Source organism: Heptranchias perlo, chromosome 14 (genome assembly GCF_035084215.1).
Source record: "Heptranchias perlo isolate sHepPer1 chromosome 14, sHepPer1.hap1, whole genome shotgun sequence".
Taxonomy (NCBI): Eukaryota; Metazoa; Chordata; class Chondrichthyes; order Hexanchiformes; family Hexanchidae; genus Heptranchias; species Heptranchias perlo.
The window spans coordinates 44,538,312-44,682,490 of NC_090338.1; the positions used below are offsets into that span (position 1 = coordinate 44,538,312).

Below are 144,179 nucleotides of genomic sequence, written 5' to 3' on the forward strand. Positions count from 1 at the left end.
GTATATAGAACTCTTAGTTGGGCCACACACCCTAGCCTGACCTTCAGCTTTGATGCTGGGTTAATCGCCTTACGCCTTCTAGTTTTTACTTTATCTGTAGTGCCTAAAGTACACTTTCTTTCTGCTGCTCTACGCTTTTCCCTTTCACTTGTACTTGAACAACTGTTTGTACTATTTGTATTGTAAATTTTCCCTGGGTCTTCCCCTCTCATGCTGCTCTCAACTTTACTCCCTTCTGACTCCATACTCAGGTTCCCATCCCCCCACCACTCTAGTTTAAACCTTCCCCAACAGCACTAGCAAACACCCCCGCGAGGACATTGGTCCCGGTCCTGCTCGGGTGTAACCCGTCCCGCTTGTACAGGTCCCACCTTCCCCAGAACCGGTCCCAATGTCCCAGGAATCTAAATCCCTCCCTCCTACACCATCCCTGCAGCCACGCATTCATCTGGTCTATTCTCCTGTTCCTATACTCACTAGCACGTGGCACTGGTAGTAATTCTGAGATCACTACCTTTGAAGTCCTGCTTTTTAATTTATCTCCTAACTCCTTAAATTCACCTTGCAGGACCTCATCCCTTTTTTTGCCTATGTCGTTGGTACCAATATGGACCACGACTACTGGCTGTTCACCCTCCCCCTCCAGAATGCCCTGCAGCCGCTCTGTGACATCCTTGACCCTAGCACCAGGGAGGCAACATACCATCCTGGAGTCACGTTTGCGGCCGCAGAAATGCCTATCTGTTCCCCTTACAATTGAATCCCCTATCACTATAGCCCTGCCACTCTTCTTCCTCCCCTCCTGTGCAGCAGAGCCACCCATGGTGCCCCGAACTTGGCTCTTGCTGCTTTTCCCTGACAAGCCATCTCCCCCAACAGTATCCAAAGCAGACTTATCTGTTTGAGAGGGGACTCCTGCTCTACCTGCCTAGTCCTTTTACTCTGCCTGGCGGTCACCCATTTCCTTTCTGCCTGCGTAATCTTTTCCCTTGCATTAAAACCTTAATTCACATATTATGCAGTTAAATTAATAACATCATACCAGAGCCTGTGTGGTGCCCTCTGTATGCACAAATTTTACACGTAGCTGATCTACTATTTTACGTTCACAGCACATTTGGTTACGGTTGTCAGATTTTCCTAATGTTGACTTAGTAGCAAATAAAATTTGCATTGTTCAACCCCTTCCACTGAAAGAATTGTACTATGGCTGCGAATTTCCTTGGAGCTGTTCCTGATGTAAGTTTGCCCACTTATATACTACATTTGTATTACTCCTTTTCTTGATATATATTGATGACTTGGACTTGGGTGTACAGGGCTGTGGGGTTCAAAACCCCTTTAACAAAAGACATTTGAAGGAAAGTGTTAACTGTACCCCTTTTAAACAAAGACATTTGAAAACCTGCAAACACAGTAATGTGGTAAACTGTGTTCTCACAAATCCTGTTTTTCCCTCACTGATGCTGTTGACATTGGAGAAGTGAGTTTCGGGATCGAAGACATTGTATTGTGGATAGATATCTAGATTATTAAATAAATAAGCTACATGGATGATATTGAGCTTAAAGTGTTGTCAGGCTTTTGGAAACATGAGCTTTTCAACACAGCAGGTGGTAATGTAGGAAAAGGCAACAAGGGCACATACCAAAGGCTTCGGATCAGGAAAGCAATGATAGGTGCGAAAAAAAGCATGGGCCTCTCATTCCTATCTGGTAATCTTATCATAGAACTGGGATTTGTAAAACATCAAATAGTATTGCATCCAGCATATGGTCAAATGGTATAAGGAATGGATTTGAAGCCACTGATGCAATCAAAATTGGAGGCGTAAGGACCATTAAGATTGTCTGGGCATAGAAATGTAAGGGGACTATCTCTACATGAAAAGCCATAAATTGAGACAGTAAAGGGGCCTTTTACAATCTATGGTTCAAGCACATGATCTTTTCTACATCAAGGGGTCTCCAGTCACATGATCAAAGCCTAAACTGTCAATCATTGAGGTATGTTAATGATTGAGGCATAGCATCAGGGAACAATTGGATAACAAGAACGACCCTCCCCAATTCTATGTCTTATTGGTAAAAAAAAAGAAGTCTTTGAGAGAAGAACCGTCTCTTCACCACCTGGGAGTCACAAGGAACGCACACTGCAGTTGAACATCATGCAAGAAGAAGAGGACCTCGTGGACTGAAGAGCTGACCAACCTTCAGGCCTGATGAGCAAAATCCTTGTTTTAAAGGTTGTATATGTATTAATGATTTGCCTGATGTGTGTATGAATTACATAATAACGTTGCGAATTATTAAGTGTATAGCGGGATTTTATAGAGGAAAGTCATATGTATGATTTGATTTTGCTTCATGAATGCTCGTATGAATGATAACATCGTTAAATAATTATTTTTGATTAACGAAACTACCGTGAGTGAGGGTAACTTTCTTTGCTTGACTATTCGTCCAGTGTCCAAGAATCACACGAAATAAGGAATTCCCTACAGGGCACAATTTCAAAATTTGCAGATGACACAAAACTTGGAAGTGGAGTGAACAGTGAGGAGGATAGTAAAAGACTTCAACAGGACATAGACAGGCTGGTGGAATGGGTGAACACATGGCAGATGAAATTTAACACACAGAAGTGTGAAGAGATACTTTTTCATTGGAAAAACGAGGAGAGGCAATATAAACTAAAGGGTACAATTTTAAAGGGGTGCAGGAACAGAAAGACCTGGGGGTATATGTGCACAGGCCATTGAAGATGGCAGGTAAGGTTGAGAAAGCAGTTAAAAAAGCATATGGGATCCTAGGCTTTATAAAGAGGCATAGAGTACAAAAGCAAGGAGGTTATGATGAACGTTTATTAAACACTTGTTCGTCCACAACTGGAGTATTGTGTTCAATTCTGACCACCGCACTTTAGGAAGGATGTGAAAAACTTAGAGAGGGTGCAGAAAAGATTTACTGGAATGGTTCCAGGGATGAGGGACTTCAGTTACGTGGATAGATTGGAGAAGGTGGGGTTGTTCTCCTTAGAGCAGAGAAGGTTGAGAGGAGATTTGATAGAGATGTACAAAATCATGAGGGGTCTAGACAGAGTAGATAGAGAGAAACTGTTCCCATTGGTGGAAAGGTCGAGAACCAGAGGACACAGGTTTAAGGTGATTGGCAAAAGAACCAAAAGCGACATGAGGAAAAACTTTTTTACGCAACGAATGGTTATGATCTGGAATGCACTGCCTGAAAGGGTGGTGGAGGCAGATTCAATTGTGGCTTTCAAAAGGGAATTGGATAAGTACTGGAAAGGAAAAAAATTGCAGGGCTACAGGGAAAGGGCAGGGGAGTGGGACTAACTAGATTGCTCTTGCAGAGAACCGGCATCGGCTCAATGGGCCGAATGGCCTCCTTCTGTGTTGTAACCATTCTATATATATATATATATATATAATATATACATGAAATGGACATCATGCCTAACATCCTGACAGGCTAGAAATAATATTGAAAACAATGCAATTGATGGATTTGCAACATGGCTTGGTCACTGCATTTTCACCAGAGAAGACAGCAGTGCTGCTTAGATTTGATGGGGGTTAAATTGGTTAACCCCTGAAAACAAGCACAGGGATCGCGGCGCATGATTAACCTGCATCCGGTCATTGAGATGCAGGCAGCACATAACATTTGTGCTGCCTGTTGGTTTCTACGATTGCTGCGTGTAGCCAGCACTACCTGCACTGTTGAGTGGCTGCTCGCCAACAGGGGGCCCAGATATCACGAATAGCGCGCGCCACTTAAAGGCAGCATGCACTTCTTAAAGGGAAGGTGCACTGTGGCTGCAGGGAGTGGTGGAAGTCAATAGTGAAGTGAATCTGTGCTGCAATATAGTGTAGCATGGTGATGATGGGAACTCTGGAATTTTTAATGAGCAAAGACTTGGCTGCTCAACATTTGCAGGACTCTTATATTTTCAAAATATAAGATTAGGGTCTGAACAGAGATCAGAAATTGCCCACGTAAAACACAGATGCAGGTCCTGTCCTTATGTTTGCAAACTGTTGAGTTCCTTCAAAACATTAAATAAAGTTTGTTCAGCACTACACCGCCCCCCCCCGCCCTAGCACTACTCTTCCAATCGGATGCTTCATCTCACCCTTACACATTACCACTGTCGCACACCCACAACTCACAGGTCACACGCACTGGCAGCTATTCAACCACGACAGCCACATCACCCAAACATCTTGCAGGACACTCACTGACACACTCCCTGCTTTCTTGCTGGAGAAGCTGGTGCATCACAGAAGGCAGCAAGTGGCAGTGACTCCACGGAACATGAACCTGCTGTCCTCTCTCAGGATGACAGTATTCCTGTCCCACCCCTGCCACTCCGCCAGTGCCCTTGCCATTGCCTTTCAGCTAGACAGCCCTCTCCCTGTAGATTATTGAAACTTTATTATAGGAACATAGGAACAGGAGTAGGACATTTAGCCACTCGAGCCTGTTTTGCCATTCAGCGAGATAATGGCTGATCTGTGACCTAACTGCATATACCTGCCTTAAAATCTATCAATCTCAGACATAAAATTAACAATTGAGCTAGCATCAAGTGCCCCTTTGTGGAAGAGCGTTCAAAACTTCTACCACCCTTTCTGTGTAGAAGCGTTTCCTAACTTCACTCCTGAAAGTCCTGGCTCTAATTTTTGGGCTATGTCCCCTCGTCCTAGCATTCAAGTATAGGAGACCTCCAAAAACAGTTACAAATGCTTCGGCAGCCAGAAACAATAATCCAGCATTTAACCTATAACTCCTGCATGATCCCTTTAAATAGCGCTGGTGGGGGAATCCTCCATGCCGTTTAAGACCTGTTCAGCTGTGTGAGGTTACGATAGCACGTTGGCTGGAGTGTGGAGTTCCAAAATCGCATTTGTCCCTTTAAGTCAGCATTGCACACTGATCTACCCCATAATCTCTCTACTTTACATGCTGCCGGCATTCGTTAAGTGCGCGAACACCTTTACCGTCCTGCGCACGTCACGCCGGAAGTGTGCATGCGCATCGCGGACATCATTTTGGGTCCTTAGGAGTCTGCATAGTGCTTACACAATGGGCACTATGCAGCCCAATTTGGCCCTGATGTGTTTTTTAAACCGCTAATGCCATCAAAATGGCATTATCTTGGGCCGGTGGGCGCTGTGGGGCCGCGGTGAGCTTGCATACTTTTTTTTATTCATTCATTCATGAGATGTCGGCGTCGCTGGCGAGGCCAGCGTTTATTGCCCATCCCTAATTGCCCTTGAGAAGGTGGTGGTGAGCCGCCTTCTTGAACCGCTGCAGCCCGTGTAGCGAAGGTTCTTCCAGGGAAATAATGGGCATGAACCTACTCCTACTTTTATGAATAGAAAAACCCTGTGGCATCTTGTATGGGAGAATTAAAAATGGGATTTTAGTTTCTTTTCCTTGCCAATTTTAGATATTTGAAGCACTACTTTTCAAGAAGTTGGTAGCAATTAACATAATTAAGATGGTTGCCTTCAAGCAGTTTGAACAAACTATACCCAAAAGACATCAAGTTGCATGTTAGTCTTAGTTACATATGTTTACAGTGCACTGGGGAAGCTTCATTCTGTTCCCTGGCAACAATGTTGACACATCACAATATACAACAACAGGAAGACTTCTCATTGGGATCGCTTCTTTAATTAACCAATAAGGAGTCATTGGATTGACCTAGTGTCATCAAACAAAAGCAATCTAACAAAAGTGCCCCTTTTTAAAGGGGCACAACTAATAGAAAACAAAATCATTAAAAAAAAGAAACTTAACAAATTAAATTATACAATTGTTTTCACTATCGACAATGCACTTCAGTCCCTGCGGCACCCACCAATCGCGGAAGGCCTCAAGCGAATCGGTGGACACCGGATGTTCCTTCTCCAAGGCCACCCGGGCAAGGAAAAAGCCTCGGAAGAGGGGCAACCAGCCAGAACGGCTGCCCCCACGGGCCGTATCTAACTTGGACTTGTGGATGGCCACCTTGGCTAGGCCCAGGAGTAGACCCACGAGGAGGTCCTCTGACTTGCTCTCATTGGGATCTAAATCTTTTAATAGTGACTACAATTTGCTTTTGCGATTTGGGCACATTCCTGATATAAAGCTCTCTGATATTAGAGGACTGAATGCCTGCTGCTCAGAATGGAAATAAAATATAAACTGGTGGAAAAACTCCAGTGAGGAAAGAGGGAAAAATGTCCTTTCTGCATATATTTTTGAGTCTGAAAATACTTACTGTATTTGGGAAAGTTCTTTCAGTTAACTTAACCTCAGCTTTATAGAGTTAGACTGAATTTGACAAGAAATCATTGTCTTATTTATCTTAATGAGTATATTGTAATTGTTCAAGTTTTGTACAGAATATATGTATTGTTATAAATTTATGGAATACATTTCTTTGCACATTGTCTGATAAGCCCCACTCCCCCATCACTTCTATTCTCACTGACATACATTGACTCCCTGCCCCCTCGTCTTCATCTTCAAATCCCACACATGACCTCACCCACTCTATCATTGCAGCCCTCTGACTCTGGCTTTTTGTGCACCTCCCACTTCCCTTCGCCCCAACATTGATAACAGAACCTTCAGTCACCTTGGCATACTCTTTGGAATTTCCTCCCTAAATCCCTCTGACTCTCCACTTCTCTCTGCACCTTTAAAAACTTTCTTCAAACCAATCTTTTCAACCAAGTTTTGGTCACCAATCCTTGCTCTTGTACTAAAGCTCATTATTCGCACCTTCATTCCTTTTAATTATTAATTTTTTGTTCCTCCGTAAAGCAGCATTGGACATTTTCTACACATGGGAAACTGCTATTCTTTACTATTTATTATAAATAGTACAGAACTAAAGTAATAAAATGGTATATTGTTTGCATGATATGAATGATCCTGGAGTAAAAATAGATTTTATTCAGTAATCAGTGAAAGTGTAAAAACATGATTAAATATTCTGCAGCACTCAGCCACCTCAGAGGTTGCAGCCCCTTTTCCACTATTTGCTTCCACTTCAGTCCCATGCTCCTGGTCTTTAACCACCCGGTGCGGAGGGGGGCGGGCAAGTCGGAGGACCACCTCGTGCGTCTGCTCCTGGGCCTGGCCAAGGTGGCCACCTACAGGTCCAGGCTGGATGCGGCCCTTGGGGGCGATCACTCTGGCTGCCTGCCTCTCTTATCTGCGTCCGGGTGGTCCTGGAAAAGGAGCACACGGTGTCCGCTTGGTGCACTTGCAGCCTTCCGCGACTGGTGGGCACCGTAGGGACTGGAGTGTATGCTGGACACTGAAAATAATATTATTATTTAAGTTTATAAGTTTCCTTTGTTTTTATGGTTTAGTTTTTTATTAGTTGTACCCCTCTAAAAAGGGGAGCACTTTTGTTTGGTTTTTGTTTGACGACACTGAGACAACCTAGTGTCTCCTTATTGATTTATTCAGAAAAGGCGTCCAGCCACCTCCAGTAAAAGAAGTGCCCAGAGCCACGCTTGGATCTGACGAGTGGGACACTGTCCCTTTAAGACAGGCGCTGAAATTTGTTGGTGAGACGAGTATAAATAAAGTTTTATTATCGTAGTCTAGACTGTACCATTCCCCTGTCAGGGGGTGAACTCAATGTGTAAATATTGACAAAAATGAAAAGCGACTACATTCAAAAACATCCCTCGAATTGCGACTCATGTGTTATCAATTAATAAAGGTCTTTGTCACGGCTGGTGGTGGCGCCGCCCCCTCACGCCCATTATCTTGACCGAAGCTTGTCCTTCTTCCCCCCCCCGCTCTCTTGGAGCCGGCGGTGAAGATTGGCCGGTAAAATGGCGGCCACTTACTCGAGCGAGACGCAGGAACATTTCAAAAATAACGGCCGCACCAAGGAGTTCTCGGCCCACGCGGCCAAGGTGCACTCGGTGGCCTGGAGCTGCGACGGGCGCAGGCTCGCGTCCGGCTCCTTCGACAAGACGGCCAGTGTCTTCGTGTTAGAGAAAGACCGGCTGGTGAGAAGCGCAGAGAGAAAGAGCGAACTCCCCTCAACTCAACTCAATCCCCCCTAAATCCTGGCATCTTTCCCCATCCCCCCCCCCCCACTAAATCCTGGCTTCTTTCCCCATCCCCTTCCCCGTCAACTAACTCCCCCCCCCCCCCCAAATCTCTTCCCCCGCCCCCCCCCCCAAATCTCTTCCCCCCCCCCCCCCCCCAAATCTCTTCCCCCCCCCCCCCCCAAATCTCTTCCCTCCCCCCCCCCCCCCAAATCTCTTCCCCCCCCCCCCCCAAATCTCTTCCCCCCCCCCCCCCCCAAATCATACTGGTCGATACTCATTCACCCCCATCCTCCTGTTGCCCTTAATTAATTTGGTGTGGAGTGGGTGAAACTGTGTCCAAGTTCTGTTTAGCCTCGGACAGTGCTGGGACTTGTCAAGCATCTGTTGAAGAGTGATTAAGCCAGCAGAATTCTCCTATGTACATTGGAAAATTAGGTATAGCTTGTTGAGAGGTAGATCAAAGCACAAAATAAGGAACTTGTGTCTCAAATTAGTTTGTTCTGTTCATGAGTAAATAGGAAATGAAATACCTCTGTTTACAGATTTGATATCCCTTTTAGGAATGAACAAATTTGTTGAACTGTCATAAAATGTAAAGGAGCTGACAGATACTCTAGTTAAGAACATGTGAAATTAACTTTAAGAACTGTCTAAAACAGAAATACTTTACAGAAAGTGGATTATACTTGCGTAATATTTGTAATTCTCCTGCTGTTCAAAATTTGCTCTTGTAAATTCCATTTTTGAATATTTCAGGTTAAGGAGAATAACTATCGTGGTCATGGTGACAGCGTGGATCAACTCTGTTGGCACCCGACCAATGCAGATCTCTTTGTGACTGCTTCTGGTGATAAAACTGTTCGAATATGGGATGTCCGAACTATAAAATGTGTTGCTACTGTCAACACTAAAGGTAAATGATTTATAAAATGTTTTCTGTGTACTGTAATATGTTAATTAATGTGTAGACTTATTGAAATGTAATTCTTTTAATTAGGAATGACTTTGTTTGGATTGACTACACTATGAAAGTGACATCTCTTATCACCAGTATAAATAGTTGAAATGTTCTATAAGCTGAGTTTGGACAGCTTTATGGACTACCTGAAGTATGTAGCCATTCCTTGTTTTATCCCATGCTGTCCAACCATATCTTGTGGCTACACATCACTACCATAGTGGAGAGAATCTAGAGCAATTGTTGCTAAGGTCAACAATATAAGACTGGGCTCAAATCTGGATGATGGACAGGAGGATTTGTAAATCAGGTGTCAGATGGGATCAGTAGCACTGATAAAACATATTAGGTGTGAGTGCCAGCAAAATATGGTAATTGTTTTTTTTAACTTATTAGTTTGTGTAAACATATGATAATGTAATGTGTAACTTAGTTGGCCTGCTGTTCTGTAGAAATGATTGGTTCTTAATATCCACTCACTCCACCATTGCCTGCAGTGTGTATAATCTACAGGATGCACTGCAGAAATTCACCACGTACTTCAACACCACTCTCAGCTCAAGAAGCACAAGAGCAGCAATGTCTTGGAAACACCATCACCTTCAATTTCCCCTCCAAGTTATACACCATCCTGACTTGGGCATATACTGCCATTCCTTCATTGCTGGATGAAAATCCTGGAAATCCCTACCTAGCACCATTGCCACAAGGACAGCAGTGCTTTGAAAAGAACACCCACCACCATCTTAGGGCAACTAGAGATGGGCAATAAATTAGCCTTTCCAGCACCACTCACACCCTGAGAACAAATACTTAAAAAAAAATGTCAAAAATCAGACAAACCTGTAAGTTATTGGTTTATAACTGGTTTATAAACTGATTTGTTGCTGGTGATGTTTCTTGAGGAATGCCAGTTTACTTCAGGTAGTATTACGAATACTTCAGTGGTCTTGTTTTTCATTATTACAATAAAGGCAATGTGTGCATTGTTTTCTGCCTAGAGACTGAGATGGTTATTTGTTTGCTTTTAGGTGAGAATATTAACATCTGTTGGAGTCCTGATGGCCAAACAATTGCTGTGGGAAACAAAGATGATGTGGTGACTTTCATTGATGCAAAATCACACCGATCAAGGGCTGAAGAACAGTTTAAGTTTGAAGTGAATGAGATCTCCTGGAACAATGATAATGATATGTTTTTCCTAACCAATGGCAATGGCTGCATCAACATACTCAGGTAACATACATTTTGAGCTCCACTGAACTATGTAGTGAGCTTTATCCAACAACTCTCAACTATATAGTCGACATCATTGCTGTAATGCGAGCTCCAGCGTGTGCACGTGTTCTTGTGCAGTTATTTTTAAATAAACCTAGCAAGTTTTTGTTTAAATTTTTTGATGCAATTGCTGAGTATTTCTTTCAATTTTTTTTTATGCTCCCAGTTATCCAGAGTTAAAACCTATTCAGTCAATCAATGCACATCCTTCGAACTGCATCTGCATTAAGTTTGATCCAACAGGCAAATACTTCGCTACAGGGAGTGCTGATGCTCTGGTCAGTCTTTGGAGTGTGGATGAACTCGTTTGTGTAAGGTGCTTCTCCAGGTGCGTCCCCAGTAAATGCTGTTTATATTAGGCTTTGGAATGTGTTTAGAATACAGACTGTTAAACAGATATTGGAAATGAAAAATTGACGTGGTGCTACATCTAACCTCGTGTTATGTTGACTACGTTTCAAACCAATACATCTGTGATGAGAAGCTTCAGTTACTGATGTTCATTATTGACTCTGCACATACTTGGGTCCATGGTGCATTTGTACTTTAACAATTTTTTATATAATGCAGACTGCTGTTTAAGGTTATTTTATAAATTGCTGCTCTGCATGCAAATAGACCAGATGTCACTGTTTAAAAGATGGCTAGTAACTTGTAGTTAGAAAGTGTAACTAGTCCAGATTTTGCCCCAGCAACCACTTAATTTCCCTCCCAGCAGGTTTGACCCAGTTACATTGTCTGTGCTGGTGGAAATTCCTCCTGAGGTTCAAGACAGCTGAGTTAGTTTAAACACTTCTGCTGCAGTTATATGCATGCAATTTTTATGTTTGCTTCAAACATTCAAAGTCTTATATGGAATGCTATAGCCCTTACAGTTGTAGAAAATACTTTTCTACATGGAATACAGTGAAGGCAGCAGCATTGTATTACTTGGTGGGAAAAGTTCCTACCTACATTTTTTTGGGGGAAAAAAATCCAGGACCTTTTCTAATGCAGATAATTGAAGACACTGAAACTGTCGTGTACTTATTCCTTCTTTACACCTTTTTCCCCCCCCCAAAACCGGGGGAAAAAAAACCTGAGGCACACCAACCATCTGAATTAATCTCTAGGTGTTCCAAATGGATAGGTTCACTACATTGTTCTTTGTTGTAAGACTGATCCCATGGTCGTGGAGGGTAGCCATATGTTGTATTTACATTGCTGCCAAAGTCAGTTATCATGAAGTGGGAAAGAGAATGAGTTGACACTAGTGAAGTCTGAGGCAGAGACATCATAAGAGATGGTAGAAACTCACATGTCTGATAGTAGTAATGCTGGGCAGTGGAGATTGCCATTTTGGCAATGAATAGTGGCTTTCAATCATGCAATTTAAAAAAAATTGATTTTAGATCTAGCCAGATTTACATCAGTTAAATTATGATGCCTTCAAAAAAAATTCAGATTCAGACCACAAAAGGTGGATTCATGAAACTGAAAACAGGACTACGCAGATTCACTGTGTTGCAGGCATTAGAATTGGCTATATAGGATAATTCAGTGGTTCTTACTCTGAATTCGATAATGAGATCGTAAATGGGCACCATGGGAGAATTGCACAAAAAAAATGAAAATCCAATGTTGTGCAAAGAAAGTGTAAATGGGGGAAAAAGTGGATATTATCTCAAATATTTTGCATCTAAATCTACCCAAGTGTTTCACTCATTAACTGCCAACCTGGTGAAGCTACAACTCAGGACTACATGCATGTTAAACAGCGGAAGCAACATGCTATAGACGGCTAAGCGATTCCACAACCAACGGATCAGATCAAAGCTCTGCCGTAGTGAATGGTGGTGGACAATTGAACGACTAACGGGAGGAGGAGGCTCTGCAAACATCCCCATCCTAGAATCATAGAATCATAGAAGTTACAACATGGAAACAGGCCCTTCGGCCCAACATGTCCATGTCGCCCAGTTTATACCACTAAGCTAGTCCCAATTGCCTGCACTTGGCCCATATCCCTCCATACCCATCTTACCCATGTAACTGTCCAAATGCTTTTTAAAAGACAAAATTGTACCCGCCTCTACTACTGCCTCTGCCAGCTCGTTCCAGACACTCACCACCCTTTGAGTGAAAAAATTGCCCCTCTGGACCCTTTTGTATCTCTCCCCTCTCACCTTAAATCTATGCCCCCTCGTTATAGACTCCCCTACCTTTGGGAAAAGATTTTGACTATCGACCTTATCTATGCCCCTCATTATTTTATAGACTTCGATAAGATCACCCCTTAACCTCCTGCTCTCCAGGGAAAAAAGTCCCAGTCTGTCTAACCTCTCCCTGTAAGTCAAACCATCAAGTCCCGGTAGCATCCTAGTAAATCTTTTCTGCACTCTTTCTAGTTTAATAATATCCTTTCTATAATAGGGTGACCAGAACTGTACACAGTACTCCAAGTGTGGCCTCACCAATGCCCTGTACAACTTCAACAAGACATCCCAACTCCTGCATTCAATGTTCTGACCAATGAAACCAAGCATGCTGAATGCCTTCTTCACTACCCTATCCACCTGTGACTCCACTTTCAAGGAGCTATGAATCTGTACTCCCAGATCTCTTTGTTCTATAACTCTCCCCAACGCCCTACCATTAACGGAGTAGGTCCTGGCCCGATTCGATCTACCAAAATGCATCACCTCACATTTATCTAAATTAAATTCCATCTGCCATTCATCGGCCCACTGGCCCAATTTATCAAGATCCCGTTGCAATCCTAGATAACCTTCTTCACTGTCCACAATGCCACCAATCTTGGTGTCATCTGCAAACTTACTAACCATGCCTCCTAAATTCTCATCCAAATCATTAATATAAATAACAAATAACAGCGGACCCAGCACCGATCCCTGAGGCACACCGCTGGACACAGGCATCCAGTTTGAAAAACAACCCTCTACAACCACCCTCTGTCTTCTGTCGTCAATCCAATTTTGTATCCAATTGGCTACCTCACCTTGGATCCCATGAGATTTAACCTTATGTAACAACCTACCATGCGGTACCTTGTCAAATGCTTTGCTGAAGTCCATGTAGACCACGTCTACTGCACAGCCCTCATCTATCTTCTTGGTTACCCCTTCAAAAAACTCAATCAAATTCGTGAGACATGATTTTCCTCTCACAAAACCATGCTGACTGTTCCTAATTAGTCCCTGCCTCTCCAAATGCCTGTAGATCCTGTCCCTCAGAATACCCTCTAACAACTTACCCACTACAGATGTCAGGCTCACTGGTCTGTAGTTCCCAGGCTTTTCCCTGCCGCCCTTCTTAAACAAAGGCACAACATTTGCTACCCTCCAATCTTCAGGCACCTCACCTGTAGCGGTGGATGATTCAAATATCTCTGCGAGGGGACCCGCAATTTCCTCCCTAACCTCCCATAACGTCCTGGGATACATTTCATCAGGTCCCGGAGATTTATCTACCTTGATGCGCGTTAAGACTTCCAGCACCTCCCTCTCTGTAATATGTACACTCCTCAAGACATCACTATTTATTTCCCCAAGTTCCCTAACATCCATGCCTTTCTCAACCGTAAATACCGATGTGAAATATTCATTCAGGATCTCACCCATCTCTTGTGGTTCCGCACATAGATGACCTTGTTGATCCTTAAGAGGCCCTACTCTCTCCCTAGTTACCCTTTTGCCCTTTATGTATTTGTAGAAGCTCTTTGGATTCACCTTTGCCTGATCTGCCAAAGCAATCTCATATCCCCTTTTTGCCCTCCTGATTTCTCTCTTAACTCTACTCCGGCAATCTCTATACTCTTCAAGGGATCCACTTGATCCCAGCTGCCTATGCATGTCATATGCCTCCTTCTTCTTTTTGACTAGTGCCTCAATCTCCCGAGTCATCCAAGGTTCCCTACTTCTACCAGCTTTGCCCTTCACTTTATAAGGAATGTGCTTACTCTGAACCCTGGTTAACACACTTTTGAAAGCCTCCCACTTACCAGACGTCCCTTTGCCTGCCAACAGACTCTCCCAATCAACTTCTGAAAGTTCCTGTCTAATACCATCAAAATTGGCCTTTCCCCAATTTAGAATTTTAACTTTTGGGCCAGACCTATCCTTCTCCATAGCTATCTTAAAACTAATGGAATTATGATCACTGGTCCCAAAGTGATCCCTCACTAACACTTCTGTCACCTGCCCTTCCTTATTTCCCAAGAGGAGGTCAAGTTTTGCCCCCTCTCTAGTCGGGCCATCCACATACTGAATGAGAAATTCCTCCTGAATACACTCAACAAATTTCTCTCCATCCAAGCCCCTAATGCTATGGCTGTCCCAGTCAATGTTGGGAAAGTTAAAGTCCCCTACTATTACCACCCTATTTTTCTTGCAGCTGTCTGTAATCTCCTTACATATTTGCTCCTCAATTTCCCGTTGACTATTTGGGGGTCTGTAGTACAATCCTATCAAAGTGATCTCTCCCTTCTTATTTTTCAGTTCTACCCATATAGACTCAGTGGGCGAACCCTCGGATATATCCCCTCTCACTACTGCCGTGATGTTCTCCCTAATCAAGAACGCAACTCCCCCTCCTCTCTTACCTCCTGCTCTATCTTTCCTATAGCATCTGTACCCTGGAACATTGAGCTGCCAGTCCTGCCCCTCCCTTAGCCATGTTTCAGTAATAGCTATAACATCCCAGTCCCATGTACCCATCCATGCCCTGAGTTCATCTGCCTTGCCCATCAGACTTCTTGCATTGAAATAAATGCAGTTTAATCTAGACTTCCCTTGGTCTTTGCCCTGCTTTCTCAGACCATCTGTCCGGTCATGTTCTGTACACTCTCCCTTACTGCCTTTTGTTTCTGTCACCACTTTATTTCCCACTGACTTCCTGCATCGGTTCCCATCCCCCTGCCACATTAGTTTAAACCCTCCCCAACAGCACTGGCAAACACTCCCCCTAGGACATTGGTTCCAGTCCTGCCCAGATGCAGACCGTCCAATTTGTACTGGTCCCACCTCCCCCAGAACCGGTTCCAATGGCCCAGGAATTTGAATCCCTCCCTCTTGCACCATCTCTCAAGCCACGTATTCATCTTAGCTATCCTGTCATTCCTACTCTGACTAGCCCGTGGCACTGGTAGCAATCCTGAGATTACTACCTTTGAGGTCCTACTCTTTAGTTTAACTCCTAACTCCCTAAATTCAGCTTGTAGGACCTCATCCTGTTTTTTACCTATATCGTTGGTGCCTATATGCACCACGACAACTGGCTGTTCACCCTCCCCCTCCAGAATGTCCTGCAGCCGCTCCGAGACATCCTTGACCCTTGCACCAGGGAGGCAACATACCATCCTGGAGTCTCGGTTGCGTCCGCAGAAACGCCTGTCTATTCCCCTTACAATCGAGTCCCCTATCACTATAGCTCTGCCACTCTTTTTCCTGCCCTCCTGTGCAGCAGAGCCAGCCACGGTGCCATGAACCTGGCCACTGCCACCTTCCCCTGGTGAGCCATCTCCCCCAACAGTATCCAAAACGGTATACCTGTTTTGGAGGGAGATGACCGCAGGGGACCCCTGCACTGCCTTCCTACTCTTCCTCTGTCTGTTGGTCACCCATTCACTATCTCCCTCAGTAATTTTTATCTGCGGTGTGACCAACTCACTGAACGTGCTATCCACGACTTTCTCAGCATCGCGGATGCTCCAAAGTGAGTCTATCCGCAGCTCCAGAGCCGTCAAGCGGTCAAACAATAGCTGCAGCTGGACACACTTCCCGCAGGTGAAGGAATCAGGGATACAGGAAGGAGCCCTGAATTCCCACATCCCACAAGAGGAACATGACACGGCCCTGGGATCTCCTGCCATGACTTAACCCTTAAATTAGCTTAAGAACAACTACAATGTCAAGAGAAAAAAAAAGGAAAGAAAAACTACTTACCACTCCCTTTAAGGAGTTTACTCCTTTAAATTGTTCTCAATTTAGAGAATGTTAACTACACTAGGGACCTTGATTCACTAAAAAATAAACGCTACTTCCTATAAGACCTGCAGACCTTCCCTTTCCTTTTACTTTAGTTACTGTAGATAAGTAGAAATACTCACCTGAACCTACTCACCAATCAGGTGCCTCCCCTGTGTCGCGTCCCGATCTGATTCCTGACGTCACTTCGAACTCGGTCGCAGCTCCGCTCGGCTCGGCTCCTCTCAGCGCTCTGAAATCCCGCCTTTTATCGGACGCTCCCTCCACTCGGCTCGGCTCCTCTCCCACAATGCCCATCCTCAATGATGGCAGAGTCCAGCACATGAGTGCAAAAGACAGGGCTGAAGCGTTTGCAACCATCTTCAGCCAGAAGTGCCGAGTGGATGATCCATCTCTGCCTCCTCCCGATATCCCCACCATCACAGAAGCCAGTCTTCGGCCAATTCGATTCACTCCACGTGATATCAAGAAACGGCTGAGTGCACTGGATACAGCAAAGGCTATGGGCCCCGACAACATCCCGGCTGTAGTGCTGAAGACTTGTGCTTCAGAACTAGCTGCGCCTCTAGCCAAGCTGTTCCAGTACAGCTACAACACTGGCATCTACCCGACAATATGGAAAATTGCCCAGGTATGTCCTGTCCACAAAAAGCAGGACAAATCCAATCCGGCCAATTACCGCCCCATCAGTCTACTCTCAATCATCTGCAAAGTGATGGAAGGTGTCGTCAACAGTGCTATGAAGCGGCACTTACTCACCAATAACCTGCTCACCGACGCTCAGTTTAGGTTCCGCCAGGACCACTCTGCTCCAGACCTCATTACAGCCTTGGTCCAAACATGGACAAAAGAGCTGAATTCCAGAGGTGAGGTGAGAGTGACTGCCCTTGACATCAAGGCAGCATTTGACTGAGTGTGGCACCAAGGAGCCCTAGTAAAATTGAAGTCAATGGGAATCAGGGGGAAAACTGTCCAGTGGCTGGAGTCATACCTTGCACAAAGGAAGATGGTAGTGGTTGTTGGAAGCCAATCATCTCAGCCCCAGGACATTGCTGCAGGAGTTCCTCAAGGCAGTGTCCTAGGCCCAACCATCTTCAGCTGCTTCATCAATGACCTTCCCTTCATCATCAGGTCAGAAATGGGGATGTTCGCAGATGATTGCACAGTGTTCAGTTCCATTCGCAACCCCTCAGATAATGAAGCAGTCCGAGCCCGCATGCAGCAAGACCTGGACAACATCCAGGCTTGGGCTGATAAGTGGCAAGTAACATTCGCGCCAGACAAGTGCCAGGCAATGACCATCTCCAATAAGAGAGAGTCTAACCACCTCCCCTTGACATTCAACAGCATTGCCATCGCCGAATCCCCCACCATCAACATCCTGGGAGTCACCATTGACCAGAAACTTAACTAGACCAGCCATATAAATACTGTGGCTCCAAGAGCAGGTCAGAGGCTGGGTATTCTGCGGCGAGTGACTCACATCCTGACTCCCCAAAGCCTTTCCACCATGTACAAGGCACAAGTCAGGAGTGTGATGGAATACTCTCCACTTGCCTGGATGAGTGCAGCTCCAACAACACTCAAGAAGCTCGACACCGTCCAGGACAAAGCAGCCTGCTTGATTGGCACCCCATCCACCACCCTCAACATTCACTCCCTTCACCACCGGCGCACAGTGGCTGCAGTGTGTACCATCCACTTGATGCACTGCAGCAACTCGCCAAGGCTTCTTCGACAGCACCTCCCAAACCCGTGACCTCTACCACCTAGAAGGACAAGAGCAGCAGATACATGGGAACAACACCACCTGCACGTCCCCCTCCAAGTCACACACCATCCCTACTTGGAAATATATCGCTGTTCCTTCATCGTTGCTGGGTCAAAATCCTGGAACTCCCTTCCTAACAGCACTGTAGGAGAACCTTCACCACACGGACTGCAGCGGTTCAAGAAGGTGGCTCACCACCACCTTCTCGAGGGCAATTAGGGATGGGCAATAAATGCCGGCCTCGCCAGCGACGCCCACATCCCATGAACGAATAAAAAAAAACTGACAGATAAGGCTTTAGAAACGGGAATCTGGTAATGACTTTGCTGTTATCGGGTATTGAAATATTGTACACTTTTTTTCACTCCTCTCTTCAGACTTGACTGGCCTGTAAGAACATTGAGCTTTAGTCATGATGGGAAAATGCTAGCATCAGCTTCAGAGGATCACTTCATAGACATTGCAGAAGTGGAAACTGGTATGAAAATGCAGACCAATGCAATCTTAACTGGTGGCCATAGCCACATTACTTCAGAAGTCATGTACCTTTTAGTAAACTTCAGTATTTTTGCTTAAATGTTATGCTAGCATTTTAGAAACCTGCTTTGATGTATGCTTGTGATATATATGTTTAAATGCAATACACGAGGTTCTAGTGTTCTATTGCAAGTTTATTTATAAAATTACATTTATCTTTGTTAATCCTTCCCAGTACAATTCTAATGCATCTAGTTGACATGGAGTTAAATGTTGGTATGCTTAAAACACTTGTTAGTTTAGTTTGGTCGTCACGATGAGGAATATTAGTCTTAGGGGAATGAAACACTTCCCATTTTGGGCACCCTGCGTTGCTGTTCAGCATTTTTAGGTAAAGTATCATGTAATTAATGCAGATTAAAACTCTCTGTACTCTTAGCAATGCATCTCAGCCCCAAACTCTGAAGAGCACCCAATACTGCATTTCTGAGATTTTTCCATTTTTGACACAAGCCATCTGATGACTTCTGTGAATAAGCTTGCCAAATCAAGGGCAGCTTTGTGCCCTGGGCCCATCCTGACTATAAGGTGCTACACAGGAGGGTTATCAAACAAAATTTGACACCGAGCCACATAAGGAGATATTAGGACAGGTGACCAAAAGCTTGGTCAAAGAGATGGTTTGAAGGAACTCCTTAAAGGCAGAGAGGTTTCGGGAGGGAATTCCAGAGCTTAGGGCCCAGGCAGCTGAAGGCATGGCCGCCAGTTGAGCGATTAAAATAGGGGATGCGCAAGAGGCAAGAATTGGAAGAGCGCAGAGATCTCGGAGGTTTCTAGGGCTGGAAGAGGTCACGGCGATAGGGAGGGGCGAGCCCATGGAGAGATTTGAAAACCAGGATGAGAATTTTAAAATTTCCTGGCTAGGAACCATTGTAGGTCAGTGAGCAGAGGGATGATGGGTGAACGAGACTTGGTGCGAATTAGGATACGGGCAGCAGAGTTTTAGATGAACTCAAGTCTATGCAGGTGGAAGATGGGAGGTCAGCCAGGAGAGCATTGGAATAGTCGAGTCTAGAGGTAACAAAGGCATGGATGAGGGTTTCAGCAGCAGATGAGCTGAGGCAGGGGCGGAGACGGGTGATGTTACGGAGGTGGAAGTAGGCAGTCTTGATGATGAAGTGGATATGTGGTCGGAAGCTCATCTCGGGGTCAAATAGGACGCCAAGGTTGCGAATGGTCTGATTCAGACAGTGGCCAGAGAGAGGGATGGAGTCGGAAGCTAGGGAATGGAGTTTACGGCAGGGACCAAAGACAATGGCTTTGGTCTTCCCAATATTTATTTGTGGAAATTTTTGCTCATCCAGTCAGACAAACAGTGTGACAAATGAGAGACAGTGGAAGGGTCAAGGGAGGTACATGTGGAATCTGATGTGTTTTCGGATGATGTCACCAAGGGGCAGCATGTAGATGAGAAATAGGAGGGGGCCAAGGATAGATCCTTGGGGGACTCGAGGTAACGGAGATGGAAGAGAAGCCATTGCAGGTGATTCTCTGGCTCCCGACTGGATAGATAAGAATGGAACCAGGCAAACGCAGTCCGACCTAGGAACTTAATTGAGGCTGCCCACACACATTTCATATAGAATCCTCAGCCAATAGAGGACACTTTATGCTGTCAGTCTAAGGTGAATTTAAACCCTGATCCCAGAGATGAAAGGCATCATTTAACCCACTGGACCCCCAAATCCTAAGGGAAAACATTTTAATTTTACATGCACAGTGTATGTAGTATATCTAGGGACTGGGAGATTTGTTTTTGTCAGATGCCTTAAGAACCTGAATCTTGGCTTTATGAGGATGGTGTATGTTTTGTGCTTAGGTTGATGTACATCATTGCTTAAAATTTAAATTGCCCACTTTGCATGCTCAATATGAAATAGTCTTAGGCCGGGTATAACACAGCAGGTGCAGAGCAAAGCTTGCTGTATCTCATAAGAACAGCCCTAGGTGCACTCATGTATTTTTCCATTTCTCATATCCATTATTCTATGACCTTTGAGTAAAATTGCTAGTTCAGTGCCACATTCAGTTTTGTTATGGGCCCATATCCACTATCAACTAAGTTGAGATGGCAAAATCATCTCCAGTGGAATCCTTACTGCCAGCACAAGGAAAAAACTTTATTCCCTCCATCTGAGCTAAAGTTAAATCCAGTTACACTGCAGCCAAGTTATGCTTCAAGTCTGAGGTTGACTTAGCAAGCTTATGATTCCAGTTTGTATTCAAACTAATCTTGTAAGTATGTGTTTTTCTGTACCACTATAAATGATTGCAGTGCATTGAGTCATGGGTGATTAATGACCACAGTGATACACTTCAAAATAATGTGGATGCTGGAAATCTGAAATAAAAACAGAAAATGCTGGAAATACTCAGCAGGCAACATCTGTGGAGATAGAAACAGTTAATGTTTCAGTTTGATGACCTTTTTGTGGGAACTTAAGACCATAAGAGATAGGAGCAGGAGTAGGCCATTCAATGAGATCATGGCTGATCTGATTTTTACCTCAACTCCACTTTCCTGCCTTTTCCCCATATCCTTTGACTCCCTTGCTAATCAAAAATTTGTCTAACTCAGCTTTGAATATATTCAGTGACTCAGCCTCCACAGCTTTTTGGGGTAAAGCATTCCAAAGATTCATGATCCTCTGGGAGAAGAAATTCCTTCTCATTTCTGTCTTAAATGGGCCACCCCTTATTCTGAGATTATTCCCCCATGAGGGGTAACATCCTCTGAGCATCTACCCTATCGAGTCCCCTCAGAATCTCCCCTCATTCTTCAATGCGTATAGACCCAACCTGGTCAATCTTTCCTCATAAGACAACCCTTCCATACCCAGAATCAACCTAGTGAATCTTCTCTGAACTGCCTCCAATGCAAGTATGTCCTTCCTTTAAATAAGGGCACCAGAACTGTATGCAGTACTCCAGGTGTGGTCTCACCAGCATCCTGTACAGTTGTAGCATGACTTCCCTGCTTTTATACTCCATCCCCCTAGAAATAAAGGCCAATATTCTGTTTGCCTTCCGGATTACATGCTGCACCTGTATGTTGACTTTTTGTGTTTCATCTACGAGGGCACCCAGATCCCTCTGTACCGCAGCATTTTGTAGTATTTCGCCATTCAAATAATATTTTGCTTTTTTATTTTTCCTCCCAAAGTGGATGACTTCATTTTCCCACGTTATATTCCGTCTGCCAAATTTTTGCCCGTTCGCTTAACCTGTCAATATCCCTTTGCAGACACTTTGTGTCCTCATCGCAACTTGCTTTTCCACCTATCTTTTTGTATCAGCAGCAAATTTGGCCACAAGACACTCTGTTCCTTCATCTAAGTCATTGATACATATTGTAAATAGTTGAGGCCCCAGCACTGAGCCCCACTATTTACAGATTGCCATTTTGAAAATGACCGTTTTATCCCGACTGTTTGTTTTCTGTTAGTTAGCCAATCCTCTATCCATGCCAGTATATTACCCCCAACACCATGAGCTCTTGTGCAGTAATCTTTTATGTGGCACCTTATCGAATGCCTTTTGGAAATCCAAATATACTGCATTCATTGGTTCCCCTTTATCCACCCTGCCCGTTACTTCCTCAAAGAACTCTAATAAATTTGTCAGACACGATTTGCCCTTCTTAAATCATGCTAACTCTCCTTGATTGTATTGAGTCTCCAAATGTCCTGCTGTAGGATTCTAGCATTTTCCCAATGACAGATGTTAGGCTAACTGGTCTATAGTTACCTGCTTTCTGTTTCACTCCCTTCTTGAATAGGGGTGTTACGTTTGCGGCTTTCCAATCTGCTGGGACCTTACCAGAATCTAGTGAATTATGGAAGATTACAACCAATGCACCCACTATCACTGTAGCCACTTCCTTTAAGACCCTCTGATGCAAGCCAATCAGGTTCAGGAGACTTGTCAGCCTTTAGACCCGTTAGTTTACCTAGTACTTTTTCTTCAGTGATTGTTTTTTTAGTTCCTCCCCCCCCCCCTTTGCCCCTTGATTCTCTACTATTATTGGTATATTATTAGTGTCTTCTACTGTGAGGACCGATACAAAATATCTGTTCAAAAGTTTACTTGTCAATTAAATTCTTAATCTTACAAAATCAATTCTTAAACTCCTCCTGCTTCTGCAGAACTGTTTGGGGGTTATGCAAGCTTCTATTTAACCGCCTGGTCCTTTCTAAAGTTGCCTAACTCTATTGAACCTTTCTTTGTTCTGCTCCCTCCCTCTTTATATTTCTGGTCATAACTTTTTATGCTATAAACTATTTCTGAAACAGCCTCCTTTTTGGTGGGCACTTGTCTGAAATTGATATTTTGGTGAGAGCCAGAGCTTCCTAGCCGGCTTGCACCTCTGAGCCCTTTTTTCAATCAGCTACAACTCGAGGGCTGTAGCTTTGGATACTTCCTTTAAAAGGCTTTTCCTTTATCTCTTGGCTAGGATTTCAAACATGTCTTTCATTCATGTTTCCTTCCAGGCTGATCATGGGACAGATTTATAATCTTAGTAGTCCCAGACTTTCTTAGTTAGATATTATTGTTTGTCTCTGTGCTTTCAGCTTTTTGAGGATTTGGGTTTTCCAGAATCACTGTATTAAATCTTCGGATAGTGAGAGTCAGAGGCCCATTAAAATCTAGTAAATGATCTGAGCTGTTACATTTTATTCATATTTCAAATTATGTGTGTCCTCTTTACAAAGTATTAGCAATGACTTCTCTAAGGAGTAGTCTTAAAAACAATACTGAAATTATAGTAAACTTTGGCACACTGTAGATAAGAATCTTGTAGAAATGCCCTTTTTTAATTTTAAAAAAAACCTATTACAGAATTGACCTGTATCACTCTTTGTTTTAGATTGATGGTATCAATCTTAGCTATGTGAATGAAATTTGACAATGCTTGACCATTGTAAAAATAATTAATTGGAGCCAAATGCAGTACTGAATATCCAAAACTATAGAAGTATTAAGAATTTTAGCTTTTCACTTTCAGCCTGTTGCTTACCCTTTTTATGAAGGTTGATTTAGCAATGGGGATGCACTGCATCGAGAATTGAGAAACTCTTACCTATATAAGTTAGTTGAGTTTGAATACCCATTGAGGATATGGATTCCAGTTTGTGTCATTAGTACAAATCCAGTGCTTTACTACAGGGTTACTTGGCTAGTTCAGCTATAATGGACTATTGGCTGATCACTTTTCAATGGATTGTTTAACCTGACTGGCTCCATAATTAACGTAATATTATGAAAAGTAGAACAGTGATTGTTTTAGTAAGTGACTTTTATTGCATTGCCTATTTTGTTATTTTTCTCCCCATAGGTGAGAAGCTATGGGAGGTGCAGTGCGACTCGCCGACTTTTACCGTAGCGTGGCATCCGAAACGACCACTCTTAGCTTTTGCTTGTGATGACAAAGATGGCAAGTATGATAGCAGTCGGGAAGCTGGAACAGTTAAACTCTTTGGACTCCCTAATGACTCCTAACATCAGACTACCACACTGTGCAGCTGCAACGTACACATTAACAGTTTGCTGAATAGAGCATAAAAAAACTGCATTCACCTGGGACCCAAATGTATGGATTTCATTTTTGGATGAGACTTTAGAAATGCAATGTTACTTTAAAATATTTTTTCTAACACTTGTACTGTGAATGTGTTTTGAACTTCAGCTGGTATTCTAGCTCTCCAATTAATGTGCAAATGTATTGCATAAAAATATACTTGGACAAACTTGGTATGAATATAGCCTCTGCAGATTTTGTATACTATCAGTAAAAATCGTATGATTGTTGAAATTTAGGATTTGTTTTTTAATATTTACTCCACTGGGAATGGTGCTCACAATGTCTAGTGTATGTTTTTAATACACATTGGTTACTGTATTTAATTTCCAATTCACTTTAGACCTAAGGAATGGAAAAAGGTAATTTCACAAAAATGTAAATGCAGATGAGGGAGGCTGCTTGGCCCTTCTAACTTATCATTGTGTTAAAAAAAACAATGGTTTCCCATCATAGCATTGCACTGTTTCTTGGATTTTGTTATCTTGGGTGTTAATTTTTCATAATTTAAAAGGGCATGGAGGTGAAAGAAGTGGTCATGACTGACTATTTCTTGATACTGCTGTGAACACAATCTTTATAACCATACAATTGAATGAACATGTTTTAACTCAATGGTGAAAAATGAAAGCACAAAGATAAATATAACTAATTTTTCCCAGAGTGGGAACTTATCTTTTTGTAGAGTGTAATGAGAAATCAATGCCTTGTCAGTTCCTCAAATTTTCAGAACTAACCATGAGCATGTTGACCAGTATTTTCCAAAATGTTCTGAAATATTTCAAAGTCAAGGCAGCTTTGAAAAACACAAGTTTTCAATAAATGTACTTAATAAGCTGGAATTTCAATCATAGTGATGTTGAATCAGCACTACATTCAAACAGCAACAACTAGCATTTATATAGTGCCTTTAATATAGTAAAATGTCCCAAGACACTTCAGTGTTTTTAAACATTTGACACCGAGCCACATAAGGAGATATCAGGACCAGTGACCCAAAGCTTGGTCAAAGAGGTAGGTTTTAAGGAGTGTCTTAAAGGAGGGGAGAGAGGTATAGAGGTGGAGAGGTGTTTGGCTGAGGGAGTAGGCAGCTGAAGGCACTGCCGCAAATAGTGGAGTGATTAAAGTTAGGGCTGTGCTAGAGGCTAGAATTGGAGGAGTGCAGAGAACCTGGTGGGGTGTAGGGCTGGAGGAGGTTAGAGATCAGGACGGGTGAGGCCATGGAGGGACTTGAAAACAAGGATGAGAATTTTAAAATCAAGGTGTGCCTGGACTGGGAGCTAACGTAGATCAGAGAGCACAGGGGTGATGGGAGAATGAGACTTGGTGCGAGTTAGGATATGGGTAGCAGAGTTTGAGCTCAAAATTAGAGGGTGGAAGATGGGAGGCCAGCCAGGGCAGCATTGGAATAGTCGAGTCTAGAGGTAACACAGGCAAGGATGAGGGTTTCAGCAGCAGATGAGCTAAGGCAGGGGCAGAGACAGGTGATGTTACGGAGGTGGAAGTAGGCAGCCTTGGTGATGACATCCAGAGGTGTACATATTTAACTCTTGCATTGGATGAATCTTGTGATGGTAAGGACAGGTTTTAACTTAATGTTTGTCTATTGTGGTTGATGCCTTCACTGTGAAGGAGGAACGGTTTAACGTTGTCACTAAAAGATCAAAGCCAGTACATTGATATGGAAATTCTGAAAGTCAGTTAAGCAAAAAGCCGTGGTACCATTGCAGAAATTTATCACCTTTGCTATGGATGGGGTGCTAACAATGTTATGATTAATGAATGGGACTTTATAAACCTGATAGCTTTCTCGAATTTTGCACATTTAATTGCATCACTTGTCAGGAGAAACTGAGGTCTTAGAATATCATGAAAGCTGTTTTGAAAATTATGAACTACATTGAAATCTATGCATTGAATCATGGGCAATTGAAAAGTCTGACTGAAGAGTAAAATGACAAATCTTCCCCACTGCAGTGTGCTGGCTGGAGGGAAAAATTGCTTTTTAAAAAATTCATTAATCCTGTATGCATGGAGAGAAAGGGTAAACTATACCCTAAATTAACAGACTGAGTAGATTTTTGGTTTGACATTTCTAGCTGACATGTTGCAGCTGGATAAATTAAATCTTGAACGGCAAGCCAAAATGAAATGTTGCCTGAACTAATGCAGTCTGTTTGATATAAATCAGCTTAAGCTGTTTTGGACTCGTTTGGAGAGGTGAACTGTCACACTTCCTCTCCATGACGAAGGCTTATGCAAATGATAATGCAGAAGCCTCATATCACAATCTTGTGCCTTACATATCACTGACTCTGCCATATATTGATATTTTCACCTATTTGGTTTGAGGCATTTTGGGTTAATTTAGATTAAGATATTGCTCTCAAGTTACAGTCAGTGCCCAGGGGGTTAAATCAACACAACACCCAAGTATTCCACGCAATAACTGCGACCAGATGAAGTAGCTGATGGAATTGTTTCTTGCATACGATGTGAATCGAGGCAATGGTGTTTGCTGATGCGTTCTAGTGACATCCATGTATATGTTAGGATGGCCTCATTCATTTGAGCATGAAAGGTAGCTGCTAGGCATGTGGTGGAAGGTTTGATTGGCAGTTCAACCAGCCAATCCCTGATACAAAACTGGTGGAGGATTAGAAGCCAAATCTTTGGCTTCCTGTCGAGCTGGAACAAAGACATTTTGGAGAACATGGAAACGGAGATAAAGAACTGCGAATGCTGACTTATAAGGTGAAGCTAGGCTATTATGAATGTCATCAAAAACAATATAATCTCATATCAGTGAAATAAACCAACCTTTTAGTTACGGTTGCCCTTGTCTCATTGGTGTCTATCAAACCACTTACTGGAAGATGGGAGAAATGCAAGATTACAATATCCAGTTCACAGAAGGAGGGGTCTCACTTAACTGTCCCCAGTGACATTTGGCAGATATTTGGCAGTAAAGATAAATTTCTGATCATAGGGGACACAGTCCGCTTAAGAAAGGGTCTGGTGATGCTGAACCCAAATCTGTAACATTGACTATAACCTAATTATGTTCATATTGAAAACAAAAAAAGGTATTGGATTAGAAATAAGCTAATTTTAGTGAGATCAAAGGGGACTGTGCTCAGATTTATTTTTTGGAAAAATGACAGATCAGTGCGAGATCATTTTAAATATGAGATGAATAAGGTGCAGGTTAGGCATATTCTGACTAGAAACAAGGGGGTGTGTTAAAGGCTAGAACTACACGATAAATTAGGCTTTAATTAGGCATATGTTAGATATTGGGAATAATAAAGAAAACATTGTAAAGGTATAGAAGAATGAAAGACAGGCTGTCAATATGTCAGTGGGATGAAATTAGTGAACAGTTAGAGAGGCATAGGCTAATCCAGAGCAGTCAGCATAGATTTGTAAAGGGCTGGTCGTACTTAATTAAGTTGGTTAAGTTTTTACTGTGTATAGTTAAAAGGAATATGGTAGGTATTTTGCATATATGGATTTTCAGAAGGTATCTGATAAGGTGCCATATAAGACTTATGATGAAAATTAAAGCACATGGTCTAGCCATATGAATAGTGGAATTGCTATGGGACCCAAAACTGCTAGGGATAAATGGATGTTTTATTGATTAGCAGGAAGTATACAGTATTTTGCCTCAGGAGTCTATGTTGGGACATAGTCGTGAGGAATTCTTTTGATGTTTGCTTATACCAAATTAGGGAGCATAGCAAACTGAGGAAGAAAAGGGATTGCAAGAGGATGTAGACAGGTTAATGGAATGGGTAGATAGTTGGCAGATGCAGAGAAATGTGAAGTAATATGTTATAAGCGAAGTGTATTCGAGATGATAAGATCCTTAACAAAAAGGGGGAACAGAGATTTAAGGGGGCACATATAAATCTTTAAAGTTGAGTGTATGAAGAGGAAACCATAAATAGTCATGGTATGTTACAACAACAACAACTACTACTACTACTTGCATTTATATAGCAGACTTAAGGGAGCGGAGATGAAGGCCATTCCAGGGGGAACGGTCAGGGTGAGAGAGAGTAATGGTCTTAATGAGGATAAGGGCATCAAAGGTGGAGGTGAGGGTATGATTGAGCAGATTGGTAGCTGCAGAAATGTTGTGAATGGAGCACAGAAGGCGGCCATTCAGCCCATCGTGCCTCTGCTGGCTCTTTGAAAGACCTATCCAATTAGTCCCACTCCCCTGCTCTTTCCCCATAGCGCTGTAAATTTTTTCCTTCCAAGTATTTATCCAATTTCTTTTTGAAAGTGATTATAGAATCTGCTTCCACCACCCTTTCAAGCAGTGCATTCCAGATCATAACAACTCTCTGCGTAAACAAATGTTTCCTCATGTCGCCTCTGGTTCTTTGGTGAATCATCTTAAATCTGTGTCCTCTGGTTACTGCCCCTTCTGCCGCTGGAAACAATTTCTCCTTATTTACTCTATCAAAACCGTTCATGATTTTGATCACCTATCAAATATCCCCTTAACCTCTGCTCTAAGGAGAACAACCCCAGCTTCTCCAGTCTCTCCACAAAATTGAAGTCCCTCATCCCTGGTACCATTCTTGTAAATCTCTTCTGCACTCTCTCCAAGGCCTTGACATCCTTCTTAAAGTGTGGTGCCCAGAATTGAACACAATACTCCAGCTGAGGCCTAACCAGTGTTTTATAAATGTTTAGCACAACTTCCTTGCTTTTTTACTCTATTCCTCTATTAATAAATCCCAAGATCTCATCTTTTTAACAGCCTTCTCAATTTGTTCTGCCACTTTCAAAGATTTGTGTACATACACCCCCAGGTCCCTTTGTTCCTGTACCCCCTTTAAAATTGTACCATTTAGTTTATATTGCCTCTCCTCATTCTTCCCACCAAAATGTATCACATCACACTTCTCTGCATTAAATTTTATTTGCCATGTGTCTGCCCGTTACACCAGTCTGTCTATGTCCTCCTGAAGTCTGATACTATCCTCCACGTTGTTTACCACATTCTTAAGTTTTGTGTCATCTGCAAACTTTGAAAATATACCTAAATCCAGGCCATTAATATATATCAAAAAGAGCTGTGGTGTTAACACCGAGCCCCGGGGAACACCTCTATACTTTCCTCCAGTCTAAAAAAAACCGTTCACCACTATGCTCTGCTCTCTGTCCCTTAGCCAATTACACCCTGCCACTGTCCCTTTAATCACATGAGTTTTAACTTTGCTTACAAGTCTGTTATGTGGTCCTTGATCAAATGCCTTTTGAAAGTCCATATACACAACATCAACCACACTACCTTCATCAACCTTCTCCGTTACTTCATCAAAGAACTCAATCAAGTTAGTCAAACACGATTTTCCTTTAACAAATCCGAGATGACTTTAATTTATTAGCCCATACTTTTCCAAGTGCCAATTAATTTTGTCCCGGATTATTGTCTCTAAAAGTTTCCCCACCACCGATGTTAGGCTGACTGGCCTGTAATTGCCAGATTTATCCCTCCCCCTTTTTTGAACAGGGGTGTAATATTTGCAATCCCCCAGTCTTCTGACACCCCTCTGTCAAATAAGATTCTGGGTTTAATACATAGAACATTGAATATAAATGCAAGCCATTGATACCAAATTTGTACAAGACAGTGGTTAGGCCCAAATTGGAGTATTGCATGCAGTTCCATGCATCTCTTGATATTAGAGCCATGGAAAGGGTACGATGATGATTCACTAGAATTATACCAAGAATGAAAGGTTATGGTTATGAAGAAAGGCTTAAGAAATTGTGGCGTTTTTCCCACTGGAACAAAAGATTAATGGTAAACAGTAAATCATTTTTTTTGTGCTGTTTGGCAAATCAGTCACAAGGAGGCATAAATTGAAGATTAGATCCAGAAGTACTTTTTTTCATTGTTGGGCTAATTGGTTATGGATTGGTTTACACAAGTAGGTATTGAAGCAAACTCTATAACATAATTTAAAATGGAATTGATTATTTGAAAAGAAATTGTGCCAATTTGTGTTTTTATTTTTTACCTTTTCTTCCAAGTCTTACTCTTGCTGTAAACTCCATCTTGTCAAAAATGTTGTTCTTAGAGTGAAAACTCCAAGTTGAAGATCGTAAACACCAAATTTGTTAATTGTATGATTTTCCTCCCCACCTCTCTTCCAAACCAGTTGATAGAAAAAGGTTTTCATTTTATTTGGCATCAGCTCTAAAACTGGTGACGTGAAACAAGTTGCCAAACCTCTGCCACCTCTACAGTACCAGTGGAAGTATAGATTTGTTACTTATCTGTAAAGTAGAACTTCTACAAATCTAACTAACAATGATTGTCGATATTTATGACTTGCCCTTGTGTCTCCATGTCCACGTGTCTAATCTTTTTGAAGGTGGGCTGAGAATACATTCAGTAAGGTGAGGTCAGATACAAATCATTAAGTTGTTTTATTTAACAGTAAATCAATATACAGAGCAAACAGTTGGTTCAAACAGTATAACTTGTTTTCACATAATACAAAATAATGAACATGCCACATAAGAACATAAGAAATAGGAGCAGGACTAGGCCATCCGGCTCCTCGAGCCTGCTCCGCCATTCAACAAGATCATGGCTGATCATCTAACTCAACTCCATTTTCCTGCACTATCCCCATATCCCTTGATGCCTTTAAAATCTATAAATCTATTGATCTCTGTTTTGAATGTACTCAATGACTGAGCCTCCACAGCCCTCTGGGGTAGAGAATTCCAAAGATTCACCACCCTCTGAGTGAAGAAATTTCTCCTCATCTCAGTTCTAAATGGCCTACCCCTTATTCTGAGACTGTGACCCCTGGTTCTAGATTCCCTAGCCAGGGGAAACATCCTCCTTGCATCTACCCTGTCGAGCCCTGTATTCTCCACATAAATGGGTCATTGTGCTTGATTGCAACAGAATAATTCTAACTACCCTCCTACCTGAACCTCAGAAAACTTGCTTTCTGCTTAAAATCCTGATTGAGTGTATCTCTGCTTTTATATCTCTGCATTCATAACCCGAGGGGAGCTCTTATACCAGACACCCAGGACCAGGGACCTCCCAACAAAATCGATTACCAAGACTGGCTAACCAACTGCTTATTGTTTACAGTGTTTGTGGAAGTAACTTCAAAGCTTAGCCGATTAGCATTTGAACCACCTTTCATCTAAGTGCCTTTTGAAACTTATGTGAATACACATTGCTTTAAACACAACCATTAACTGCAACTGTTTTTTCCCAAATTCTTTCTGGTCAAAAAATCCCAAAATGTGACAATAGCAAAAGACACTGTAACTAAAAGTCAAATACTTTCTGGGAGCACTTTTTAAAGATGTTTACATTTGGATTCCATATCCATTAATTGTATTCCATTAAAACATCTGAGGATTTGTACACAAGATAGTTTATGGAGTTGTAGCCTGACTGAGCAGTGCTTTGACCAAAACAACAGATTTGAGTAGTGGTACAAAATCCTCAAACAGATTTTTCACTCTGCCTCATTATAATGTAGGTTTGGAGCATTTTCCATTGCTTTTTGACTGTCTGTGTTTGTGGCACAGTCATTGCGTATCGCTTATGCTAAATCTGATTTGGGTAGCAGAATCATCTATGTTTCCTACGCTTATTTTGGACATCAGAACGCTCATTGATAGTAGGAAAGTACATGTCTGGTTATTCCTGTTGTCTGGTTAAGACAGCAGGTAACTGAAAAAATGCTTCACTGCTCAGACTTTTTTGTTTCTTATTAGGGCCTCTGTCTAAATAAAGTCTATAAATGCTAACACAGTATGACATCAATCATGAATGGGGAAGCATTTTTTAATTTCTTGCCTTAGCAAAGGAGGTAGGATAAGAGTAAAATATACTTAGGAAAATATAACTTGTACATGGATTGAGCTAATTTTCCACATCTTTGCCAATGTTATGGGTGGAATAATTTTCCGTTAGCCAGCCACTTAAATGCTGGTTTATTCTATTTAGTGTGATAAAATGCCAATGAGTCATGGCCCCTGTTGGCCTAAGGTCACACAACATAAATATTTGATTTATAACTTCAAATATTCTATTGTTTCTGAAACTACATGGTATTTTGAGAACAAACATTTTGTAGCTGTTATAAAACCAGTTGAGCATTTCCAGTAACGGTCATCTTACATCCCAAGGTTGTGTTACAACCGACAATACATCAATCTCCCTCCTTCTGTTTTGAATGTTGTTGATTTGAGTTTATTTTTTCTGTTCCTGCGGATAACTGGAATTAGCCATGACATTTCGCAGAACCTAAAGTAGAGGTATTGTAAAGGAAAATCAAGGTTGCAGTAGGATGGAATAGTACAGTTTTAATGGAAAAAAAGCCTTTTTTCTCTGGCCGTTTGCTATCCTTTATAATGCAAGTAAATTATTTGTTAACTTTTTTTCTTTCTTCACTGTAACAATGATTGTATTTGAATCCAGTAGCTGTTTTGTAAGTACCAGCATTAGAAAAATCTTCTTCAACTCCACATATCAAAGAGGAAAAATTTCAAATCTACAGACTTTTAAAACATACTAGTAGAGATTGGGTTTATGAAAGTTGTGATCCTATACAATTTATTTTGTAAATTATTTATGATGGAAAATGTTTATTGGAATTCATATGCTTAGAATTAGGAATAACTTAATTTTTGAACATTGGAAAATGCTAGTGGAAAATTTCTATACTGTCCAAACTACTGTCAATCCTATCAAATTATTGAGTTTTACGTCTGCTGGAAAGTGCTGTATTTTCCTATTGTGCATTGAATTATGTACAATAACTACATGTATTGAAGTTATTCAAAACTTTATGAACAATATCTAGTAATTGAACAGTTTCTTTCCAAAATATACATGACCCATTTGGGATGCAGTAAAGTTTCCAATACATTGAAAAATAACTAAACAACAACAACAACTTGTATTTATATAGTGCCTTTAACATAGAATAAATGTCTTGAGGTTCTTCACATGTGAAAGGAAAAAATGAACTCTGAGCCAAAGGAGATGATGTTAGGAAGAGTAAACAAAAACTTGGTCAAAATGGAGGGATTTAAGGGATATCTTAAAGGAGTTGGAGAGGTAGAGGGGTTTACTTGCTGGAAAAAGTATTTACATACACAATAATATCAACCTAACTGTATAGGCATAGAGGTATTTGGAGTAGAAACAGGAGGGATTCTAAGCAGCATCACTGGAATTCCTTAAATGATTTAAAACAATATTATATTAATTATGTTGAGGCTTATCGAGATAAGAGGTGCTGATGGTATGGAATGGAGCACTTTATCACCCAGTATAGCATCATATATTTCTATGACAGGTATAATAAAATTCAGACGCAGAGTAAAGCTCCCTTTTCTCCATTCGCAGTGTGCATTCAACCCAATTGTAGAGGACTAATCCCTGTTGCATACAAATGTTAAATTTCTCAACCAACAATCCTTGTGATCCTTTTTAGTAAGACTGGTCCTTCTGTGGAAATTACTAAAATAACATGGCAGTTTTGTGCTTGGACTTATTCTCACTAGGAACTAGGCTGAGGCTGCTCAATCATATTTTACATAAGATGAAAATCTCTTTCTACCAGCTTATGTGGATGGATATAAATCCTGGTCCCTGAGGTAAAAGGATGATATAATAACCCATTGTGCCACATACTGTCCTCTAATTTTTAAACACTGAGTTACCCCTGTACTGATAAAACCTCTATTGTAATATTAAGTGTGCTTATTCCCATCACTATGATTTTTTTCTTTTTACAGTATTCTAGTTTGCATTTACAGTTTACAAAACATTTATACAAAAATCTTTTTAGCAGCCTATATGTGTCTCCTGGAGTGAGTTTCAAAATTTCAGCCAATGTCATAGGTTGAGCACATCCCTAAGTTTAACTTTGCCTCCTTTAATATTTGTAAGGATTTCATTTTCTGATTTGTATTAGGTATTCCCTTATATCTGCTTCAATTGTCGTATGAACAAATCCTGATTCTCCTCCTTTCGTGAGCCTTTAAAGCATATAAGTGTGTGCCTAAATCTTATATAACTCTTTACATCTCTATTGAATCCGCTTGTTCTAGGCCTAGCAATAATTCTCAGTCCTTAAGGGCATCCTGTTTTGCCTTTAATCCAGTATACACCTCCCCAGAGTCTTCCAGTTATATTTAACTGCCTTCCCTTTTTGAAGTAAAATTTTCAATGATTCATCTTTAGCCTTTGTTCAATGTAAAAAGAGATGCATTTCTAAAATCAGGAATTTTGTACAACTTTTATCTAAAGCCAAGGCATTGAGAGGATTGGGTGGTGCAGCCAATAACTGTTAACTACAGGTGTCTTCTTTTAATTGCTCAAATGTTTCTAAGTCAGCTGTTTATTCTGCTCAAATGGGCCTATCCTGCCTTGCTTATCATAAGTCTTATACCCAATTTACTGTCATTGGTGCATGTTTTAGAAGGAAGAATGTCAGATGAGATCCAGTGCAACATAATAAGGCAGAAGTATATTTGCATAAGCAGAGTGTTTCTCGTCTATGGGTTTATTAGTTCTGATAATGGATAGCAGGACTCTGGCCTGTTATTACATAAGTCCAGTTTATTACCTGTTACATCCTCCCTGACAAATAAAGGAAACCGCCATCCCACTTTATTATTTCAAGTGAATTTCACAAGCTCAAACTATCAGTAATTAAACTGGATAGGGAAAAAGCTTATATTTCTCCAATTTATTTTCGTGTACACCAATTTAGTTAAGGGTATAATCATTGTTGTTAAAAGTGTTTAAAATTTTGGAAAAAAAATTAGGTGCCAGAGTCCTGCTATCCATTATCAGAACTAATAAACCCATAGACGAGAAACACTCTGCTTATGCAAATATACTTCTGCTTTATTATGTTGCACTGGATCTCATCTGACATTCTTCCTTCTAAAACATGCACCATTAACAGTGATGGGAGCCTTTGCTGAAAGTGGACTGTTTAAGTGGTTTGGTGAGAATTTGAGCACTGCCAGAATACGGCACTCCCATCTTTTGTACAAGTGTTTGTTACATCATGTAGTGGAGCAAAGAAAAGAGAAATTTGGTTGAGGGAAGAATCCACATGACAGGAAAGCTATCAAACTCCTTGTAAAATTAAATCTGTTGCCGAATTACCAAGTATCTGCATACTCAGTTTTAGGTCAAAAGTACTGATATTGGCAAAACATTGATTGGGATGAAACCAGGATTACTGGTGGTGCTCATTCTCTCACTCTACAGGTAAAAGAAATACCAAGGAAAAATGTACATAAGCTAAGTACTGCATTGCAATGCCTGGTTACTATAACCTTATCACACAAACAAATAAGCAATATAGACAGAAGAGGATAGATAGAAAGTGAACATAGCATTAGTGACAACTACAATGAAAATGGGACTGTGGACAGTCCCCCTTAACCTTTTCCTCTTCTCCCATCTTTACCTTCTTCCTTTGCTTTCCTTTTGACAAAGGAGAACTTGCATTTATATAGTGCCTTTCATGATCCGAGGACCATCCCAAAACGCTTCATGGTCAATGAAGTACTTTTAATGTGTAATTACTGTTGTAATGTAGGAAAACAAAGTATCTTTGTTGAATAATTCGTTCTACTTACTTATTTTCCCTGATTTAACCCTACTTTTTAGCTACCTCTAATGTTCCGTGTTTCATGTACTGACAGGTTTGGGCGTGGAGTTGAACTATTCACTGTACAATGAGCAACAGATTTCTTGAACCTTTCAAATAATCACATAAATACCAATTTTCTTTCTTTTCATCATATGCTTTTTTGTCTTTAGAAACCAATAAAGCAGGTCACTGCTTTAGTTACATGGCTGAACCTCCATATTCTCTAGTGATTCAGATTGATTACATAGAATGTACAGCACAGAAAAAGGTCATTCGACCCAACAGGTCCATACCGGTGTTTATGCTCAACATGAGTCTTCCCCCCCCTCAACAGAAACAACAACAACTTGCATTTATATGGCATCTTTAACGTAAAACATCCCAAGGCGATTCATAGGAGCATTATCAAACAAAATTTGATACCGAGCCACATATGGAGGTATCAGGACAGGTGACCAAAAGCTTGGTCAAAGAGGGAGGTTTGAAGGAGCATCTTAAGGAGGAGAGAGAGGTGGAGAGGTTTAGGGAAGGAATTCCAGAGCTTAGGGCCTAAGCAGCTGAAGGCACGACTGCCAATGGTGGAGTGATGAAAATCGGGGATGTGCAAGAGGCAAGAATTGGAGGAGCGCAGAGATCTCGGGAAGGTTGTAGGGCTGGAGGAGGTTCCAGAGATAGGGAGGAACAAGGCCACGGAGGGATTTGAAAACAAGGATGAACATTTTAAAATCGAGGCGTTGTTGGACCAGGAGCCAATGTAGGTCAGCGAGCACTGGGGTGATGGGAGAACGGGACTTGGTCCGAGTTTGGATAAGCTCAAGTCTATGGAGGGTGGAAGATGGGAGGCCGGCCAGGAGAGCATTGGAATAGTTAAGTCTAGAGGTAACAAAGGCATGGATGAGGGGTTCAGCAGCAGATGAGTGGAGGCAGAGGCAGAGACAGGCGATGTTACAGAAGTGGAAGTAGGCGGTTTTGATGATGGAGCGGATTTGTGGCCGGAAGCTCATCTCAGGGTTAAATAACCTTCTTCTAACCCTATCAACATATCCTTTCTCCCTCGTGTGTTTATCTAGCTTCCCCATAAATGCATCTATGCTAGTTGTCTCAACTATTTCTTGAACTAGTGAGTTCCACATTGTAAACACTCAGTTTCTCCTGAATTCCCTATTGGATTTATTAGTGATTATCTCATATTTATGGCCCCTAGTGTTAGTTGTATTTTTTTAAAAAATCTGGTCTCCCCTGCAAATAGAAACATTTTCTCCAAGCCTACTCTATCAAACCCTTTCACAATGTTAAAGACCTCTATCAGGGCACCCCTCAGTCTTCTCTTTTCTAGGGGAAAGAGCCCCAGCCTGCTCAATCTTTCCTGATAGGTATGACCTTTCAGTTTTGGTATCATCCTAGTAAATCTTCTTTGCAACTTCTCCAGTGCCTCTATATCCTTTCTATAATATGGAGATCAGAACTGTTGACAGTACTCCAAGCTTGGTTTTATACAAGTTTAACATAACTTCCCTGCTTTTCAATTCTATCCCTCTACAATTGAACCCCAGTGCTTGGTTTGCATTTTTATGGCCTTATTAACCTGCGTCGCTACTTTTAGTGGTTTGTGGAACGCCGCTTCCCACCTTTTTAAGTACAAATTCACCTCTTAATGGATGGAGTGCAAAATGTATCAATTCACCTTTGCATTGGTGAACACTTTTACTTGAGCATAATGGGCTGTATTGGAGAGTTTAGTTCAGAAAAATGTACAGAAAACTAAGTATAAATTGGAATGTATGTTTCTGATGTATATATTTGTGATATTTCATTAGTTTGCCAGTAGATGGCAGCATGTACTTTATAATCAGCAGCAAGGAGGCTGCGCTTTTTAAAAAAAACTATTAAAAATTCAAAGAATACCTCATTCTATTTGTTCATTTATTGATATGGCTAGTTTAATTACATAAGTATGAGATTTTGTTCTCTGGCAGTGAGTTGTCCTAGTTCTTTCATGCATATGAAAGATCCATCGTTAGTGCAATTTTATATTTATTTGAGGGGCATTGCTGGTAAGTTTGAAACACATTGTGAAACAAGGCACACATTGCTGACTCTGCTAATGATTCACTTACTGAATTGTCATTCGAAATCTCACTGCAGTACATTATCACATCTCAAGTGACTGTTTAGGAGCAGTTTTCCATGCAATGCTTTATGAGGATATTGGCTCAGAAAATCAAGATGTAGAATCAGTCTGGGTGGAGTTAAGAAGCACCAAGAAGCAGAAAACCCTGGTGGGAGTTGTCTATTGGCCTCCAAACAGTAGTGGTAATGTAGGGGATGGCATCAAACAGGAAATTAGAGATGCATGTAACAAGGGTACTACAGTAATCATGGGTGACTTTAATCAACATATAGACTGGCCAAACCAAATTAGCAATAATACTGTGGAGGATGAATTCCTGGAGTGTGTACGAGATTGTTTTTTAGACCAGTACGTTGAGGAGCCAACCAGGGAACAGGCTATTCTAGATTGGGTATTGTGCAATGAGAAGGGGTTAATTAATAATCTTGTTGTGCGGGGTCCTTTAGGGAAGAGTGACCATAACATGATAGAATTCTTCATTAAGATGGAAAGTGAAGTAGTCCAATCCGAAACTAGGGTCCTAAGTCTAAACAAAGGAAACTACGAAGGTATGAGGAGTGAGTTGGCTATGATAGATTGGGGAGCTTCATTAAAAGGTGGTGGATAGGCAATGGCTAACATTTAAGGAACGAACGCATGAATTGCAACAATTATACATTCCTTTCTGGCGCAAAAACACAAAAAGAAAAGTGGCCCAACCATGGCTAACAAAAGAAATAAAGGATAGTATTAGATCCAAAGAGTCATATAAAGTTGCCAGAAAAAGTAGAAAGCCTGAGGATTGGGAGCAGTTTAGAATTCAACAAAAAAGGACCAAGAGATTGATTAAGAGGGGAAAAATAGAGTATGAGAATAAACTTGCGAGGAACATAAAAGCAGACTGTAAAAGCTTCTACAAGTATGTAAAAAGAAAAAGATTAGTGAAGACAAATGTAGGTCCTTTATAGTCAGAAACGGGATCATTTATAATGGGGAACAAGGAAATGGCAGAGCAATTAAACAAATACTTTGGTTCAGTCTTCACAGAAGAGGACACAAATAACTTCCCAGAAATGCTGGGGAGCCAAGGTTCTAGTGAGAAGGAGGAATTAAAGGAAATTAATATTAGTAAAAAAAAAGTGCTGGAGAACTTCATAGGACTGAAAGCCAATAAATCCCCAGGGCCTTACTATCTGCATCCCAGAGTACTAAAAGAGGTAGCCATGGAAATAGCGGGTGCATGGTTGTCATCTTCCAAAATTCTATAGATTATGGAACAGTTCCTGCAGATTGGAAGGTGGCAAATGTAACCCCACTATTTAAAAAAAGAGGGAGAGAGAAAACAGGGAACTACAGACTGGTTAGCTTAACATCAGTAGTAGGGAAAATGCTAGGGTCTATTATAAAGGATATGATAACAGGACACTTAGAAAATATCAATGGGATTAGACAAAGTCAACATGGATTTATGAAAGGGAAATCGTGTTTGACAAACCTACTGGAGTTTTTTGAGGATTTAACTGGTAGAATAGATAAGGAGAACAAATGGATGTGGTTTATTTGGGTTTTCAGAAGGCCTTTGATAAAGTCCCACATAAGAGGTTAGTGTGCAAAATTAAAGCACATGGGATTGGGGGTAATATACTGGCATGGATTGAAAATTGGTTAACAGACTGGAAACAGAGAGTATGGATAAATGGGTCTTTTTCAGGGTGGCAGGCGGTGATTAGTGGGGTACCGCAGGGATCAGTGCTTGAGCCCCAGCTAGTCACAATATATATCAATGTATTATTTCCAAGTTTTCTGACGACACAAAACTAGGTGGGGTTGTGAGGAGGATCAAAGAGGCTCCAATGTGATTTAGACAAGTTGAGTGAGTGGGTAGATACATGGCAGATGCAGTATAATGTGGATAAATGTGAAGTTATCCACTTTGGAAGGAAAAACAGAAAGGCAGAGTATTATTTAAATGGTGATAGATTGGGAAATGTTGATGTACAAAGGGACCTAGGTGTCCTTGTATACCAGTCACCGAAAGCAAACATGCAGGTGCAGCAAGCAGTTAGGAAGGCAAGTGTTTTTTTTGGCCTTCATTGCAAGAGGATTTGAGTACAGGAGCAAGGATGTCTTACTGCAGTTATACAGGGCCTTGGCGAGACCACACCTGGAGTATTGTGTGCAGTTTTGGTCTCCTTACCCAAGAAAGGATATACTTGCCATAGATGAAGTGCAGCAAAGGTTCACCAGACTGATTCCTGGGATGGCAGGACTTTCGTATGAGGATCGATCAGGTCGACTAGGCCTGTATTCACTAGAGTTTAGAAGAATGACAGGGGATTTCATTGAAACGTATAAAATTCTGACAGGGCTAGTCAGATTGGATGCAGGGAGGATGTTTCCCCTGGCTGTGGGGGTGCGGGGGGGGGGGGGGGGGGTGGTGGTGGAGTTTAGAACGAAGGGTCACAGTCTCAGGATACAGGGTAGGACATTTAGGACTGAGATGAGGAGAAATTTCTTCACTCAGGGTGGTGAACCTGTGGAATTCTCTACCACAGAGGGCTGTGGAGGCCAAGTCACTGAATATATTTAAGAAGGAGCTAGATAGATTTCTAGACACAAAAGGCATCAAGGGGTATTGGGAGAGAGCAGGAATATGGTATTGAGATAGAGGATCAGCCATGATCATATTGAATGGCGGAGCAGGCTCGAAGGGCCGAATAGCCTACTCCTGCTCCTATTTTCTACGTTTCTATGTTTAGGAGTCTGTAAATGCTTGGAGTTTTAGACCAATGCTTTTGCCACGGTTCATGTCCATTTAGTGATACTGTGTAACATAATTTTATATTCAACTAGTGAATCTCTGAGGGCATTGCTTATAGGTAACCTGTGATTTATAGCACAGTTGTGATGTTTAGCTGCGACCATGGCCTATCCCCTTAAACCTTGAAAAGCAAATCCAGATAATTGCATCTACTTAAAAATACTCCTGAGGTCCACCAGAAGACAGTTGTAAGTATGTGTAAGTTTTGAGCTTCAGATTGCTTTGCATCTGTAACATCTGTCATGTGTTGAACATGTGCTTGATGTATGACTCTACTTCGTGGATCCCTATTTGTTCCCCAAAATGCTGAGGCCAAATGTAGCGCCCATACAGCTGCTCCGGCTGAGAGCAGCTAACTCAGTACAGACTGGAGATGGAACCTGGGGCCGTCCTAGATTTAACCCTTTATTCTCTTAATTAGCAAGGCCAACTCTTTTGTGCATTTGTTGGTGTTGGGGGACTGGGGAAGAAACGGATGTCACAATGGACAATGACAAATGGCAGGTAGTTGCAATTGAATCATCTAATTTGACAAGAAGTGCTATTGTGATTTATTTTACAGGATGATATTGTAGATCCTATGCCACTACCTTATAAAAGACTTTAATGTTATGTTGCGCCTTTGGCATACAAGAAGCAAAAAAATATTACTTTGCTAAAGAACAAATAAAATTTGTTTTGGCAGATAGTGAACGTGATGAATTCCACAATACTGCTCTGGTTTTTATCAGTTACACTAACAGTTGATATTACATAGAATTGCAAAGAATTACATAGAATGTACAGCACAGAAACAGGCCATTTGGCTCAACAGGTCCATGCCGATGTTTATGCTCCACACGAGCCTCCTCCCTCCCAACTTCATCTAACCCTATCAGCATACCCTTCTATTTCTTTCTCCCTCATGTGTTTATCTAGCTTCCCCTTAAATGCATCTATGTTATTTGCCTCAACTACTCCTTGTGGTAGCGAGTTCCACATTCTAACCACTCTCTGGGTAAAGAAGTTTCTCTTGAATTCCCTATTGGATTTATTAGTGACTATCTTATATTTATGGCCCCTAGTTCAGGACTCCCTCACAAGTGGAAAGGTCTTCTATACGTCTACCCATCAAACCCTTTCATAATCTTAAAGCCCTTTATCAGGTCACTTCCTCAGTCTTCTCTTTTCTAATCTGATGTTGATTTCAGATTAAAACAAAGGCTGACTTTGTAATTTTGAAGTACCAATTTATAAATGAAATAGTTTTATGGGACAGCTGGATGGACCAGTGGGTCTTTTCCTGTCTGTCACTGTCGTATGTTTGTGTGTAAAATTATCTTATCTCTCCTTAGTATGCATTACATGTAAATAATCACATTATCTATAAAATTGTTTAGCTAAAGTTGAAACCAAAACTACAACAAAGTAGTTTATAAATAGGCATTTGACAAGATGTCACATAGGTGGTGCATGGTTTTAAAGGAAACATGGTAGCATGGATAGGAATTTGGTTAAAGGTCAAAAACAAAATAATGGTTATGACTGATTTTTGGATGTAAACAATGTTGTCCCTTAGGGGTTAGTGTTAGCAGCATTGCTCTTAATATATCTATAAATGATCTGGACTCTGGTGTATGGTCCACAATATCAAAATTTGCAGATGACACAAAAACAGGGAGCATGGTTAGCTGAAGGAGCTGTAAATGGATTCAGGAGGACATAGTCAGGTTAATAGATCAGGCATATATTGCCAGAGGAAATTGAATGTCGAGAAATGTGAGGTGATACATTTTGAGAGGAAGAATGAAAGGAAGCATGCGTTAAATGGTAAAATATTAAAAGGAATCGAAGAACAGAGAGACTCAGGTACACATATCTCCAAAAGTGGGAGAACAAGTGGATACAACTGTTTTTTTTTAGAAAAAGGACCCCGGGTCCTGGGATCCCAGGTTTTACAGTTAGGGGCGCAGAGTACAAAAGCAAAGAAACAATGTTAAACCTATACAAGTCATTGGTTAGAATTGCCTTTCCTGTTTGGGCATCCTACTGAAGGATGTCAAAGGCATGGAGAGGCCAAAGAAGAGATTTATTGATGATACCAGAGATGAGAGGCTTTTATTATGAGGAGAGACTAGGGAAACAAAATCTTTTTTCACTAGAACAGAGATGATTAAGAGGAGATCTGAATCAAAATTAAGGAGTTTTGATGAGTTAAATAAGGGGAAAAACTTTTTGCACTATTTCATGAATCGATAACTAAAGGGCACATTTAAAATCATCAAAAGAACAATGGGGGCGGTTAGGAGAATTTTTGTTTTACGCAGCAGTTTGTTAGGACATGGAATGCCCTACCAGCAAGAGTGGTGGAAGCAGAATGCATAATAGCTTTTAAAAGGGAAATGGATAAATAATTGAAAATAAAAGGGAATGGGACTAAATGGTAGTTGTGTCAGACAGCTGGTGCAGGCACAATAAGCTGAATGTCCGCCCTCTGTGCTGTTCATTTCTATGATTCTAAATGCAAGAGATCTAGAGAATACTGAACATGTAGTTGTTAAATATGTTCATTGCACCAGTTAAGGTGACTGCCAATTCATGAGTGAAAGTGATTAGAGGCTGTCATTAGTGTGTTGCTTGTGACACTAATTGGCATTGGGTTGTCGAGAGGGATGCAGTGATGGAGAATGTGTCTATGCTGCTTCACTTGACATTAGTAACAGGTTTGTTTGGTTCTATGTTATTTAGTTATTATTTGTGCAATTTCTTTGAGTCAGTAGTGTAGCACCAGTGAACATCTTTCTCGTGTCATTCACTTCAGAATTGTAAGTGAGATGCTTTGGTTACAACTTGCATTGATTGTGAGAATGAGAAAATAAATTTTTGATTCATTTTTAAACTATCAACATTTCAAGGGAAATGTTTTTTGAGATTGTTATCTTGTGAGAGCAATTATTTTCATACCCTACACGTGAGTTAGCAAGGATATGTTGTATACTATTCTGATCAAACATTCATGATATAAATACCATAGTAGAGCGAATAGAGAAAATCTATAATATATTCAAATTCTTGCATAGAATTCCTGTCTACAAAATCTTTCTGTTGTCACATTTATGTATCATCTTTTTTCTATTATTCCTTTGTCCATATTTATAATGGAAACTGCCTAAGTAAACTTGTAATATTGTAATTACACTCTCCGATCTGTAATGATGCTGTAATGTCTCGGTTTTGCATCTCCCAGGTCCTCAGTCTCTACTGCAGAGAAACTTCTATGCTCCAATCAACTCTACTCCCAAATTTCTGTCAGTTTTGCTGGTTAGCTTGTGAGGCTTTGAATATAATGTTTTTGAGGGAAGTCCTATAGCTGTGATGTTGCATGTTTTGTCCCCAGAAAATGTGAAAGGCTTTGTGCTGGTCATTGTGGACTGTAGATGGGGCTTTGTAGGCCAGGTTAGCTTGGTTCCAACTGTGCATTTATGCTGAAAGCTACTGTGGTGGTTTGAAGTTGGCATTCAGTTACAGTCAGAACCTGACTGGTTTGAGGATCGTGTGCCTGTAGGGAGGTGGAAGGCTATGGCTTTAATGCTATGGTTGCAAGGAAACTCCCTGGCCTTGAGATCTAGTCCAGCGTTTTCAATTGTGTTGAAGTGAAGACTGTTGTAATGCTGAAGGTCTTACTGTTCAATTATAAAAATGTAGAAAATCTGTAAGGCAATTTTGAACTTCATGGAAACTTTAACAGTCTTGAGGAAAATGTGGTTTACTTTGCTTATTTTTGTCTTCTTTTGAGTAAGCCCACAAAGTTCTCAATTAGCATGCATGTGGTTGCCAAGAAACAGGTGCTGTGTCACAAACTGGAAGTAGTGTGAGGCATGGTGGAGTTAATCCAGCTGTTTTATGGTCATGCTACAAGTCTATTTGTTGAAAATAACTACGACTGTAATTTTTAATGGATTGAGACAGTAAATAAAACTTCCAATAAATTGTATTTTTAAATATTAAAATATACTTTTAAGAGAATTTTACATTTTGAGAATTTATACATTAATACTCCACCTGAAAATTACATTGTTTTCAAACATAAAAATCAACACTCCCAAAACGATGTAGTTTCTGAGAAAAGTTGTGATTCAGGCACATGGGTGCATGACAATGAACTCCTTATAGTATAGGGCCTGTAGTAATAACTGTGGACTTGATGGTATCAAAGAGTGTTAATAACAGGGATTTACTGGATACATCAGGTCACTTCTATATCCTGAAGGGCAACAATTTACCAATTAGGGCCAAAATCAGCAGTAAATATTTGTTTTACTTAAACAAGATCCACAAGAATAGGAACATTAATATGATCTGCTTCATATCCCCCAAGAAACTGCATTGCCTGCTGAGGTGTACAGACCAAGTAGGTACCAGGTTTAATCTCTGGTTCTAACTTAGCAGAGGCAGTGTTGGCCACAGTCTCCCTGTGGATAGGGTGGAATAACAGGAGATCAGGATTATCCGTCCTTTTTGTTATCCAGCGATCTGTGTTGGAAAGTATGGTTGTGTTGATGTTGGGCTTCCACAACACCAGGCTTGGCTGTGATGCCTTACAGTGGAATAGCTTCACTATTTGACTCACACAGGAGGAATGGCCACTTGTTTGAGGTACCAGAGTCTCGTGCCAACAGTACCTGAGCATAAATCATTGCCTTCAAGAGAGGGAAGAAAAACGATGCTGCAAGTAGTGAAAACAGGAAATTTCCCCCTTTTTGTTCCTTCTCAGCTATAAGATTGAAATATTTGCTTTCTCCCATTACGTGCAGTATTCTGGATTTAATACACGTGCTGTAGTGTCCCGTAGATGCTATGCTTAAGGAGATGTTAAAGTAACATTCATTTTCCTCTAGGCTCAATCCCAAACTATTGCACTATGATCAGGATTAATTTATGGATTAGTTGCAATGCATTAAAGAGATATCATAATGTGGGTCACAAATTTTGTGAAAAAGAGAGACTTTTTGCCAATCCGAGCTGATTAATATGCTTATGTAAGCACCCATCCGTAGTGCTAGGAGCCCTTGCTTATCCAAATGTAAGGACAATACTTCAAGGTATTGTTTAATCTACATTTAAAGAACATTATAATTGGATTATGACAGCATGAAGACAACTAAATGACAACCTACTATTTTTGTCAGATGCTCAGAAATTCATATGGACGCATCATACATATCGCAAATTGGTTTTCCCTTCAGAGTTTTCTATAGCTACTGCTATTGAGTAGAAAAAAAAACAAGGGTTTTTATGCTTCTTGGTTGAATAAATCTCACTTCTTGCAAACTCCACAGTTTATAAATTGTGGTCTAAATTGAGATTTAGTCATCGTTAACTAGGAATTGGATTCTGTATAGAATAAACTGCATTTCATTTCCTTACCAGAGGTTATTTTTCTTAAGGTAGGACTAAAGTAGTTCTACATTTTTCACACAATCTATTTGGTCTTAAGGCTCATTTGTTGTTTTTGTTTATAGTTCACCGCCATTTACAGGAAAAATAAGTTTAAAAGGGAAAAAAAATCAAAATAGAATAATGCAATTGCCAAATGGTATCACAAGGCACTGAGTCGTACAGTGGGTTAATACATTACTCTTTCAAGGTGTGACCTCAAGCTCAGACCGATGGAGTGGAAGTTTCTGTGCTAAGTGGTATGAGTTTGGACAGACTCAACCCAGCTGCTATTAGGCACCAGTCCACAACATAAAACTGCCTAAAAATTCAGCACAAATTGCCTTTCTAGCTTATAGAGCCCATAAAGAAAAGTGATGTTAAAATATAAATATTTATGTTTGTGCGGTTTGGGATGCATTTCTGAGATTTAGATTAAAACACATTTCTGGGATAGAGTAAAGGCAGATCTGTAACATGCCATACCTGATCTGGGAGTATTAGATTTTGATCTACAGAAGTGAAAAAAGTGTTCCATTCTCCTGCCTGGACATTGTTTGTTCATCCTTCTTCTCTTACCCTCCCTCAAAAAAAAGAACTCTTGTGCCTTAGTTGGATTCTGGTAAATGTGAGCTTCAAGACTTAATTCCGCGTGAATCTACCGCTACAGTTCATTGAAATGAAATGTAACAGTTTTCGGTTAGGCTGCTTGGTGAAGCAGTATTTCGTCTTAATTGATTGAAAAAAAATAAGATTGCTTATTTGCCTTATCGTAGCAGTATAGAATGAGAAAATGCCATTCCCCATCAAACCTGTTCCTGCCACAGATTATGAACCAACTCAATCTCCTAAGAGGGCACCCTTTAGGTAAAATCTTCAGCCATGTGAAATGTCACCCCAGACCCCAAAGTCAATCAAACAATACTTCATGCTTTTTGTCAGCTGTTTTCAGAGCTGCATGGAGAAATTCCTGTACTTGACAGCTCTGCCATCCTAGGTGAATGGGGCAAGCTGCTGCTTTAGGAGAAAAGGGCAATACAATGTTGAAAAATATTTACAGTATTTGCTATTCTTTCTGTACCTGGGACATAGTCAGTTGAATAATATATGGCTAGAAATTACTGTTGGCAATAATAGCAGATGAACTCTAAATCCATTTGTATGGCATTTCCTCTGTCTGCTACTTTACTGGGAGTTAACACATGGAAAGTAAACAGGCCAATGACTCTTAAAATAGCAGACAGAGGAATGCATTAGTTATTAATGCCAAAAGTAATTTTTTGCTTGGAGGGAGGTAGCACTAAGGCTTTAAATAACATGGGATCAATATCCCCTCCAGTACTCCTCAGGACTAGCTTCTGTCAGCACCTTTAAAACATTCAAACATAAAATGGTCAGATAGACTAATCTTTTGACAGAGAGCACTCTTCACAGAAAAATGTATTTACTTCAAATGCCTTAAATCTCAACTCCTAAATTGGCTTTTGTGTATGAGAAGAAAAACATTCTAAATTTCTTTTAGATATTAAGGTGACTATAAGAATGTGAGCAGTACCGATCTGGATTAGAACCTACTGGCCACCACTATCTTTGCATGGATCAACTGTACTGTAACCATTTATCCCACTGAATGTCTGCTTACATCATACTCTCCAAATAATGCTTAAAATTGTATAGATGACCTCTGTCCATCTATATAGGTTTAATTCAGAGTCCTGACTATGTACTAATGGGATTGTGGAATAATTGTCTGTATATTCTGTATTACATAGAATTACATAGTTGTATGCCTTGCAGGGACCAAAAAAGTTCAAATCTGAATCTTCCAGCCAATAATGAATCATACATAGAATTACTTGGAATGTACAGCACAGAAACAGGCCATTCGGCCCAATAGGTCCATGCCGGTGTTTATGCTCCACACGAGCCTCCTCCCTCCCGCCTTCGTCTAACCATATCAGCATATCCTTCTATTCCTTTCTCCCTCATGTTTATCTAGCTTCCCCTTAAATGCATCTATGCTAGTTGTCTCAACTACTCCTTGTGGTAGAGTTCCACATTCTAACCACTCTCTGGGTAAAGAAGTTTCTCCTGAATTCCCTATTGGATTTATTAGTGACTGTCTTACATTTATGGCCCCTAGTTCTGGTCTCCCCCGCAAGTGGAAACATCTTCTCTATGTCTACCCTATCAAACCCTTTCATAATCTTAAAGACCTCTATCAGGTCACCCCTGAATCTTCTCTTTACTAGAGAAAAGAGCACCGGCCTACTCAATCTTTCCTGAAAGGTATAATCTCTTAGTTCAGGTATCATCCAAGTAAATCTTTTTTGCATCTTTTCCAGTGCCTCTATATCCTTTTTATAATATGGAGACCAGAATTGTTCACAGTACTCCAAGTGTGGTCTATCCAAGGTTCTATACAAGTTTAACATAACTTCCCTGCTTTACAATTCTATCCCTCTAGAAATGAACCCCAATGCTTGGTTTGCTTTTTTATGGCCTATTAACTTGCGTCGTTACTTTTAGTGATTTCTGTATCTGTACCCCAGATCCCTCTGCTCTTCTACCCCATTTAGACCATTATTATCCAAGCAGCATGTGGCCCCCTTATTCATCCTACCAAAATGTAATACCTCACACTTATCTATATTGAAATTCATTTGCTAATTACACGCCCATTCTGCAGGTTTATTAATGTCTTCCTGTATTTTGTCGCAGTCCTCCTCAGTATTAACTATGCACCCCAACTTGGTGTCGTTCCCAAATTTTGAAATTGTACTTCCGATTCCCGAGTCCAAATTGTTTATGTAAATTGTGAACAACAGTGGTCCCAGCAACAATCCTTGTGGAACACCACTTCCCACCTTTTGCCAGTCTGAATAACTACCTTTAACTCCTACGCTCTGTTTTCTGTTTTGTAGCCAACTTGCTATCCATTCTGCTACTTGTCCCCTGACTCCACATAATTTGACCTTAGTCATGAGTCTACTATGTGGTACCTTATTGAAGGCCTTTTGAAAATCCAAATATATTACATCTACTCCATTACCCTTGTCTATACTTTCTGTTACTTCTTCAAAGAATTCAATAAGGTTGGTCAAGCATGACCTTCCCTTTTGAAATCCGTGCTGACCATTCTGTATTATATTTTCAGTTTCTAGATGTTTTTCCAATACATCTTTGAGTGAGGATTCTTTTATCTTTCCTATCACCGACAGTAAGCTAATTGGTCTATAGTTCCCTGGACTGGTTGTATCTCCCTTTTTAAATATAGGAATCACATTAGCTGTCCGCCAGTCCTCTGGCACTATTCCTTTTACTAATGAATTTTTATACATGTGTGATTGTGTTTGCTAGCTCTTCCCTAACTTCTTTTAATATGCATGGATGCAATCCATCCAGACCATGGGTTTTATCCGCTCTAAGTTTGATTAGTTTATCAATTATCTCCCCCCTTTCTATCTATGTCATGCCCACCACGTTATTCTCCCTAGTAAATACTGAGGCAAAGTAATGATTTAACATTGCTGCCATTTCGCCGATATTACCTGTGAGTTTATCGTGCCGATCCCTATCGTGATTTTTCTTTTGTTATTTATGTGTCTGTAGAATACTTTACCATTTCTTTTCATATATCTTGATAATTTAATTTCATAGTTTCTCTTTGCCTTCCTAATTGTTTTTATAAATTTCTTTCCTAACCTTTTTGTGTTCCCTTTTGTCATCCTTTCCTTTGTTGGCTATGTACTTAGTGTTTGCCTTTTTCTCTAGTTCCAATTTTGCTCATATTTACTTATTCATCCATGATTTATCTTTACTGCTTAGTTTATTCTTGCTTTTTAGTCGGATATATTTCTACTGGACCCCTATCATTTGACTGTTCCGGGAAATTCTATAATCCATTTAGAAAAAAATAATCTTTTCAAGATTTCTACAGAAAGTCTGAATGGGGCCCTATCGAATTTGAAGGCTATTACTCTTTCTACAATTTAGTTCATAGTCTTAAGTGATTAAATTCGCAAGTCTACAAAGAACCACTCCATGACAGAAAGTTTTATTATTAACTTTATTCAATAGACATAAACAGATCATACATTACCGATCTAGGAGGTACCAGTAGTCCTAACCTGGACCTATTTGTCAGCTTCTTTCTTCCCAGGGGTACACTCAGATTAAGTTGTTCACAATCTCACTATTTAAACTCTAAAACTACAAATGTACATAACCACTGGTTTCCCATTAACAGTTAGCTCAGTACACCTGTTTCTCACATCATTATGTCAAGAAGAGAAGAAAAACTCCATGTAAGATAAAGTTAGGAACTAAGCATGGCTATATCTTAGTAGATGTTAATAGTACACGTTCTTTGATTAGCTTGTCGTAGGCCTGAGCAAGGTCATGAGGTTTTATTATATGCATAACAATAAACTAATGACCAGGGCAAGACATTGTGGTTAAACCTGTCTAGCTTATCGGCTTACTGCAACATTTTTGAGAATTGCTGACACACCCGGAAGTACGGGTTTCGCCAACGTCCTTACGATTTTGACGTAAGGATGCCTTTTTTTTTGACAGGCTGGCCTCAGTCGGCCAGGAGAAGAGACAGGAAGCGGATGCGAGAAGGTAAGTCTTAGATGGAGGTGGGGGGAGGGGTGAGGTCAATCTTGGGGGGGTGGGGATGGTTGGGGTTGGGAGTCGTCGAGGGTCGGAATTGGGAGTCGTCAGGGGTCATTGGGGGGTTGTAGATTGTGGTGGGTGGTGGTGATCATGGGGGGGATGGTCGAAGATCGTGGGAGGGGTTGCTGCAAGTAGGCTGGTTGGGTCTGGGGGAAGCACTCCTGCTCCTCCATGCCCACAAGCTGTGTTATAGAGGCACTTACCTGCAGTTTCAGGCCTTTTCACCTCCTCTCACGTGGCATGAAGTAGAAAGCTGAGGAATCCCGAACCCCAGGAGTTAAAAACAAAAAAGCTGTAAAAATGGAGACCCGCACTCTCCTTGAAAGCTTTTAGTGACCAACCCGCCTCCTAAGAGTGCGTTGGTTGCCTGCCCCTTGTCCCGCCTCCGTTGAAACTGAAAATGGGCGGGTTGGGGTGGGTTTTTTATTTTAAAAATGTTTAGTGCCCGCCCCCTACCCCAACCCACCGTTTTTTCCGAGTTAAAATTTAGGCCCAGGTGTTTCCTCAAAGAGGCACAGATGGAGGTTCTATCACCTAAGTTTACTTTTGTCGACCCCTAATGGCTGGTTGAAGAGTGGCACTGGCAGCAGGTCACCTGACCATTCTTTCATCCAGAAATAATCTCTGACTGAGATCTTAAGACGAAGAGAAAATTAAGCAACTAAAACGTGTAAATTCCACAGGACTATCATATTGGTTAACTTTCTCCCTTTTGATCTGAGGTGCTGTGAACATGATTCCCCTCTGCATCCTCCCCACACAGGGGCTAAATTTCCCCTCTATGTACAGTGTTCCAAAGTATATCTGTACTGAAGAAGATCATGTATCCTGTGTGGTAAGACCAGGACATTCTTTTCTTGATTTGGTTCCACCTTCCTTGGCTATGGGAAACACTAACACTAAATTAAAATCAGCAAGACAGTTCATTCTCAGCCATTGGCTACAACACCAAAAACAACTTGCACCTTTGGGGAAACACCTGGGCCTAAATTTTAACTCGGAAAAAACAGTGGGTTGGGGGCGGGGGGGAGGCACTAAAAGTTTAAAAAATCTAAAACCCACCCCAACCCGCCCATTTCTAGTTTCAACAGAGGCGGGATGAGGGGTGGGCAACCAACCCGCTCTTAGGAGGCGGGTTGGTCACTAAAAGCTTTCAAGGAGACTGCGGGTCTCCATTTTTACCAAACAAAAACACCTTTAAAATAGTAAAACATCACAAGGCACTTCACAGGAGCGCTATTAAATAAAATTTGACACTGAGCCACATAAGGAGATATTAGGACAAGGAGACCAAAAGGTTGGTCAAAGAGGTAGGTTTCAAGGGGAGTTTTAAAGGAGGAGAGAGTGGTAGAGAGGCGGAGGGAATTCCAGAGCTTAGGGCCTAGGCAGCTGAAGGCACGGCCGCCAATGGTGAAGTGATGGAAATCGGGGATATGCAAGAAGCCAGAATTGGAGGAGTGCAGAGATTTGGAGGGCTGGAGGAGGTTCCAGAGATAGGGAGGGGCGAGGCTGTGGATTTGAAAACAAGGATGAGAATTTTAAAATCAAGGCGTATGTGGAGCGGGAGCCAATGTAGGTCAGTGAGCACAGGGGTGATGGGTGAACAGAACTTGGTGTGAGTTAGGATATGGGCAGCACAGTTTTGGATGAGCTTAAGTTTATGGTGGGTGGAAGATGGGAGGCCGGCCAAGAGAGCATTGGAATAGTCAAGTCTAGAAGTAACAAAGGCATTGATGGGGGTTTCAGCAGCAGATGAGCTGAGGCGGGGCAGAGACGGGCGATGTTACGGAGGTGGAAGCAGGTGGTCTTGGTGATGGAGCGAATATGGGGTCGGAAGCTCAGCTCAGGCTCAAATAGGATGCCAAGGTTGCGAACGGTCTGGTTTAGTCTCAGTCAATGGTCAGGGAGAGGGATGGAGTCAGTGGCTAGGGAAGGGAATACAATGCAATAACTGTAATATTCACACTCTTGGACATGACCCAATGAATTATAATCTATATAATTTTCTTAGAAGTTCTCTCTCGTAATCCTGCACTTCTATTGTTTGTACCTTGTATTCTCTTGATAGATCTGAAATGTACTATTCTGCTATCAGCACAAAACTAAAAGTAATAGAAAAATCTAAGTAAACAGAATAAAATATAGATAGAAAATGTCAGGCAAAAAAACACAAGGGAACATGGGGCAAGAGGGCTGTATTTGATTTAATCTGAATTGACCTTCTTTTGAAAAATAACATTTTGTTCCCAGAGACCTTGTACATGTTGAATTTATTTTTGGTTCAGCTTCTACTTAAAGATTTGTGCTTCTAAAATATTAATAGTGCTTCATTGTCCATATCTGCAGCTTTCCTTTAATGCAAAATGCCAAATTGACATTGCATAACTGGTATTCTTACTGTGTTATAGATTATATGCTGTGAACTTTAAAATGTTTCCAAATCTTTACAAAACTAAAGATTTGTTCAAGTGCCAGAATGATACTTGAAGCATAAGAACATAAAAAATAGGAGCAGGAGTAGGCCATACGGCCCCTCGAGCCTGCTCTGCCATTCAATAAGATCATGGCTGATCTTCAACCTCAATTCCACTTTCCCAACCTATCCCCATATCCCGATTCCCTTAGTATCCAAATGTTTATCGATCTCAATCTTGAATATACTCAATGTCTAAGCATCCACGGCCCTCTGGGGTAGAGAATTCCAATGATTCACAACCCTCTGAGTAAACAAATTTTTCCTCAGCTCTGTCCTAAATGACTGACCCCTTATCTTGAGACTATGACCTCTAGTTCTAGACTCTCCAGCCAGGACTCTCCATCCTCTCAGCATCTACCCTATCAAGCCCTCTAAGAATTTTATATGTATCAATGAGATCACCTCTCATTCTTCTAAACTCCAGAGAATGTAGGCCCATTCTACTCAATTTCTCCTCATAGGACAACCCTCTCATCCCAGGAATTAATCTAGTGAACCTTCGTTGCTCTGCCTCTAAGGCAAGTATATCCTTCCTTAGGTAAGGAGACCAAAACTGTATACAGTACTCCAGGTGTGGTCTCACCAAAGCCCTGTACAATTGCAGCAAGGGCATTTAGGGATGGGCAATAAATGCCGGCCTCGCAGCGCGCCCACATCCCATGAACAAATTTTTTAAAAAAGCAAGACTCTTAAAAAAATATTCTGCTTTTCTATTCTTCCTACCAAAGTGGATAATTTCACATTTCCCCACATTATATTCCATCTTCCACCTTCTCGCCCACTCACTTAACCTGTCCATATCCCTTTGCAGCCTCTTTGCGTCCTCCTCACAGCTTACTTTCCCACCTAGCTTTGTATTGTCAGCAAACTTGGATACATTACACTCGGTCCCCTCCTCCAGATCATTGATTTGGTTGTAAATAGCTGAGGCCCAAGCACTGAACCTTGCGGCACCCCACTAATTGCAACCCGCCAACCCGAAAATGACCTGTTTATTCCTACTGTCTGTTTTCTATCTGTTAATCAATCCTCTAGCCATGCTAATATATTACCCCCAATCCCATGAGCCCTAATCTTGTGTAACAACCTTGTGTGTGGCACCTTATCGAATGCCTTTTGAAAATCGAAATATACTACATCCACTGGTTTCCCTTTATCTATCTTGCTAGTTACATACTCAAAAAACTCTAATAGATTTGTCAAACACGATTTCCCTTTCATAAAACCATGTTGACTCTGCCTAATCATATTATGATTTTCTAAATGCCCTGTTACTTCGTCCTTTATAATAGACTCCAGTATTTTCCCTACTGCTGACAATCAGGCTAACTGGCCTATAGTTCCTTATTTTCTTTCTCCCTCCTCTGGAGATTGAGCAGCCAATGTTGTCTATTGTTCACATTTTGTGCCATGATTGTTTATATTTCCTTGCTTTTATTTCACAAACCAGCTTTCAACTGGAGGGGTGGGGGACAAAATGTGAACTAAATACCAGACAAGGCTCGAAATACACAATATATCCATCAGCATCTGAAAAGAGAAAAGGCAGGTTAATATTCAGATAACTAGTTCTGAAAAAGGGTCTGTATTCAAAACCTGTTTTTTTTTCCTCTTTTCTGATACTGCTGGACCTGCAATGTATTTCCAGCATTTTCTGTTTTTATTTCATATTTCTATATTTACAGGCTTTTCTTTTAATCTCTGGAACCTGAATTAGACTGATAGTGCATGCATTCATGGAACATGTGGGGGTAAATTTTAACTTCCAGCCAGGAGGGGAGTGGGGGGGCGGGGAAGATTTCCGGCTGTGAAACCCGGAAAGGTGAGTGGGCGGGACCTTAATGAGGCCCATCAATGGCACTTCCCTGTTTCGCGCCCGGCAGCCAGCCTGATTGGCAGTGAAAGGAGCTGCACATTAGAGAGGGGGGCGGGAGGGAGAGAGAGAGAGAGAGAGATCATTAGGCTTGGAAAAAATCAGAGGGGTGAGGGGCGGAGGTGGGGGGCCATGGATGACATCGGGGGGGGGGAGGTCAGCCACCATCGTAGATCGGGAGGGGGGGGCAGTCAACAAGCATTGTGGATCAGGGATATCAGTCACCATCGTAGATTGGGGAGGGGAGGGTCAGCAAGCATTGTGGATCGGGGGGGATGTGGTCAGCCACCATCACGGATCGGGGAAGCGGTGGCCGGGGGGGGGGGGTCAGCCACCATCGTGAATTGGGGGGGGTCATCAAGCATCGTGGATTGGGGGGGGTTAGCAAGCATCATGAAGCGGGGGGGGAGGGTCAGCCACCATCGTGGATTGGGAGGGGCTCAGCAAACATTGTGGATCCTGGGGGGGGCGTGGGCGTCCTGGGGGTGGGGTATCGGGATTGGCCGATCGCGGGGGTCCTGTCGGCCAGACGAGCTTGTTGGGCCCACAAGCAGTGCAATAAAGGCACTCCACCCTCGTGGATCCGGCTCTTCCCGCCTTCTTTCACCTGACGTGAATCGGAAGTGATGGGAAACCTGAACAGGTAAGGTTAAATTCATTTTAATTGTCCAATACAGAAAATATTAAGTACCTCAAGTATCTCAATGAGGTACATTGCCCCTTTAAGTATTGGCCCGCTGGCTTTAAATGGGGGCGGGACTTCTTGGTGTCTGCTCTCTACATGCAGACAAATCTGCCTGGGTTAAACCCAGAAGTGGGTGTGTTGCAGGTGGGCTGTGGTCCTGCTCGGAAAACTTGGCATTTTCACTGCCCACCCATCCTCATCCCACCCGTTCTTAGGGGTTAAAATTTATTCCATGATGTTTCTACCAGTTTTCCTTTTGCCCAAGTCTTTCATCATCCCATCCAGCTGTACGGCCACAATCCTATGGAATCTATGACTTGTGATTGGTGAACGTGAGTGTTGTATCCATGGCTCCTGAGTTATGAATCAAATGCGTGTACTGTGCTACTATCCTCCAATACTCAACATAGCATGCCAGTCAAACTTCAATTAGTTGGTCAGGTTTATGGTTTCTTTTACACTGGGAGTTGCCACTTCTGCAGTGGATTCAGGACCTGGCATAGTGATGGAGGCTGTTACACCCAGTTAGATGAGGCATACCAGCTTCCTAATAGCTGATAGTGGGCACTCCAGGAGGGTCACAAGTAGCCTGCACTCCTGAAGAATGGTCAATTTCTGAATTTCTGCTTCCCCCCCCACCCCGCATTTAAAATCAAGTTTGGATGAAGCATTGGACTGATCAGGTAAAACAAAAGCAACTTGCTAAGAGACAAACAGGTTAGAAGTCAGTAGAGCAGGCCATGTGACTTTGACAATACAACAAACCAGATCTGCTGTAGCAGACTGCATTCTGCATCCAGCTCATTAAGGCTTAAATACATCAATTAAAATCAAAAGACTGCTTTGCAAATTGTAAGATCTCAAGCACTAGAAGTCAGCTTGCATTTTACAAGGTGTCAGCCTTGGCTTAGTGGTAGCATTCTTGCCTCTGAGTTGGAAGGTTGTGGGGTTCACAGCCCCACTCTAGAGCACATGAGCTAGTTTTACTTTTCAGTGTAGTAGTGAGGGACTGCTGCCTTTCAGATGAGACATTAAATTGAGGCCCCTTCTGCCTGCTCAGGTGGATGTAAAAGATCCCATGGTACTATTGGAAGAAGAACAGGGGAGCTATGCTCACAGTACATTTAATCACATGGACAATATTTATCCCTCAACCAACACCAGCAAAGGTAGATTATCTCATTGCTGTATGTGGGACTTGCTGTGTGCATGTTTCCCTATATCGAAACTGATTACAATTCAGAAGTGCTTAATTGGCTGTGAAGTACATTGGAATGTCCTGAGATTGGGAAAGGTGCCATATAAAATGCAAGTTCTTTCTTTCGACTTAGTTTCACATCATTGTATATGAGAGTGTTATGTTTGAGTGTCTTTTATATGTAAGACCTGAGGTAGCACCACAGCTTCCTGACAAACAGTTCTCACACAGCTGGCTGCAAACAGAAGGTAAACCTGCCAAAATTCACTGAGACTGACTGCCATGCTGGCCCAGTAAAAGATGGGTCTTAGTGAAACTGGCAGGTTTAACTTTTGGAGTGCAGCCAAATGCGAGAAACCCTTCTGTGATAAACTGGTGATACTAGCACAGGTCTTGCATAGATTAAAAGCAGCTTGGTTTTACTACTTGGGAAAGAGAGAGATTGTTTTCTTTCTGTTCTATAACATTTCAAACACATCAGTCCAGCTTTCTGTGATATCAATTTCAATATGACAGAGCAAAAGGATGGATAGAAAATTAAATTAAATCCTCCAAAGAATGAATATGAATCTTGTCTCTTTTGTTTATATGCTGCTGTGTTTGTTTTTACTATTGATGCTGAAATTTCTTACCTAAACCATGCAAGGATGCATTTCAGCTGCATCAGGGCATCAGGTGCTCCAGTTGCTGGTGGGGTCATTGTGAAACTTGCAAAATTGTTGTGTCGTAAGTGAGTTCACACTTCTGATTATCTCCCAGCAATACGTGGTGTGACTTTAGAGCCAAGCAGACAAGCAAGGTCCCAGGTTTGATGTTTGGTCTGAACTGGTTTGACTGATTGCTGCTGACGTGGTGCTACCAAAGTGGGCACATTTAATTCTGCAGTAGCAAAATCTTGAAGCTCTGGAGAAAAATTATATTTATTTTATTGATCCTGTATTTGCTAATGGCTCATTCGCACAACATCAATCTTGACAATAAATCTGAAATAATCTGGCTTTAGTGGTCCTGGCTAGGGAGGTGAAAAATACAGCAAGACTTTTGTTCCTGATTGCTATCTGTTTAAACTAAAGTGCGTGAATGTTGGCCTTGGTTGTGATAATTCTTTGTCAGCAGTCTATTCGATTATAATCACTGTGTAGTTCACACTTGAAGAATGAGTACTTGAACTGCCAGTGCCCATGGAACCATGCCCAGGATAAGTCACTGTCTTTAAGCTAAAAACTGGGAGGAAATAGTGAAAATTGTGCTGAAAATAACACAGTTGTGAGAATTCACATTTAAACACCTATTTTGTACCAAAGTAATGGAAATGCTGGTTTACCATGAGTAAGTGCGATTGTTAGCATTATTTCATTCTAGCACAGTTAGAGGGGCAGCAAGTAAAAAATGCCACTATCAAAACTGTTTTGATTTTCTCATAATCATCACAACACATTCTATTTCTCAGTAACACTCTTAAAAAAATATTCTGCTACATATTTGTGGAATGATTCAGCCATGAACAAGGGATAGTTTCTGAGCAGCATTACGAATGACAACTTTCAGAAACAAGGCACAAAAGGTGACACATTAAGGCTGCAGTTATATTGCCACTTTTACATCAATGCAAAGCAGTATCCAGTGAGACCTGCCAGAGAGCCCTTTATGCACAGAGTTCCTTTGTGGCTGATCATACTGTGGCCTGGATGGATGTGCAGCAAACAACTGATCTGTCAGTTGGACCCTCGACAGATACTTGTCTAAGACCAATAGATACAGTATGACTTCAGCCCTAAACATGTCACACATGGAAAATTATTCACTTGGCAGTTTGCACTTGGTAGTGTTAAATAAGCAGTGCAATTTTTTAGATCTGCAAAATAGAAACTTATTAGCATTTCTGTCATTGTAGTTAGAACATAAGAAGCTGGGAATGCAGCTCAGGAACTTACCTTTTCCCATCCAGATATGTAAGAAATTCAGTTATTTTCTGTGGAAAAGGGTAGCAAAATCAGGCCTGCCTGGTTTCTGCAGCACTGTGTTTTATTTAACTATGCAAAAATAGAAGTCCTGAATAAAATGGCCTTATGTTACAATAAATTATTTGTGTAGCAAATTTTACATAACAAAGTTCCCGAGGCACATTAACAGAAGACGCCATTGACACTGAGCAGGAAGTGGAGAAGTTGGGGGAGGTGACAGAAAGCAACGTCAAAGAGGTGAGTTTTGAGAAGGGGAGGGAGGTAGAAATGCAAAAATGGTTTAGAGAAAGAACTGCAGAGTTTTGTTTTATTCATTCATTGGTTTTTGGGCGTCGCTGGCAAGGCCAGCATTTATTGCCCACCCTGAATTGCCCCTGAGAAGGTGGTGGTGAGCCTTCTTAAACTGCTGCAGTCCCTATGGTGAAGGTTCGCCCACAGTGCTGTTTGGTAGGGAGTTCCAGGATTTTGACCCAGCGACGATGAAGGAATGGTGATATATTTCCAAGTCAGGATGGTGTGTGACTTGGAGGGGAACGTGCAGGTGGTGTTGTTCCCATGTGCCTGCTGCCCTTGTCCTTCTAGGTGGTAGAGGTTGCGGGTTTGGGAGGTGCTTTCGACGATGCCGTGGTGAGTTGCTGCAGTGCATCTTGCAGACAGTACACACTGCAGCCACGGTATGCAGGTGGTGGAGGGAGTGAATGTTTAAGGTGGTGGATGGGGTGCCAATCAAGTGGGCTGCTTTGTCCTGGATGGTGTCAAGCTTCTTGAGTGTTGTTGGAACTGCACTCATCCAGGCAAGTGGAGAGTATTCCATCACACTCCTGACTTGTGCCTTGTAGATGGTGGAAAGACTTTGGGGAATCAGGAGGTGAGTCACTCGCCGCAGAATACACAGCCTCTGACCTGCTCTTGTAGCCATGGTATTTATGTGGCCGGTCTAGTTAAGTTTCTGGTCAATGGTAACCCCCAGGATGTTGATGGTGGGGGGATTCGGCAATGGTAAAGCCATTGAATGTCAAGGGGAGGTGGTTAGACTCTCTCTTGTTGGAGATGGTCATTGCCTGGCACTTGTCTGGAGTGAATGTTACTTGCCACTTATGAGCCCAGGTCTTGCTGCGTGCGGGCTCGGACTGCTTTATTATCTGAGGGATTGCGAATGGAACTGAACACTGTGCAATCATCAGTGAACATCCCCATTTCTGACCTTATGATGGAGGAAAGGTCATTGATGAAGCAGCTGAAGATGGTTGGGCCACTGCCCTGAGGAACTCCTGCGGCATCCTGGGTCTGAGATGATTGGCCTCCAATAACCACTACCATCTTCCTTTGTGCTAGGTATGACTCCAGCCACTGGAGAGTTTTCCCCCTGATTTTCAATGATTTCAATTTTACTAGTTCTTCTTGATGCCACACTCTGTCAAATGCTGCCTTGATATCAAGGCCAGTCACTCTCACCTCACCTCTGGAATTCAACTCTTTGATCCATGATTGGACCAAGGCTGTAATGATGTCGGGAGCCGAGTGGTCCTGGCGGAACCCAAACTGAGCATCGGTGAGCAGGGTATTGGTGAGTAAGTGCTGCTTGAAAGCACTGTCGATGACACCTTCCATCAATTTGCTGATGATTGAGAGTAGACTGATGGGGCAGTAATTGGCCAGATTGGATTTGACATGCTTTTTGTGTACAGGACATACCTGGGCAATTTTCCACTTTGTCGGGTAGATGCCAGTGTTGTAGCTATACTGGAACAGTTTGGCTAGAGGCGTGGCTAGTTCTGGAGCACAAGTCTTCAGCACTACAGCCGGGATGTTGTCGGGGCCCATTGCCTTTGCTGTATCCAGTGCACTCAACCGTTTCTTGATATCACGTGGAGTGAATCGATTTGGCTGAAGACTGGCCTCTGTGATGGTGGGGATCTCGGGAGGAGGCCGAGATGGATCATCCACTCAGCACTTCTGGCTGAAGTCGGTTGCAAAAGCTTCAGCCTTGTCTTTTGCACTCAAGTGCTGGGTAAGGTGGCTTGAGGCTGTCTAACTGATAGTGGAGTAGAGATGCATTGCATCAGCCTCATTTCAGTGGTAGTGGTCCTTCCTCTGCAACAGTAGATTGTCGGTTCAAGCCCCACTCCTGAGACTTGAGCACATAACCCAGACTGACACTTCTGTGTAGAACTGAGGGAGTGCTGCACTGTCAAAGGTGCTGGGGGTTAAATTGGATAATCCCTGAAAACGGGCACAGGGAGTGTGGTACGCGATTAACCCGGGCCTGATCGTTGCGATGCAGGCAGCATGTTACATTCGCACTGCCTGCTGTTTTAAATGATCGTTTCGTGCAGCCAGCGCGACTTGCGCTGTTGATTGCCTGCATGCATCAGCAGGGGACCCCGATATCATGAGTGGCTCGCGCTTCTTAAAGGCAGCCTCTACTTCTTAAAGGGGAGGTGCATTGTGGCTGCAAGAAGTGGTGGGAATCATTTGAGAAGTGATTCAGTGCTCTAACACTTTGAAGAATGTCTGCGGGTGCACTAAGGTTCTCTGATGATGCACTGGAGGCCTTGGTGCAAGAGGTGGAGAGAAGGAGGGGCATCCTGTATCTGCAGGAGGCAGGAGGCCCTCCTGAATTATGCTCAAGAGGTAGCGGGAGGAAGTAGCAGAGGAGGTAAATGCCAGCAGCATAGCTCCAAGAACATGGATGCAGTGCAGGAAGAAGTTCAATAATTTGACACGAGTTGTTAAGGTGAGTGAGTTCAAGTTTCAAGTGGCATATACTACCATCTGTACCACTAGCCTCATCCACTGCTCAATTCACTAAATCCCCATCACCCACCTAACAACAACCTCTTTCAATTAGTACTCAACCATTCAAATCATAAGCTTTATCTCACTCTCACACACTTAGCACTGTTGCAAGCCTAACACACACTGGCAGCTATTCAACTATGTCAACCACATCACCCAAACATCTTGCAGGACACTCACTGACACACTTCCCTCTTTCTTGCAGGAGAAGGTGACACATAACAGGAGGCAGCAACGAGCGTTTTAACTCCCATGGAGGAGACAGTGTTGGCCGTCATGGGGAGGGGCATCGCTGAGGCAGTGGCCAATGACAGCACTGGAGGGATTGATGATGAGAGTCTCTGCATACTTAATCCTCATTCTCTCTTCCCACTTCTCCCTCATCCTACAATCTTTTCTGACTCACGTGCTGCAGATGGTGTAAGCACACACGTCTTACTTTCTCCTCTCCCCGCATCACAACCCAACCCATGTCCCTTTGTCACTTCAGATACCCAAGAACTGGAACCTTCCCAGTCAGAGGAGGCAGAGGAAGATAACAGTGATGATGAAGAGACACCGACATTCAATCTCACACTCGCAGCCACCAGCTCAGATACTGACACTGAGCGTACTTTAGAGCCTAGGATAGAGGAGGGATCTGCACATGGTGAGACACCGGACACAAGTGCGCAGGAACCAGGTTGGGGGGAAAGAATCCAACAGATCACCAGGATTGCTGAGGCACCGCCCCAGGAGAGTGGCAGTGGCATCATGGAAAACTAACCTGCTGTCCTCTACCAAAGTGAATAACCTCGCATTTCCCCACGATACTCCATCTGCCACTTTCTTGCCCACTCATTTAACCTGTCTATATCCCTTTGCAGACTCTTTGTGTCCTCCTCACAGCTTACTTTCCCACCTAGCTTTGTATCATCAGCAAACTTGGATACATTACACTTGGTCCCTTCATCTAAGTCATTAATATAGATTGTAAATAGCTGAGGCCCAAGCACTGATCCTTGCGGCACCCCACTAGTTACAACCTGCCACCAGAAAGTGACCTGTTTATTCCTACTCTCTGTTTTTTATCCGTTAACCAATCCTCTATCCATGCTAGTATATTACACCCAACCCCATGAGCCCTTATCTTGTGTGAAAATCCTTTGTATGGCACCTTATCGAGTGCCTTTTGAAAATCCAAATGTACTATATCCACTGGTTCCCCTTTATCTACCCTGCTAGTTACACCCTCAAAAAACTCCAATAGATTTGTCAAACATGATTTCCCTTTCATAAAACCATGTTGACTCTGCCTAATCATATTATGATTTTGAAGTGCCCAGTTACCACGTCCTTAATAATAGATTCCAGCATTTTTCCTACTACTGATGTCAGGCTAACTGGCCCGTAGTTCCCTGTTTTCTCTGTCCCTCCTTTCTTGAATAGTGGTGTTACATTTGCTACCTTCCAATTCACAGGGACAGTTCTAGAATCTAGGGAATGCTGGAAGATCAAAACCAATGCATCCACTATCCACTTTTAGAACCCTAGGATGTAGGCCATCAGGTTGAGGGGATTTGTCCGCTTTTAGTCCCATTAATTTTTCCAGTACTTTTTCTTTACTAATTTTAATTACTTTAAGTTCCTCACTCTCGTTAGACCCTTGGGGCTCGATTTTCGCGTCGGGTTTCCTGCGGGTTTCCAGCGGGGGGGGGCCCCGAAAATCCCGATATCCGGTCACGTGACCGGATCGCGCCGAAATCCCGGCCACTTCCGGGTACCGCGCTGACGTGCGGGGCTGCGCGCGCAAGCCCCACTGGTGGGAACCCCGCAGGCAATTAAAGCCAGCGGGGTTCCACTTGAGTGTACTTACCTTGCTTGTTGAGGTCATTTAATGGGCTGAAGCAGCTGTCAAAAGAGGAAGTGTGGGATTTTAGGTTCAAGGCAGTGAGTTTCACACACTGGGGGAAACAGTCTCTCTCCAACCAGGCGTGTTGCAGCCAGCAGCCTGTGGCAGGTGCCAAGGTGCACTCCACGGGGGAGAGCCCTCACCCACGCAGGAGGCCACCGCGTCACATAGGGCAACCCCTGCCCCCCACCACCCCCCGCCAAGCCAGAGGACAGACCGACACGAAACCGCAGCCCCAGTCCGAGGAACCACCCACCTACCCTGCACAACCCCTCAGACCAACACCTGCCAGATGGGTGGTGCGTGGACACCCTCGGAGGACGAACAGCATGACCAGCCCCAGCAGCCTCGCAGTCCACGCCGTCCGCCGCAGAGACGTGGAGCCCCCCAACACGGTGTTGTTGCACGCCCACCTGCACAGCAGGAGGGAGGGCTACCGCAGGGAGAGACGCATCGCCGAGGGCACTACCCTCGCCACAGGGTCCACAGACCGAGGCACAGCTCCCCAGACCTCTCCGAGCAGCAGTGCACAGGGAGGCGCAGATTCGCTCGACATGTAGTCGTGGAGATCTGCAGGCTCTTTCATGCCGAGCTGCTCCTGGCTGGCCCCAGCACCAACTGCTTACCTGTCGCTGTCAAAGTCACCACTGACCTCCACAACTTCTCCTCCGCATCCTTCCAGGGTGCAGCCGGCTACACCGCCGATGTCTCCCAGTCGTCTGCGCGGAAGAGCCCTGCAAATACACCTGCACCTACTCTGCAGTAACACGATGGGTGGCATCAGTGGTGGGTCCTCATAGTGATACCCAGGAGCGGGCATTATTGGACACAACGGACAGGATTCGCGGAGACATGGCAGTGGTGGTGTCAATATAATGTGTGCTGTTTGTTGCTCTGAAATTCAATATAGGTAACACCCAGGACAAACTGTCAGACACCCTTGTGCACCCCCTTCATGCTCACGACACATTTGCCTTACGCTGCCTACTGCACATATGTGATGCATGCCCTGTGGCTGCAGCACAGGTGGTGGCAGGTTGAGTGAGGCTGGCCGTGAGAGAGATGCACGAGAGGGTGAGTATGGGATGGAGAAGTGAGATTGTATGAGGATTGGGTTGCGTGTTAGTGGCAAGATGAGTACTGGCGAGGTGAGTAGGTGGAGGTAAGATGAGGATGGGGTTTGAGTGGGTATGAAGGGTGATGTGACAGAGTAGTGTTGGCGGTGCCGAAGGAGATGTGGGGTGGGGGCAGTGTTGTGGCAGACGGAGTGTAGGGGAAAGACTTCGTGTTCTCACTGTGGCTGACCTACTGCGGTCATTGGAGGGCCTCCTGCACTGTATGCAGGTGGGCGATATGTTGGTGGTGCAGGTGACCTCCTCTGCCACCTCGAGCCAGGCCTTCTTGGTGGCAGAGGCAGGCCGCTTCCTCCCGCCCGCCGGGGGGAAGATCTCTGTCCTCCCCCTCCTCCTCACCCCATCTGATGATACCTGGGGTGAGGCATCATTAAACTGGGAGCAGCCTTCCCCCTGGGCTGCTCCATGCTGCAATTTGTTCCATTGGTTGCAGCATCTGTCAGTGGAGGACTGCCCCTTTAACTAGAGAGCCTCCAGCTGACAGATCGTACTGCGTATGCGCAGCCCGCCCGACGCGCAGGCCAGCAGCGTGGACCCCGGAGGAGCAGGTAATTGATTCCTATTAGTGTGTTGCCTGCTACGATCGCGCGGGCAACCCACTAATTTCACCGAGCGTGTTGACCACGCTCCCGAAACCCAACCCGCCGGAAACCCGCAGGCCTGGCAAATTCGAGCCCAAAATATTTGTTTAATGTCTCTGCCATTTCCTTATTCCCCATTATAATTTCTCCTGTGTCTGCCTCTAAGGGACTCACATTTAATTTCACTAATCTCTTGCTCTTCACATACTTGTAGGAGCTCTTACAATCTGTTTTTATATTTGCTAGTATACTCTCATATTCAATTTTCTCCCTCTTCATCAATTTTTAGGTCATCCCCTTTGCTGGTTTCTAAAACTCTCCCAATCCTCAGGCTTACTACTCTTCTAGGCAACATTATAGGCCTCTACTTTTAATCTAATACTATCCTTAACTTCTTTAGTTAGACATGGATGGATCACTTTTCCTGTGTAGTTTTTATTCTTCAATGGAATGTATATTTGTTGAGAATTATGAAATATTTCTTTAAATGTTCACCAAGATCCTTTCTCATTACTGTCTTTATGTCATCATTTATTATCAGGGCTACCCCCCTCCTTTTCCATTTTGTCTGTCTTCAAAAAGTCAGTGTAAGTAATAAATATATATATATGCCAATATATCTTTTACTTATATTGTTCTTGTCTTTGAATAAAGGCCATGAGGCTGTTGGTGCCAGAGTATAATAGCTTTATTAAGAAGTTATACTAAGTAACAAAGATGTTTAAAACACAAGAATACATTTAAGTATGCTGGTTAGATTGATACAACCTGGCTTATTGTTTGCGTAACAGCAGACCCCAAAATGCGTCTTTGGCAGCCTGATCCATATGGGCATCCAGCCTTGCCCCGAGAACGTTCTGGCTCATTACCGAAAAACACCTCACTTATATATGTTTTAAAAACAAACAACTTTGTACGTCTGAGCTTCCCATCAATCACTCCTCTGTCTCAAAAGGGAGGCTATTAGTCCCACTCCCATCCTGTCAACATTAATTCTCACGGTCCTATCCTAACTCCCTTTTGCATACCTTCAATGATACCACCATTAAGATGGCCCAGGTGAGCAGTTTGTTTTGAAATGAACAGCAAGCCCTTTGTTCACAGCTGACTTAACATTTATTTGACTGTAACATAAGATATATAATAATGTGACTTAGGTTTATAATAATATAGAAAGCTTGCATAGTGCTTTTCTTACAGTCAAGTACCCTGGAATATTTAGTTCCCAACCTTGGTCACTTTGCAACCATGTCTCAGTAATGGCTACTCGATCAAACCCATTTATCTCTATTTGTGCCATTAATTCATCTACCCTGTTAAGAATGCTTTGTGCATTCAGATAAAGTGCCTTTAATTTTAACTTTTTACAATTTTTTCCGGATTTGACCTTATTCACTGATGCACTATTACTGCTAACCTCTCTGTTCCTTCCTGACACACTCTGCTTATCTTTACCCAAATCACTACACTGCTCCACAACCTTGACTTTTCTCTTTAGATTTATAAATTTACCCTTACCTGAACCTTCCTCCCACATTTTAGCTTAAAGCCCAATCCACTTATGACCTGTAAAAGTTGAATCTTTTGTACATTTCTCACTATTCCCTCATGCTCCAGAGCCCTCAGAGAGCTGGTGGCTTTTCACCCCTACCTAGTTACTGGTCCCTCCCCCCAGTATCAGCTCCCCATCAATCCACTGCAGGCAGCTCCCTGGTCTCCACTTCCTACTTACCCCTGTCATTATTGAGCCTCTTGTCTGATCCAACCACTGGTTTGAGATACAATTAACAAATACAAATTAAATGCTTTAAGCAACACGCATCCAATTCCCAGCACTGCGTTAGAAAACTGGCTAAAAGACAGTTTCTGCATTGGGGGTAGGGAACATAGGAAAGCCCACAGTCAATAGTACCTCCCCACCTCCTTAATCCTGCCAGAACCCAGGCTGCCCCAACACTAGCAGCCTCGAGAACTGCCCCCCACTCTCTCTAATCCACTCGAGACCTTCTCCCCACCACTGAGTAAAAATGCCAAGATACCGTTTAATAAAAATAGAATTTGAATTGTTCAGTCACTGTAAATCAGTGGCCCTGATATTGTGTATTGCAATGCATAACACTCATGTTGTGAGAAACCAGTGTATTCTCCAATTCACCATGACTGACACCACAAGAGATCTGCTGCAGACCTCTATAGCAGCTAAATGGTCAGTGAAGAAGAGATAGTAGACAGTTGTGATAGAAATGTTAGGATTCAGAGAACCCTTAAAGACTCTATAAAGATTCCCAGGGACAGACTTGAATGGACTCCCAGGGAATGGCAGAGGTATTAAATGATTACTTTGCATCATTCTTTAATCCTGAAGACGATGCTCAACTACCAGCAGGAGGTTGCACTATTAACAGAAAAATTGTAAATTTTAAAATAGGTCAGGATATCATCTTAAATAGAATTAGAAACCTTAAAACAGATCCGGCTGCCAGCCCAGATGACATCCACCCAAATCTTCTTAAAGAAATGGGGCATGTGCTTTGTGAGTCCCTTCCTTGCATCTTTAACAGCTCAGGGGCTGTTCCCTCAGACTGGAAGGATGCCCAAGTAGTTCCAGTTTTCAAAAAGGGATCAAAGCAGTACCAAGAAATATAGGCCTATTTTTTTTTTACTTCAGTTATAGGTAAGGTGCTCAAAGGGATCGTAAAAGATGCTATCTATGATTACCTAGACAGAGAAGGAGTCATCAGGGACACCCATCACAGCTTTTGGAAAAGAAGGTTTTGTCCAACTAATTTGATTGAATTTTTTGAAGATGTCACCAGATTAGTGGATGAGAGTAGCCCAGTAGACACTGTCCACCTGAATTTTCAGAAAGCATTTAACAGGTATCAAAGGTTGGATTCAAGGAATCACCTTGGAGAAAAGGTTAATACAGTAATGAATACTTCTTATGAACATACAAACATACAAAAATGACCGGAAAAGATCGGCTGGTCCATCTAACTTGTCCCATTCAGTTGTGATGCCTTATGCATCACGTCAAGAGACTACTTACCCTCACAATAGGTTACTCCACAAGACATAATCTTGTGGAATTAGTGGGAAGCTGCCACAGTGGAATAGGAATTGGCTGCTTGCTTGTAGGCAGAAAGTTTTTATAAATGGCTGTGGATATATTTGGAAACTGGTTACCAGATGGTTCTTCTTTTCCCAGGGAATAGTAGATCTATGGAACAAGTTGCCGACTTATGCGGTCAGTGCTGGTTCACTGTATACCCTTAAAAGAGAGCTGGACTGGTTCCTGGCTGGGGCAGAGATCGCACCATACAAAAGGTAGGTACCACATAAAATAAGTCATGGTGAATGTGGCCCCCTGGACTAGTTTAGATCACCTAGTGGGATCATAGAGGAATTTTTCAATTTTTTTTAACCCCTTAATGGCCTTGGGTTTTTGATCTGGTTCTTTGCCTCTCCCGGGAGACTATATGGCACCTAGAGGGTAAGTAGTCTCTTGACATGATACATAAGGCATCACAACTGAATGGGACAAGCTAGATGGACCAGGTGATCTTTACCTGTTGGACATTTTCATATGTTTGTAAGATCGTAAGAAGAGCATCATTACTGTGTTAACCTTTTCTCCGAAGTGATTCCCTGAATCCAACCTTTGATACCTTCCCTAAATGTTGTGGAAAATTCTTTCTCAGTTCATGGTTATATTTAATTGAAATCTTAAGTAAGAGTGCAAATATTGCACAAAATCATTGCATTGATTTCCAAACATAATCTGACATGGCTGTACACCTATGAGTCCAAAGGACAGAAAACAGGACTAAAAAAATAAAGCACCAAGTATAATCTGGCCACATCAGTAAAATAGTTCTTCACTGCCGATTACTTGTGTTGGACCTGCCAAAGCATGTATGTATGTGCGTTAGTCTGAACAATTTTTATGTGAAGATGAAATTTTATCAACAGGGGTCACTGTTTTGTTCCGAATAAATCTGCAGATCCTAACGTCACTAATTCAGTTTTCTGTAACCTTAATATATGTTCAACAATATCTACATTAAAATGCTGGAGATGAGCTAAATTTATATATAATTATCATCTTGCCATCTGTTATTTTTGAGCCTATTTTAGATGTCATTTGGTTTTATGTATATAGAATTTAAATTACATGGTTAATGAATTTGTGAAACACAAAAGGCATATGTACTGTGTCTAATGTGAGATGTGACTTGAATTCCTTGGTGAAAAGAAGTGCTGATGTGCCCTAAAAGCAGTAGGCGGATTGTGAAGTGCTGCTGTGAAGTTTTTGATATGGTCTATGGGATTAGGATCAATGTATCCATGCGAGTAACAATAAAATAAATCCTGCTTTAAAGGCTACTTGAAGCAGATTTCTGACAACATGACATATTTCAGAAAAATGGCAGTCAAATAATGCCATACGTAGTGTGAAAAATGCATCTTGGACTACATAAGATTCCCCTACTTAACTGCAAATATGTTCTAATTTTTATTTTTTTGCATAGAAACCTGGAACTAAATATTCATACTAACTCTGTAAATGACTCGTGAAAGATGCAGTCTTTTTGGGACTGTAATAGGCCCATGATTTTAATACTTCAACGAATCAAAGAAGATTGCCAAGATTAACTGTCAGTCACATCTAGGAGTCAGTTGACAAAACATAAGTATTGCAGCATCCTTCCCACCAGTGATAATTTCCAGAGCCCCAAAATTACATATAAATGGTTAATGGTGTTCATCTGATATTTCTCTCTCCAATATATTAACAGAGGTATCAACATGTTTAAAATAAACTAAATTAACAAAGGGACACTATTGGAACATGGGGTAAATTTTAACCCTGACAACGGGTGAGTTGGGGGTGGGTAGGAAGGTAAAAATTGTAAAAAAAGTAGAACCCGACTCCAACCCGCCCACTTTCGGTTTTAACGGAGGCGGGTCGAAGGGCAAACCACAAGCCCGCTCTCAGGTGGTGGGTCAGTCAGTGAAATCTTTTTAGGAGGCCGCAGGCCTCTATTTTCACAGCAGTTTTATTTTTAACTCCAGGGGTCCGGGATTCCTGGGCCTGCTTCATGCCATGTAAGGGGAGGTGAGATGGCCCAGATCAACAGGTAAGTGCCTTTATTGCACTGCTTGTGGGTCAGGAGGAGCAGGAGTGTTTCCTCTAGACCCAACAATCCCACACACGCGATCCCGCCCCCCCATGATCTCTGACCCCCCCCCAATGAGCTCCGACCCCCCTGATGACCAAACCCCCAATGACCGACCCCTCCATGTCCGACCCCCCCCCCGATGACTGATCCCCCCCCCGATGACTGATCCCCCCCCCGATGACTGATCCCCCCCCACGATGACTGACCCCCCCCCCCCACCCCCGATGACTGATCCCCCCCCCCCCGATGACTGATCCCCTCCGACGAGCGCCAACCCCGATGTCTGACCTCCATGTCTGACCCCCCGATGACCAACCCCCCCCCCCAACCTCAACTGATCTAACACTTGCCTGCTGGCATCCATTCCCTGTCTGTTCTCCCGTCCGACTGCCAGCCTGTCAATCTGACTGGCTGTCGGGTGGGAAAGCTACAGAAAAAATTGAAAGACGTCCCTGTGTCAAAATCAAAATGCGTGTGTAAACTTACCATGTTGTACTTACACTGTCCCACCAGTGGAGGCAATGTATCTCCCAGCTCCTTAGCCTTTACTGCGGAGAAACTCAGCCAACTCTACTTCTCTGCTTCCCAAATTGCCTATGTTTTGCTATTTAGCTATAACTAATAATATAAAATTGCAGTATTATACAAAAATAAGAACAGAATGTATGACTTTAAAATGGGGACTTAATTATGTCTGTCTGCCCTGGTCCAATTATCCCCTGCCCTCGAACCCTGTTTCACTTGAAAACCAACCTTGGTCTTGACTCTCTGTGTACAGTGCCACGGGAGATGGACTAGTATCATGTAATAGTATAAGGCAGATTTAATACTCTCCACTTTATTAATATGTATTTAGTGTATTTCATTGTTTGTAAAAGGTTATAATTTCCAGTTCAGTTCATTATATTAAGGTTTACGTATAGGGCTGTTAACTGGACCAGCGTCACTGTTCTCTCCTGTGTTGGTTGCTTGGAAACAATGTTGCATACTCTTTTTTTTGTTTAACCCATAACAACCTAAATAAACTAACAAAAGTGCCCCCTTTTTAGAGGGGCACAAACAATGAAAAACCAAAGGAAACTTATCGGATTAAATCATAATATTATTCCCTATGTCGACAATACACTCCAGTCCCTGCAGTACCCAATGGTCGCGGAAGGCCTCAAGCATACTGGCAGACACCGTGTGCTCCTTCTCCAATGCCACCCAGGCGCAGAGAAAGCCGTGGAAGAGAGGTAGGCAGCCGGAGTGACTCCCCCCATGGGCTGTGTCTAACCTGGACCTGTGGATGAACAATGTTGTATACTGTGTACATTGTTACTCCCCCTTACTCAGGAAAAGAAAAACTGCTATTAAACAGCTTCCAGGTGCAACCAGCTTCAGGGTTCAGGGCAGTGGAAATGTTCCATTGGCTCAGACTGGCAGTAGGGGAGGGACGTGTGCTGATGCCTTTTTTTGCAATTGGAGAGATCTCTTGAAGGTTGGAGCCGAGGAGTATAAAAAGTCCCTCCATATTCTTTCAGGCAGGAAATGTTCTTGTTTTGTTCACAGGAGCCAGTTGAAGGAGAAGCTTTCAGCTATGCAGTGAGTCTGTTGTTTCACCTATGTACTTGGATTGAAGGATGTTGGGAAAATAAATACCCACGTGGTTGTTATAAATAAATCTTGTGCAGCTGCCTTAAAAAATCCACATCTGACCTAGAACCTCGGGTAAAATGGACCTAAGTGTCTTTCTAATAAGTAGACCTCCCCCTTACAACAATACAACTTACAATGCTTAAAAGCTAGAATTGAGCCTTATGACCTTTTGTTAATGAGAATGACTGATGTCTTGAAATCTTACTGTGACATAATGCCAGGAATTTTCTTGATCCCATTTATTACATCAAAATTTACAACAACTTGCATTTATAAAGCTCATTTAACGTAGGAAAATGTCCCAAGGCGCTTCACAGATGTGTAATCAGACAAAAACGGACACCGAGCCAAAGGAGAAGACATTAGGCAGGGTGACTAAAAGCTTGGCCGAAGAGGTAGGTTTTAAGGAGGGCCTTAAAGGAGGAGAGAGTGACGGAGAGGTTTAGGGAGAGGTAAACAGAGGTGGGGGTGGGGGGGTGGTCACACAAGAAACCAGAGTTGGAGGAACGTAGAATTCTCAGAGTTGTAGGGTTGGAGGAGGTTACAGCGATATGTAGGGGCAAGGCCATGAAGGATTTTGAATATGAGGATGAGAATTTTTAAATGGAGGTATTGTTAATTATTTTTTGTTAACAGGTATTGTTCGGCCAGGAGTCAATGTTGGTCAGCGAGCACAGGGTTGATGAGTGAGTGGAACATGGTGCGAGTTAGGATACGGGCAGCATAGTTTTGGATGAGCTCGAGTTTATGCAAGGTGGAAGATGGGAGGCCTGCCAGGAGAACATTGGAATAATCAAGTCTGGAGGTGACAAAAACTATGTATGAGGTTTTTCAGCAGTGGATGGGCTGAGGCAGGGGCAGAGACTGGTGATGTTATGGAGGTGGTAGCAGGCGTTCTCTGTGATGGAGAGGATATGGGGTTGGAAGATCGGTTTGGCGTCAAATAGGACGCTGAATTTGTGAGCAGTCTGGTTCAGCCTGAGGCAGTGGCCGGGGAAGGGAATGGAATCAGTGGCTAGGGAGAGGACTTTATGGCAGAGGTCAAAGACAATGGGTTTGGTCTTCCCAGAGTTTAACTGAAGGAAATTGCTGCTCATCCAGGGCTGGATGTCGGACAAGCAGGCTGACAACACAGGGGCAATGGTGGAGAGATAGAGCTGGGTGTCATCAGTATACTTGTGGAACCTGATGTCCTGACTTCCGATGATTCATTCATCAATATAAAACTACCCAAATAGATTACTACAGGAAGGATGTGATCGCTTTGGAGAGGGTGCAGAGGAGATTCACCAGGATGTTACCAGGGCTGGAGCGCTTCAGCTATGAAGAGAGACTGGGAAGATTGGGTTTGTTTTCCTTGGAGCAGAGGAGGCTGAGGGGGGACATGATTGAGGTGTACAAAATTATGAGGGGCACAGATAGGATGGATACTAAGGAGCTTTTTCCCTTCGTTGAGGGTACTATAACAAGGGGACATAGATTCAAGGTAAAAGGCGGGAGGTTTAGAGGGGATTTGAGAAAGAACTTTTTCACCCAGAGGGTGGTTGGAGTCTGGAACTCACTGCCTGAGAGGGTTGTGGAGGCAGGAACCCTCACAACATTCAAGAAGCATTTGGATGAGCACTTGAAATGCCATAGCATTCAAGGCTACGGACCAAATGCTGGAATATGGGATTAGAGTAGACAGGGCTGATGGCCGGCGCGGACACGATGGGCCGAAGGGCCTCTATCCGTGCTGTATAACTCTATGACTCTATGACTATTGTAATAGTTATTCAGAACTGGTTGAGTTAAGCAAAACGTTCATATATTTTAAACAATTTTGAAACCTGTTACCATGTAAACATCACAGCCTTCTGAACAATTGTACATTTGAGAGATTGACAGACTGGTCAGCTATTTTGGGAATAATTTGATGCTGACATGCATCTAATCAGACTAGGAGAAAATTGAAGCTCCCAGATTGTTCCAAGGTTTTTAAAAAATTAATATGACTTTCATTTTCAAATGTATATTAATTATAGTCAAGGGTGAATGATATTTGTCAGAGAGCTATGAAATCTGCATTTGTTGAGAGCATCAAGAACCAACATGATCAGCTGAATCCATGGTTTTAATTCTGTAAAATATGAATATGTAAGAAAATAATGAGCTGTTTGTCATGTTCTATTCTTTATTTTAATATACTAACAGAAGAGACCTACATACAAGGTAAATGGAGAGGCAGGGGGTGGAGGGCAAGGAATCAGTTCCACTTAAATGTATTTTTCAAAAGGACAAGCCATTAAACTGACCTTGGCTTATTCTTTTAGACAGGCACTGATTCACAATGACTGACAAATGCTTACTGCCACAGACCTGTGTTCTTAATTTCCTTCTGCAATAAAAAATGTACGCATTATTGTTTTGTTATAGACGCATTAACAAAATCCTAGCCCCTCCAGTAACATAATGGTTCACATAGCTAATCCTTTTACTGTCAGTTTAGCTAACCTTATTCTGATGAGCTTTTTGGTAATCTGACAAGAAGTATCACTGCACTGGATTAAAAACAACTGCAAATATGACCTGCAGCTCATCGGGATAAGAGTAGCAATGGAAACCACACAAGTTTATGAAGATGTGTAGAGAGAACGCTGCATGTTTAATATAATCCACTGTCTGTTTACAGCAGTGCAAGGCATGATAAAATAAAAATAAAATTCCTTTCAAATGATGCATAAACATTTACACAAATAAACAGAGTGTAGAATTAATGAAAATTCCATTAGAAACCATCAATTTCCAGAGTGCTTGTGGGTATAGTTTTGTTAATTTGTAAGAAAAATGCTAATACATTTGATAGGATGTAAGGCACCTTCTTATTACTATTCCTACAGACAGTGTTGATTTTAGTTGGTTAAGGACTTGTGTTTATTATCTGATGCAGAAACTGGCAATCCATCATTTCTGACTAAGAAGATATACCATTGCTAATCAGTTTGAATTTGATGCCTGTTGTGCTTTATAGTGAATATGAAAAAGTCTCCTAGCAAAAAACACTAAGAGCCATGTTGTGATTTCTTCCCCCCCCCCCCACATCAGATTTCTCATTTCTTAACCTGAAGATAAGTTGTTCTCATATAGAGACATTAAGGTTATTATCTCTGCTTGTGGCTGTGTTAGTGCTGATGGCTGTTAGTGAGCTGACATGCTACTGTGCATAAAATGAATTTTATTCCATAATGTGGTAATAAACTCCCCTGATGAATATGTAAATCACTGTTTAAATATTCTACATTTTCAGTTCTGCCCCCAGTACACTGTAAAATATAGAGTTGGAATAGTCGCAGGTATAATAGAGACTTAAAGGCACCATTTCCACACAAACCAACCTCCCCAAATCGACCAAGCTAGCACAATGTAAAAATGGAGGTCATGAAAGTAATATCATCCTGTTCCCAATGGAACAGAGATCTTTGTATCATGGAGCCAGCAATATCTCCATAAACATTATGTGCCTTCCAGGAAGCAAGATGACGTGGGGCTCAGAAGATTGTTGTAAACTGGTCAACTGAGTTCACAAACTGCAGTTTGTAAAGTCACCGTACTCCCTCATTGAGATGTACTGCCCTGTATTGCTCATGGTTGTCTAATATTTGCTATATAATATTACCTAATATTTTGTTTATAATATATAGTATCTATAAACTGTTTGTATTTTATTGATACCCTGACCTACAATTCTGAGCTCTATGATATAAGTAAATTCACAAAATGGGTCAAATGATTGATAAAAGGACATTATGGAGGCAGCACAAAATTGATTTCAATGTAAATATTTTCATTTGTGCCTAATATCAACTGAATTTATTGAGAATAAACACTTAATTTTTGTAGCAGTGGAAACAATACTGGATACATTAGAAAGGTATATAAAAAGTAAATGGAATCTTTTTAGGATTCTAGGAATGCCCACATTTCTGTAAACCTTTACCACAGTTATTGGCAGTCACGACCAGGGCTGCTTTTTGTTTCAATTTTCCGATCAGTTTGACTGAGTCTGGATTATGTATGACTGTTGTTTATTTTAATAATGATAGAATGATATAGGCCCGATTTTCATGTATCCTACACAAAACAAAATAAAAGTGCTTGAAATCATGCACATATATGAAAATAATTGGTCAGTATGGGAATTGCTAGAAACTGCATATAAGTCATATAATTCTGTTCATATCTGAAGTATCAATGGCCACACACGCCTCATCAAATCTCCCATTGTATAATTTCTTCATGAGGGAAATGGATAAATGGAGCACTCACAACAACAACAACAGCTTGCATTTATGTAGCACCTTTAACGTAGTAAACTGTCCCAAGGCGCTTCATAGGAGCATTATCAAAAAAGATTTGACATCAAATCACATAAGGAGATATTAGGACAGGTGACCAAAAGCTTGGTCAAAGAGGTAGGTTTTAAGGAGTGTCTTAAAGAAGGAGAGAGAGAGAGAGGAGGAGAGGTTTAGGGAGGGAATTCCAGAGCTTAGGGCCTAGGCAGCTGAAGGCACGGCCGCCAATGGTGGATGGATTAAAATCGAGGTTGCGCAAGATGTAAGAATTGGAGGAGTGCAGAGATCTTCCATAATGTAAGTGTCTAATCCTCTTGTATTTATTGCAAAATTTATTTTTGGAAGGCAAATATTCCTGTTCTCTTCTCACAGGGATTGCAGTCTGTTTCAACACTTTTATATGTTTGCCTCTAAATTGGTTTAGCAGCATTGTGCAAAAATAAGAGGTTTGTATTTCATACAGGGGAAATGTATAACAGCATTTTATTCATTGAATAATGTTGCATCAGCTTCAGGCATGATGCTCAAAGGACCTTCCCATAGATGGCCCTATGCTGCTACTACTATTTGTATCCGTCTCAGAAAAGGCACAGTGTAGGTCTTTGAAACATTTGGTGTCAGGGTCTAATATTGTGTTGATTTTTTTGCTGAGGTTCTGAACTCTATTTTCTGTTGCATCTTTTTTTTCCTCTCTCCATGTGACTGACACTTTTAACTCTAGATTGGTAGATGGCTAATTTCTCTGCTGCACCATTACATAGTATCATAGTAGGTACAGCACAGGAAGAGGCCATTCGGCCCATTGTCCTTGGGCCAGCTCTTTGAAAGAGCTATCCAATTAGTCCCATTACCCTGCTCTTTCCCCACAGCCCTGTGACTTTTCCCCTTCAAGTATTTATCTAATTCCCTTTTGAAAGTTACTATTAAATCTGCTTCCACCATCCTTTCAGCCAGTGCATTCCAAATCATTACAACTCGCTGCATAAAGAAATGTTTCCTCATGTCGCCTCTGGCTCTTTTACCAATCACCTTAAATTTGTGTCCTCTGGTTACCAACCCTTCTGTCACTGGAAACAGTTTCTCCTTATTTACTCTATCAAAACAGTTCATGGTCTTGAACAATCTATCAAATCTCCCCTTAACCTTCTCTGTTCTAAGGAGAACAACCCCAGCATTCCAGTATCTCCACTGAAGTCCCTCTTTCCCTCTCTTCTGCACCCTCTCTAAAGCCTTGACATCCTTCCTAAAAAAGTGTGCTGTCCAGAATTGACCACAATACTCCACAATAACCAATGTTTTATAAAGGTTCAGCCTAACTCTATTGCTTTTGTACTCTATTAATAAAGCCCAGGATCCCATATGCTTTTTTAACAGTCTTCTCAAATAGTCCTGCCACCTTCAAAGATTTGTGTGTGTGCACCCCCAGGTCTCACTGTTCTTGCGCCCCCATTAAAATTGTACCATTTAGTTGATATTATCCCTCCTCATTCTTCCGATCAAAATGCATCACTTCACACTTACATAAGGTCATAAGAAATAGGAGCAGGAGTAGGCCGTATGGCCCCTTGAGCCTGCTCCGCAATTCAATAAGATCATGGCTGATCTTCTACCTCAACTCCACTTTCCTGACCTACCCCCATATCTCTTGATTCCCTTAGTGTTCAAAAATCTATCGATCTCAGTCTTGAATATACTCAACAACGGAGCATCAACAACCCTCTGGGTAGAGAATTTCGAAGATTCACAACCCTCTGAGTGAAAAGTTTTTCCTCATCTTGGTCCGAAATGGCCGATCCTTTATCTTGAGACTATGACCCTGAGTTCCAGACTCTCCAGCCAGAGGAAACAGCCTCTTAGCATTAAATTTCATCTGCCATGTGTCTGCCCATTTCACCAGTCTGTTTATGTCCTCCTGAAGTCTGTTACTATCGTCCACATTATTTACTACATTTCCGAGTTCCGTGCCATCTGCAAACTTTGAAATTATACCCTCTATACCCAAGTCCGGTTCAATAATATATATCAAAAAGAGCAGTGGTCCTAATACCAACCCCTGGGGAACACCACTGTATACTTTCCTCCAGTCTGAAAAACAACCGTTCACCACTACACTCTGCTTTCTATCTCTTAAGTCAATTTTGTATCCACTGTCTCTTTAATCTCATGGGCTTTAACTTTGCTAACAAGTCTGTTATGAGGTACTTTACCAAATGCCTTTTGAAAGTCCATATACACAACATCAACTGCACCACCCTCATCAACCCTCTCCGTTACTTCATCAAAGAACTCAATCAAGTTAGTCAAACCTGATTTTCCATTAACAAATCCATGCTGACTTTCATTTATTAGTCCGTACTTTTCCAAGCGCCAATTAATTTTGTCCTGCATTATTGGGCTTGATTTTAAAAGGTTGGTGGGATGGCAGCGGGGAGGTCAATGGGCGTGCGGCAAATCCGAATAATGAAAGCTTACCGTTTCCCGTAGATTGCGACTTAATTGGTGCCCCTTAACCTTGTTTCTGGGTTCCATTTTATGTTAGCCACTAATCTATTCTCATACTCTCTCTTTGCCCCTGTTATTCCCTTTTTTAGATTTCCTCTGTACTTTCTGTATTCAGCTTGCTTCTCTACTCTATTATGAACCTTACATTCGTCATAAGCCTCCTTTTTTTGTTTCGTTTTAATCTCTATATCTTTTGTCAGCCAGGGAGCTTTAGCTTTGGACTCCCTTCCTTTCCCCCTGTATCTACTCTGTACCCGAATCAACTCCTCCTTGAAGGCCTCCCATTGTTCAATTTCTGTTTTGCCTACCAATTTTTGATTCCAATCCACCTGGGCAAGATCCCTTTTTAACTCACTGAAATTTGCCCTCCTCCAGTTAAGCATTTTCATATTTGATTGTTCCTTGTCCTTTTCCATAACTATTCTAAACCTAATGATATTATGATCACTGTCCCCAAATGCTCCCCCACTGAAATATGCTCCATCTGCTCACTTCGTTCCCCAGAACTAGATCCAGCACTATTTCCTTCCTTTTTGGGTTGGAAACACACTGTTCCAGAAAGTTCTCTTGAACACATTTCAGGAATTCCTCCCCCTCTTTGCCCATAACATTGTTACTATCCCAGTCTATATTGGGATAATTGAAGTCCCCCATCATCACTACTCTATAGTTCTTGCATCTTTCTGTAAATTGTCTGCAAATTTTCTCCTCTATCTCCTTCCCACTATTTGGTGGCCTATAGTATACACCCAGTAGAGAAATAGCTCCTATATTGTTCCTTAATTCTAACCAAATAGATTCTGTCTTTGACCCCTCAACTACACCATCCCATTCCAGTGCTTTAATAGTTTTTTTAATCAATACTGCCACCCCCTCCTTTCTTTCCTGAATACCTTGTAGCCAGGAATATTAAGTACCCAATCCTCTCCTTCTTTGAGCCAGGTCTCTGTTATTGCCATTATATCATAGTCCCATGTGGCGACTTGAGCCTGCAGTTCACCAACCGTATTGACCACGCTACATGCGTTTACGCACATGAACTCCAAACTAATCTTACAAAGAACGTACAGCACTGAAACAGGCCATTTGGCCCAACAGGTCCATGCCGGTGTTTATGCTCCACATGGGCCTCCTCCTACCCTCCTTTATCTAACCCTAACAACATATCCTTCTATTCCCATCTCCCTCATGTGTTTATCTTGCTTCCCTTTAAATGCATCTACGCTAGTCGCCTCAACTACTCCTTGTGGTAGCGAGTTCCACATTCTTACCACTTACTGGGTGAAGAAGTTTCTCCTGAATTCTCTGTTGGATTTGTTAATGACTGTCTTACATTTATAGCCCCTAATTCTGGTCTCTCTGACAAGTGGAAACATCTTCTCTACGTCTACCCTATCAAACCCTTTCATAATCTTAAAAGACCTCTATTAGGTCACACCCCAGTTTTCTCTTTTCTGGAGAAAAGAGCCCCAGCCTGCTAAATCTTTCCTGATAGGTATAACCTCTCAGTTCTGGTATCATCCCAGTAAATCTTTTTGCACCTTCTCCAGTGCCTCTATATCCTTTTTATAGTGTGGAGACTAGAATTGTTCGCAGTACTCCAAATGTGGTCTAACTAACGTTCTGTACAAGTTTAGCATAACTTTCCTGCTTTTCAATTCTATCCCTCTAAAAATGGACCTCAGTGCTTGGTTTGCTTTTTTAATGGTCCTATTAATCTGCGTCGCTACTTTTAGTGATTTGTAAATCTGTACCCTTAAATCCCTCTGATCCTCTACTCAGTTTAGACTCTTATTTTCTAATGAGTATGTGGCCTCCTTATTATTCCAACCAAAATGTACCACCTCACATTTATCTATATTGAAATTTATTTGCCAAATACACACACATTCTGCAAGTTTATTAATGTCTTCCTGTATTTTGTCGCAGTCCTCCTCATTATTAACTATACCCCCTAATTTGATGTCGTCCACACATCTTGAAATTGTACTTTCAATTCTTGAGTCCAAATCATTTATGTAAATGGTGAACAACAGTGGTCCCAGCACCGATCCCTGTGGAACACCACTTCCCACATTTTGCCAATCTGTGCAACTACCTTTAACCCCTATTCTCTGTTTTGTAGCCAGCTTGCTATCCATTCTGCCACTTGTGCCCTGACTCCACATGCTCTGACCTTAGTAATGAAGGCCTTTTCAAAATCCAAATATATCACATCTACTACATTGCCCTTGAATACCCTTTCTGTTACTTCTTCAAAGAATTCAATAAGATTGGTCAAACATGACCTTCCCTTTTGAAATCCATGCTGACTATTCTTTATTACATTTTCAGTTTCTAGATGTTTCTCTATTACATCTCTGTGTATGGATTCCATTATCTTTCCTACCACTGATTTGAAGATAATTGGTCTTTAGTTCCCTGGACTTGTTCAATCTCCTTTTTTAAATATAGGAATCACATTAGCTGTCTGCCAGTCCTCTGGCACTATTCCCTTTCCTAATGAATTTTTATATATATGTAATAGAGCCTCTACTACCTCTTCCCTAACTTTATTTAATATGCGTGGATGTAATCCATCTGGACCAGAGGTTTTATCTTCTCTAAGTTGGATTAGTTTATCAATTATCTCCCCCCTTCTATCTTAAATATCTCTACATCTTTTTTGATCTCTTCTTCTAATGTCATGCCCACCATGTTAGTCTCCCTGGTAAATACTGAAGCAAAGTAATTATTTAATATTGCTGCCATTTCGCTGACATTGCCTGTGAGTTTATCGTGTGTATCCCTTCGTGGCCCTATCCCTATCCTGATTTTTCTTTTGTTATTTATGTGTTTATAGAATACTTTACAATTTTTTTGATATTCCTTGATAATTTAATTTTGTGGTTTCTTTTCGTCTTCCGAATTGTTTTTTTGACTTCTTTTCTAACCTTTTCATATTCCCTTTTGTCATCCTCTCCTTTGTTGTCTATGTACTTAGTTTATGTCTTTTTCTTTAGTTTCTATTTTGCCCTTATTTCTTTATTCATCCATGGTGTATCATTATTGGCTAGTTTGTTCTTGCTTTTCAGTGGGATATATTTCTCCTGGATTCTTGATCACCATTTTAAATGTTTCTCACTGCTGTTCTCTTTCTTTGTTTGTTAATAAATTTTTCCAGCTTATTTTGCCTAGTTCCATTCTCATTGCTCAAAATCAGCTTTTTTCCAATTTATTACTTTGTTCTTTGTCTTACTTATGTCCTTCTCAATCTTTATCTTAAATCTCACTGTAATTGCTATTGCCTAGATGTTCTCCTACACTTACTTCTCTTATCTATTCTGGTTCATTTCCCATTACTAGATCCAGTAGAGCTTCCTCTCTTGTTGGGCTTTTTATATACTGGGTGAGAAATGAGTCCTGCACACATTGTAAAAACTCCATTCCCTGTACCCCTTTACCTACCTCTTCTTGCCAGTTTATTTGGGGGTAGTTAAAATCTCCCATGATTATTATTCTATGCCCTGTACTCATTTCACATATTTGCTGACATATTTTTTCCTCCACCTCCTTTCCACTATTAGGTGGTCTGTAGTATACCCCTATTAGCGTGATCGATCCCTTCTTATCTTTTATTTCAATCCATATGGATTCTGTTTCTATCCTTCTGTTAGTTATGTCCCTTTTTTCCTATTGCCATTATGTTGTCCCTTATTAGTGCAGCAATTCCACCCCCTTCCCCCTTCCCTATCCTTTCTGATTAATTTATAACCTGCAATATTTAGTTGACAGTCCTGTTCTTTATGTAGCCATGTTTCAGTTATTGCTACTACTTCTGGTTCCTCGCTTTGGTTTATTGCCTCCAGTTCCCCCGTTTTATTTCGGACGCTGTGTACATTGCTGTACAGGCAGTTTAAATTCGTCTTTGGTAGTTGTTCCTTTTATTTTAACACTTTTTACTTTATCATTTTTCTTATTTATCACTCCCGCTGTGTTTATTTCAATTATTTTATTGTTTCCCAGACCTGGAGTATTTATGGTTTCTACAACACTGGCCTGGACTTTACTCCGGTCCCTTTTCCTAACTCTTGTTTTTTTTTACTAATATTTTTGCCTGATCCCCCTCCACCCCTTATCGGTTTAAAGTCTTTTTAACTACCCTATTTATTCCTTCTGCTAGGATCTTGGTCCCAACCTGGTTCAGGTGTAGCCTGTCCCAATGGTACAGCTCCTTCCTGTCCCAGTAATGGTGCCAGTGTCCCATGAAAAGGAACCCCTCTTTCCCACACCAATCCTTCAGCCATGAGTTTACTTTCCTGATCTGTTTGTCCCTCTGCCTAATTACACATGGCTCAGGTAATAATCCTAAGATTATTACCTTGGAGGTCCTGCTTTTCAATTCAGTTCCTAACTCCCTTAGCAGGATCTTCTCCCTATTCTTTCCTATGTTGTTGGTTCCAACGTGGATCACAACAACTGGACCCTCCCCCTTCCTTTGCAGATACTTTTCCAGCTGTTTTGAGGTGTCCCTTACCCTGGCATCAGGTAGGCAACACACCCATCAGGACTCTTGATCCTGACTGCAAAGAATCATATCTATGCCTCTAATTATCGAATCTCCTATAACTACCACCTTTCTATTCTGCACCTCCTCCCCTTGGACTGTCTCCTGCTCCAGGGTGCCTTGGTCAGCATTCTGGCTGTCCTTACCACAGTCTTTTTCCTTATCCTCACAGTATCAAGTGCATTGTACCTGTTGGACTGGACTAGCATCTGTGGGACCACCTGCTCTATCTCCCCTCTGTTCCCGCTACCTTGCTGACTGCCAGTCACACTCTCCTCCTGAACCTGTGCTATTCTCTGATGTGTGACTGGATTCTGGAGAAAACTGTCCAGATATTCCTGCCCCTTCCTTATATGTCGGAGTGTCTCTAACTCGCACTCCAGCTCAAAGACTCTGAACCGGAGTGTCTCAAGCCAGAGACATTTACTGCAGATATGGCAATCCGGGACAGACTCGCTGTCCACAAACTGCAATCGCGACACATAACCTGAACTGCCATTTCTAGTTTTTATTTGTTTACTTACTTAGTTAATCTCGTTATTTTATTTATTTAATTATTTTCTTTAAAAATGTTTTAATTTTTTTTAAATTTAATTTTTTTTAAAAGATTATCCAAGGTCCTTATTCTCGTTCTTCATCCTAGATCTTTATCCTAGATCCTTTCCTCGATACTTAACCTCGATACTTAGCTTAATTCCCTCGGGTTCCACCATTCCTTTCTACCTGCACTGATTCTGATGAATGTCAAATTTCTACCTGTGGTTGATTTGGTCTCACTGTGCTCTCGTCGCTTTTAATCTCGGGTCTCCGCTGCCGCTGTACTTTATATCCCCGCCACTTTCGCCGCAATCTTAGATTGCCTTGCGTTTGCCCCCTGCCTGATCCCACATTGGTGACAATAATACCGAACCACACTGGCAATGCTTCATCAGTATAATTAACTGTGACTTGAATATTAATCTATTTGTATTTAGTCATATGTTATGTTGCTATGTAGATTCTTTTATCTTACAGCATTTTATAACTTGTCCATATCAGCATTGCCTGGTAGGTCTAATGATGATAATAGAAATTGATGCTTCTATCAGAGAATTAGTGAAAAATGTCAAGGTGTTAAATATGATTTTTGACAAATTTGTCAAATTGTGGAAAGTGGAGAAAAAGTGGTTGATTGTGAAATGTCAATTTCAGGGGAAGAATTTGGGGGATAAAACATTCAGTGATGATGTAATGTAAATAGGTTACAAGATCCATCTGATAATACAGGTCGTTAAGGCACCGTACTTGTCATACACACTTTGTTCTAGACAAGTAGACGGCTCTTTTTTTGTGGACAGTTCCTTTGCTTGGTCACTTGTGAAAGACTTCCCCACCACCCCCTCTCCCCGCCCTACGACACCCCCCACTTCCTTTTTGGTTTAACGTATGGCCATTAAAAGTTACAAAAGATCATTTTAACTCTGTTCTAACCCTTATGGCTATTCTAAGCTCTGTAAGCATCTTATTTCTGTTTTCTTCACGGTTTACAAATTGGGTGGAATGACAGGAGGTAGCAGCAACCCTGGAGGCAGCTCTGGATTTATAAAATGTCCATTTGTTTTGCAGCTGTTTGCAGTTTGTAAGGAAAATGACACAGCTGAAGGTATCCCAAAAGTGTAGCTTATATGAATTGGGACTTGTGGTGCAATGCACTTGGTAAATGAGACGAGTTACGTATTACTATATTGACTATTCAGATAACAGAACAACAAAGAGCATGAATTATTATTGTCCCCAGTGTACAGTAAAATCACTAGAGGTCGAATTTAGTCTCGTGACTACCCAGTAAGTAATGTCTATTTCCCAAAAGAGCAATTTCAATAGAACTTATTAACTTCCTGTTTGCATGGCTCATAAGAAGAGGCTATGAAAACGGAGTAATGTATGAATTAATCAGAAGCAGAGCTATTTCTAATTAAAAAAAGAACATATGCCTATACCAAAAGAAGGATGAGAAAAAAAACATCGATGTCTTGTGCACTGCTCTCTCCAATTATTAATTATATTAACTCCAAGAGAGGCAAAGGAAATCCTGCCCAACCCCATAAAGCAATCAAGCAACCTCCAAGAGACCATGACATGTTAGGTAAACTTAACAAAATCATTTGCATCTCCATACGCCTAAAGTTATTCTCCCTTCTTAAATGATTATAGGATACCAATGATCACCATATCTACTCATAATCTGTTCCAGAGGGTGATAACCCTTAGATAAGAAGTACTTCCTGGCCTCTAACCTGACCCTTTGCCTACATATTTTATAGGCATGCCCTCTAGACCTACTATCACTACCCATTTTGAATATCTTATTCAATTCTTTCATAATTTAAGAAATCTCAATTATAGCCCCCTTGAGCCTATATTACTTCAAAATGAATAACCCCAGTTGTTAAGCTTAAATAAGTGATCTAAATTAAGGCATCTTCCTTTTGCTCTGCTCAATGCCCTCTCTAGAGCTTCAATAGCCATTACCAAAAATAGTCCATGTGTAATTGTGCCAGAACCATTCTATAACCATTTAAATTACTCTCAGTTCTGTACTTTATTGACCTAGCATTGTTACCAAGAATCCAATTTCCTTCCTCTATAGCTAACTCATATTGCTTATGAACCTTCAGATTACCCCCCAAGTCCTTTTCCTGCTCTGTTACTTTTGCTCGGCATCCATGCCTGGAATAGATATGCCATGAGGTGCCTGGACCAATGTGTATAACACAGCAATTGTCCACATTAAATCACATTTGTCATTTATGAACCTATTACATGAGAACATAGAAACAGGAATGGGTTATTCAGTCCCTCGAGCCTGGTCCATTCAGCTAGATCATGGCTGATCTGTACCTCAACTCCATTTACCCACCTTTGTTCCATATCCCTTGATACCCTCACCAACAAAGATCTATTGATCTTAGTCTTGAAAATTTCAATTGACTCTGCATCCACAGCCTTTTGGGGGAGTGATTCCAGATTTCCACTAGCATTTGTGCGATAGTGTTTTCTAGTGGCCTAGCTCTAACTTTAAGATTATGACCTCTTATTCTGGGTTTCCCCACTAGAGGAAATAGTTTCTTTGGGCCCGATTTTAGCACCCGCTCTCGGGTGTGTTCTCGGCAGGGGGGCCTCTAAAATCCCGAAATGGAGGACCCCGACCGGATCCCGCCTTGATCCCGCCCACTTCCGGGTTCCACGCTGACGCGCCGGCGTGCGCGCGCAGACCCCGCAGGTGGGAATCCCGCAGGCAATTAAAGCCAATGGGGTTCCACTTGACAGTATTTATGTAGCTATTTCAGGTCATTAACTGACCTGATTGAGGTTTTTTTTAGGAAGGGTGGGATTTTACGTTGAACTGAGACTGTTTCCCATACTGGGGGAAACACTCTCACTCCAAACGGACGTGTTGCAGCCAGCAGCCTGTGGCAGCTGCCAAGGTGCATTCCATAGGTGGGGGGGGAGAGCCTTCACCAACGCAGGAGGACACTCCGTAACATAGGGCAACGCTTGCCCTCCACCACCCTCCTCCAAGCAAGAAGATTCACCGACGTGGAACCGCAACCCGTGTGCGAGGACACACTTTTCTAGCGTGCACAACCCCTCAGACCTACACCTGCCAGATGGGTGCTGCGTTGACATCCTCGGAGGATGAACAGCATGACCAGCCTCAGCAGCCTCGCAGTCCACGCCGTCCACCTCAGAGACGTGGATCCCCACAACACGGTGCTGTGGCACATCCACCTGCACAGCAGGAGGGAGGGCAACCGCAGAGAGAGATGCGTCGCAGGAGGCACTACCCTCCGCACAGGGTCTACAGACCGAGGCTCAGCTTCATGGACCTCTCTGAGCAGCAGTGCATACGTAGGCTCAGAGTCACTCGCCAGGTAGTCGCCGACATCTGCAGCCTCCTTAATGACGAGCTGCTCCCGGATGGACCAAGCAGCATCTTCTTACCCGTCGCCGTCAAAGTCACCACTGCCCTCAACTTCTTCGCCTCCGGATCCTTCCAGGGTGCCACGGGGGACATCACCGGGGTCTGTCAGTCGTCTGCACACAAGTGCATAAGGCAGGTCACCGATGGATTGTTCCACAGGGCCTCGAACTACATCAACTTCGCCATGGATGAGCGCAGCCAGACGGAGAGGGCGGTTGGATTCCATGCTGTGGCTGGCTTCCCACGGGTGCAGGGTGTAATCGATTGCACCCACATAGCAATACGGGCACCTCCACATGAGCCAGGGCTGTTCATCAACAGGAAGGGGTATCACTCCATGAACGCCCAGCTCATTTGTGACCACCGCCAGAGATTCCTACACGTGTGCGCCAGATATCTTGGCAACTGCCACGATGTCTTCGTCCTCAGGGAGTCCACCGTCCCGCCCCTCTTCCACGCACCCAACACCGGCAACGGCTGGCTCCTCGGCGACAAGGGATATCCCCTGCACACGTGGCTTATGACACCTCTGAGGAACCCCATCACCGAGCCGCAGCGTCGATATAATGACAGCCACATTGCTACCAGGTCTACAATTGAGCAGGCTATAGGGCTGCTCAAGATGCGCTTCAGGTGCCTTGATCGTTCTGGGGGAGCACTCCAATACACGCCATTCAGAGTGGGACGAATTATAGTTGTCTGCTGTGCCCTGCACAACATGGCACTACAGAGAGGGGTGCCGCTGGAGGAGGCCCCATGCACACCCGCCACCCACATTGAGGACGACAATGAGGAGGAAGAGGAGGACGAGGACGAGGATGAGGTTGAGTACGAGCGAAAGGAGGAAGAACGACCCATGGGCCGAACACCGGCTCACCTGCGTGCTCGTCAGGCCAGGGAGGCACTCATATGCCAACGGTTCTCCTAACATCACACTGTGTGAGGCGTTCACATATCATCACGTGCACAGACGAGGGTCCATACAAGCCCCCTCCACAGAAGAGTGGTGCCTGTACTCCTGCACCTACTGTATTATGACCAATGGGTGGGACCAGGTGTTCGTCGTCATGATGAGGCGCACGGAAGGGACCTATTGCACAAGATGCGGAAGAATGGACAAGAGGTGGCAGCAGTGGTGAGAAAAAGTGTGTTTATTCTGTATGTCCATTCAAGGACTAGAAATAAAAAGATAACAAATCGTCAGACACCCTGGTGCATTCCCTGTGTGTTCACAAAACCTTGGATTTACGTTTTCGGGACCCCCTACGTGGTGCTACCCCTGTGGCTCCAGCAGAGGTAGTGGCAGGTTGCTCCTGTTCGTGCCCTGACCGGGTGGATGCTTTGGGCCGACGCCCCCTGGGTTTCGGTGCCCGTGAGGGCACCTCCACAGACTGCTCCTCCTGCACCTGTGCAGGGGCAGACTCGGCCACCTGGAGAGGAGGCACCATTGCGGGCACTGGTTGAGAGGGGGGCAACGGGTGAGACGTGGGGGCACCTTGAGTAGCGTCCCCACTTCCATGTCCCCGTTCACCATCTTCCCTCTCATGGCCTAGGCCCACATCACCCCTTCCACCCTGCTGGACGGCAGTTTGGATGACGTGTGTGAGACCTTGCAAGGCCACCACCAATGTATCTGTCAACCTGTTTATGGCGGCAGAATGTTGCTCACCCTGAATCCGAACAGCCGTTGTGAGGGCCTGCATGGACTCAATGTTGAGCTGTGCGTGACGCTCGAGGGAGGCTAGCCTGTCCTCCACCGCAGACATTCCCACACCTACCTGCAACACTATCTCAGAGATGCCTTCACGTCCCTGCGACACTATCTCGGTGATACCTTCCTGCACCTGTGCCACCATTCCCCTCATGCAGGAGTTGGACTCCTCCATCCTCTGTGCGATTGTGGAAAGTGCGCGTGGCACCTCTCCCAGTACCTCGGCAATGTGCTGGTGCCCCTCGACGACTCTCCTTTTGACTGGTGGCCCCCTGGGTTCAGCATCTGAGCAGAGCCTGGAGAAGAGTGCTCCCACCGACGCAGACCCTCCGCGGCTGACCCTGCCACCACGGTCTGCTCATGCTCACATGTGCGCGGTGACTCACCATGTGCAATCCCAACTAATTGAGGGGGGGGACCCACCGAGGTGTGTGTATCTGCGCTGGTGGATGGTTGGCTCATATGTGACGATGCACCCTCAGAGACCGGCATGTCGTCTGAGGAATCGCCCTCAACGGACATGGCGCTCGCAGACTGCCCTGTAAGACAACAGAGGGCAATATCAGGCATGTGGCCAAATGTTGCGATGCGGCAGATGCCATGTGATGCTAAGATCATTCGCGATCATGAGTGCTGAGTGTCAGCTTTCCCTTACCGGACGTTTCTGCAGAACCAGCCTCGCCATCCGCCACGGACAGGCAATGTACCGTGTGGCTAATCTCCAACGCCTCCACCTCGGCGTCCGTCAGAGCCACCTCGTGTGGCGGGCCTCCTCCGGTGCGTGCCCATTCACGGGCGTTCTTGCATCTCTTCTCCTGTGATGGCAAAACACAAAAGCGTAATTGAGTGATGATTGCATTGTGAGACGCTTCAAGCATTGGTGTGGGTGGGTTGAGCGTGTGGCAGATGGATGGGAGGATGCGTGTGCCACATGGCCATCTCATTGTATGGGGATTGGGGTGTGTGGTAGTGGTCGAGTGGGGACAGGGACGGTGGGTACGTGCAGGCACGGTGAGGATGATAGTTGAGTGGCTGTGAGGATTGTTGCGGGAGCGCTGTGGTGTCAGTGCAGATGGGGTTGTGAGGTGTTTGAGGTGATGTGGAAGACGGAGTGTGGCAGAGTGCGTTAGTGTACTCACTTTCCCGGACCTGGTGAGGTTATTGAATCTCTTGCGACACTGTATCCAAGTTCGGGTGGTGTTGCCCCTGCTGTTGACCTCCGACGCCACCTCCTCCCATGCCTTCTTGGTGGCGGAGCCAGGGCACCTCCTTCCGTCACTCGGGAACAGCGTCTCCCTCCTCATCCTGACCCCGTCCAGCAGCACCTGGAGGGCGTGGTCTGTGAAGCGAGGAGCAGCCTTACCCCTGGGTTGATCCATATTGTGATACCTCTTGGTTGTGGCTGGAGGGGCTTTGTTGGACTGCCCCTTTAAATAGAGCTCCACCAACGCTCAGACGTCACTGTGCATGCGCAGGCCGCCGGCGCGCAGCTGAGAAGCGGAGAACCCGTAACTGCCGGCTAATTACATCAATCATCCTGCGATCGTGCGCGGGACGCACTCAATTCGCATGCCGCGTTTTTCACGCGCCCGAACGACCACCCGCCGAGAACCCGCACCCCTGGTAAAATCGGGCCCTTTGTATCTACCCTATCAAATCCCTTTATCATTTTGAACACCTTGATTAGATCACCCCTCAACCTTATGATCTCAAGGGAATGCAAGCCAAATTTATGCAACAAGTCCTCATAATTTAACTCTTTAAGCCCTGGAAACCTTCTGGTGAACCTACACTGTATCCCTTCCAAGGCCAATATATTTTTCCTGACGTTCGATGCCCAAAACTGAGCCTTAATTTAGATAAACTAACTTATGTAAAATAACCTAGCAATCTCCCCCTCACTGCTAACTCTCTTAAACATCGTCATAGTAGTCACATATTTAATATTACTATTGGTGTCCTTAAGAACATTAATAAAAATAATGAACAATGAAAGACCCAGCACAGAATCCTGAGGAACTCTACTCAACACCAGGCTCCAATCTGAACTCCACATTATTAACTACTTTCTGTGTACGCACTTTCAATCAACTTCCATTATGCTATTTCTCCATTAGTACCATGAAATACAAGTGGAAATATATCAAAGATTTTCTGAAAATCTAAGTAGACAGTATCCATCTGACTTTCTTCATTCACTGTATTAGTCACTTCCTTAGAAAACCTAATCAAGTGAAGCATGACTTGTGGCTTCTAAAGCCATGTTGGGTACGTCCAAAACTTGCAGTAGTATCTTAAGTGTTCATTATAATATCTCATATAATACCATCTAATATTTTCCCTACTACTGAACTAATCCATAGAAAATAATTAGGAACTTAAGTTTAAAAAACAGTGGACCTGTAATTGTAAATGATGCTCTCCTTCTCACCATTTTTGATCTTTTACAATTTGCAAACAATACCTTCTTAGTCTTCATTTTCATTTAGGTATCCAGGATGTGTCCAGTACAATTTTAGTTACAGACATGGAGGATGAAGGGAGGAGTAAGTTGCAGACATGGAAGCGGAAAGAGGGGTGAGGAAGTAACGAGCTGGTTTGCACAATTTCCTCAGTCTATTCCAATCCCCATATTTCTTGTATTCTGTATAATTTTTTTGTTTGAGTTAAGTGTTGCCATTTTGTGCTCTCATTGTTGAGCACTCCCAGGTCAGCTGTAGCATAGCTTAGTTGCAGAATTAACTTGCTTGACTACTATCCAATAACGTGCCTTAACCTTGATATTAGATGAGCACCTTCTATTGCACCAGTGTGAACTTTTCATTTCTTTCACCTGCTTTCCTTACTGCGGTTACCAATTTAATGTCAATCTGTGAAAAACCATGGTTAACTTTGTGCTGTGGATTTGTGCCCACTGGAAGTTAGGTTGAAACTGCCCAAACTCATTTCACACAGAATCCTTCCAACTGGCAGAGGGGAGTGAACTCTCATCCCATCAGTCAGGGATGAATTTGAACAGACATCTCAGAAGCAGAAATGTACCACACTGTCACATAGTGTCAATTTTATAGACACACTGGTAATACGGCAGGTATAGTATGATTCATATTGGCTTGAAGATTCAGATTTGAACTCTTTTTGTCCTTGCAAGGCATACAACTAAGTAGTAAGGTGGCTTGCTGGTAGGAAGGAGACAAATTGCTTGATGTACCTACTACCTTGAGGCTGGGCTGCTCATGAACCCAGGTCACACAAGTGAAAGCTTGTTGTTCTAGTGCATTGTGTTATACAGTCGCCACCCTTTTCCAAAGGCATGTTTATTTAAAAAAAACAGAACATTTGTTTCAATGGTGCTCCGGTGTTTACTTTCACAAAATATCAGTCTAGCATATAAAACTATGTTGTTACACTAGAAAGAACCTCTATGGATTAAAGAGCTATTGATGATGTAATGGGATGAAATGGGTTTCAGAGAAAGTGTGAACATTATTTCACAGGAATTGTTGATAAAACTATAAGAATTATTTCTCCTGGGAAATTGTATTTGCCATAGCATTATATGGAGGGAGGTGTTTGAGAAGAGGCCAGTTCTTGTTAGTGCAAATACAGCTGCAGAGATTACTAAAAAAATACATGTGTTCTGCTGCAGGATATTTTTTACACACTACCAATTGGAATATACCTCTTTCTCCAGTACTCTATGGTGGGTCTTTTTGTGGTACCTGATGGTAAAGCTTTCTAGCAGTATCTTGCTAGCATGGATTTCTTTATGTTGTACCTTGTGGTATGCAATGTCCACAGTTTGTGCAGTCCACACTGAGATGATACTGTATACTCTATTGTAAAACTCAGAAATGCCACAAGAGAAGAAACTCCAAGTTAAGACTACTGCACTGATACCTGTGCTCATCATGTGTGTTGGTAGTGGTTCTGGCACTTACAGTCTGATCTCTTTATTGTTGTTGTCTATATATGTATCCATCCATTTGTATAGTGATGCTAATTAAACGGCCCTTATTTTATTTGTAACATGCACAAAGCACAGCTACTACGCAGCTGCAGCTTCCCATTGCCATCAGTAGACTGCCTGTGCAATTCAACTGGCTTTACTGTTCCATTCCTTTCATTGGAAGTTCAAGTAATTAAGTTACAAATACATTACTGAAGGCTACTAATTCTCCTCAATTTTTTTCTATTGCAGGGTCTATACATGGCATCCCCCCTCCCAGAAAACATTTGATATATGTACAAATATTAAATTGGCATCCATCCACTTACCATTGCATTGATTGGAAAGCCAGGTCTGGTCATTTTTAACATATTGTTGCACTGATGTCATCATTTCAGCATATCAAAACAACATTCAAGGGAGCAGCAGCCTTCCTTTCTCAGAAGGACCAGACTATTACATTATCAGTTTATTCAATAAAGTAACAATGTCACTGACTATACTCAGATGCTGTCAGCTGATAACATTAAAACAACAGGTGTTATATGCAAAAACGACAGCTGCTCACTCATTAGACAGAGGGCTATAAATTCAGCTTACTTATTACTCCTGGAGGAAATCTTCATGGATTGCCATGGCTGAAATCCAAAGCAATTATTATTTTGGATTTATCATGTATTTGTAAAGGATGCCTTTTCGGCTGCACTGAGATTGACTCAGATGGTTTCTGGGAAGCCAGAGGAAAAGGAAGAATTTAGCTGCTTTGCCTCTGGATAATGAGGAACAAAACTCCTAAAGATACATTCTTAGTTCTCCTGAGAGGTCAAGGTGTGAAGTCTGCAGGGAAAGGACAATGCGTATAGTTGTCATTAGCCTTTTGCTTTCTGAAATGGCTGTGGTGACCCCCAAGTAAATAGGAACACTCCCCTTCACTTGCAGTTCATTTTGAGTTGACTCTTTGTTTACAAGTCAGAATTTAAAACCATTCATTTTCAAATGGCATCTGTTATTAATCTTGCATATTGAATAAATCAGAGGTGCAAAGATGCTTTGTTTTGAAACAGAATTGCTTGATATGTCCACAGCAGACCTCCTTATATATGTTTCCCCCCCCCCCTTTATATGCATGCTACATTTCCACTGTAATTCCACTGAGACTGCATGCAGTTCAGGTTAGGGATGATTTAAACTGAAAGTGATCTCCCAAGGTTTATGCTTACACATGACTCCATTTAATTCATGTGCGCCGCAGTATGGAATTACCAGCCCCATGTGAGCACTTGGTTGTTCTTTCCTTCAAAAAGCAGCAGGTACTTTGTGCTAGCCATTTTATACCAGCCTAATACGAACCTCTGCCATATAGAAGGTTAACTGTTTAGTTTGGGCTATAATTAACACCCCCATTTATGTTCTAACATTTGCTGCAACTCAGCTGCAAATTCACAGCAAATGGAAAATTTGCAGCTTTATCAAACTCCCAGGTAAAAAAGTGAACATTCTGTGTGCAGTTTAAACCTGGGGAATGATATTTTTACAAACAATTTTTTTTTGGAATGAATGTACTCTGATAGAATATGGAACCCATCCATGGACCCTGATGCAAATATTGATGGCTAAAAAATTCCACCCTGCTCAACTGGAGGAAAAATCTCCTGCAGCTATTACTTAAATAATAACATTAAAAGTATGAAATGACAAAAAGGTTTTTCAAACACTGAGTCTGTCCCTTCTCCAGCTCATCTACAATTGCCCTATTGTGGTCTTACCCAATTTATGTAAAATCTTCTGATTCTGCAAAGTTCCTAACAGTCCCCAAAGGCGATCAAGCAAACTCCAAAATAACTTACAACATTCATCTTTGATGTGGAGATGCCAGTGATGGACTGGGGTTGACAAATGTAAAGAATCTTACAACACCAGGTTATAGTCCAACAGTTTTATTTGAAAATCACAAGCTTTCGGAGATTATCTCCTTCGTCAGGTGACGAAGGAGATAATCTCCGAAAGCTTGTGATTTTCAAATAAAACTGTTGGACTATAACCTGGTGTTGTAAGATTCTTTACATTCATCTTTGAGTAAGTGCTTTCAATGGGATTTTTCCATGGCTCTAGTTGGTCCCATACACCAGGGGCACTATCGCTGGGAATTTTCTTGGGGGTTCTCCTGATCGGCTGTCGTAACTTCACTGGAGGTTTGGCGGAAACCCCATTACCAATGTATCTGGGGTTTTCACCAATCTCCCGCTGATGTTACATTTCCACAAAGAAATTCCTGGTGTATGATTCCTAAACATTTTGTTTTGTGTGTATGTATATGTATGTATGTCTTTATTCTTATAACTTTCAATTGCAATATCAACCAGATATTTATCTAGCTCTTTTATGAAGGAGTTAGTTGACTGAGCAATTACTGCTTCTGTTGGTTCTCTGTTCCATATTTTTTTGTGGGGGGGGGATGGGGTGGTCAGAAAGAATTCTTTTTATCCCTAGTCTCTTTTGAGGCTTGTTTATTTTGTACTCGTGTCTTCTAATTTGTTGCTAATACTTCAAGTTAAATGGTCCACTTGCATTGACATTATTCATGACTGAGCATTTCAAAGACTGAATCTTTTCTCCAATGAAAGTAGGTTAATTTTTGTGAGTCGCTCCTTGTAACTTGGAGCTCTTAGTATTGGAATCATCCTTGTCATCATATTATTTGCAAATCAATTTAATGGCTACAACTGGAGTGATATTTTAATAATGAAATTTCCTCAATAATGGTGTGTGATGCACACAATGCCAAAATGTGATTTTCACACACAACTGTGCATTAGACATTTATGTACCAATATGCAACTAAATCTACAATGGAAACCATCTGCCCCTTTTGGGTTTAGATTTTAAGATAGGCTGTGCAAAAATGAATAGACAAATTTATGTGAGGTGGATTGTAATGCTAGCCTTGTTCACTCAGTAACTGCAACACAAATGCAGCAATTCTGCCATTAAATGCATCCTTTTTCTGGCCTTCGGGCAGGTTTAGACACATAGGCACATATCATACTAAAGAATGGATCTCATTTAAATTTCACATAGGATAAAGGTCAGCAGCATACTTCTCCTTGAGGGTAAGCTTTCTGGCCTCTAGCCATTCTGCAAGAGTAACTCCTGCCTAAACTTCAATTTCAGCTCCTACTCCCTTTAGATCATGTTTCATAGTAGAAAAGAAATTATTTCTGCCTTTACTAGCATCCAACAAATACAAGTGTAAATTTTAGCAACATATCTTAATGGAAAAATAAGGACAAAACCAAAGGCTCAGTATTGACCATAAATCTCTTCTTCAGTATTCTCTTCAGATCTGAATTTATTGTGCTATTAGAACCAGTTAATCATAGAATCATAGAAGTTACAACATGGAAACAGGCCCTTCGGCCCAACATGTCCATGTCGCCCAGTTTATACCACTAAGCTAGTCCCAATTGCCTGCACTTGGCCCATATCCCTCGATACCCATCTTCCCCATGTAACTGTCCAAATGCTTTTTAAAAGACAAAATTGTACCCGCCTCTACTACTGCCTCTGGCAGCTCGTTCCAGACACTCACCACCCTTTGAGTGAAAAAATTGCCCCTCTGGATCCTTTTGTATCTCTCCCCTCTCACCTTAAATCTGTGCCCCCTCGTTATAGACTCCCCTACCTTTGGGAAAAGATTTTGACTATCGACCTTATCTATGCCCCTCATTATTTTATAGACTTCTATAAGATCACCCCTTAACCTCCTACTCTCCAGGGAATAAAGTCCCAGTCTGTCTAACCTCTCCCTGTAAGTCAAACCATCAAGTCCCGGTAGCATCCTAGTAAATCTTTTCTGCACTCTTTCTAGTTTAATAATATCCTTTCTATAATAGGGTGACCAGAACTGTACACAGTTACCTCTACTTTCACCACCGATCCCCCAATCAAAGGAACAGAAGGCTAGAACACAGTTGCCATAGTAACCTGGCCATAAAGCCTATAGATTTTATTGGGGATTTCTTGGTCAATTTGTGTTTCGTATATTTGTTCTGGTGCAGATGTGTAAGTGAAATGTATTAAACATGACTACAAAATAATATGCAAACAAATAAATTGGTAATGTGTTAAATCAAATTGCTGTTTGTTCTTACACCCCATTAATGTGTTCCATGTCTTTTTAATGTAACATTAATGAACTCTCATTGCTCATGAGGGAAATGATTTTGAATTTTGGGGGGTTTAATTACAGAATTGTCAATTATGGAATATGGTTCCTAATCCAATAGACTTGTATCCCTCCAGGTTTAGTAGAATAAAAGATCCAATGTCATTCTATTGTTTGTCACTATTATTATAGTATCATGGTAAGTACAGCACAGGAGGAGGCCATTCGGCCCATCGTTCCTGTGCAGATTCTTTGAAGAAGCTATCCAATAAGTTCCATTCCTCTGCTCTTCCACCATAGCCCTGCAAATGTTTTCCCTTCAAGTATGTATCCAATTCCCTTTTTTAAAGTTGCTATTGAATTTGCTTCGACCACCCTTTCAGGCAGTGCATTCCAGATCATAACAATCTGCTGCGTAAAAAAATGTTTCCTCATGTTGCCTCTGGTTCTTTTGCCGATCACCTTAAACCCGTGTCCTCTGGTTACTGACTCTTCTGCCACTGGAAACAATTTCTCCTTATTTACTCTGTCAAAAACGTTCATGATTTTGAACATCACTATCAAATCTCCTCTTAACCTTCTCTGTTCTAAGGAGAACAACCCCAGTTTCTCCAGCCTCTTCACATAACTGAAGTCCCTCATCACTGGCACCATTCTAGTAAATCTCTTCTGCACCCTCTCTAGGGCCTTGACATCTTTCCTAAAGTGGGGTGCCCAGAATTGAACACAATTACCTAAGAAAAGATATACTTGCCATAGAGGGAGTGCAGCGAAGGTTCACCAGACTGATTCCTGGGATGGCAGGACTGTCGTATGAGGAGAGATTGAGTAGACTAGGCCTGTATTCACTAGAGTTTAGAAGAATGAGAGGGGATCTCATTGAAACATATAAAATTCTGACAGGGCTAGACAGACTGGATGCAGGGAGGATGTTTCCCCTGGCTGAGGGGTCCAGAATGAGGGGTCACAGTCTCTGGATAAGGGATAGGACATTTAGGACTGAGATGAGGAGAAATTTCTTCACTCAGAGGGTGGTGAACCTGTGGAATTCTCTACCACAGAAGGCTGTGGAGGCCAAGTCACTGAATATATTTAAGAAGGAGCTAGATAGATTTCTAGACACAAAAAGCATCAAGGGATATGGGGAGAGAGCGGGAATATGGTATTGAGATAGAGGATCAGCCATGATCATTCGAGCAGGCTCGAAGGGCCAAATGGTCTACTCCTGCACCTATTTTCTATGTTTAATACTCCAGCTGATGCCTGACCAGTGTTTCATAAAGGTTTAGCATAACGTCCTTGCTATAAGACCATAAGAGATAGGAGCCGGAGTAGGCCATTTGGCCCTTCGAGCCTGCTCATGGCTGATCTGATTCTTACCTCAACTCCACTTTCCCCATATCCTTTGACTCCCTTGCTGATCAAAAATTTGTCTAACTCAGCCTTGAATGTACTCAATGACTCAGCCTCCACAGCTTTTTGGGATAAAGAATTCAAAAGATTCACGACCCTCTGGGAGAAGATATTCCTCCTCATTTCTGTCTTAAACGGGCGGCCCCTTATTCTGAGACTATGCCCTCTAGTTTTAGATTCCCCCATGAGGGGTAACATCTTCTCAGCATCTACCCTATCGAGTCCCTTCAGAATCTTATATGTTTCAATAAGATCTCCTCTCATTCTTCTAAACTCCAATGAGTAAAGACCCAACCTGTTCAATCTTTCCTCATAAGACAACCCTTCCATACCCAGAATCAACCTAGTGAACCTTCTCTGAACTGCCTGCAATGCAAGTATGTCCTTCCTTAAATTAGGACACCAGAGCTTTATGCAGTACTCCTGGTGTGGTTTCACCAGCACCCTGTACAGTTGTAGCATGACTTCCCTGCTTTTATACTCCATCCTCCTAGAAATAAAGGCCAATATTCCATTTGCCTTCTGAATTACCTGCTGCACCTGTATGTTGACTTTTTGTGTTTCATGTACGAGGACACCCAGATCCCTCTGTACCGCAGCATGTTGTAGTATTTCTCCATTCAAATAATATTTTGCTTTTTTATTTATTTTCCCAAAGTGGATGACTTCACATTTTCCCACATTATATTCCATCTGCCAAATTTTGGCCCATTCGTTTAACCTGTCAATATCCCTTTGCAGACACTTTGGGGGTGATTTTAGAAGGCAATTGCAGGTGTGTTGGGGGTGGGAGGGCTCGGAAAATCATGGAAATCCTGTTCTGGTTCGGAAGCTGGCTCCAATCCGCCGACTTCCGAGTTTCCCAGGGACCCACCTGTGTGCGCGTGGCCAACCCGAAAATGGAAGTCCCACCAGCTTTAATTGCCGGCGGGATGACCGTTAAAGAGCCAAATATACCTCATTGAGGTACTTAAGGCACTTTACCTGAGACAGATTAAATACTTAGAAAGATTTTTAACTTACTTGGGCGGCTTATATGCTCTGATATATGATGTCTCCCGCTCCGATGTCCCCCTCTTCACCCTCCCGATGTCCTCCCCAATCTTCCCCCTCTATCCCACCCCCGGTCTTTCAGTCCAGCGCCGGATCTTCCATTGTCCCCCCCCACTCCCCCTGATCTTCCGTTCTAGCGCCGGATGACGTCTCGCTCTCTCTCTTTCTCACCCCCCCACCCCTCGCGTTGCAGCTCCTTAGGGCAGCCAGCCTATCAATCAGGCTGGCTGCCGGGCATGAAACCTGGAGAGGACGTTAAACATCATCAATCAACATGCGATCGCGTCGGAAATGGAAAGTTTTGTTCATGCGAGTTTGCCACGCACACCTTCACCGCCCCCTGCTGCCAACCCACCACCATTGTGAAATCAAGCCCTTTGTGTCCTCCTCGCAACTTGCTTTTCCACCTATCTTTGTATCATCAGCAAATTTGGCCACAATACACACTGTTCCTTCATTTAAGTCATTGATATATATTGTAAATAGTTGAGGCCCCAGCACTGAGCTCTGTGGCACCCCACTACTTACAGATTGCCATTTTGAAAATGACCCTTTTATCCTGACTCTTTGTTTTCTGTTAGTTAGCCAATCCTCTATTCATGCTAGTATATTATCCCCAACACCATGAGCTCTTATCTTGTGCAGTAATCTTTTATGTGGCATCTTATCGAATGCCTTTTGGAAATCCAAATATACTGCATCCATTGGTTCCCCTTTATCCTTTGTGAGGTTATGCACTTTGGCAGGAAAAATCAGAGAGCAAGTTATTATCTTAATGGCGAGAAACTGGAAAGTACTGCAGTACAAAGGGATATGGGGGTTCTAGTGCAAGAAAATCAAAAAGTTAGTATGCAGGTGCAGCAGGTGATCAAGAAGGCCAACGGAATGTTGGCTTTTATTGCTAGGGGGATAGAATATAAAAACAGGGAGGTATTGCTGCAGTTATATAAGGTATTGGTGAGACCGCACCTGGAATACTGCATACAGTTTTGGTCTCCATACTTAAGAAAAGACATACTTGCTCTCGAGGCAGTACAAAGAAGGTTCACTCGGTTAATCCCAGGGATGAGGGGGTGGACACATGAGGAGAGGTTGAGTAGATTGGGACTCTATTCATTAGAGTTCAGAAGAATGAGAGGCGATCTTATTGAAACATACAAGATTGTGAAGGGGCTTGATCGGGTGGATGCGGTAAGGATGTTCCCAAGGATGGGTGAAACTAGAACTAGGGGGCATAATCTTAGAATAAGGGGCTGCTCTTTCAAAACTGAGATGAGGAGAAACTTGGGGAAGATGGGTATCGAGGGATATGGGCCAAGTGCAGGCAATTGGGACTAGCTTAGTGGTATAAACTGGGCGACATGGACATGTTGGGCCGAAGGGCCTGTTTCCATGTTGTAACTTCTATGATTCTATGATTCTATGATTCTTCACTCAGAGGGTAGTAGGTCTGTGGAATTTGCTGCCCCAGGAAGCTGTGGAAGCTACATCATTAAATAAATTTAAAACAGAAATAGACAGTTTCCTAGAAGTAAAGGGAATTAGGGGTTACGGGGAGCGTGCAGGAAATTGGACATGAATTTAGATTTGAGGTTAGGATCAGATCAGCCATGATCTAATTGAATGGCGGAGCAGGCTCGAGGGGCCGATTGGCCTACTCCTGCTCCTATTTCTTATGTCCTTATGTTCTTATGTTCTTATCCACCCTGCTCATTACTTCCTCAAAGAACTCTAATAAATTTGTCAGACACGATTTCCCCTTCATAAAACCACGTTGATTCTCCTTGATTGTATTATGAGTCTCCAAATTTCATGCTACTACTTCCTTAATAATGGATTCTAGCATTTTCCCAATGACAGATGTTAGGCTAACTGGTCTATTGTTACCTACTTTCTGTTTCACTCCCTTCTTGAAAAGGGGTTTTACGTTTGTGGTTTTCCAATCCGCTGGGACCTTTCCAGAATCTAGTGAATTCTGGAAGATTACAACCAATGCATCCAGTGTCTCTGTAGCCACTTCCTTTAAGACCCTCGGATGTAAGCCATCAGGTCCAGGGGACTCGTCAGCCTTAAGACCCATTAGTTTACCTAGTATTTTTTCTGTAGTGATAGTGATTGTTTTTAGTCCCTCCCTTCCCTTTGCCCCTTGATTACCTACTATTATTGTCATGTTATTAGTGTCTTCTACTATGAAGACAGATGCAAAATATCTGTTCAATTCCTCTGCCATTTCCTTGTTTTCCATTATGATTTCCCCAGTCTCATCCTCTAAGGGACCAATGTTTACTTTAGCTATCCTCTTCCTTTTTATATACTTGTAGAAGCTTTTACTGTCAGTTTTTATATTTCTTGCCAGTTTACTCTCATAATTTATTTTCTCCCTTTTTATTATTCTTTTAGTCATCCTTTGCTGGTTTTTAAAGTTTTCCCAATCCTTGGGCTTACCAGTAATCTTTGCCATGTTGTATGCTTTTTCTTTTAAGCTGATACCATCCTTTACTTCCTTAGTTAGCCATGGTTGGTTCACCCTTTTTGTGGAGTCTTTCCTCCTCACAGGGATATATTTTTGTTGCGAGTCATAAAATATCTTTTTAAATATTTGCCACTGCTTATCCACCATAATACCATCTAATCTGTTTACCCAGTCCACTTGAGCCAATTCCACCCTCATTCCTTTTTAATTGCCCTTATTTAAGTTTAATACAGTTGTTTCCGATCCAAGATCCTCGCTCTCAAACTGGATGTGAAATTCTATCATGTTATGATCACTGCTTCCCAAGGGGTCCTTTACTTTGAGATCATTAATTAATCCTGTTTTGTTACCCATTACCAGATCCAAAATGGCCTGTTCCCTGGTTGGTTCCCCGACGTATTGGTCTAAGAAACAGTCCCAAATACACTCTATGAACTCCTCCTCGGGGCTACTTTTGCCAATTTGATTTGTCCATTCTATGTGAAAGTTAAAATCGCCCATGATTATTGCATTACCTTTTTTACAAGCCCCTCTTATTTCCTGATTAATATTTTGCCCTACAGTGTAGCTATTATTAGGATGCCTATTTACTACTCCCACCAGTGATTTCCTTCCCTTGTTATTTCTTATCTCCATCCAAATTGATTCGACATCTTGATCTTCTGACCCAAGATTATTTCTAACTATTATACCAATTTCATCCTTTATTAACAGAGCTACCCCACCACCTTTAACTTTTTTCCTATCCTTCCAAAATGTTAAATAACCCTGAATATTTAGCTCCCAACCTTGGTCACCTTGCAACCACGTCTCTGTAATGGCCACGAGATCATACCAATTTGTTTCTATTTGTGCTGCCAATTTATCTATCTTATTACGAATGCTGCGCGCATTCAGATAAAGAACCTTTAATTTTGTCTTTTTACCAGTCTTTCCTACCCCGGCCCCATTTGTTGGTGCACTCTTATGTACACTCTGTCCCTTCCTGACACACTCTGTTTATCATTACCCCCATCACTTTCCTGTACTACTTCCTTGTCTTTTCTCTTTATCAATCTAAACTTTGCCCCACCTGAACCCTCCCCAACTCTATTTAGTTTAAAGCCTTCTCTACTGTCCTGGTTATTCGGTTCACCAGTACACTGGTCCCAGCATGGTTCAGGTGTAGTCCGTCCCAATGGAGCAGCTCCCTCTTTCCCCAGTACTGGTGCCAATGCCCCATGAATCGAAACCCACTTCTCCCACACCAATCTTTGAGCCATGCATTCATCTCTCTGATCTGATTGACCCTATGCCAATTTGCTCGTGGCTCAGGTAATAATCCGGAGATTATGACCTTTGTGGTTCTGCTTTTTAATTTAGTCCCTAGCTGCTCAAACTCCCTCAGCAGAATCTCTTTCTTAGTACTACATATGTCGTTGGTACCTACGTGGACCACGACAACTGGATCCTCCCTCTCCCACTCCAAGTTGCTCTCCAACCCTGAGAAGATGTCCTTAACCCTGGCACCGGTGGTAGGCAACACAGCCTTCGGAACTCTCGCTTTTAGCTGCAGAGAACAGTGTCTATCCCTCTAATTATACTGTCGCCTACTACAACCACAGTCCTTTTTTACCCCCCCACTTGAATGGCCCCCTGAACCATGGTGCCGTGGCCAGTTTACTCAGCCTCCCTGCAGTCCCTGCACTCGTCCACAAGGGCTACAAGAACTTTGTATCTATTGGACAAGTGCAGAGGCTGAGGCTCTTGCAATGCTACCTCCTGGATCCCCGTACCTGCCTCACTCGCAGTCACACCCTCCTGTCCCTGACCACATGCCAATTCTACAGTATTTAGTCTAAGGGTGTGACTGCCTCCTGGATCAAAGTGTCCAGGTAACTTTCCCCCTCCCTGATGCATCGCAATATCTGCAGCTCGGACTCCAGCTCCTCAACTCGGAGCCGAAGTTCCTCGAGCTGCAGACACTTACCGCAGATGTAGTCGCCCGGAAAAGACTGTCCATAGCTCCCACATGACCATCTCCTGCCCTGTTAAAACTATTTTATTTATTTAGTTGATTACTTCAATGCCAATCAAATTATTTTTAGGTTGAACCAAGTACTGGCCTTGTTTAATTTATTAAATTAAGTTTAGTTTTTAAAAAAAATGTAGTTTTAAGCTATAAGTTGCTTTTGTACTCTATGCCTCTATTAATAAAACCCAGGATCCCATATGCTTTTTTAACAGCCTTCTCAACTTGTCCTACCACCTTCAAAGATTTGTGCATGTCCATCCTCAGGCCTCTCTGTTCCTGCACCCCATTTAAAATTGTATCATTTAGATAATATTGCCTCTCCTCATTCTTCCTATGCACTGCCTGAGAAACAGTGAGTGGGGAAACACAGGAGTAGTCTAGTCACCTATCTATTAAATGGCAGTCATGGTGGGTTTGCAAGAGTGCATCTATGGTTCTAGTTAATATTTTATTCAATTCTCCAACTGAATGGATGGGAAGGTAACCTGTTCCTTTTCAGCTCAAATAGGGCAAAAGGAGATACATGAGATAGGCTTCAGTTGATACAGTCTTCAAATGTTCCTCTCCCCCCTCTTCCCTGACATGAGATGTCTGGCATCCAGTTAAAAACAAAATTCTCATTTGCCTCATTTTTAATAGTTACTTTTATTATCCATTGGGATCCCTCTCTGCCAGGCATGACTCCTACATGACCTACTCGTATGCTATTGCCGATGCTGCTCTTGAACTGATTCCTTTGAGGTGCATAAGAGTGGCATTGGGTAGCTTTCACTCCAACTTTTATTCCCTCCCTCAGGGGCAGTGCCTTCCTATTTCAAAATGCAAAAGATCAAGAACTTGCTGTGTGGTGATTCATGGGCCCAAACTTGTACTACTCGAAGATACAGTTTTTTCAAGCATCAGCTGCACGCAGCACCCTTGTTTTTCCTTTGATTAATATACTTCACTTTTCTCTTTGGATCCCCAATGAACTCTTACTTCCTACCTTCAGTCAAGAGGGCAGGGGAAGACCCACTTCCCACCTTAAACCAAGAGGGCAGAAGGATGATAGGTTTAGCCATTAATTTCTGCAGAACATCACCAATTATAGTCTATAACTGCCCATCAGGAAGTATGCTTCTGCAGAATAGGGATGGCCTGCTAGTCTGTTCAATCCCCTTGACCCTCCCCTCGACCCCCACCCAATCTGCTAAAATTGAACAGTGCTGCCAGATTTCACTCATGAAACAACAAAACTCATTTACTAAGGATGATTGGGTATAAGTAGCAGTTGTGGCTGGGATTCAAACTCAGGCCTTTGGTTCTATCCTTAGACAGTTCCACTTTTGGCATTCAAAAAACAAATCTAAGAAAATGATGTTTCCATTAATATAGTGTCAGCTTGGTTCAGTGACTCATTGGTAGCACTGTCACGTTTGAGCTAGTAGATTGTGGGTTGAAGACCCACTCCAGACTTCAGTACATAACCTAGGTTGACAAGTTGAGTGCAGTACTGAGGGACTAGGGTGGTGAAGAAGGCATTCAGCATGCTTGGTTTCATTGGTCAGAACATTGAATACAGGAGTTGGGATGTCTTATTGAAGTTGTACAAGACATTAGTAAGGCCACACTTGGAATACTGTGTACAGTTCTGGTCACCCTATTATAGAAAGGATATTATTAAACTAGAAAGAGTGCAGAAAAGATTTACTAGGATGCTACCGGGACTTGATGGTTTGACTTATAGGGAGAGGTTGGATAGACTGAGACTTTTTTCCCTGGAGAGTAGGAGGTTTAGGGGTGATCTTATAGAAGTCTATAAAATAATGAGGAGCATAGATAAGGTAGATAGTCAAAATCTTTTCCCAAAGGTAGGGGAGTCTATAATGAGGGGGCATAGATTTAAGGTGAGAGGGGAGAGATACAAAAGGGTCCAGAGGGGCAATTTTTTCACTCAAAGGGTGGTGAGTGTCTGGAACGAGCTGCCAGAAGCAGTAGTAGAGGCGGGTACAATTTTGTCTTTTAAAAAGCATTTGGACAGTTACATGGGTAAGATAGGTATAGAGGGATATGGGCCAAGTGCAGGCAATTGGGACTAGCTTAGTGGTATAAACTGGGCGACATGGACATGTTGGGCCAAAGGGCCTGTTTCCATGTTGTAAACTTCTATGATTCTATGACTGTCAGAGATGGCGTCTTTTGAATAATTTGTTAAAACCAAGACCTCATTTGCCTATTCAGGTGGATATAAAACATCTCATACCACTATTCAAAGAAAAGAAGGAAAGTTCTCCTGGTGTCCTGGCCAACATTTATCACCCAACCAACCCAGATTAACTTGCCAGTTATCTTATTTGCATTTCCCTACATTATATCAGTGAGTACACTTCAAAAGTAATTCATTGGTTGTGAAGTCCTGAGGATGTAAAAGGTGTGATATATATTTAAGTTTTTTTTTAAGCAGAGGAATGTACTCTGCAATCCATCTGGCTGGTCCCAAAAACGAATGCCTCTTAATCGTCCACATTCTCAAATATCTATCCAAATTTTCCACTATATCTGTCTTCAGTGTTCCCTGGGTGGTCCATTCCACACATTCACCATTGTCTGCATAAAGTAGTTAAATCTTAACTGTCTGTGCACCTTTTCTCTTCTAAGCTTGAGCCTGTGCCTTGGTTTGAGTGTTTGCAATCTGAAATGTAATATCGAGGTTCAATTTATCCATTCCCTTACAGATTTTGTACACTGGTATGCTGTAGTACGGTGACCAGCATTGTACATGGTACTCCAGACATGGTTGTACCAGCACATTGTACAGAGGGACCCAGCATGGTTCTTTGGGATAGAGTTTAGAGCTAATAGCTACTCTAAGTGATGGGAAGATGGCAATGGTTATGCCACTGTAAACAAGGTCCTTTGAGTCGACAGTTGTGAATTTAAAGTTGCCACTACATGCAAAATTCAAAACTGGACAGCGACAAGAGGTAGGATTGTGGCTTGTCTTCTGATGTTTGCTTTGTTGCTGATGAAAGTTCATTAAAACTCTAATAACTCCACATTACAGGACACCAAAGGGGGAAAAATGGGCATGCATTTTGAAAATCAGCATTTTGGTGTGTGGTTTAAAATTTAGAAATTTTTGTACACTCTACTTAAGATGACTGTAGCTTTGTCTGTGCATGTGATAGAATCGTTTGACTCAGGCATTCCTTGCAAAATCCCACTCCAGGTTCTGAGTATATTATTCAATTGAAACTGCAGTAATCTACACTCCTGATATGGTTTAATCTGCTATTCCATGGTTGTCTTTGTGGGCTGCTGAGGTGTGTGTATACCCTTATTTTGGATATTAGAAATTTCAGTTACTGAGACATGTTCAAAGAGCTTTTGGAACAATTTGTGGGAATCCGGTGGCTAAATTGCGCAGAATGGTGAGCTTACATCGACAAAACCCATTATAAATGTGGACATAGGAACTTTTAATGGGAAAAGTTGCTAGAAAAAGTGTGACAAAATGTGAGAACAGGAAGTCAAATTGTGAAGACAGGAAGTGTGCAGATGCAATATTTTTAGTAAGGTATGTGTTAAATATTAGTAAAGGTGTTGCATGATCAATTTAAAAGACCCATGTAACCATTTCCTATGAAGAACCACATATTAAGATGTCCACACTTACTGTTATGTTTCCTTGCAAAACCAATAGGTTATGCTTTGTTAGGAGTTTCAATGTTGAAAAGTAACATTTTGCCTGTCGTGTTATAATCAGAGCTGTGCAGCTTTGCCACAACTTCAGTAGAACTCCATCTACCACATGAAGAGTTCTTGTTCCTGGCCCCATTCTAAAGTTGCAAGTAATATATTAAAAAATTTGTAAGCATTTAAAAAAATTCTATGATTGCTTTATCCCTCCCTGCCTTTTACCTCTCTCTTCAATGAAAGGCCCATTCCCAACTGTTGCTGCTACTATTCTTTCTTCATCCATCAGGGCCTGTGCTGCCTTCCCACCCTGTCCCTGACCTTAGTTGTTCCTGCTACCTGTCAGAACCTGCTGTACATCCAGAATGCACTCTCCTTTTTATTCGTCGCTTGGGCTCCACTGCTCTCACCCTCTCCACAACCCCAGCTGTTCGTGCTCTCCAACTGCAAATAGAAAAGTGATATTTTTTGAATTGATCGCCTGATCTAAAATAAATAATTGTAAACAATTTTACAACACCAAGTTATAGTCCAGCAATTTTATTTTAAATTCACAAGCTTTCGGAGGCTTCCTCCTTCCTCAGGTGAACGAAATGAAATCCTCGAAATGAAATCGCATTTATAATTCACAGAACAATGCTTGGTGATTACAGACAGTTTTTTCAACTGCCCGTTGCCAAGGCAATCAGTGTGCAGACAGACAGGTGTTACCTGCAAGGTCTCAGAATATACAAATCACCAAAAAAAAACAACAAACAAAAAAAAACAGAGATAGAGAGGTAGAAACATAGAAAAGACAGCAACTGACCCGTTATATTAAAAACAGATAACATTTGTTCGCTGGTGGGGTAACGTGTAGCGTGACATGAACCCAAGATCCTGGTTGAGGCCGTCCTCATGGGTGCGGAACTTGGCTATCAATTTCTGCTCGACGATTTTGCGTTGTCGTGTGTCTCGAAGGCCGCCTTGGAGTACGCTTACCCGAAGGTCGGTGGATGAATGTCCATGACTGCTGAAGTGTTCCCCGACTGGGAGGGAACCCTCCTGTCTGGCGATTGTTGCGCAGTGTCCGTTCATCCGTTGTCGCAGCGTCTGCATGGTCTCGCCAATGTACCATGCTCTGGGGCATCCTTTCCTGCAACGTATGAGGTAGACAACGTTGGCCGAGTCACAGGAGTATGAACCATGCACCTGGTGGGTGGTGTCCTCTCGTGTGATGGTGGTATCTGTGTCGATGATCTGGCATGTCTTGCAGAGATTACCGTGGCAGGGTTGTGTGGTGTCGTGGATGCTGTTCTCTTGAAAGCTAGGTAATTTGCTGCGAACGAATAAATAAACTATGCTGACACTGTTCCCCCACAAGGTGTCAGTCTTGGCTCAGTAGTAGCATTCTTGCCTCTGAGTCACAAGATTGTGGGTTCAAGTTGCACTCCAAATACTAGGACATGTAATCTGGGCTGGCACTTCAGTACAATACTGAGGGAGTGCTGCACTGTTGGAGGTGCCATCTTTCGATGAGACATTAAACTGAGGCCCCGTCTGCCCTCTCAGGAGGACATTAAAGATCCCACGGCACCATTCGAAAAAGAGCAGAGGAGTTCTCCTGGTGTCCTGGCCAACATTTATCTCTCAACCAACACCTAAAACAGATTATCTGGTCATTTATTTCATTGTTGTTTGTGGGACTTTGCTATGCGCAAATTGGCAGTCACTTTTCCTACATTACAACAGTGACTATACTTTTTTATTCATTTTTGGGGTGTGGGCATCGCTGGCAAGTCCAGCATATATTGCGCATCCCTAGTTGCCCTTGAGAAGGTGATGGTGAACCGCCTTCTTGAACCGCTGTAGTCCATGTGATGAAGGTTCTCCCACAATGCTGTTGGGTAGGGAGTTCCAGGAATTTGACCCATCGACGATGAAGGAACAGCGATACAGTGAAACCTGCGAGTTATGGACACCTCAGGGACTGGCATCAGCTGTCTGTTTTTTGGAGTTGTCCATATTTTCCAAATGGTCAGGTATGTAGTATTCTATGTATCAGGGTAATCTGCAAAGAACAGGTGCAGCCTAATCCCCACTGGTGCTTAAGGGGATTCTAGAAATCAAAGGTCAGGGCCGTCTGCTTGGTTCCAAGTCTGGAACTGTAGGAGACCTTCTAGAGAAGACAGATGTGGTGTACCAATCATATTTGGAGACTAGGGTTGCCAACTCTGGTTGGAGGCATTCCTGGGGGTTTGATCAAGTGATGTTCTGACCACATGACATCTGACCATGTGACATCTGATCACATGACCCCTGACTTCTACAAATGTTATTACATTTACCTTATAAAGGTTGGGTCCCCTGTAGTTGACTAGTTTTGTTCATAGTTTTGCACCAGCAGCTGTTGTGTGACAGGTTCCAAGAACCAGGAGGCCACCCATGAGCAGGCAAAGAGGGGAAACCGAGGGCAGGGAAGAGGAGAATCTGAAGGTGGGGGAACGATTCGCAGAGGGGAAACCAGAGGTAGGAGGAACTTTGATTCCACCAATAACTAATGCTAACTCACTGAAATTGCACTGATAACTAATAGTAATACTGGTAACATGAGATTCCCCTCGTAACAACAGTAGTACAATAATTCACTGATAGAATCATAGAATCATAGAAGTTACAACATGGAAACAGGCCCTTCGGCCCAACATGTCCATGTCGCCCAGTTTATACCACTAAGCTAGTCCCAATTGCCTGCACTTGGCCCATATCCCTCGATACCCATCTTCCCCATGTAACTGTCCAAATGCTTTTTAAAAGACAAAATTGTACCCGCCTCTACTACTGCCTCTGGCAGCTCGTTCCAGACACTCACCACCCTTTGAGTGAAAAAATTGCCCCTCTGGATCCTTTTGTATCTCTCCCCTCTCACCTTAAATCTGTGCCCCCTCGTTATAGACTCCCCTATCTTTGGGAAAAGATTTTGACTATCGACCTTATCTATGCCCCTCATTATTTTATAGACTTCTATAAGATCACCCCTTAACCTCCTACTCTCCAGGGAATAAAGTCCCAGTCTGTCTAACCTCTCCCTGTAAGTCAAACCATCAAGTCCCGGTAGCATCCTAGTAAATCTTTTCTGCACTCTTTCTAGTTTAATAATATCCTTTCTATAATAGGGTGACCAGAACTGTACACAGTACTCCAAGTGTGGCCTCACCAATGCCCTGTACAACTTCAACAAGACATCCCAACTCCTGCATTCAATGTTCTGACCAATGAAACCAAGCATGCTGAATGCCTTCTTCACCACCCTATCCACCTGTGACTCCACTTTCAAGGAGCTATGAATCTGATAGTCTATATGTAATAGGTATAATGCCCCAATATTCTACCTGTAACTAGTAGTAATCCTATAACCTGCTGATATTCACCCTGAAACCATAGCCAGAATCCCTTTGCACTGCACAAGGTGGGGTCAGGCTTTTCAGCCGATGCCACTTGTAACAGGCCTGATCTCTTGCCCTATCTCCTTGGACTCTGGTTTGAACTCTGGCTCCGTGTGAAGATGACAACTCTGAACTGGGAACCTCAGTCACAGCTGATCTGTACTTAGACTTCAAACATCATAACCGGCCGGTACAGGCTGACCTGAACCAAACCAAGAGATCACACAAAGGGCAGCGGGCTCATTGTTTGGGGCACTTCTCACAGAGCACATTGTCCTAAACTCAGCTCAGCACCAACATTTCTAAACCACTCACTGAGCTCGGACTCAATAAAGCACGGTTTTCATGGAATTATTGAAATTACAGAACAGGAGGAGGCCATTTGGCCCCCGATGCTGACGCTCTCTCCTGTAACTCTATCCCCTCCAGATCTTTTTATATTCCTCCTTTTCAAATATTTATCCCATTCCCTTTGAAATGAAGCTTTAGTCTCTCCCTCAATAGCCACACGTGGTGAAGTATCCCACTAATAGTCCTCAGTTCAAGGACCTTCCTCCTCCCTTCCTCCTTGGTTTTTCCAGTGAGAATCTTTGGTTTCCATTCCCTAGTATCCCATTTGCCCACCAATGGAAACAATCTTTCACTATTTACCCACAGTAAATTCCCCAGGTTTCACTCACCCCTATACTGGCTGCTCCTCTCTCAGCGCCGCTCCCACTCACCACGTTGCCGTGGCTGCTCGCCCGGCTCTGCAGGAAATGCTGGTCCCACGCTCACACTCACCCCACCCCATTCTTCCCCCCCCCCGACCGCTTGAGCCCCAATCCCCTGACCAAGTGTCCCCTTCTCTTCCCATTCCCCAGTCCTCGTCACTCCCCCAAACTCCCATCCTCTGATCCCCCCCATCCCCAGTGTCTCTCCCCCCAAGTTCCCATTCCCCAGTCTCCATCTCTCACCCCCTGAGTCCCCATTCCCCAGTCTCCATTTGTCCCCCGAAACTCCTTATTCCCCAGAACCAATCTCTCCCCCTATTCCCCAGTCTTCACCTCTCCCCCCGAGCCCCCGTTCCTCAGTCTCCATCTCTCCCCCGAGCCCTCATTCCCCAGTCTCCATCTCTCCCCGAGCCCCCATTCCCCAGTCTCCATCTCTCCCGCTGAGCCCTCATTCCCCAGTTTCCATCTCTCTGCCTGAGCCCCCGTTCCCCAGTCTCCATCTCTCCCTTTAAGTCCCATTCCCCAGTCTCCATCTCTCCCTCTGAGCCCCATTCCCCAGTCTCCATCTCTCCCTCTGAGCCCCCATTCCCCAGTCTGCATCTCTCCCTCTGAGCCCCCATTCCCCAGCCTCCATCTCTCCCTCTGAGCCCCCATTCCCCAGTCTGCATCTCTCCCTCTGAGCCCCCATTCCCCAGTCTCCATCTCTCCCTCTGAGCCCCCATTCCCCAGTCTCCATCTCTCCCTCTGAGCCCCCATTCCCCAGTCTCCATCTCTCCCTCTGAGCCCCCATTCCCCAGTCTCCATCTCTCCCTCTGAGCCCCATTCCCCAGTCTCCATCTCTCCCCCCGAGCCCCCATTCCCCAGTCTCCATCTCTCCCCCCGAGCCCCCATTCCCTAGTCTCCACCTCTCCCTCTGAGCCCCCATTCCCCAGTCTCCATTTCTCCGTCAGAGCCCCCGTTCCCCAGTCTCCATCTCTCCCCCCGAGCCCCCATTCCCCATTCCCCAGTCTCCATTTCTCCGCCCGAGCCCCCACACTAATGGAAAGGAGCAGTGACCTTCTTCAAAGCCTCTCTTGAGCTGATCCTTAGAAATGCAATAGAAAATGATAATGATTGGATTTCAACTGCTCCTAAACTATATTATGACAGAATGGGATATTCTGAATAGTCCATAATAGGAATTGGTTGAGGCATTTGATGAATGCAAAACACTCCTGCTTCTTGAGCTTTAGTTACCTCAATTGCACTGGATATGAAATCCTCAGGTGAGAAGAGCTAATTCCCTACTCTCTTGTTGGAGAGGGTCATTGCCTGTGCTTGTGAGGCGTGAACGTTAATTGTCATTTATCAGCCCTGTTGACTGTTGTCGACTCCTTCCACCACTTTGCTGAAAGCTGAAAGTAGGCTCATAGAACAGAAATGGCTATGTTGGATTTGTCCTGTTTTTTTTCCTGTTCTCTGTGGTTATTCCACCCCATATCAGCTACACTTAAGCACCAACCCCGTCCTCACTCTGGTCTAATTTTCTTTTGTAACCTCAATCCTGACGTCATCCCATCCCACTCTCCAACGTTTTTCCTTCCTCCTATACCTCATTGAATGATAAACAGTTTTCCTAAGTGAGTCAGCTCAAGTTTATGCTAGAACTTGCCTATAATATGCTGCCTGCACCTGTAAACCTATTTGCAGGAGGGTTGAGTGAGGTGTGATGGAGAACAATACATGACCACATTTGTACGCTTCCCCTCCTGCCTTACAACAGGAATGGCACACCTAGGGGCACTATACTGTTGAAGGTTGTAATTGAGAGTCTGGAGGATGCAGAAGTTCCTGTGAAGAAGAGATGGTAAGTTTATATTTAAAACAGAGAAGAGGAAATAACAGGAAATGAGGCCGACTGTGGGGAGGTGGTGTATGGCCACAAGTGACAAAAGATACGTCATTCTTGCAGATGTTCAGTGATTAACAATATATACACGAGCCCCAAAATCAGACTCAATCAAGAAAAGATAATCAGTTAAATGCTCACGTACAGGGTAAAAAAATACCAATAGTAATATCTGCATTATATCTTAGACCAACAGTCAGACTAACAAAAAGAAAAAGAATGAATAAAGCTTTGGCATTTGGCTATTTGTAAAGTGACACTGTAAATCTGTGAAATGTCATGTATTCTGCAAGCCTAACATTTGCATCTAATTAAGCAATGACCTTTTCAGACAACATGGATACTTCCTTATAGGCTGTAAATAAAAAAAAATTACGGAATTCTATTTACACTTCAAGTGCCTCATTGATTTACCAAGTTGCATCATGGGATTAAGCTTCTTTCATTGCAACAGCTGAATGGAACACAGAACTCAATTCCCACATGGCATTTAGGCATGAGAAAGTTCCTTTTGTGGTTTAAACTGATTTGAAAACATTGAACCCTTTGACAAAAGGTGACCTTTAAATAGAATTCTGCCTTTCTTTAATTTGTACCTGAGGAAGAACTTTTGTGGCCTTTTGAAAGCCGAATGGGAGTGTGTGGAAATAGATTGTCTGAGGAAAGGAATAATGATCTGTGTTGTGTATTAGGGTAAAGGAGGGAGTGGTGGAACTTAATAAAAAGCAAGGCTGTTGCACTGCAAGCAACATTCTGCTAAAACAAACCTCATTTATCACAAGAGGAGCCTAGCATTGTAAAATCTGTGAACAGTTCACATCGTCTAGAGGACAAAGACAGATTTTACTGCTTTTTAAATAAATACATGTAATGACAATAAAACCAAATGTGAGGATTATTGAAAAAATGTTTTTTTCCCTTTTATTATTTTCCATTTTTATAGATGTTCTCTCATTTATTTAACCCCTTGGAGGAAGTAAATAGGTAATGGTAAAACTTCCACAAAAGATCTCTGTGAATTTGATTTCGTAACTAAAGGGAGTTGTAAGATACTGGAAGTCAACCTCCAAAACAAAGTTCAACCCAAACTCGTGATGAATTGTGTAGTCGTGACTTATCCAGGGAAGATCTTAAAAGGAGTGCTTTGTGCTTATTTGAATAAACAAATACAATTGGGAGTTACACAGTTCACACAGGATTATGCTCTTTGCTTACAGTCATATTAAATTTTGGAATACATTGAGTTTTGTAATTAGGTTATGAGATTGTATGTCCTACCAATAAAATAAAGCAAAACGCAAATGATTTCTGTTGGGAAACCATTAAGCATAGAAAATATTCAAAGAGCAACATAACATTGTGTGAATAATTTGCATTTTTAATACTCCCTCTGTTGAATCTTCTATTCATACCATGGAAGTGCAAACAAATGATACTTTCTACAATCTTTTCAAAGTAAAAAATTAATTTTGTATGGGCACTTGCTTCAGAGAAGGTGCAACAATACCAAATAGTGCAGAGTGATTAAGCTTGAGGCCAGGTTATTGCTATAGTTCCAGGTTTACTGCATGTTAATCAGTGATCTCAGGGACACTTTAATAATATAAAATTATTTTACTTTAATTTTTAAAGATATATTTAAATCATCTTTTATGAAATGTTTATTCTGATTGGAAAGTTATCATACCTCAATGGGTCTGGCTTGATTGCCTTCTGCTTACTTGGGTTATAACAATACCCTTGGACAAAATACTGTGAGCAGAGAGTACATCATCCACTGGAGCTCTTGGAGTCCTGGAGTAATTTCAGCCCAGTCATGCATGCATGTTTTTATTTTCATTAGCTGTTTCTGGTTGTTGCATTTGCATATCTGCTGGGAGTGTTTGAAATTACATGCACATGCAGACCAACTGTACAGATTAGGCTGCTTATAATCACCTATCACAGTACAATTGGAAGAAAAAAAGCAAAATATTATGGTTTAATATTAGTTTGCTCAGTGCATTGCTTTGAGAATTTTTTCATTGCCAATTTTTCTCCCCTTGATTGCTTTACTGAAAGCATGGACTCCTCAAAGGGGAATATTCCTATGGGGGCCATTTGCCCTTTAGTACCTCAGTGGCCAATATTCATATGTGACTGTTGACAGCAAGGGGGCAGTCAATGGATAGCGATCATCCAGAGAAATCCCTGCAAATTTACTCCTACATAACGCAGGGGTGCTGAGGCCAATTACCTCCCCTCCCATAACGTCCCTGTTGAGTTCAGCTGCCTCATCTTTGATCAGAGATTGAAGTTGGAAGCCTGCTGGTTTGTACAAATTAACAAATCACAGCAGAGCCATTGAGGAGTCTCTGCACTGATGTTAAAAAGAAAATTATACATACTACATGTTCACTACAGTTTTTGTCTCAAATTTTTCTCTTAGTCCAGAATGCTATAATCTTTGTGATAAATGCATTAAAGTTAATAGAGGAGATGAATTAAGTGGGGCAAAATGGGTTCACTTCTGTGACTTTCTGATGGAAAGTCTATCTTCACATGATTTCTCATTTAAATATTGTAAGAAGAAACCAATTAACTCTAAAATTTTATGTATACTTTCAAATATTTATTTCTAAGCAAGTAAAACATTAATGATGTTCTGGGTGAAATAGAACAGTCTGTATGGTATCAAGTTGGTCTTGAACTAGTATCTGTCCATGTACCTTTGAAAAACTCCATTTGCGCTAGTCATTCATCCTTTGATCATCCGTTATTTTGGGCAGTTTGCTCGAGTTACTTTGGATACCTCTCCTCTTTTGTAAAGAGTGGCTAAAATCACATTGAAGATGAGTGTTCTACACAAGTGAAGAGAATATTGGCACTCAGGAATAATGAGTATGATGGCAGATATGCAAACAATAGATCTCTATGATTTGAGTGCCCCTTTAAATAGTGCTTTCAGTCAGTCAAGTGTCTGAAGCCAATCCCGTGAGGTTTTGCTCAGTGGGTTGGGTGCTGGGCGGGGCGTCTGATCTGCCCAGTTAAAATCATGTTGGGGTCCTAATTACATCATAGGACCCAGATTTTCATGCATTCATGAGGTATCTGCTTTCTTCTGGCAGGCACATCAGGCACCTAAATGAAGTGAACAGTTAAGGAATGGGTCGGTAAGTCAAGTCAATTGATTTTAATACCCCCACCTTGTTCTCACCGGGTGGGGTAGATTAAAATCGGCCCCATTATTTCTGCTGAAATAACACATAATACTTATGATATCTATGAGTTCTTGCAGTGTGCCAGTCTTGGTGTAGCTATAGGTTGAAATGTTCTTGGGTCACATCATATCATCCCATTGTATTATGACAATGCCAGAATAATCCTCTTTGTGGTATTATTGCCACATTGTTGTTATCTCACCACTGGCTGTAATGCAACACTTGCAGTTGTCCACACTTTTCATAGGTTAATAAACACAGCTAAAATGCTCATAATTGCTACAGCACCTATTAAGTCAATTATTAGGGGTGGATCTGACCAAATTAAGACATATGGGTATTTTCCACATTTTTTGGAGGGGTGCTCAACATATATGGCACATTTGAAATAGGCTCAAAAAGTGACGCAGCATGTGGGAGTATTAATGTGTTGTGATGTGTGTTTTTTTGACCTCCTATCCTGTTCAGTTGCAAATAACAACTGCCCTGCTGGAGGATGATGCTGGTGAGGAGAAGTTACATTCCCCAGAGGGAGAAAAAAATGACTATTTATCCAATTGTGCTGTACTTGAGCTAGAAGTGTTGATGTTGATAATGGGTGCCTAAAATTGGAAAGTGTTCCGTTTCCCACTAATATAACATCCTTCGTCCCAACAAGCACAAAATTCATCAAAAATATAAAACATAAAACATAAATGTTAATCTATGTTGTATATGGTTACTTTCTACATACAGTCTGCCCTAGGGAAGGTCCTAGTCTCACACGAGATTCTTGAGCCATTTACTAGGGAAGAATAGTGAGGTTGATTCCCATTGCCTTGCTTATGGTTTTTTATCTTCGGAGTACCTTCTCCTAGGTGGGCTGCAACAAAGGCTAAAGAGCCCCACCTACCCTTTACAATCTTGGTTTCTACATTAAACTGAGCACTTACTACTGGAAATAATGTTTGTTACATATTAAAGGCATAAAATATACAAAATGTCTGAGAAAATTTAAACTTGCTATATAATAGCACTTTCTGTGTCTAAAATGTATAATAACAACAATAACTTGTATTTATATAGCGCCTTTAATGTAATCAAACATCCCAAGGCACTTCACAGGAGCGATTATCAAACAAAATTTGATACCGAGCCAAATAAGGAGATATTAGGACAGGTGACCAAAGGCTTGGTCAAAGAGGTAGGTTTCAAGGAGCGTCTTAAAGGAGAGAGAGAGGTAGAGAGGTTTAGGGAGGGAATTCCAGAGTTTAGGGCTTAGGCAGCTGAAAGCATGGCCGCCAATGGTAGAGCAATTAAATTTGGGGATGCGCAAGAGGCAAGAATTGGAGGAGTGCAGAGATCTTGGAGGGCTGAAGGAGGTTTCAGAGATAGAGAGGGGTGAGGCCATGGAGGGATTTGAAAACAAGGATGAGAATTTTAAAATCGAGGTGTTCCCGGACCAGGGGCCAATGTAGGTGCACAGGGGTGATGGGTGAACGGAACTTGTTGCGAATTAGGATAAGGGCAGCAGAGTTTTGGATGAGCTCAAGTTTATGGAGGGTGGAAAATGGGAGGCCGGCCAGGAGAGCATTGGAATAGTCAAGTCTAGAGGTAACAAAGGCATGAATGAGGGTTTTGTCATTTATATAGCATATAATGTGTTTAATGAATTGTTTCTCTAATATTTATAGTTTTTCTCTTCTAAAATTTGCCTTATTTTACTAGTTTTACCAATAGCATGCAATATGTCAAACTTATTAACATAGATGAAATGATTCATTTCTGCTGTTAATGTATTACGGACCATTCCTCTACATATTTTTTCTCTTGTAAAGTATCAAATCATGTAAAAGATTCTTAATTTCATTGCTTAATTCTTAATGATTTATTTTGTGGTTTTAAATCAAATTCAATTGTAGAATTTTGTTTGTAGTTGATAGTCCCATGTAGGTGTTTTATCAGAGGTTGACTTTACCCTGTGAGCAAGTGGCTAACTTTGTTGAATTTTTTTTTTCCTCTCTGTAGGAAGCATTAATTTTCAGCACTTCACCAACCCTTAATCGTTTGGGTTATATTAGGCAATCGGATGTGAAGCCATGTCCTACCATTCCGTGGCACAACATATAATCACCGTGCCTCTAAAATATGGTACTTTGCTTTACTGGTGATTGATTGACTTCAAAATTCTTACAGATTTATTCAGTATTACACAATGAATTTCAGTCCTGTCAAAGTCTCTGAATTTTAGTTCGAGTTGCTCCATTTACGTTTTTAAAAAAAAAGTCTCTGATTTTGATGCATTTCACTAAAAAATAAATGAAACTCTATGCTTTTAAATGGGTTTGCTAACTATTTCAGTCACCTCGATCGTAGATCTCGCTCCTGCTGAGGCCCTTTTCTTAGCAACTTTGAAATTTCCACCATGAAAGTGCAGCTGAGTTCAATTCTTGCATTACCCTGTGAATGATAGATCAGAAGAGTAATCTCCTTCCTCCTACACATCAGCTGCACCAAGTGACACTTTCTGTGTCTATATTCAGAATCCTAGGTCTCTCAGAGCTACTAAATTTGAAGTAGTGTGCTGAACTCGTGTCCATTTATAAGGTAAATTAATAATGACATAACTGCATTACCATATCCCTTCCTCACTGCCAGCATTCATTGTGGAAAGGTTTTCATTTAATTTCGAGGCACTGGATGCATTAGAGCTAGGATAACCAATGTTTGAGACTTTCTCTAGAAAGGACAATGCCATTTTATATATAAGTGTGAATAAACTAATGGATGATTTGTCATTCTAAACTGATTTAGCTTGTGTGTAGCTGAGAAATGCTGCTGACAGAAATTTTGTGCTGCTTAGATTATTGTAAACTGAAATTTTGCAATTTTGTTTTTGTTTTTCTTTTACCTTTGCCAATGACATGCAACTAGAATAGGCTTTCCTTTTAGCTTGTCTTTGTTTTGAGGGTGTATTTTTGAGAGTGTCTTGCTTCTGCAAACTGCCTCAGCCCTTTGATGTGGGAGAGAGCTAACAGAATACATGAATACACTCTCAGAACAGAGGTAATGAACCGTCTAAATGTTTTATAAATCATCATCTCAGCTGGAGTTCTCTGGGGATATGGCAAGCAGAGGTGAGGCCCCTTCTTTAAAGAAAGGAAGGAAAATCAGTATGGTCAACTTGCATCACTGATGTTCATATCTGGATAATTACCGAATAGTGTTGGTGGGATGGAGGATCTGCTCATTTCCTACACCATCAGTCAGAGGTTTGTGTATGTGGCATGGGAGACCCTGCATATTATGGAGAAAAATCATGCAAGAAAAAAGAATTAAAAGGAACAGTAGGGAATCTTCCTAGAGATGGTTGAATTTAGAATGGACGGCGTATAATGCTTGTAAAATGTCAACTTTTTTTGCTGACATTTATTGGGCTAGAGAAATCACCTTGCTTGGTTTGAACTGAATAATTGATTCATGATGTCACTCTGATTGGTTTGCAATAAAGTAATGATTTATGATACTGAATGAGTGCTGGGTATGAGTTGTTCTGATCCTAATCCCTAAAAGTAACTTTCAGGATTAAGCTTTAATTAATACAGGAGAATGTATAGTGGGAGCATAGGTTCAGAGCTGAATACTTACAAATAATAGAATATATAATAAGCACACTATGGTTCAACATTCCTTACTGCACCAGATACCATGTTTAACAAGGATTTCCTAGAAGTAGCCGGATATATACTTACTGTTTAAAGCATATTCAAAGTATTAATTTCACACAGTTCTTAACTACCAATGCAGTTGTAACACAGCATAGTACAGTCAACATCTAAACCTCTAATATTAAGTCTGCGAAGCACCAATCTGCATTATCAGATGTTACAGGCTGTATGTCTCACTGACTGATACATTCTATATCCTCCATCGTTCCTTAATTGTGGTTAAAAATAGCCATGGGCTAACATGAATGCTAGAAAAATATAATGTTATAAATATATTCTCTAGACATTTTCTAATTTGTAAGCTTCAGCAATGTATACCATAGATTGAAAGTGTGCTGAAAGGTAAGTGGCTAGCTATCATTCTAGTGGAAGCTCTATATATAGAACATTATTATTTGGTCTAAAGGCTGCAGTTACATCTCTGAATTGACAGTGAAATCTCTGAAATCTGCTTACATCCACCATTCCTGTCATTTCTTGTCTTACTCTTTCCTTTCTTTTATCTGTGTCATTTAATTTCCTGTTTGTCCTGCCCTAGGTGAAACCGTATTATGATATTCTTATTCAAGGGAGAGGTTAATTTAAAGATGATAATTATGTTGAACAGAACAAGGTACAGCTATTTGTTCCCTTCCATTTTTTTTCTTCGTCCCTGGGAACTAGTAGTTGTCCTGTTATGAGGACCATCAAAACTGAAAAGGATTTTTACCAATAATGGGTATGAGCAGTCTTGCGGACTTCAGGTAATACGTTGCCTTTATCTTAAGAGTACTTTAAATATTAAGCAGTGGATTCAGTCAGCACATTACACTGAATAAGTGTCCTGGAATATTTCATTTGAAATCATAATTTTCAAAAGCTCTAACCCTGCATGACTAGCTTGAGGAAATGCCTCTGAAATTTACAACATCTATATCTAATATTTAAAAAAATTATGCCTGCGTGCACTTCCTGTCTACAATACCTTGTTCCTTGTTACAACATTTTCCCATTAGAAATTCCTATGTCCACATTTATAATGGAAAATGCCTAGCTACACTTGTCACGCTGCAATTACACCTCCCTGCCAGTGGTGGCACCGTAACACCTTAGTTTTGCATTTCCCAGCTCCTCAGACTCAACTACGAACTCATATGCTCAAATCATCTCTACTGTTTCACAAATCGCTGTTTTTTTTCTAATTATTTATAAATAATAGTGATATCAAATCAATTATAATAAAAAATAAGGACAGAATGTATAACTTTAAAATGGGGATTGCATTACATCTGTATACCCTGTTATAATTATTCCCCACCCTCTAACTCCACTTCACCTGAAGACTACACGTGACCTTGACCCCCCCCCCCCCACACCGATGTGTAATACAAAGGACGATTGACGAATATCTTATTAAAAATCTTGCGTCTGTGCACATTTCCTATCTACAAGACTATATTTCCTGTTGTCATGTTTTTGTCACACTTTTGTGTCAACCTTTTCCATCATAAATTCCTATGTTCACCTTCATAATGGAAAAGCTTCGTCAACTGTTACAATATAATTGCATCTTCTCACCTGTGGATATTCTATGGTGCCTCTTATCTCACATCTTACATCTCCCAGCTCCAAGCACCACTGTGGCACTGTAGAGTTAGACCTGTCGATACCTAGGTGCTCCCTTTCTGATAGAGATACAACTGAAGAAAGAAAGAGAAAGAGAAAGAATATAGAAGCAAAGATGGCAGAGAGAGCGACAGAGGTCAGAAAAAATATAATAAGCACACAAAGGTCAGAGCACAGGGATTCACCATCAGTAATGCCACGGGAGATTCTAATAGTACAGACAGGTTTTGCTGTGTTCATTAATTTCAGGGGTCACTGCCTTATACTTGCATCAACCTTTTCACTAAAAATTGCGAACAGAGGAAAACACACGATCGAATCCATCGTCATGGTGTATTGACCTTTTGCAGAAATTTTGTTAACTATTTTCATCTATTTACGTGTCCCAAGCTGTCTGTTTGGATGATGAAAGATGTCTGTGAAAGTTATCTGTAGTGACAGTCAGGAACAGTTTATTCTAATGCAATAATCCTTTGAATATTTCCTTTCTACTACACAATGCAACATTTTGAATTGCGCAAGGCTGGTCCCAAGTGCAACTATCACAAGCAGTTAAGCCTGCTGTTTGTGTGAAGAGGACTCCATCCGCCAGAGTTGAGAGGTCCTATGTCTTATCATATTTATTCAGCTGACCAGTTGATTGATTGTCCTCTCCACTTTAGACAGCAAAATGAGTTGGGCTGAGCAGCTATCATCTTTTTCACCTAACTGAAAGCAATATTGTTTTGTGATTAGGAAAGCTAAAGAATATCATTAAAATTGTTTCCTTCGCAGCCTGGAGTTAGTTATTTATTCCATTGTCTCACTGATATTTCTGTTGTTCCTCCCACCTACCACCAACTGTGGCTGAAGTTGTACTACACTATCAGTTTGAGTGGTTCACAGCTGGCAAGACCTGCCTTGTACTGTGGGCTGTGAATCCATGCTCCTGCTGCTATGAGAAACTCTGGGAAATGTGCTTATAAGGATGCACAAGGCTTTGCTCCTGGTCAGTAAATTATAAATGTTTTGGGAGCAAAAGGGAATGCCTGCTTTCTTAAAACATTTTAAATATTCTGCTTCAGTTGTAAGTAAAGTTCCCAGGAGGTCCAATGAATCACCCAAACATTTTTTTAAACCTTGCTTGACACTGCACTAGAATCCATGTGGTGTGAGACAACCTGCTCAGGGGAGCTGCAGTCCAGAGCCCGATCAGGACCTGACTCCAAAGTTATGCCATCACTGCAAAGTAGAAACTCCTCTGCAGAGACACAAAAGTGACGGTAGAAATGTCCCCTATTTGCATCTTCTATGAATGTTAATGTATGGGAATGACTACAGACTAGAAGGGAAATAGATTTTTTTTTGAGAGGCAAATGCTCTAGTGACATAGCTACTGGTGATTCCTTATTTATATTTGATCACTTGATTTTTCTTCTGAGCTCAGCAACTGCTGACATCTGTCACCATGCCTCCTGTTTCTTCCTTCATTTGCGAAACTAAGACACTGAGCTGTTGATTACTTTACAACTGCTGTAAATGCTACTTCATGATTGGTGGACTTCTGGTGGTGCAGGGTTGGTTATAATAACTTTACAGTTCACTCCTGCCTCGCTCCATTGCTGCGCATTGACATATTTAGCAACTGAGCTGAAAGCTTGTGAAACATGTTCCTGACAGAAATTATTTTGAATGATGCAAATGACACAACAAATTGCACTTATACCCTCAAAACTGTGTTCTCCTGAATCCACTTAAGCAACCTTAACGATCTCACATTAGTTTTACTTTGTGTCAGCTAAAGTTGCAGCCAGCAAAACACCCGGTTTTTGTTTACCTTTTTCTCTTCTGATTAAAAAGAATTGACTATCTTATCAGCTCTATTGAGTCAGAAAAAGATACAGTTGCAGTATAGGAGGCTGCTAATTTGTACCTGAAGCATGTCTTTGAGCGTGCACCTGCAGAGTTCTGTCACCCTCCTTCTAAAGCAGTGTCAGTGCTTGTATGACTGGGTGCTCACAGTTACTTAAGTGAGCTCTGAAGTTCCACAAGTTTTCTCTTGGTTTCCGTAGACCCCCTAGACAAGTGTCATGAGCAGCCCTTTTTAGCTGATTATGCCTTTTCTCTTTGGGAGGGGGGGTGGTTTTCCAGTGGTCTCCCACTGAGGTTACGGTGGGAGACTGGAGAACCCCCATGAAACTTCAAACCACGGTAACAGTGCCGTACTAGCACTGTTAATCAAACAGTGGCATAAAGAAAGTTGGATTATCATGGGGATTTATACCAGAGAGAAACAGACACTTATGACCACGAACAAATAGAAGAAATCATAGAATCATAGAAAATTTACAGCACAGAAGGAGGCCATTCAGCCCATTGTGTCTGTGCCGGCTGAAAATAAGCCACCCAGCCTAATCCCACTTTCCAGCACTTCGTCTATAGCCTTGTAGGTCATGGAACTTCAGGTGCGCATCCAGGTACTTTTTAAATGTGATGAGGTTTTCTGCCTCTACCACCCTTTCAGGCAGTGAGTTCCAGACCCGCACCGCCCTCTGGGTGAAAACATTTTCCTCAGCTCCCCTCTAATCATTCTACCAATCACTTTAAATCTTTGTCCCCTGGTTATTGACCTCTCTGCTAAGGGAAATTGGTCCTTCCTGTCCACTCTATCTAGGCCCCTCATAATTTTGTATACCTCAATTAAATCACCCCTCAGCCTCCTCTGTTCCAAAGAGAACAACCCCAGCCTATCCAATCTTTCCTCATAGCTAAAATTCTCCAGTCCTGGCAACATCATCGTAAATCTCCTCTATACCCTCTCTAGTGCAATTACATCCTTCCTGTAATGCGGTGACCAGAACTGTACACAGTAATCAAGCTGTGGCCTAACTAGTGTTTTATACTGTTCCAGCATAACCTCCCTGCTCTTATATTTATGCCTTGGCTAATAAAGGAAATTATTCCATATGCCTTCTTAACCACCTTATCTACCTGTCCTGTTATGTTCAAGGATCTGTGTACATGCACTCTAAGGTCCTTCACTTCCTCCAGACCTTTCAGTATCCTCCCATTTATTCTGTATTCCCTTGCCTTGTTTGCCCTCCCCAAATGCGTTACCTCACACTTCTCTGGATTGAATTCCATTTGCACTTTTCTGACACCTGACCAGTCCATTGATATCTACTTCATCTATAGCCTTGTAGGTCCATTGCAGTCTACAGCTTTCCTCCTCACTATCAACCACACGGCCAATTTTTGTATCATCTGCAAACTTCTTAATCACGCCCCTTACATTTAAGTCCAAATCAGTGTATATCACAAAAAGCAAGGGACCTAGTACTGAGCCCTGTGGAACCCCACTGGAAACAGCCTTCCAGTCACAAAAACACCCTTCGACCATTACCCTTAGCTTCCTGCCACTGAGCCAATTTTGGATCCAACTTGCCACTCTCCCTTGGATCCCATGGGCTTGTACTTTTTTGACCTGTCTGCCATGTGGGACCTTGTCAAAAGCCTTGCTAAAATCCATGTAGACTATATCAAAAGCACTACCCTCATCAACGCTCCTTGTTACCTCCTCAAAAAATTCAATCAAATTAGTCAGACACGACCTTCCCTTAACAAATCCATGCTGACTGTCCTTGATTACTCCATGCCTTTCTAAGTGATGGTTTATCCTGTCCCTCAGAATTGATTCCAATAATTTGCCCACCACTGAGGTTAGACTGACTGGCCTGTAATTACTGGGTCTATCCCTCGCTCCTTTTTTAAACAATGGTACAATGTTAACAGTCCTCCAATTCTCCGGTACCACGCCTGTATCAAGTGAGGATTGGAAAATGATGATCAGAGCCTCCACTATTTCCTCCCTTGCTTCTTTTAACAGCCTGGGATACATTTCATCCGGCCCTGGTGGTTTATCTACTTTCAAAGATGCTAATCCCTTTAATACTTCCTCTCTCACTAAGTTTATCCCATCCAATATTTCACACTCCTCCTCCTTAACTACAATGTCTGCATCGTCCCTCTCTTTTGTAAAGACAGACGCAAAGTATTCATTAAGAACCGAAGGCTCTACTCTTTCCTTAGTTATCCTATTGCTCTTAATGTATTTATAAAACATCTTTGGGTTTTCTTTGATTTTATTTGCCAATATTTTTTCATGCCCTCTCTTTGCTTTCCTAATTTCCTTTTTAATTTCACCCCTGCACTTTTTATACTCATCTAGGCTTTCTGTAGTATTGAGTTCTTGGTGTCTGACATAAGCTTTCCTTTGCTGCCTTATCTTACCCTGTATGCTCCTTGACATCCAGGGGGCGCTAGATTTGGCAGCCCTGCCCTTTTTCTTTGTGGGAACATGTTTACTCTGCAACCCTTGAATCTTCCCCTTGATTCCTCCCACTGCTCCCACATTGATTTACCTTCAAGTAGCTGTTTCCAGTCCACTTTTGCTAAATTACTTCTTAGCTTAGTAAAATTGGCCTTTCCCTAATTGAGAACTTTAACTCCTGTTCTATCTTTGTCCTTTTCCATAACTATGCTAAAACTAACTGAATTATGATCACTACCACCAAAATGCTCTCCCACTGATACTCCTTCCACTTGCCCAGCTTCATTCCCTAAAACTAAATCCAGAACCGTGCCCTCTTTTTTGTTGGGCTTGTTAAGTACTGGCTAAAAAAGTTCTCCTGAATGCAATTTAATAATTTTGCGCCCTCTCTCCCCTTCACACTCTTTGTGTCCCAATTAGTATTAGGATAGTTGAAATCCCGTACTATTACTACCCTGCTATTTTTGCACTTCAGAAATTTGCCTACATATTTGCTCTTCTAAGACAAATGCCTTTTTTTTGGTGATTTTTGTACTCATCAATGTGAAAGGTGCCTGCATTGAGGAATGCAGTTTTTTCCCCACATCTTGCACACACTGTCAGCACCTGGATTGGATGTTAAAATAAAACATTTTCTGTCCTGCTTTAACAACACACCCTAATGCCAACCTCTGGTGAATACCCCTAACTGAATCCTTATGACCTTGCTGAGTGAGACCACCAATTTGATTCAAATAATGATGAATTATGGATAATTTGTTGTCATGGATATGTCTCTACTAGGAACTGGGATTGCCTAAATGAATTTCTCTTGGGACCCATCAGACTAGGTCAGTTCAAAGCAGTTCCTAGAGGTAAAGGGCAATTTTTTAATGCACCCTATCATCTACTGTCTGCTGGTAACTGTGATACTATTGCACTGTGAATTTGCCATGATCTTTTCAATACTAGATTTGCAGAGTTTAATGATTAAACGTTTCACATATAAGGTTTTATAATAATATTCCGTGAAATATTTACCACTATTTAAAGGACCGACCTTTTTAGATTTAAAAAAATATTGAAAGGGGTAAGTCTGACCTGCAGAGTGCCTTTTTTAGCTTCTTTTACCTAACGTCTTAAAGAAAAAAAAATCAGCACTATCAGAGTTAAATATCCAGTCCCACTCATCTCTGAATTCATGGGGTGTGGGTCTGATATAGGGATTGATGCAGTACTGTAAACACGTTGTCAAGAAAGTTACATCAATTTGCCATTAGGTAGGAATATGCAGCAGAGTTGTAAAATGGTGGGTCTGCCACAATACAAAGCAGCATTCCTTCTCTTTTTATTATTTTAAGTCTGCAAAGAAAAAGGTTCTAGAATAAGCTTTTAAACACTGGTGACACAAAACTACTAGAATAGCAGTTCTACTGCAAGAGATGACATTTGGGTGGTGGAACCTTTTCAAAGCATAAGCTCCAAACATTATGGTGAAATGTGCAATATTTCATATTCTCAAGATGTGGGTGATGCTGGCAAGGCTGCATTTTTTGCCTGTCCCTAGTTGCCCTGAGAAGGTAGTGGGGGGCCTTTTTCTTGATATACTGCAGTCCTTGTAGTGATAGTTATCTCACTTTGGTGCTAGGCAAGGAATTCCAGGAATTTGATCCAATGAAGTTGAAGGGAAAGCAAGATAAGTCCAAGTCAGGATGGTGTGTGACTTGGAGGGGAACGTGGATGTGATGGTGTTCCTGTTACATTACTGCATTTATCCTTCTCCATGGTAGAAGTCGTAGGGCTGGGAGGTGCTGTTGAATTAAATATGGTGAGTTGTAGTTCTATAGATAGTGCATACTGCAGCAACAGTGTGCCAGTGGTGGAGGGGTGGCAGGGATGTCGATCAAGTGAACTGCTTTTTCCTGGATCGTGTCAAGCTTCTTGAGTGTTGTTGTTACTGCATCTATTCTGGCAGGCGGTGAGTATTGTATCACATTCCTGACTTTAGAGTTGTAGATGGTGGAGTGGCTTTGAGGGGTCAGGAGATGAGCCACTCATCTTAGAATACCAAGGCTCTGCCCTGTTCTTGTAGTACGGTGTTGATATGTCTGCTGCTTGTAAATAGAACATACCTGGGAAATTTTCTGCATTGTCAGGTAGATGCCACTGTCATTGCTGCACTGGAACAGGTTGGCTGGAAGATCTGCTAATTCTGATGTATGGGAGCATTACAGCAGGGATGTTGTCAAGGCCCATACCCTTTGCTGTGTCTAATGTACTCGTAATGTGCTTCTTAATATCACATGGAGTGAACTAAATTAGCTGTATATTGGCATTTACATTGATGATGATCCTACTCGACCTCCTCCACTCAGCAATTTTCCCCATTATGAACAAGTGAAAAAGCCCTACCCATGATCATCAGGTAATGTCCCATTCTGTTAATTCTTTGTGCACTTGCATGTATAATTTTAATAAATTTATGTTTCTTTTTATTCCACCCTAATTTTCCTCTTTTTTTAGATACTGCTGAATCATGGGCCTTTCCTGGGGTGAGAGGGTAGGCAGGTAACCTCGTCCCAGGCTTAGGCCGATACCACACTGTAAATGGTCATCAGGAGCTTCTATTGACCTGCTACTCGCTTCCTTTCCCTCTGCTTAAAGGGAAATTTCTTCCCATGATTCCAGATCAAGAACTTACCATATTGTGAATTGTGGGAGAAAATAAACATTGTCCTTCTCTGTCTTGTAGCATGTTAATACCCAGGGTCTATGTCACTGAGCTTCTGCAAGTCAGGTATATCTCGTATCCTATAACATCTGCAAAAACAAATTGATTTAAATTTGTATGCTGGGTTTCCGAAAAAATCAGGAGCAAATATTGACAAACATTTCATAAGTCAATTCTATAATTTAAAAAACAGAATCATTGGTCTTGACATTAAACCCCCACGATGGGCGGGAGAGGTTAAAAATTAAAAATCGGGGAACGTGTCTCCAACCTGCCTTTACTGCGGTGGGTGGCGCGTCATACACATATCCCGTCTTGGAGATGCGGACATTTCATTATCATATTTAAATCAGGCTCCCAAATGTAGTTGGGTGCCTGACTTAAATTGAACAGCTGCCAGCCAGGTTTCCCAGGGCTGTGGAAACCCAGCAGCTAAATGGAGGCGAGAGCTGCTACCTCCAGCAGGTTAGTGCTTTCTGGAGCACTCCTGGTGGGACAGAATGAGCAGGGGTGCTCCCTCCCGGCCATCGACCTCCCTTCTGCTGATCGTGGCCTCTCCTCACTGCCAGGCTCTGAACCTCCCCCCCCCCCAACACACACAATCTCCGATCCCGAGGCTCCTGCCGGGCTCTGACCCCTCCCCCACCTTCACAATCTCCATTCCCGAGGCTCCTGCCAGGCTCTGACCCCTCCCCCACCTTCACAATCTCCATTCCCGAGGTTCCTGCTGGGATCTGACGCCCCACCACCTTCACAATCTCCATTCCCGAGGTTCCTGCTGGGATCTGACGCCCCACCACCAAGCTCTGATCCCAAGCCTTGATCTCTCCTAATTGCCGGGGACCTTCTCCAAAGCCAATATCAATGACTTGGATGATGGGACCGAATGTATGGTTGCTAAATTTGCTGATGACACAAAGGTAGGTAGGAAAGTAAGTTGTGAAGAGGACATAAGGAGTCTGCAAAGGGATATAGATAGGTTAAGTGAGTGGACAAAAATTTGGCAGATGGAGTACAATGTGGGAAAATGTGAACTTGTCCACTTTGGCAGGAGGAATAGTAAAGCAGTATATTATTTAAATGGAGAGAGATTGCAGAACTCTGAGGTACAGAGGGATCTGGGTGTCCTAGTACATGAATCACAAAAAGTTAGTATGCAGGTACAGCAAGTGATTAGGAAGACAAATGGAATGTTATCATTTATTGCAAGGGGAATGGAATATAAAAGTAGAGATGTTTTGCTACAGTTGTACAGGGCATTGGTGAGACCACATCTAGAATACAGTGTGCAGTTTTGGTCTTCTTATTTAAGAAAATACATAATTGCTTTGGAGGCGGTTCAGAGAAGGTTCACTCGACTGATTCCTGGGATGAGAGGGTTATCTTATGAGGAATGGTTAGACAAGTTGGACCTGTATACACTGGAGTTTAGAAGAATGAGAGGTGATCTTATTGAAATATATAAGATCCTGAGGGGACTAGAAGAGGTAGATGCTGAGAGGATGTTTCCCCTTGTGGGAGAGACTAGAACTAGGGGCCGCAGTTTAAAAATAAGTGGTCTCCCATTTAAGATTGAGATGAGGAGAATTTTTTTCTCTGAGGGTTGTGAATCTGTGGAACTCCCTTCCCCAGAGAGCGGTGGACGCTGGGTCATTGAATATTTTTAAGGCTGAGTTAGATAGATTCCTGATTAACAAGGGAATCAAAGGTTATAGTAGGTAGATGGGAAAGGAGGGATGAGGTCACAATCAGGTCAGCCATGATCTTATCAAATGGCAGAGCAGGCTCGAGGGGCCGAATGGCCTACTCCTGCTCTTAATTTGTATGTTCGTAAGCCTCCTGCCGCTGGTTTTCCAACCCAGCAGCTGTCCAGCCTGTCAATCTGGCCGACTGCTGGGCGGGAAACGGAAGAAGAAAATATTAATGAGGTCCTGCCGTTAATATCGCAGCAGGACCTCTGCGTCCCCAGGCTTTCTGGATTTTAGACTATCGCGCTCCCCCACACCATCCCCGCAACCCCATAAATATCGGGGCCATTGAGTCTGGTTCAAAATTATTATCCAAGCTCTTAGTGGATCAGGTATCTAAATATTTCAATTGATTCGATCTAAGTTCCAAGCTTGTGATGATGGAGAGGAGATCAATTTTCGATTAAGATAAGTTTTTAGCAACAGAACATAATCTTTTCCAGTCTATTTAGTCTCAGTATTGCACAGTTTAAACAGCTGCTTTTCTCCATTGTGCCTACCATAATCACCATTCACACTAAGCAGGCCTGCTGCAGGCTGTGACTCTCTATTGTTCTTTAGCACAGTGTGACACCATGAAGTCAATCATCAATCAACATTTTCCAGCAACTGCTGCTGTTGGAAACTCAACAGTTTTCTAGGCTTCATAAATAGGAGGAGATGATTGATGATGTTAAAGCCTATTACGTGCACTGTGTTTGTACAGTTCAACTAGATTTAAGAATATTTGATTGACTGACATTTTTGCTTGCATACAATTATGTCCGCACTCGGTAATTCTGAATAAACATGTCCAGGTCAGTTGATGTTCTCTCATAAGAACATGCTGGGGGAGAAATTGGTGTAGTGTCGGAAACTGACGTGAAATGGGCGTCGCGACTGGAACGTGCTGCAAAGACAACGGCCCGAGGTTCACTGGAAATTGGGTTTCCAGCCTCACCTGCATAAAATCGGCAACCTGTGAATGCCAAACAAGCATACTGATCAGCTCGCTAGTTCGAGAAATTCGGTCCAGTCCATGCCAAGCTGGCCCGCAGGTAGGTCCTTGGGGGGGAGATGAAATGGATGGGGGTGAGCCCAGGCCGGGCTTTTGTATGCAGTGATGTCGGCCTCCACCCGAAACTTATCCAGCTCCCTTCTGAACATTTGCAGAAAATCTGCATCCACTGCATGAGCCAGAAACCTATTGCAAAGGTCAATCATCCGCTGGGAAAACAAAAATCTCCTGATATTTGTCCTAGTTCTATGCTTGTGCAGCTTGTATGCATGTTCCCTCATTATTTCTAATTTATCTAATTCAAATAATCTGCGCACAGGTACACAGTCTCGTCCCTTCATCAATTTAAATACTTCAATCAAGTCTCCCCGAAGTGTAAATTTTTCTCAAGTAAAAATACCCAGCTCCCTGATCCTATTGTGATAGCTAAGGGTTTTTAAACTAGATATTAATTTTGTGGCCCTCATTTCTAGGGATTCTATATCTCCCACCATGCGAGGGGACCAGAAATGGCCACAGTGTTCTAGATGGGGCCTAACCAAGGTCTTGTACAAGGACACGATGGTGCTCTTCATCTTACATTGGATCATCCTAGCCATACATCCTAATACCTGATTTGATTTTGCTTTTGCTATAGTCTCTCGACAATGGTCGTGGACCTTTAAAGATTCATGCACAATAACACCCAGATCTCTCAATGTGACCTCAATTTTCACCCCTCCCCCCCCTCCCCTTAAAAGCCCATCAGAAAATTGGACAGCTTGTGATTTTGGTCATGCAAGCTCATGCAAAATTGTAATAAGTGGTCCTCCTGCAGTGAGTCACTTGCTTAGCGGCTGCTTTACTTCCAATATGCTCAGGGTGTTTCAAAGGGACATTAACTAGTTTCCAGAAGAATATAAGTTAAAGATATTACTTGGTTAATCACAACAGTTTTATCTACTGGCACTTTGAAATTGTGAAACTCTTAACAAAATTCTAACTGAAAGGAATCTCCTTTTCATTTTTCATGTTAAGAAACATTAGCAGGTTTTTCTGTACAGTTAATGGTCAAAAGTCCTTTTCAATTTTCAAGAATGCCTTATGTTTCTAATGAAATGGTAATGAAATGGAGCAGGTACTCCTCTTTTATAAAGTGTTACTTTGATGTGTGAAGGGTCTCTTAAGCGATGAACATTAAACAAACCCTACATCAATCTATAGAGATTAAAAAATCGGTATTCCATTCCACTGGTTAGGCTTTAATGTCTGACTTTCACAAGGACGCAAAATCAAACATACACAATATTCTCTGAGTTTGCTTTGATCACATAAATACATCCAATCCAATCAAACAAGTTCATTCTCGAGGCTCAGAAGAAATCATTTTGTAATGTTTTGAAAGTTTTAAAATGTCATTTGATATTCTGGGGGTGAAATTGGTCTTTGGCGATAGCATGAAACGGGTGGCAGCAATTTGGCAGCCCATCTTATACCGCACCTAATTTTCTTTCCCATTGACTTCATGGTGTAAAATGTAAAATGGGCTGTCAATTCACCACAGCTCATTTTGTGCTGTCGCTGAAGACCAATATCGCCCCCACAGACTTCAATACAGTGGACTGAATTTTGAGGCCTCCCGCCCAGCAGAAACGGGATGGTAATGCTCCAAAAATGCTGGGGAATTACATACTGCTCCATTTCCGCCTTCACTGTGGCCATGGCAATGTTCCCCTGGACCTACGGAGCACCCCCCACACTGTCAGGCAGTAGGCCCATTTAAAATGCAAATCAGGGTCCTACGATATACATAGAACCTCAATTGCCATTTTAAGAGAGACCTGATTGGAGTGTGCGCCGTGCTAACCTCCGACCAATTTAATCATCTGAAAAGGCCCTGGAAAGGTACGCTTCACATTATTTTTGTGGGGCCAGGAGGAGTCAAAAGTTAAAGCTACCTCGATCTTAGTAAGCCAGGATAGCTTGTCTCTGGTCACAAAGACAGTTGGAGTGGGAAACTGAACCGTCTCACAAATTCAACACATAGCGATCTTCTGAGGTTAAGCGTACTGAGAGCAGAAGAGTCGATTTTATACCTGACCTGATTGGCATTGGCAATGGGTGAAAAACATGGAAAAAGTTCCATTCTTCATCTCTCACCTCGATGAGTACAAATTTCAAGAAAACTTGTGACTAAAAAGTAAGAATAAAAATGCTGCTTTATGACCTGAATTTCTTCCCCTAGACTTTCCACATTGTTGAAATTTGTTGACAGGCCTGGAATTATTGTCCAATGCCAATAGTCTTCGATTCTGCATGTCATTCTGCTTAATCCTGTTATTGGCATAAACTTGTAATTAGATTTGAATGGAATGCATCTAGAATGAAGGAACCAATATTTAGTTTTGGATTATATCCTTTTTGTGTATTTAATGAGATTTTAAGCTGATGAACGAGGACTATGTAAAACAGGTCCAATTCAATAAAGACCATAACAAATTCATTAAATGTTAGTCAAATAATAAATTAAACCAGACTATAGCAGCCAGAAGTCAGTATTCTAACAGAAGCTTCTATAAACCCCATTGAACCAATGAAGAAAGTTAATGTTAATAGGGAGGTTTTTAGTGCTATTTCAGTGTCAAATTGATTTTTATTCATTTTCTAATGTTGGTTAATTTAATAGACCCCTGATAAAATCAATTCACCACTTCAGATTGTTTCTTTTTACTGCAATTCATGTTGACCCAAATTGTCACACCAGTGACACCCTTTACAGCACCAGTATGATTTTTTCCATTTCCCACACCAGTGGCCTTTTTGAGTGTCAAATTCTGGGCAGCTTTCTGCTGTGAATCTGCACTCAGGGATCGAAAGAAAGAAGAAAGAGCTTGGATTTATATAGCGCCTTTCACGACCTCAGGACATCCCAAAGCGCTTTACAGCCAATAGAGTACATTTGAAACGTAGTCACTGTTGTAATGTACGAAATGCAGTAGCCAATTTGCAAGGTCCCACAAACAGCAATGTGTTTTAATCTGTTTCAATGTTGGTTGAGGGATAAATATTGACGAGGACACCAGAGAGAACTCCCTGCTCTTCTTCGAAATAGTGCCATGGGATCTTTTACGTTCACCTGAGCGGGCAGATGGGCCTCAGTTTAACATCTTATCTGAAAGACAGCACCTCTGACAGTGCAGCACTTCCTCAGTACTGCACTGGAGTGTCAGCCTAGATTTCATGCTCAAGTCTCTGGAGTGGGACTTGAACCCACAGCTTTCTCGCTTAGAGATATGAGTGCTGACACATTTGATAGGATTGCGATCCCCCAAATTCATTTTGCATAGTACTTTTACAGCCACTAATCTTAACTTCTTTGAAATTCTGTTTCTGGAGTAAAGAGAGTGGGGTTTAAATTTCTACCCAGTGAATTGCACCACTGTTACACCAATGAAAAAAGATTTTCCCCTGTTGATGGCCTGGAGAGGTAGTTACACCAGAGTTTCCTGGGTAAGCTCATTTGCATACCCATTGGAGTTGACATTGCCGTAAATCCCATACAAAAATGATCTAATGGACTGCATGGAAACTGGAGTGTAATCTTTAAAAAGACACTTCCACCTGCATGCTTCAGACTGGAGGACAACAAGGTAAGAAAGGAAAAGTGCTTGGCTCCCTCACTTGATTCTGGGATCACTTCACTGGACGTCTCATCATTTTTTTCATTATGTCTACCATAGGAGCACTTGCACCAAACAGCCAGACATGGCAGCAGGGCATGGCGCCAATCAGAAGAACACCGAACTCTACTATCTCAGACCTCCAACCATCCTGGAGGAAATTGAAGTAAATAGGCATGGACTCTTGGGTGTGCGTACCAGCTAGGAAAATTACTGGTGCCACCTGGAGGGATGCAGCACTGGCACTGAGTGCCAACTCCTTCATCCCCAGGACTCCAGTGTAGTGCTGAATAAGTTCAATGACCTCACCTGGCAGGCAAGGTAACACACTGGCCACACTTCATTTTTTCCTTGCCCACTTGGGCACCAGTATAATCTTCACTCTCTTAAAGTAACACTTGTACAACTAAACCTTCACAATGCACTCTTGTTAAGGGAGGGGGGAGGCTCCAACTTGGCATCTTGTGGCTACCCAGCTCCCCTAACAACATTTTGGTGAAGGGCACTCTTCTTATACACATCTTGTCAGTAAGGTCCTTATATGACCAGTGCTGCTTTTATATTCTTTAGGGGAGTGGGTAATTTCTGGTGGGCTGCGTCTTCAGCTGTAACTTCAGCGGAAGAGCCACAGAAACTCGGAAAAAACTCAGTTGAAGTTACAGCAGATAATCGGGATAAACGCCATGGAAATTCACCATCAAGACTTTTTTTCTTAAGCTCCATACTATAATGAAAGTGCCCTTCTAATCCTGAACCAAATTTATCCTCGTTGTGTTGACCAATTACTGCAAGGACTGTTGGGGGAGGCAAAGGACATCAGGTATGAATCAGTCAACATCATTTTGGGATTAAATCAAAGATATCAAACAATTAGATACAGATTATACATTATTACATACAAGTACTGTGAACAGGATGGTAACTTTTGTCAGCAGAAACCAATCTGTAGTGCATACTCTGAAAATCCATTAGAAGACAAAAAATTCTGTAACACATCAATTAAGTGTTTTAGTAGTAGTAAGTACGTAATTATAAGTTGCCTTGTTTTAGTTATGGTTACTTTACTGGAACTTTATTCCTCCTGACCAGTATACTTGCTCTGTCTATCCTTCGAGATATCTGATTAGAGATGCCTAATGGGCTGGAGCCCTCACTTGTTGTAAGTGTTTATTGTCACTGGACCTCCTGAAATGTATACTCTTCAGAACCTATTGAAAGATAAACTTCACTTCCAAAATCTGGCACAGTACTTCTGCACAAGTCACAATAGGGCTAGACATAATCAGGCAATATTGTAAATTAACCTGGGAATTCTACATTTCCTTGACATTGATTGATCAAACTATCTAGAAAATAACATCCTTTGGCTCTTTTCCCACGTTCTTCCACAATGCTTGGAGATAATTTCTTTACAACCGGGCTACAGCACAATAAACCTTCTTGTGGCTCTGCAGAGTGCAGAGACCGACCAATACCACTCAACTGATTGATCAAATTGTAGTATTTTGAGCATATGAGTATGGTATTCATAGAATCATAGAATCATAGAAGTTTACAACATGGAAACAGGCCCTTCGGCCCAACATGTCCATGTCGCCCAGTTTATACCACTAAGCTAGTCCCAATTGCCTGCACTTGGCCCATATCCCTCTATACCCATCTTACCCATGTAACTGTCCAAATGCTTTTTAAAAGACAAAATTGTACCCGCCTCTACTACTGCCTCTGGCAGCTCGTTCCAGACACTCACCACCCTTTGAGTGAAAAAATTGCCCCTCTGGACCCTTTTGTATCTCACCCCTCTCACCTTAAATCTATGCCCCCTAGTTATAGACTCCTCTACCTTTGGGAAAAGATTTTGACTATCTACCTTATCTATGCCCCTCATTATTTTATAGACTTCTATAAGATCACCCCTAAACCTCCTACTCTCCAGGGAAAAAAGTCCCAGTCTATCCAACCTCTCCCTATAAGTCAAACCATCAAGTCCCGGTAGCATCCTAGTAAATCTTTTCTGCATTCTTTCTAGTTTAATAATATCCTTTCTATAATAGGGTGACCAGAACTGTACACAGTATTCCAAGTGTGGCCTTACTAATGTCTTGTACAACTTCAACAAGACATCCCAACTCCTGTATTCAATGTTCATTGATCTGCCTTACAATTAAAACCATAACTTCTAATGAGCTTAGACAGTTTCATTCGTTATCTTGAGCCTGAGTAATGACTTGAGAATTGGCGGAGACAGATGGCTTTAAAAAAACTGTTAACTCTTTCAGGTAAGTTAATGTTCTACTATGAGAGGAAGCCTTTTGTATAGTTATTTGCAAATAGGATTTCACCTCTGCTGGATTTTTGTTAACCTTACAACATAGTACACCAAGGCTTTGAAACTTAATAACATTTTTTTGAGATATTATGAAATTGACATTATCTGAAATCTTGTGTGACGTTTTATCTGACAGTGGACCTGAATTTGTATTTGAGATATCAGCACAAAAATATGTTTTTCCTGGCATGAGAGGGGGGAGGGGGAAAATAGCCTTACGTCACGCTTGAAATCCTACCCTTTCATTGCTGGCAACCATATACTATGCACTGCCATGATATAATTGAGGGGATATGCACAACCATATCATGGTAGATTGGTAGAGTTTGGAACAAATCATCTGGCTATCTCCATAAATGTGCAATAGAACAAACACTAGTGATAGAAAATGTGTATTTCTGGTTTTGTATCTCCCAAAAATACTTTACTTTAAACCAAACAGAACAATGTCCCAGTGTAAGAAAGGCTTTAGATAGTGAATTTAGTCTGAACCAGAAAAAAAGAACGCTGACCATTTTTGCACTGCCCTGCATCCTTTTCCTCTTGGCATAAAGGACAAAATGGTTTCCACAGGAATTCTTCATAGAAATACTATTTGTATTTAAATTTTGTATCAAATGAGGACCACAGATGCAAAGGGGAATGGATTTGTATGCTAATATATGCCTGATCTGGAGATAATTAGGTCAGTGTTTGTTAGAATATACCACCCATATTGTTTAAGATTTGATACAGAAATTAGATTAAATTTGAATTTGAACATTACCTTTATATTTTTCAAAATACTGCGAATGCTGGAAATCTGAAATAAAAACAGAAAAAACTGGAAATACTCAGCAGGTCAGGTAGCGTCTGCGGAGAAAGAAACAGAGTTAATGTTTCAGGTTGATGACCTTTCGTCAGAATTGGTTTACAAGAACATTTATATTTTTGTTATGTTTTAACTCCTTTTTAAAAAAGAATTCCTAGACAAATAACTGCTTCTACTGTACCCATTCCGATAGCGAGTCACTTATTTCAAGAATATTTCTGTTGCATTAGAAACCAGATTGATATAATTCCAATATAATGTCTTGTACTTTTTTTTCCTTGAGATGGAGTGCTTCACTTACCATAGAACCAAAGAAGTTTACAGCCCAAAATGAGGCCATACTGCCAATTGTGTCTGTGCCAGCTCTTTGCTAGAGCATCCCAAAATTGCCTATTGGCCTCCCCATAGCTTTGTATCTTTCCTGCTTCAAATGTTTATCTACTTTTCCCTTAAAAAGTGAAATGTTTTTGCCTCAACTATTCCCAGTGACGAAGAAGTCTATGAAATGGCCTTCTGAGACTGGGTATGATTCAAACAGTGGTTAGGCTAAAACTCATGATGCCCTGTGTTGGTAGTTCAGTATTCTTATTGCAGAGCTGATAGAACTTTCCCAGTTTCTGGTATTGAAACTCTCTAGGTCCAGTTCTGCCTGGATACCTTGAAACTTGTTTGACCATACATCTTACTTTTAAAAGCAATTTTGTTTGATTCCCTTTTTAGGTAATAAAGAATAATTAATGTAAATGCACCTGGAGTGCAAATTCTTCCCTTGAACTAAAGATGAAGTTCACCTATCCTGTTTTGGGATTCTCTTTGGTATAAATAAAATAATGCAAACATGGACTCAGTGATTCTGGATTGGACACCCAAATGTACACTCATAGGCAACAGATGTGATTTCGACTGATTGTTTTTGTACCTTGGTTTCTTGGGGTGTGAATTCTGCTTCTGTGCGAACAAAACAAAGTTCCAAACTTAAAAAAAGAGAATAGTATCCTATAAAGTGATAAAAGGTTAAGTGGACTCATGTGGAGCTAAGTGATGGCGAGTAAAATGGAGTCATGTGGAGCAAGGAAAGGTGGAACAGAGTCAAATAATGAAATGGATTCATGTGGAATGAAGTGAAGGAAAGTGAAATGGAATCATTTACAGAGAAGTGAAGTTAAGTGAAATTAAGATGAGTGAAATTAAGTCATGTGTACAGAAATGGGTAATGTGCAGTGAAGTGATAGGTGTGTGGGAGTTTGGTCTCGAATGAAAACCATGCTTGTGTTACTGGTAATTTAAACGGCTGCAAAGATTTGTTTCAGATGAAAGAGACAGCAAATAATCATTTAAAAAAGGCACAAAAACAAACTAATATCGGATCTCCGTAATACAATGTTTTTGTAAATGCAAAATTATTATTAGATCGGTATCTTGCTGTGGGAATTTCTGTCAATCTAGAAATCTATTTAGAAATTATTATGATGTAATATTTATACAATGTTCAGGTAAGACTTTAGCAACTACTCACCTGACATTGATCTAATGCCATTATTGGATGGTTTGGCACAATTCATAAGAACATAAGAAATAGGAGTAGGAATAGGCCACATAGTCCCTCGAGCCTGCTCCGCCATTCATTAAGATCATGGCTGATCTTCGACCTCATCTCCACTTTCCTGCCCGCTCCCCTAGAGTCCAGAAATCTGTCCAGCTCAGCCTTGAATATACTCAGTGACTCATCATCCACAGTCCTCTGGGTAGAGAATTCCAAAGATTCACAACCTTTGGAGTGAAGAAATTCCTCCTCATCTCAGTCTTAAATGGCTGACCCCTTTTCCTGCGACTATGCACCCTAGTTCTAGACTCTCCAGCCAGGGGAAACAACCTCTCAGCATTTACCCAGTCAAGCTCCCTCATAATCTTATATTTTTCAATTAGATCACTTCTCATTCTTCCAAACTCTAGAGAGTATAGGCCCATTCTATTCAATCTCTCCTCATAGGACAACCCTCTCATCCCAGGAATTAATGTAGTGAACCTTCGCTGTACCGTCTCTAAGGCAAGTTTATTCTTCCTTAGAAAAGGAGAACAAAACTGTACACAGTACTCCAGGTGAGGTCTCACCAAAGCCCTGTACAATTGTAGTAAGACTTCCTTACTTTTGTACTCCAACCCCCTTGCAATAAAGGCCAACATTCCATTTGCTTTCCTAATTGCTTGCTGTACCTACATGCTAACTTTTTGTGTTTCTTGTACGAGGACACCCTGTCTGAACACCAACATTTAATAATTTCTCACCATTTAAAAAAGATTCTGTTTTTCTATTCTTCCTACCAAAGTGAATAACCTCACATTTCCCCATATTATATTCTATCTGCCACCTTCTTGCCCACTCACTTAATCTGTCTATATCCCTTTGCAGATATTTTGGGCTTGATTTTCAAATGGCGGTGGGGGTGGGGGTGTCAATGGGCGTGCAGCAAACCCGGATACTAAAATCTTACCGTTCCCCACCCGATCGTGAGTTAATTGGTGGCCCTTAACGTGGCTTCCGGGTTTGTCGTCCGAAAGCTGCGCAGTGGGCGGACTGCGCACCCGCATGACAGGCTGTCAGCTGAAGTGTCTCTATTTAAAGGGCCATTGCTCCAATGGCTTTTGCTGGAGCAAAGACCAAAATGAAACAATAGAGCAGCAGAGGGGCATATCTGCTCCAAGATTCAGCTGCTACTGGCCGGGGTGAGGAGGAGAGGGAACTGTTTTACCCGGCCGATAGAAGGGAGTGCCCCGCTTCTGCCACCAAGAAGGCCTGGCTTGAGATCCTCCTACATTCCGTGGTGCACATCACCCATCCCTCCCCCACCAACTCATTCTGCACTGCCAAGACTACTCCATCACATCACTCCTCACACCCACTTAAGGCTCATCCTCAACTTCCTCACCTCCCCATTAGTCACCTCCCCACTACACTCACCCCAATCCTGATCCAATGTGATGTCTCTGTCTCACACTCACCCTCTGATGCACCTCTTTCACGGTCAGCCTCACCCAAAGCAATGCATTCATTAGCTGACCACTTAACCATCACTCACTCACACGTCTGTACTTTCTCCCTTCTAGGAGAAGAGAGCACAAAATGCATGTGACAGGGCGAGGACTGGGGGAGGGGGGGCCTCTACAAATAGTGGTCCTCACAGACATGGAGCAGGAGGCGGCCCTGGAGATCAGCCGCACCCTCGAGTGCCTGTCCATCGGGGACGCCGAGACTGGCACCCCACAATCATCTGGTGACAGAACTTTAACATTCATCACACACGATATGAATTGATGTTAACAATGTTTGGCATGTTGAACACCTCAGTATGCTCAACACAACATGACACATCTGTGATGATGCTTAATATTGCCTTCTGTTCTCCTATAGGCCCTTCAACAACCGCAGTGACAGCAGAGGGCAATTCCTCAGAGGACCTGCCGGCCTCTGAGGGCGCAATGTCACATCTTAGTGAACCATCCGCCAACGCAGATACTCACACCTCGGTGGGTCTTAGTGCTCAGTTAGTTGGGTTGGCACCTGGTAAGTCACAAGTGAGCACGAGCAAGCACTGGTGGCAGGGGCAGCTGTGGAGAGTCCACATCGGTGGGCGCACTCCTCTCCAGGCTCTGCTCAGCTGGTCGCAGATGCTGAACCCCGGGGGCCATCCTTTAAAAGGAGAATGATCGAGGGACAGCAGCACATTTGCGAGGTACTGGAACAGGAGTCACGCAAACTCTCCACAATAGTGCAGACGATGGAGGAGTCCAACTCCTGCATTAGAGGAATGGTGGCACAGGTACATGAGGAAACCTCTGAGATAGTGTCACAGGGACGTGAGGGCATCTTTGACATACTGTCGCGGGTAAGTGCGGGAATGTCTGCGATGGAGAGAAGGCTAGCCTCTGTTGAGCTTCATACACGGCTCACAAATGAGTCCATTCAGGCCCTGACAATAGCCGTTCGGACTCACGGTGAAAAACATTCTGCCGCCTTAAACAGGCAGATAGATACTTTACAACTGGGCTTCCAAGGAATCATACATGACCTCCAAACTGTTCTCCAGCAGGTTGGTAGGAGTGATGTGGGCCTGATCCAGGAGAGGAATGATGGCAAAAGGGGACATGGAAGTGGGGACACCACTCAAAATGCTCCCACGTCTCACCTGTTGCCCCCCTCTCAACCAGTACCCGCAATGCTGCCTCCTCTCCAGGTGACCGAGTCTGCCCCTGCACAGGTGCAGGTGGAGCAGTCTTTGGAGGGGCCCTCACCGGTTCCAAAACCCAGAGGGCATAAGCCCAAAGCATCTAAGCAGTCAGGGCATGAACTTGAGCAACCTGCTACTACCTCTGCTGCAGCCACAGGGGATGCACCATGTAGAAGTAGTAGGAAGAGAAAGGCGAAGGATTTGTGATCACGAAGGGGATGCACAAGAATCATAGAATCATAGAAGTTTACAACATGGAAACAGGCCCTTCGGCCCAACATGTCCATGTCGCCCAGTTTATACCACTAAGCTAGTCCCAATTGCCTGCACTTGGCCCATATCCCTCTATACCCATCTTACCCATGTAACTGTCCAAATGCTTTTTAAAAGACAAAATTGTACCTGCCTCTACTACTGCCTCTGCCAGCTCGTTCCAGACACTCACCACCCTTTGAGTGAAAAAATTGCCCCTCTGGACCCTTTTGTATCTCTCCCCTCTCACCTTAAATCTATGTCCCCTCGTTATAGACTCCCCTACCTTTGGGAAAAGATTTTGACTATCGACCTTATCTATGCCCCTCATTATTTTATAGACTTCTATAAGATCACCCCTTAACCTCCTACTCTCCAGGGAAAAAAGTCCCAGTCTATCCAACCTCTCCCTATAAGTCAAACCATCAAGTCCCGGTAGCATCCTAGTAAATCTTTTCTGCACTCTTTCTAG

The 144,179-nt window shown here is 42.2% G+C and overlaps 1 protein-coding gene and 1 long non-coding RNA gene across 2 annotated transcripts; one reads left to right on the forward strand and one right to left on the reverse strand.

Moving 5' to 3' along the window:
- Positions 1-7,824: 7,824 nt before the first annotated feature.
- On the forward strand, positions 7,825-24,855 carry thoc3 (THO complex 3). Its single transcript, XM_067996383.1, has 6 exons — positions 7,825-8,047; positions 8,849-9,005; positions 10,082-10,286; positions 10,495-10,656; positions 18,461-18,561; positions 23,956-24,855. Exons 1-6 carry the CDS (start codon positions 7,868-7,870, stop codon positions 24,117-24,119), a joined length of 969 nt encoding a protein of 322 aa, XP_067852484.1. The 5' UTR covers positions 7,825-7,867; the 3' UTR covers positions 24,120-24,855.
- A 5,797-nt stretch (positions 24,856-30,652) lies between these two features.
- On the reverse strand, positions 30,653-59,154 carry LOC137332131 (uncharacterized). The gene is made up of 3 exons (XR_010965597.1): positions 59,078-59,154; positions 57,776-58,046; positions 30,653-32,509 (listed from the first exon to the last, which is right to left on the reverse strand). It is a non-coding gene; the product is annotated as an uncharacterized lncRNA (long non-coding RNA).
- Positions 59,155-144,179: the final 85,025 nt, after the last annotated feature.

Excerpts from the sequence above, each read along its gene's own strand:
- thoc3 (XM_067996383.1), top strand. The coding sequence starts at position 7,868 with ATGGCGGCCACTTACTCGAGCGAGACGCAGGAACATTTCAAAAATAAC. Across the intron at positions 9,006-10,081 it reads TGCTACTGTCAACACTAAAG|GTGAGAATATTAACATCTGT; the intron begins GTAAATGATTTA and ends GTTTGCTTTTAG. Across the intron at positions 10,657-18,460 it reads TGTGTAAGGTGCTTCTCCAG|ACTTGACTGGCCTGTAAGAA; the intron begins GTGCGTCCCCAG and ends TCCTCTCTTCAG.